This window comes from Magnolia sinica, chromosome 4, assembly GCF_029962835.1.
Source record: "Magnolia sinica isolate HGM2019 chromosome 4, MsV1, whole genome shotgun sequence".
NCBI classification, from domain to species: Eukaryota; Viridiplantae; Streptophyta; class Magnoliopsida; order Magnoliales; family Magnoliaceae; genus Magnolia; species Magnolia sinica.
Window position 1 is genome coordinate 113,895,144 of NC_080576.1, and position 144,179 is coordinate 114,039,322.

The 144,179-nt window shown below is 40.5% G+C and overlaps 6 protein-coding genes across 14 annotated transcripts; 5 read left to right on the forward strand and 1 right to left on the reverse strand.

Annotated features, from left to right (window-relative positions):
* The first annotated feature begins 9,360 nt into the window (after nucleotides 1-9,360).
* LOC131243938 (protein DEFECTIVE IN EXINE FORMATION 1) lies at nucleotides 9,361-36,706 on the forward strand. The gene is made up of 13 exons (XM_058243575.1): nucleotides 9,361-9,690; nucleotides 12,611-12,721; nucleotides 13,712-13,794; nucleotides 14,838-14,955; nucleotides 15,057-15,199; nucleotides 19,334-19,833; nucleotides 19,996-20,066; nucleotides 23,439-23,695; nucleotides 23,928-24,109; nucleotides 33,828-34,111; nucleotides 34,198-34,315; nucleotides 35,232-35,414; nucleotides 35,991-36,706. Exons 1-13 carry the CDS (start codon nucleotides 9,530-9,532, stop codon nucleotides 36,306-36,308), a joined length of 2,529 nt encoding a protein of 842 aa, XP_058099558.1. The 5' UTR covers nucleotides 9,361-9,529; the 3' UTR covers nucleotides 36,309-36,706.
* Nucleotides 36,707-38,259: 1,553 nt separating this feature from the next.
* LOC131243939 (ARF guanine-nucleotide exchange factor GNOM) lies at nucleotides 38,260-43,737 on the forward strand. The gene is made up of 3 exons (XM_058243576.1): nucleotides 38,260-38,699; nucleotides 38,931-39,795; nucleotides 39,875-43,737. Exons 2-3 carry the CDS (start codon nucleotides 39,061-39,063, stop codon nucleotides 43,505-43,507), a joined length of 4,368 nt encoding a protein of 1,455 aa, XP_058099559.1. The 5' UTR covers nucleotides 38,260-38,699; nucleotides 38,931-39,060; the 3' UTR covers nucleotides 43,508-43,737.
* A 6,485-nt stretch (nucleotides 43,738-50,222) lies between these two features.
* On the reverse strand, nucleotides 50,223-68,562 carry LOC131243940 (alpha-glucan phosphorylase, H isozyme). 2 transcript variants are annotated; one of them, XM_058243577.1, is made up of 16 exons: nucleotides 68,148-68,562; nucleotides 66,520-66,743; nucleotides 63,302-63,481; nucleotides 62,467-62,643; nucleotides 62,299-62,384; nucleotides 60,304-60,493; nucleotides 60,015-60,128; nucleotides 58,366-58,550; nucleotides 58,086-58,203; nucleotides 57,863-57,994; nucleotides 56,443-56,661; nucleotides 54,810-55,013; nucleotides 52,978-53,136; nucleotides 52,573-52,836; nucleotides 51,563-51,753; nucleotides 50,223-50,539 (listed from the first exon to the last, which is right to left on the reverse strand). In XM_058243577.1, the coding sequence occupies exons 2-16, from the start codon at nucleotides 66,730-66,732 to the stop codon at nucleotides 50,413-50,415; spliced, it is 2,559 nt and encodes an 852-aa protein (XP_058099560.1). In that variant the 5' UTR covers nucleotides 66,733-66,743; nucleotides 68,148-68,562; the 3' UTR covers nucleotides 50,223-50,412. The 2 variants fall into 2 exon arrangements, with proteins under 2 accessions (XP_058099560.1, XP_058099561.1); XM_058243578.1 differs by having other exon boundaries at nucleotides 60,036-60,128; nucleotides 68,148-68,560.
* Nucleotides 68,563-77,155: 8,593 nt separating this feature from the next.
* Nucleotides 77,156-94,502, forward strand: LOC131243942 (uncharacterized). Of its 3 annotated transcripts, none has more exons than XM_058243579.1 (21): nucleotides 77,156-77,228; nucleotides 77,335-77,559; nucleotides 80,453-80,561; nucleotides 80,721-81,095; nucleotides 81,208-81,263; nucleotides 81,346-81,592; nucleotides 81,676-81,731; nucleotides 81,972-82,245; nucleotides 82,675-82,838; nucleotides 83,026-83,168; nucleotides 83,240-83,341; nucleotides 83,470-83,608; nucleotides 83,693-83,779; nucleotides 83,851-84,012; nucleotides 85,297-85,647; nucleotides 85,928-86,118; nucleotides 86,213-86,331; nucleotides 87,927-88,073; nucleotides 88,164-88,312; nucleotides 88,598-88,816; nucleotides 93,506-94,502. In XM_058243579.1, the coding sequence occupies exons 1-21, from the start codon at nucleotides 77,184-77,186 to the stop codon at nucleotides 93,932-93,934; spliced, it is 3,789 nt and encodes a 1,262-aa protein (XP_058099562.1). In that variant the 5' UTR covers nucleotides 77,156-77,183; the 3' UTR covers nucleotides 93,935-94,502. The 3 variants fall into 3 exon arrangements, with proteins under 3 accessions (XP_058099562.1, XP_058099563.1, XP_058099564.1); XM_058243580.1 differs by having other exon boundaries at nucleotides 86,216-86,331; XM_058243581.1 differs by having other exon boundaries at nucleotides 85,973-86,118.
* A 4,604-nt stretch (nucleotides 94,503-99,106) lies between these two features.
* On the forward strand, nucleotides 99,107-111,409 carry LOC131243943 (tRNA(His) guanylyltransferase 1-like). 5 transcript variants are annotated; one of them, XM_058243582.1, is made up of 8 exons: nucleotides 99,112-99,438; nucleotides 101,623-101,870; nucleotides 102,331-102,462; nucleotides 103,267-103,311; nucleotides 103,509-103,678; nucleotides 105,154-105,239; nucleotides 108,901-109,008; nucleotides 110,618-111,344. In XM_058243582.1, exons 2-8 carry the CDS (start codon nucleotides 101,767-101,769, stop codon nucleotides 110,747-110,749), a joined length of 777 nt encoding a protein of 258 aa, XP_058099565.1. In that variant the 5' UTR covers nucleotides 99,112-99,438; nucleotides 101,623-101,766; the 3' UTR covers nucleotides 110,750-111,344. The 5 variants fall into 5 exon arrangements, with proteins under 5 accessions (XP_058099569.1, XP_058099565.1, XP_058099567.1 ...); XM_058243584.1 differs by having other exon boundaries at nucleotides 101,668-101,870; XM_058243585.1 differs by having other exon boundaries at nucleotides 101,683-101,870.
* Nucleotides 111,410-112,648: 1,239 nt separating this feature from the next.
* Nucleotides 112,649-119,598, forward strand: LOC131243944 (sedoheptulose-1,7-bisphosphatase, chloroplastic). 2 transcript variants are annotated; one of them, XM_058243588.1, is made up of 8 exons: nucleotides 112,649-112,918; nucleotides 114,098-114,220; nucleotides 116,028-116,213; nucleotides 116,539-116,620; nucleotides 116,711-116,932; nucleotides 117,412-117,512; nucleotides 117,847-117,918; nucleotides 119,074-119,598. In XM_058243588.1, exons 1-8 carry the CDS (start codon nucleotides 112,793-112,795, stop codon nucleotides 119,350-119,352), a joined length of 1,191 nt encoding a protein of 396 aa, XP_058099571.1. In that variant the 5' UTR covers nucleotides 112,649-112,792; the 3' UTR covers nucleotides 119,353-119,598. The 2 variants fall into 2 exon arrangements, with proteins under 2 accessions (XP_058099571.1, XP_058099572.1); XM_058243589.1 differs by having other exon boundaries at nucleotides 112,653-112,906.
* Nucleotides 119,599-144,179: the final 24,581 nt, after the last annotated feature.

Here is a 144,179-nt window from a genome sequence, read left to right on the forward strand (position 1 = left end):
GGAAGAATGGAAATAAATTCTATAAAATTTGATTGATTGATGAAATAAATGAGTCTACAACCCTTTAAATAGGGATACAATTTACTATTTTTAGTAAGTGTCGCTACTCTTAAATCCTAACTGAGGAAAAGTTATACTTAAACTAAAACTTGCTAAAAATAGTAAAAACGGAAATAAATATAAAAATTGACCGCAATTTGATGGAATCTTGCAAATTTGGCATGGGCAACCCGGCATAGCTGGGTTGGTTGGCTAAAGTAGCTCATCCCATCCAAAATCATATATGGTACGTCATATATGGTACGTTGAGTAACTCATTTCAGTTTATGAGATATGCCTATTTTAAGGTTCTGATGGTCTTAATGACATCCACCTCTGATCAAGCCTTCTCTTATTGATCTTGGTCATGAAAGTGTCCGCAACCTGCTCTACATTAGCTTTGACCCCAATATTGAAACCATCCTCATTGTTCCATGTGATGTGGCCCATGTGAGCTGGTGATGCAGTGGATACACAAAATTCTAATTTTTTCAGCCCGGGCTTAGCCCATTGATACCCCTCCTTTCATTCCAAAAAATGAGGGAGATCTAAATCTCAAGTGGACCATGCCCAAAAAAAAAAAGCGGTAGTGATTGAATGTCCACCATTAAAAACCTCTTAGGTCCCATTGCAATGTTTATTTATATCCAACCTATTGATTAAGTCATATAGACATGGATGAAGGAACGAACAAATCCTAGCTTGGTCCAAAACTTTTGTGGCCTTGAGAAGTTTTTAATGGTGCGCAGTTCAATCAACACAGCCGATGTTGTCAACCAGAGATTTACATCTACCTCATTTTTGGGTTCATATCATAAGATGATCCGGACGAAAATGGATGGAGGATGTGGATGAAATGCATACATTATGGTGGGCCAACAGCACTGACAATGGCTGCAGGGCGTGGTTTTTGTATCCACCGAGGTCAATGATCCATGACCGTAGGAGCCACTGTGATGAATTCAACTTATATGGACACTGTCCTGTCATTTTGACAGCTCATTTTAATGCATGATAACAAAAATGTAGTAGATCAAAATATCAAACAACACCATAGGAAACAGTTGTCATTGAATCCATACCATACAAAACTTCATGGGCCACCATAATGTTTATTTTCCATTCAACCTGTTTGTAAGGTCAAAAGGACATGGACTTTTAATGGTCGATTAGCACTGTGTTCCTGTACGATGGTCCACCCGGGTTTTGAATCTGCTTCATTTTTTGATGATGATCTGAGTTTTCAAAACATCTTGATTGCAGATGTGGATTTGTTTTGGCAGAAAGTTCCTGTGCTGGAACCTATGTATGGTCTACCATGATGTTTTTGATAAATCCACCACGTCTATCCATCTTGTGAGCTCATTTTAAGGCTTAGGTGGGCTGATAAGGGAAGAATTGAACATCCACAGTTCAAATATTTGTAGGGCTGATAAGGGAAGAATTGAACATCCACAGTTCAAATATTTGTAGGGCTATGGAAGTTTTGAATCTGGCTAGTATTTTTGTTTCCAATTCATCCCAATAAGAATGATGTTATAAATGGGATGGATGGCATGTAAGCATTACAGTCGGCCTTAGGAAGGTTTTAACTGCAGAAATTTCTTCTTTACTGCGGCATATTAAAGTCTTGGATACCTTTTCTTTACCGCGGCATACTACGGATCATTTTTGGCCTTTTGTCATGAAATGCGCAAAACATCGTGGTATTGTCCCACGTAGGTTCCCAGCGTAGGAACTTCCTTTAGCAGGAAATCTGCGTCCATTAATTGCATTATATAAGGCACATAAGCCAAGGAGGGTCCTATAGCCGGGAATCCCCATATCCACCGAAATACGTGCTGAGTTTCTTATTACATGATAAAATATGTTGGGTCCACCGCGAATGCATGTGCTTTGTGCCAGAGTTAAGACCAAAATGAGCATGTTTCTAGTATAGACCTGACGGTGCACTTATTTTTTTTCATTTGATCATAACAAAACTTATTAAACTAAACTAGACCTCTACCTATATGAACAAACCCATAACAACGTTTCTAACTATTCTACCTTAAATATTACGGGTATTTTTGTACGTAACCTTATTTCCCTACCTTAAAAAACTCCTTTAGTGAGTTTTCGGGCGTAGGAAAAACAAAAGCATCACACTTACAGTGCTAATTTTTCGACCAAAATTGAAGCATAAATAAATGAAGTATCGATTTCTACCTTTGATATATTTCTAAGGCTTAGAATAATGTTTATTTGTCATTCAACCTGCTCATAAGATAACACAGACATGGATAAAGTTAAAACACAAAGATAAGCTTTATCTAAAACTTCCATGGGCCTGAGAACTTCTCAACAATAGATGCTTAATTCACACTGTTTTTTTGGTGGTGTGGTCCAATTGAGCTTTATATGCTTCATTTTTGGGATAAAAGATTAAAATTATCTAATAAAATGGATGGACAGAGGGGATAAAATGCATGACTAACCGTAGCCCGTATAGTTTACTCAGTACGTTACAAAGTACGCTTCGATACGGAAGCCGCACCGCGCCGGACGGCTCATGGCAGCGTCACCAGCCAATCCGCGTCCGCCAGTAGCATGAACTTCTTGCCACATGAAACTAGTTGGGGCTCATCGTGAGGTGTGTGAGAAATCCACCCCGTCCATCTGTTTTTATGGATCACGATGGGAATGGTCCCAAAAATGGGGAAAATACAAAACTCAAGCGGGATGCACGACATGAAACAATGACGATTGAACGTTCAATATTTAAATATTCGAGGGCCCATAGAAGTATCGATAAGAATTATAATTTTTTTTTGCTTTCAGTTGATCCCAGTAGGAATGACCTTATGAATGGTATGGATGGCAAATAAACATCACGGTGGACCCAGGGAGGTTTCAACGGTAGGAAATACCCTACCCACTGTTTTCCTGTCGCGCAGCCCACTTGATATTCTAATCTGTCTAATATTTGGGTTCCTTTCTTAACATGATCTGGAAGAGCGGATGTACGGTGTGGATTTCTAAAAAACATCACGGTGCCCCGCCTCGCTTCATCTCGCGGGCAGTCCGCGTCCGGGAGAAATTTACAACTGTACGACCCATTTATGGTCCATTTACATTTGTGTGTACACTACTTTTTACCTTTCAAGAATAAGCCCCGTACGGACGGACGGCTTCCCAAAGGGCGAAAATGCCCCTACTTTTCCTTCCGCGAGAGGATCGGCCGCTGACGCTCCTCGAACTCCGAGTTGTACGAACGGTTCAAAAGTTATCAAAGTTACATAAATTTCTTTTTTATTTTTTTTTATTTTTTTTACGTACGCACACACACCCGCACACACCCACACTAGCGGAATTTCACAACCTATGGGTACTCGAACCCCTGACTGGGAGTTGAAACTCCTGAGAGTCTGCCACCCGGGCAAGGGTAAGGACACGATATCAAAGTTACATGGGCCCGACAATTATGTATTTATTATATCCACAACGTTCATCCATATTTCGTGATCATTTCGGAGCATTATTAAAAAAAAAAAAATCATACCCAAAGATCAACTGGACCACACCACAAAGAGCAGCAGGAAAATTGATTTTCACAATTAAAAATTTTGTAGGGCCCACCATAACATTTATTTTCCATCCAATCCATTTATAAGGTCGCAAAGTCCCAGGATGAAGAGGAAAAACAAATTTCATAATGATCCGAGACTACTGTGACACCTAAAAGGGTTTCAATGGTGGATGTTCAATCTTCCACTGCCTTTTATAGTGTGGGCCACTTGATAGCTAAATCTATCTTATTTTTCATCTCAAAACTTAATACGAGTTCGTCAAATAGATGGATGGTTTGGATTTAACACATACCTCATAAAAAGACCCACAAAGGCGGTGGGGATTACAACATAAGAAAAAAACTGAAACTCATGGCTACGAATTATAACTGCCCAAGCTTTTTCGATATGTCCTTTGCTATGTATCGAAGGTCTTTTGATATGTACTACGATATGTATCGAATCTCAGGTCTAGAACTGTCCAGCGAGTTTGTATAAAAAAATCTTGCAATTTTCAATACATTGAAGTGTATTTGATATGTATCGAAGCTATAGCTATGGATTATAACCGTAGCCCTAACTGTAGTTCATAAAAGTCCATGAAAATTTTATTATTATTATTATTATTTTTTTTTTTACATGGAGAACTTTATTCTACCTACAATTTTTTCTAATACATATTTATATAAATATATATATATATAATCATATAATTTTTTTCTCACTTTTTTTCATTTATTTCTTTATTTATTTAATAGGAATATCTTATAAACCAAAATTAATTACTTGACGTATCATATATGATTTTGGAGTAGGAGAAGCTACTTTAGCCAACTAAACTTGTTATTTTCCACGATCCCATCAAGTCGATGGTCGAAAATCCATTTCATTCACTTTGCAAACAATTTCAATCAGTTTGCGGTCAATTTCATTAACTTCGCAATCAATTCCATGCATTTCATGGTCAATCCTGGCTATTCTCCTTGACTTCACGGTCAATTCCATGCATTTCATGGTCATTTTCTGCGATTCTGTTTAGCTTCACGGTCATTTTTATGCACTTCACAGTCAGTTCCCTTCACTTCACGGTCATTTCCACACATTCATGGTTAATTCGCTTCACTACACGGTCATTTCCATGCATTTCACAGTCATTTCCGACAATTTCGTTTAGATTCACGATCATTTCCATGCACTTCACGGTTAATTCCCTTTACTTCACGGTCATTTCCATGCATTTCATGGTTAATTCGCTTCACTTCACGGTCATTTCCATGCATTTCACATTCATTTTCGGTAATTCTGTTTAGATTCATGGTCATTTCCAAGCACTTCATGGCCAATTCGCTTCACTTTACGGTTATTTCCACGCATTTCACGGTTAATTCGCTTTACTTCATGGTCATTTTCATGCATTTCACGGTCATTTCCGGTGATTCCATTTAGATTCACAGTAATTTCCATGCACTTCACGGTCAATTTCCTTCACGGTCAATTCGCTTCACTTCACGGTCATTTCCATTCATTTCACGGTCATTTCCGGCGATTCCATTTAACTTCACGGTCAATTCCCTTCACTTCACGGTCATTTCCACACATTTCACAGTCAATTCGTTTCACTTCACGACCATTTCCATGCATTTCATAGTCATTTCCGGTGATTCCGTTTAGATTTATGGTCATTTCCATGCACTTCACGGTCAATTCACTTCACTTCACGATCATTTCCACGCATTTCATGGTCAATTTGCTTCACTTCACGGTCATTTTCATGCATTTCACAGTCATTTCTGGCGATTCCGTTTAGATTCACGGTAATTTCCATGCACTTCATGGTCAATTCCCTTCACTTCACAGTCATTTCCATGCATTTCACGGTCATTTCGCATCACTTCATGATCATTTTCATGCATTTCATAGTCATTTTCGACGATTCCGTTTAGATTCACGGTCATTTCCATGCACTTCACAGTCAATTCCCTTCACTTCACAGTCATTTCCATACATTTCACGGTCAATTCGCTTCACTTCACAGTCATTTCCATGCATTTCACGATCATTTCTAACGATTCCGTTTAGATTCGCGGTCATTTCCATGTACTTCACGGTCAATTCCCTTCACTTCACGGTCATTTCCACACATTTCACGGTCATTTCACTTCGCTTCACGGTCATTTTCGGCAATTTCGTTTAGATTCATGGTCATTTCCAAGCACTTTATGGTCAATTTGCTTTACTTCACGGTCATTTCCATGCATTTCATAGTCAATTCGCTTCACTTCACGGTCATTTTAATGTACTTCAAGGTCAATTCCCTTCACTTCATGGTCATTTCCATGCATTTCATGGTCATTTTGCTTCACTTCGCGGTCATTTTCGTTGATTCCGTTTAGATTCACGGTCAATTCCATGCACTTCATGGTCATTTCCCTTCACTTCACGGTCATTTCCATGCATTTCATGGTCAATTCGTTTCACTTCACGGTCATTTCCATGCATTTCATGGTCATTTGCTTCACTTCACGGTCATTTCCATGCATTTCATGGTCATTTCCAGCGATTTCGTTTAGATTCACGGTCGTTTCTATGCACTTCACGGTCAATTCCCTTCACTTCACAGTTATTTCCATGCATTTCACGGTCATTTCACTTCACTTCATAGTCATTTCCATGCATTTCATGGTCATTTTCGGCGATTCCGTTTAGATTCACAGTCATTTCCATGCACTTCACAGTCAATTCCCTTCACTTCACAGTCATTTCCATGCATTTCACGGTCAATTCACTTCACTTCATGGTCATTTCCATACATTTCATAGTCATTTTCGGCAATTCCGTTTAAATTCACGATCATTCCCATGCACTTCACGGTCAATTCCCTTCGCTTCACGGTCATTTCCACACATTTCACAGTCATTTCGCTTCACTTCACAATCATTTCCATGAATTTCACGGTCATTTCTGGCTATTCCATTTAGATTCACAGTCATTTCCATGCATTTCACAGTCATTCCGGTGATTCCGTGAAATGCATGGAAATGATCGTGAAGTGAGTGGAATTGACCATGAAGTGCATGGAAATAACCGTGAATCTAAACGGAATCGTCAGAAATGACCGTGAAATGCATGGAAATGACCGTGAAGTGAAGCAAATTGACTGTGAAATGTGTGGAAATGATTGTGAAGTGAAGCGAATTGACCATGACATGTGTGGAAATGACCATGAAGTGAAGCAAATTGACCGCAAAGTACTTGGAAATGACCATGAATCTAAACAGAATCACTGGAAATGACCGTGAAATGCATGGAAATGACCATGGAGTGAAGCGAAATGACCGTAAAATGCATGGAAATGACCGTGAAGTACAGGGAATTGACCGTGAAGTGCATGGAAATGACCGTAAATCTAAATGGAATCGTCGAAAATGACTGTGAAATGCGTGGAAATGATCATGAAGTGAAGCAAATTGACCGTGAAATGCGTGGAAATGACCTTGAGGTGAAGCGAATTGACCGTGAAGTGCTTGGAAATGACCGTGAATCTAAACGGAATCGCGGGAAATGACCGTGAAATGCATGGAATTGACCGTGTAGTGAAGTGAAATGACCGTGAAATGCATGGAAATGACCATGAAGTGAAGGGAATTGACCAAGAAGTTAAACGGAATCGCTGGAAATGACCATAAAATGAATGAAAATGACCGTGAATTGAAGCGAATTGACCGTGAAATGCATGAAAATGATCGTGAAGTGAAGGGAATTGACCGTGAAGTGCATGGAAATGACCATGAATCTAAACGGAATCGCCGAAAATGACTGTGAAATACATGGAAATGACCATGAAATGCGTGGAAATGACCGTGAAGTGAAGCGAATTGACTGTGAAGTGCATGGAAATGACTGTGAATCTAAACGAAATTGCCGGAAATGACCGTGAAATGCAATGAAATGACCGTGAAGTGAAGCGAATTGATCGTGAAATGCGTGGAAATGATGGTGAAGTGAAGGGAATTGACCGTGAAGTGTATGAAAATGACCGTGAATCTAAACGGAATTGCCAGAGATGACCGTGAAATGCATGGAAATGACGGTGTAGTGAAGCGAATTGACCGTGAAATGCGTGGAAATGACTATGAAGTGAAGGGAATTGACCATGAAGTGCATGGAAATGACCATGAATCTAAACGGAATCGATGGAAATTATCGTGAAATGCATAGAAATGACACTGAAGTGAAGCCAATTGACCTTGAAATGCATGGAAATGACCGTGAATCTAAGGGAAATGACCGTGAATCTAAATGGAATCACCGGAAATGATCGTGAAATGCATGGAATTAAACATGAAGTCAAGGAGAATCGCCGGGATTGACCATGAAATGCATGTAATTGATTGCGAAGTAAATGAAATAAATGAAATTGACCGTAAATTGATCGAAATTGTCCGCGAAGTGGATGAAATGGATTTTCGACCATGACCTGATGGAATTTTGGAAAATAATAAGGTTAGTTGGCTAGAGTAGCTTCTCCTACCCCAAAATTATAAATGGTACGTCAAGTAATTAATTTTGGTTTAAAAGATATTCTTGTTAAATGAATAAAGAAAGAAATGAAAAAAATAAAGATTTTTTTTTTTATATATGCTTATATATACATATTTATATAAATATTTATTAGAGAAAATTATAGGTAGAATAAAGTTCTCCATGTAAAAAAAAATAAAATAAAATTTGCATATACATTTACAGACTACATCTATGGCTACGGCTATAATCCGTAGCTATAGCTTCGATACATATCAAATACACTTCGATATGTATAAAAAATTATAAGATTTTTTAGGTAAACTCCCTGGATAGATCTGAACCTTTGTCGATCAATCGAAAGACATTTAATACATATCGAAAGACCTTCGATACATAGCAAAGGACATGTTGGAAAGGCATGGGCTGCGGTTATGGCTACAGTTATAATCCGTAGCCCTAGCTTCCAGTCTTTTTTATTTTCCTATTGTAATCCCCACTGCCTTTGTGGGTCCTTTTATGAGGTATGTGTTATATCTAAACCGTCAATCTATTTGGTGAACTCGCATTAAGTCTTGAGACTTAAAGTAAGACAGATTTAGCTATCAAGTGGACCACGCTGTAAAAGGTAGTGGAGGATTGAAAGTCTACCATTGAAACCCTTTTAGGGGTCGCAGAAGTTTTGGATCATTATGAAATTTGTTTTTCCTTTTCATCCAGGTCTTTGTGGCCTTATGAATAGATTGGATGGAAAATAAATGTTATGGTGGGCCTTACAAAATATTTAACGGTGAAAATCAATTTTCCTGCCCCTCTTTGTGGTGTTGTCCAGTTGATCTTTGGGTATGATTTTTTTTTTTTTTTTGATAATGCTCCGAAATGATCTCAAAATATGGAAGAACGGTGTGGATATAATAAATACATAACTTTGGGGCCACGTAACTTTGATATCTTTTGAACCGTCCGTACAAATCGGAGTTCGAGGAGCGAGAGCGGCCGATCCTCATGCGGAAGGAAAAGCAGGGGCATTTTCAACTTTTGGGAAGCCGTCCGTACGTATGGGGCTTATTCTTGAAAGGTAAAAAGAAGTGGGCTTACAAATGTAAATGGGCCTTGAATGGTTCGTACAGTTGTAAATTTCTCCGGAATCTTTTGCACTGCGTAAAAGTATAGAAAGGATTATGGTAGAAACTGGAATAAGCCTGTCCGGGACATAACCTCTGCGTATTTTCGTAATTTGATTCCAGGACGTGGGGCATCTCGTACAACCTCCCGTAAACTTTCTTGCGAGAGTCCTCTCTCTCTCTCTCTTTCTTTCCATATTTCGGACATTTCAAGCTCTTCAAAAACCCTAGAGAGGGTTTTGATTTTAGTTTTTTCCTCACTAATCGATTTCTCTCATTCCATTCAAAGATACAGTGATGAAATTCCAGACGGCTTTTATCCTCATCTCCTTCCTTCTTTGTTCTTCCTCGAATCCAATCCACGGCGCGTCCTCCGACGGATCTCAATCGAGCGAAACAAAGAAGAACAAGTTTCGAGATCGCGAGGCAACCGATGATTCGCTCGAATACCCGAATCTGTAAGTTCCGATTCCTCTCCGAATCTCGACTCTGCTTTTTTTTTTTTTTTTTTTCCTTTTCGGGATCGCTACTGGATTGAATAGTCTTTTGGGTGTTTTTCTTGGAAGAATTTAATCTCGAAAAGTAGAATTTTAATCCCCAAGGCCTATATTTAGGAGCTTTAAGATGGCTTGCAATTTGTCAAAGAGTCAGGCGACAGTGTGAATCCGATGCATTATAACAAAACGCTGGAATCATATATTTAAGACTCAACAGTACATGGAAGCTGATCCGGACCGGGTCTCATTCATCATCGTCCAAACCTTATCCCAACTAATTGGGGTTGGCTATGTGAATCCTTTTCAGCCATTCCACTCTACCAATGGCCATAACTTCAGTTAAACCATAGGTCATCAAATCTTTTCTCACAACCTTCACCCACGTCCTTTTGGGCCTTTCCCTTCCCCTTGCCCTTTTGAGCCTTCAACCTGTACAAACTCACTGCTTCCAATCAGGGCAGTTCTTGGTCTCTGTTGCACATGACCAAACCATCTAAGTTTACTTTCCCTCATCTTATTGTCCATTGGTGGATTAAGGAATCTTCGTGATACAAAACATAGGGTTATGGAAAGCAGTGAGTTCAGTTGCCTTGGTATTCAAAGGTGTCTCCTTTTCGGTGAGGGATGGTTCTCACATTCACTTTTGGGAGGACCTATGGCTTGGGGATTTTTTTGCTCAAGGAAGCTTATATGAATTTAGCTCTTTTAACCCCTGCTAAGAATATTCCTATAGCAAGTTGCTTCTCAAGGACCAAGGGTGGGATTATTTGGATGCCTTTGTGTCGTAGAGGCCTCTCCGATGAGGAAGTGGATTCATTCACTAGCCTTTTGAAAAGGCTGAATTCAGTTTCGATTGCGGAATCAGAGAAATGTACGATGGTTTGAAAAGACTATTGGTCAGGTAAATTCTGTCTAGTCCTTCTATGTGAAGCTTTCATCATGTTGTTCCCCTCCTAGTTTCAATGATCATTTTTGGAAGTATGGAGCTCTTCTAAAGGTGACGGCGTTTGTTCGGTTGGTAGGTAGGAATAGGGTGCTAATGTGGGGGCATTTTCATACCGGACTCAAGTGGGGTGGCCTGTGGGATGCAGGGGCACATTCGGGGTGGGTGGCCCGCAGAACCCATGGATTCGGGGCCCTTGTGAGGCAGAGCCCATGGATTTGAGGCCCATGAGGGGGCATAACCCATAGATTTGGGGCCGACGAGGAGGGTTCAGCCGATGACCTAACCCATGGATTTGGGGCCTGGGCTATGAGATGAAGGGATTAATTTGCCATGCTCTATCAATTTGAGCTTTTAGAACAAGTGGTTAATTGTCCTGCATCAAATTAGTATAAGAGCAGGAGGTCTCGTGTTCGAGACTTCTCACCGGGGGGTGATTAATGCGGGGGCATTTTCACACCGAGCTCAAGTGGGGTGGCCTGTAGGATGCAGGGGCATACTCGGTGTGGGTGGCCTCAGAGCCCATGGATTTGGGGCCCACGAGGGGGTGGAACCCATGGATTTGGGGCCCACGAGGGGTGTTCAGCCAAGGACCTAATCTATGGATTTGAGGCCTGCGTTATGAGATCAAGGGATTAATTCACCAAGCTCTATCAGTTCAAGCTTTTAGAGCAAGTGGCTAATTGTCCTGCATCAGGTGCTCACCGTGGATAACCTTTGTAATAGAGGATTGGTGCTTCCAAATATTTGCATTATGTGTAAGAAGGATGCTGAGACGGTAGATCACTTATTTCTTCTCTACTCCTTTGTGAGGAAAATATGGGAAGCTTTTTTTTTTCTGTCTCGAAATCTTAGTTCGGTTATGCCGGATTCCATCTCTTTTTTGGCCTCTTGGCATGAAGGCGAAGTTAGTAAAGAAGGTAAAGTGGTATGGCGTTTGGCAGCCATGGCTACTCTTTGGGCTGTTTGGGTGAAAGAAATAAGCGCTGTTTTGAGAACAAGCCGGAAATGGATGGCCGGATTTTTAGTAAAGCTGTCTAGGTTTAAGGATTTGGACGCTTTTGTTCTTATAGCCCTCTTGGGTTTGTAATTATTTTCTTTTTATTTGTATTCTTTCCCGCCTTTAGTTGCAGTTTCTTAATAAATTTGTTTTCTCTCTCTCTCTCTCTCTCTCTCTCTAAAGAATCACCTAAGAAATCATTCCGCAATGGCAATTTAGGGTGGCACTTCCATTAATTCATCTTTAAGTAATTCTTTGAGAACTCTTGCACGTGAGCTTTGATGATATTTGGAAAAATGTAAAAAATCACTTCTCTAACTCATTCTGCTGAAACATTATGGGGAATTTCTTGATCCCGTGTAAAAACCTGAAAAGCTGCAACGTTTATTGAAATACTTCTATAGTTAAAGTTCTAGCTTTTCTTATGGTTCACTTTCTTTTTATCGGAATGTCCATGAAATGGGCATGCTCTCCATGAAATCATGTGGTGTTAACACCCATAGCAAAATTTTGATATGAGTGATTCTTATTTCATTAAAAAAGGCAACGATGCTACTTCCTAGAATAAAATGAAAGTAGAACCCTCTTGATCCCACTGCCACCTTAGAAGCAAGGCTAGTGGAACTCAGTTCTGATCACAGTAGTAGGACTTATTGTGTCTAGTGGGTGTTTCACATTGTCTTCCTTTACAACTGAGTGGACTGTGGATGGCTAATGGCTTCCATGACTTCCTCAGATACCTCTCTTTTTCCCCAGCTTTTGTGGAACATCAATTCTGCTTTGTAATTCACTCATTTCTGTTTTTCATTCAAGGGGAAGAGGGATAGATATTCTCCCTCTCCAAAATGTCATCTTTTGAAGGTGTCCTTTATATTTGCATTAAAATTCAATTACCTTGAAAATTATATGGCGTTTATGGCTTGCCTTTTCTTTTGTAGAGATGAGGATTCTTTATTGAATTCGCAATGTCCGCAACATGTGGAACTACGGTGGCAGACTGAAGTAAGCTCTAGTATATATGCAACCCCTTTGGTTGCTGATATCAACAGGTAAATGCTCCCCATGGCTGTATCTTGCCATGTCAACTTTTTAACCCATAGTATTATTTTAGTTGGATTTCAATTTGTTGTGATGCTTGGAAAGTGTCTATTCTTTCTTTTATTTTAGATTCCTAACTTGTCTAAAGCGGGTTTTGTTCCAAGCACGAACTTTCTGTCTATGATTTCTGTTTCATGAATCATGAGAGAACTATGGGTAATAGATTAGTAGCAAGACTCTTCTACTGTAGGCACTGTTGCTTTTCAACCTCCTCCCCCTCTCACCACTGGCTGCTTCTAATGCAACCATAGGACGCTTCTAATATCTTCCTTTTATTTTTAGAAACTCCAAATTTATTACTTTGTATTTAATTAGTTGATAAACAAGTTAGGTTTCCTATGCTTCACTCACTGTAAACACAATCAAAATTGTTAATTTAAATTTGTACAGACTCTAGCTGCCCTTTCTTAATTGTTTGAGAGCCATACTTCATCTCCTGCTTCTTGCAAGCTAAAATTTCTGATATCTATTTTTTAAAGTTAAAAGTTCTAACATAGATCATTTCTTGAATAACTGGTTGTTCAAGTTTCTAGAGTACCACATAAACACCTCCAATACTTTGCTTACTTGAAAAATACACCGAGTTTGTGGTTGATATGCATGAATGGAGCATGAGGAATGCCCACTTAACATGTTTTCATTATTGAAATGCATGCAATGGCGATGCCAATTATTTATGATGCGGGTTGGGTGTCCATTGTTGTCATTGGTTTTATGTTGGAATGATTTTATGCCTTTCATTCAGAGGGTGTCCTTTTCCCCTCTTTGTATTGTCCTTCAGATTCAGAGTGTGTCCTTTTCAGTTCTTTGTATTGCTAATACATCTTAGATTCCTTTTCTTTCAACAAAACGGTGCCACAATACTTTATCAGTGATGTAATTGGTATTTTGTGAGGAAAGTACTGAATACTGATACAGGGTGCATTTTCTTGGAATTCCAGCGATGGAAAGCTCGATATAGTGGTTCCATCTTTTGTTCACTACTTAGAAGTACTTGAAGGTTCTGATGGAGATAAAATGCCAGGTGTAGTGTGATCTTCCTCATGCCTCCAATTTGTTTAAAATCCTTTGGTAGGTTGTTTCTACTTGTTGTTCTTGGACCATCACATTTGGGTTAAGCTGGGAACACGTCATAATTGTCTTATGAACAATTATTTCAAAGGGGAATGATAACATCCTAACAACTAACAAACTTACTGCATGGCAAATTACCAAGGTATTCCAAAGCGGTAACGCTGCCCGTAACGGCCACCACCATTACGGTTACAATATGGGCCCCGTAATGGTCTTTATTTTTTTTTAAAAAATGTTTCAGCCCCGTTACAGACTGTCACGGGGCCGTTAATGGGCCATTTTTTCTGTAACGGCCGTTACGACTGTTTCGGCCCAATAACATGTAACGGTTACCACCATTAACAGCTGTTATGTAATAGTTTTGGCATATCATGTAAATTACATCATCTTTCAAAAAATAGCATGTAAATTACAGGATTAAATACACACGTGGGCCCATGGTTCAGTGATTGAAACCATTGATTTGATAGGCCCCACCGTTGAGGGCCCATGGTTCAGTGATTTAAACCATTGATCTGATAGGCCCCAGTGTGGATGGGAAATGCCCGGAAATCTTCCAGATTTAAATATTCTAACCCCTAGACTGGAGCCTGTGAAGTATGAATAGACCATTTTTTTGAAAGGCAAGTATGAATAGACCTCTGAAGTATGCGTAGATCCAAAGAACCAATATTTCCATGGTCTTAAGTATGGATAGACCGTTAACAATGCTGCAATGATCAGCATTTAATGAAAAGGCCCAAAGTTATATGTGTAGGAGTTTCCACTCATGATATTTTAACTTTGCCTCTGCTGATGCACAGGATCCTATTATTCCTCCATATCAAAATAACATCTCATCAATTCAGTGCGAGTGGCTTTTGTAAAAAGAAATGTCCGACACACACATCTTCACAATCCATGTTTGGCGTATTGGAAAAAAAAAGAAAGCAAATTCATTTTCTAATTTTGCTTTCTCCATGATTGTCTTAATATATGTATGTATATATTCAGGGTGGCCTGCCTTTCATAAATCAACTGTGCATTCCAGTCCTCTTCTGTTTGATATTGATAAGGATGGTGTGAGAGAGATTGCTTTACCTACATACAATGGTGAAGTGATTTTTTTCAGGTGAGATCACATAAACTGTTAAGTTATCCTTTTTGGTATTTACAGGTTATGCCCTAGTCCGATACTTTATAAGTTCATTCACCACTCCTGTTGTATTTTAGGGTCTCAGGCTACTTGATGGCAGAGAAACTGGAGGTCCCTCGGTTGAGAGTTCGGAAAGATTGGCATGTGGGCCTGAATCCAGACCCCGTGGATCGTTCTCATCCAGATGTCCATGATGAGGCACTTATTCAGGGGGCTGCTGGTATGAAATTGAGATCTCAAAATAATTTATTATTTCAAATTCTATATAATAGGGTGTAGAAAAATAATCAGAGCAGCTTTCAATATGTAGCCTGCCATGTCTCAATCGATGTCTTCAAAACTGTATGGTTCACTATAGTAAGGGGATTCAATCAAATCATATCCCAAGCAATTTAAATCAGTAATTTGGATCGTCGGTGCATCTTACGGTTTATTATTAGAAAACTTCCGGTGTTTTTTTTTTTTTTTTTTTTCGATGATTAAAAAAAGTTGTGGTTTGTGATTGTAGTTGTGACTTAAAAATTCAATTTTGATTAGCCTTTTCCTCATCTTAGTCAAAAGGTCTTATACTCCTATCTTCACTAAAAGAAGTTTCCATTTGCACCTTTAGAGATATGATGGAGAGTTTGAAGGTCTATCCTCTCTCTCTCTCTCTAAGATATACTTTTGTTTCTAACTCCAAGCTAGAGGATAAAGAAAACACCTTAGATTCAAGGTGGTTATTTGTATTTCGATTTTGTCGTGTTTCCATTTGTACATCGAGAAAGAGCATCTCTATGTATTTGGGAAGTGTTGGTGCTAGTGACAAAGTGCTTGAATGTCGAATTCTTTTTAAATTGCTGGAACACTAAAGCAGATTTCTATTGTATTTTCGACTGGACTATTTAGTGGATGATGATAGCAATAATAACACTTCTTTTTTCCCACTTGCACATCAATTTTTTTTTTTTTTTTCCATTTATGGACTATTCTTTTTGTTTCAAGCAATGCTCGAAGATGCATGGCTGGCTTCAATATTATTAGTTGTTGATTTAATGTGTTCACATGAGAACGTTCATAGGCGTTGTTAAGTAATGGAAGGGACGACGAATAGGTGGCTAATCGATATCTTGTACAAGTTTTTACTCTTTTCTAAGATTTCTACAGAATCACCAAAAAAGCTTGCAATTTATGATTTCGTTTGATTAGACTCCTGTTGTGGTTTACAATAAAATTTTTTGAAAAGATGAACTTATATTAATCAGCAAAGAAAGCAAAGAGAAACAAACAAAGCAGACAAGGAAAAGAGAATTGAAAGAAACAGGCGCCCTACAATAGAGTCCCACGACTACGAACCCCACCGAAAGAGCACTCAAAGCACCCATTCCCTAAGGCATAGATTCACTTTACATAAGATCCCACCTTGGTTAGTCGATTTATTCTCAAAACATCGAACTGTTCCTTTCGAGCCAAAGGGACCAACACATTGCTAAAAAAGCCAACTTCTATCTCTTTTTACCAAGCTTCCCACCGCCTCCCACTTCCCAAGACCGAAGATTGTCCTGAATGCAAGCCAGTAAGGCCCATGCAACTCCAGACTGCTGAAGAATATTGATCCAAATGTTCTTCGAGAACATGCAATGGACGAGAAGGTGGTCAATAGGTTTTGCATTAGCCAAACATAGCGGGCAGACATTCGGAAGGCAGACCTCTCTTTTGAAGATTATCAATGGTTTACAATATGGTTTTGATTTCCTGAAAATTGGATTCTCAATTATCATTTCATTACTTTCATTAAACCAAAACAAATTGCTGGTTTTTTAAAAGATAAATACACTTTACTAAAGGCCATGGGCCGCAAGCAGAACAACAAAACAAAAGAAAAAAAGAAGAAAAAGATACGACCCCATAGGGAACCAATTCCCTAAAACACAACATAACCATAAAAACCAACCCAAAAACCCAAACGAAGAAAAAGTAATGGCCCCTCAAGAAGCCCACTCTCTGATACGCAACAGGACCTGATTTGCAACCTCCAAAACTGAAGAACTTCTGTTACGAAAGCAACAAATTTTTTTTTCCCCCAAATCGACCAAAGGACAGCTTGCAAAGCCACACACTACCTGGATCTGCCCTGCTTTCGGAACCCACCAGCATGCTAGGGAATGAAAATATTAGTGATAGAGCCTGGCATAACCTAGCAAACACCAAAGAATGAGAAGACTGCAGACCACACCATCGAAGAGAAGGGATAATGAAGAACCAAACGATCCACCGATTCAGCATCCTCAAGGCAAAGAAGGTAGGCATTTGGCAACACCATGGCTCTCTTGCGAAGATCTCAATGTCCAGGATCCTACTCCTACCAGTAACCCAGGCAAAGGCAGCCACTTTAGGCGGATCACTATAAGACAAAATATTGCCGGTATGGAAGCAGGACGCCGGAGGTTCGAGCTGGAGCAACGCCACGTAGGACTTCTCCGATAATGCCCTGGATTTATCCGTAAGCCACACTATCGAATCAACTAAACCCGGAGAGAGCTGAATCCCTGCAGGTGAGGGAGGAGTTGAAGGAGATCATCGAATTTGGCATCAGAGAGGTTCCAGCGACATGGAGGGGTCCAAACGTCCCACTTGACGGGGAATCTGAAAATATCAATCCCCTAGAACTACAGGGGAGGACCACAGGCTGGCCAAAGAAGGAAAGATATCACGAAAAGGGGCATCCCTATGCCAGATATCCTACCAAAATCTCACTCTCGGGCCATCCACTATAGTGAAGTGAACCCCAGGAAAAACTAAAACAGCTGCCCGTGCTATAGCTTTCCACAAGAATGATGCCTGATAGAGAGGATGATTTAGTCCACCAGCCCAGAGGCTAAAGACCATATTTGGCAGTGACAATGGACCTCCACTAGCTATTCTCTTTAGATCTAAATCTCTAGACCAACTTACCCAGGAGGGCTGAGCTAACAAGATCCAGCGTGTGAATAACAGCACCCCCTTCAATATAGGTCACACCTCCTTCCAGCTGAGGAGGTGGAATTTAACTCTAGATTCTCCCCCTTGCCACAAAAAATCGCGGTGAAGCTGATCAAAGTGTCCACATTTTCCAATTTAGGTTGTTTTTCCCTCATCTCATTCTATGCTTTTGCCATGCTCGTGTCAGTTATGCTGTCTACACGGCTTCTTAGTTCACAACTGTAGCCTCTCTTTTTTTTCCGATGTCTGATAATAACAAAGGTGATACACCACAAAGCCTCTCCTAGTTATCAGCGGAAATTTACAGTTTCCGTGATAGGATTATGTGCATCTTAGTGAGAAACTCTCCTCCCCACTGTTGTGCTGAAGTAGGTCCTAAGTCAGATAGGTTGTCATATCATGTTTTTTGCGGATGCAGGGTGTGCCCATACTCTGAGTGAGAGGATAAATCTAATGCTACCTTCTGGGGATGCTTTGCCTCTTAAGCCAACGACTCCTATTCCTGGAGTTCCTGCTGCAACATAGCTATTCCCTAAGGGTTAAATCATAAAGGACAATCGAGTCTCTCTCGTGGAGCCTTCGGAGCTCTTAAAGGAAGTTCTATACATGTAGTTAGCTGGAACACAGAATCCAACCATGATTTACATTCTTATATTAAATACTGCATTTGCTACCAGATCCTCATTTTTTGGGACTTCCAGTAAGACATCTCATCTAGATTGCATTCTGGTTTCTCTTTGCCGTTAAAACATATGAATAACTTTGCCATCAAGGTGGTACTGAGCTCACCCTATCCATTCTAGTTATTTTGTGTCATCAGAAAATGGATGCATTCACATCTCTTCACATTTTCTGTGTAAGCAGAGAGTTTTTTTGGATTGTGATTGAAAGCATAATGCCCAAAGTAAGCATGAATATGGTTTTTAAGCTTAATAATGTAGTAGTAGAAACTGGCGATGACAGAGATCCATTACCTATTTTTATGTATCTGGGAATCATATGTTCCAAAGGAGTCCTTCCACCTTTTAATATATATATATATATATATATATATATTTATAATTTTCAAATCTGAAGACCTAGGAAGAGGGGAATTTTGATATCACCATTACCATTGATCTAGAATACCTGTGGATATTCTGGTTTCTGCTCCAGCTTCACGAGGTTGGAAATTTTGCATATCTTTAAATTATAAACCTTTCAAATTTCAAAGGATTGCTCTCAGTTTTTAGTCTCATTCTAAAGGTGTTTTTGTATAGTTCTATTAGACTTGGACTCAAAGTGATGTGCCAACTGTTTCAGATTTCCTGTTTAGTGCGTGTAATTTACAGTTAGACATGTCATAACTATGCCTGCTAATCTTTTAATTCAATAACCATATTCCTCTTTGCAGAAATGAATAGAAGTGCACCTGGATTAAACACTTCTGCTTCCTCATTAAAGGAAGGGAACCTTGGCCCCTTAATGAATGCAACCAAACCAGAGAATGGCACTACTCAAGCAGGACAAAACATTGACTTGCCAACTAGTATGGATAATGCAACTAGGGATGTGGGGTCAATAGGGACAGAGAACACCACAAACACGCAGAGACGACTCCTTGAAGATATTGATTCAAAAGGGGCACACGAAGGCAATTCTGACACTAATGTTAATGGTGATGAGGGTGTAGGGATGCACGGTGCAACTGTGGAAAATAATGAAGTTCTGGAAGAGGATGCTGATCAATCTTTTGATATATTCCGTGAAGGAGAAGAGCTAGCTGATGAGTATAATTATGATTATGATGATTATGTTGATGAATCCATGTGGGGGGATGAGGAGTGGACAGAAGACAAACACGAGAAAATGGAGGATTACATAAACATCGACTCGCATATCCTGTGCACTCCAGTAAGTGTAAAGCTGTTATCCAAATGAGCATGGCAATAATTCAACAACAAAAAAAAAAAACTTTTTTGGTGTTAAATGTGCATTTGCTCATATCTGTCAGTAGGGCGGAAAGGAAAGATTATTCTGGCAATTGGTAAATTGAATTTGCTTCTCCCTTTCCAGGTAATAGCAGACATTGACAATGATGGCGTATCAGAAATGGTTGTTGCTGTATCCTACTTCTTTGATCATGAGTAAGCTCACTTTTATGGCAGCTTCTTCTCTTTCTACCTTCAACTATTCTTTTGAATCATGTTACTTTTGTAGATACATGATTGTTTTAGAATGTTGTCAGTTGGCACTGTCATTTGATCATGAGAACTTCTTGTGCTTACAATTCTCACAATAGGCTTGTCTCCATTTTGTTATGTACATTGTTTAGAATTTTGTCTGTCTTTGACTCTTTACCATTGCAGTGCAACCCTTCATTTTATGTTTTTCATGATCAAAGAACTGGAAACTTCAAACTACCCAAACATATGATAGTCGATATTCCTTGTAACAGAATTGTGTGTGTGTGTGTGTTTTTTTTTTCCATCCGTTGCATTGAATAAGGATTTATGTTCCCTTTGAGAATACTGAATTCTATCTGTCTTGTCTTTCAATGGATTGGGGAATTTTCTTTACTCCTTGCCTGTGTATTTACAAGTTGAGACTTGATGTTTCATGCAATGTATTCAAAAAGAACTGGAAACTTCAAACTACCCAAATGTATGATAGTTGATGTTCCTTGTAACAGAATTTTGTGTGTGTGTGCGCGTGTGTGTGTTTTCATCCGTTGCATTGAATAAGGATTTATGTTCCCTTTGAGAATACTGAATTCTATCTGTCTTGTCTTTCAATGGATTGGGGAATTTTCTCTACTCTTTGCCTGTGTATTTACAAGTTGAGACTTGGTGTTTCATGCAAGGTATTCAAAAAGGGTCACGTAACGGCCAGTATGGTGGGAACCATCACACATTATAGGGCCATTACGGGCTGATGCACTCTTTTTTTTTTTTTTCTTTTTTATTTTATTGTATTTTATTTTGTGAAGTGGCCTTTTCAGAGATTGCTTCATAGTCTTCCCAAAATTTTTGATCCATATCAAGGATGTCATGGATTCTTGCATCAAGGATTCATACTATCTGTTGCAAATGCCTATTGCTGAAGTGGAAGGAACTATTGTTCATTCCAGGATCATCCTTTGATTTATCTTTGACAATAGTGGGGAACTATGTGATCCACAAGTGCACATGCTTGTTGGCACAGAATTTCTTGGAAGTTCAAACTACTCTCGCATATGACATTTATTGATATTGCTTATAATGGAATTGTTTTTCCATCCATTGTATTTAAATCAGCACGGGGTTTGGGCGAATGACTAGCATCATGGGTTTGCTCCCCACAGATATGAGTTTGATTCCCCTCCCCGGGATTACCCGATGCACATGGTTTGCGGGTGATTGTGTGCCTCCGCAGGGATTAGTCTCGCCTCAAAATGGGGCGGGGACACCCTGTGTTGTTGTTGTTTTTATTTTTAACACACGCACACACACCCCCCACACACTCACGCGGGAGTGGGATTTCACCACCTATAGAGGGATACTCGAACCCTTGACCAGATGTTGAAACTCCCAAGAGTCTACCACCCGTTCAAGAGCAAGGATCGAACCCTGTGTTGTAAAAAAATAAAAATAAAAAATTGAAGTCCACCTGTTTCATCTTTGTCAATGAACTGGAGAATTTTCTTTGCTCCATTGTTTGTATATCTACATAGTGAAACTGAGTGTTTCATCCTATGAAAGTCAATTTATTTGTGAACTGGAGCCCTCTTAATTCTGGACAGCATGTCGTAATTTGCTTTTCAGGGAGATTGTTTTGGAGCTCTCCCATAAAATTTTTGATCCCTGTCAAGGTTGTTGTGGATTCTTGTATCAAAGATCCTTACTATCTGTGGCAGCTGCCTATTGCTTGAGTTGGAGAAACTATTACTCATTTCAGTATCATCCTTTGATTGATCTTTGAAAACTAGTAGAGAACCGTGCAACCAGTGGGTGAACACGCCAAACAATACTCAACATGTGCCAATGTAGCATGTTTGTGCAGGATCCAAATCATTCAGCAGGTGACACCCACTGCATATGCGATGGGCCCAAGACTAGGATGATCCAATGTTCATCACACTTGTAGGAAAGAGGAATGCCAGATATCCATTTGTGAGCCCGAACCCAAAGCACACCTGATACCATTATATCACATGTGTACAGGATCCAAATTTTGCTGTTGCGTTATGAAGCCAAATTGGTAGGGCTGTCAATGGGCTGGGCTTGGGCCAGGCAAAATCAAAATTTTGAATACGCCTGGCCCGAACAGTTCAAAATCAGGGCTGCAGCTAACCCCAGGCCCAGCCCGTTGACAGCCCTTCAAATTGTTCAAAGGCATGGATGTGCCAATGTCATTAACACTCGTGGGAAAGAGGAATGCCAAATGTTCATTTGTGTGAGTGTGAAACTCACCTGTTACCATGATATCAAACGGACACAAAATCCAGACCATTCATAGGTGAAACCCACTTGTAAAATGTGCTGTACGAAAATCAAGCAATCCGACTCAATTGGTGGCACTTGTCTGCCACATTGACACTTGTGCATGTACGACTAGAATTCCTTTCCGAGATTAGTCCTCCAGATCACCAAAAAGAATACATATGTACACCAACCCCTGTTTAAATAAAAACAGGAGAAAAAATGGAATGAGGAAACATGAATGGAGAGAGCTGCAATGGGGAAAGAGGAAAGGAGAGATCACCCCTTTCTTCTTCTTCTTCTTTTCTTATTCTTCTTCTTCTTTTTGTTGTAGTTCACTGTAATAGGGCCTAATCCATAAAATCATGCATGATTTTTGTGTTTGATTGATTTGATTAACTTTAAGCAGGTCAGGCCAACAAACAACATTCTTATCCAAGAATAGTATACACAATTGAATACATGCCCCACACACACACTCACACACAATGATCTTGATGCTTTTCTTTTCTTTTTTCCTATTTTCTCATTATAAATTTTTTTCTGGGAAAACAAAACCAATACGGCTCCAATACACCCTTTATTGTATTGTATTATATTTGGGCCCGGTGGATTTCCCCTGATACCAATATTTAAAACCTTGAGTTTGGCACTTCTATTCTTTCTTGCTTGGTGATCTTGTTGGCAACTTGGCATCATGTGTTTCTGAGGAACTTCAACTTGTGTTCTCACTCATACTGTTTTATTAGTTATTTCATTATTTCTGCAAACTGCCTTCGTACTCTTTTTTGTTTGCTTGTTTGTTGCTGTTGTTATTGTTTTTTCTTATACCCATATACTTGAGAATAGGTAACGTATGTGTCATTTCCATGTCCTGTACTTCAAATAAAATTGTTTTGTTTAGAAGTCATGCTCATTCAATATCCATGATTTATCATGATTCACTTCCATATCTGCGTATCATAGGCATTTTGGTGATATTGTTAACAGTACAAATTTGGATTACTTTCTTTTTTGTAACTGATCTCAAATTAATTGGTTGTCTGGATAAGTTGACAGGTACTATGACAACCCAGAGCATTTAAAAGAATTGGGTGGTATCGATATTGGAAAATATGTAGCAGGTGCTATCGTAGTTTTCAATCTTGAAACAAAACAAATCAAGTGGACAACTCAACTGGATCTTAGTACGGACACCGCAAAGTATCGTGCCTATATTTATTCTTCTCCTACTGTGGTTGATTTAGACGGGGATGGAACTTTGGACATTCTCATTGGGACTTCCTTTGGCTTGTTTTATGTTTTGGATCATCGCGGTAATTTTCCAAGGCTGTAGAGCTTATTATTTGCCCTTTTAAAGTTTTTTATTTTTTTTGGGGGATTTAGGCTGTTTCTTTTTTGTGTGTCATAAGTCATTGCACAATTCATTTCATTAAAAAAATTGTAGAGTTGATATCCTAGCGTTTGTGTATTATCAATCATCGTACAGATGTATGGCTGTTTCCAGTTTTCAGTTGATTTCTTACGCAACATGTCATATTCATCTAGGCAGAGTAAGAGAGAAGTTTCCTCTTGAGATGGGTGAGATTCAGGGAGCAGTGGTGGCAGCGGATATCAACGATGATGGAAAAGTTGAACTAGTGACAGCTGATACTCATGGAAATGTGGCTGCATGGACTGCAAACGGAGATGTAATTTGGGAAATGCATCTAAAGAGTCTAGTTCCCCAGGCAAGCTCTTCTAGCATCTTACAATTTTATTTGCTTTGGAACAAAAGCATATATGAATGTGGAGTGCAATATTTAAGCTCTAATATTTTGTTACAACTTCAATCCATTCTTTTGCACGGCAGCTATGTTGTTGTAATTATTATCTATATTTTCTCATCTTTTTTATCAACGGCAATATGTTTTTCCTGTATGTTTCTATCACCTTTATTTCCAGTAAGCAAGGACAATTTTCTATTTTTCTGTCTTCTTCTTTTTCTTTTTTTTTTTGAAAAATTATTCCAGTGTCTTTTGCTAAATAAATAAAAAAATCATCTGGCACATGAAATTTTGTCGGATTGGAATATTTGCCAGTTACATAAGCTCTACTGCACCCTTCCAAAAAAAGAAAAAGAAAAAAAGAAGCTCTAATGCTCCATCCTCGATCTCTCGGTTGTGCCATGACTTGTTAGAGATTCTTGCTTTATTTTGTTTAAAAATCCAGTCTATAACTCGGAACATGAAACATTTTAGCCTATTTTCATGATTCAACTCAAAGGGGTACTTCCCTAATCTTTGGTCACTTCAGGAAACAACTTAGTCTCATGTATGTACTAGAGGTGAAATAGACAAGTTTTAGTTATATTAAGGTTTTATATGATGTCCTTAATTCCGCACATTAAGTTTTCTAACATTATCATCCTTTGAGTTATTTTGGTTCCACTAAGAGTGCATGATGGGTGCATGCTTGTGTATTTGGGATTTTATATTTATCATGTTCCTTTAGTTAATTATTTTTTAATCATTTTACATATGAGCAAGTTTGAAATTGTATTTTGGGGTTTGTTGACTCTGACACCCGTCTCTCTGAAGAAAATGTACTATGATTCAGCAATAGGGATTTATTAAATTCATCTTGGTGAAGTGTTAGTCCCATTCTGACGCAGGGATGAACGTGATGAGGATAACTACTCCGAATCCACGGAGCTTCTCTGGACTCCTCATAGAGAATTCTCGAATCCTCGAGGAAAGAAAGCAAAAAAATAGAAATAAATTCTAAGAAATTCGAAATTGATTAATTGATCACTAAAAACGAGTTCACAACCCTTTAAATAGGGGTACCAAGCAATGGGAAAGAAATCAGAATCAAACTACAACTAAAACTCCTAGAATCCGTGACTTAGACAGTCGTGATGTCTACTAGTCCGCAAGGTTTTCGGCCAAAAATTTTGGCTTCACCAAACCTTTCCCCTAATTATTCTAAGCTCTTTTCACGTTGGACGCAACTCCTAAAGCCCGACGGATGAAGAGTTATAATCAAACTAAAACTTACTATTTATAGTAAAAACGAAATTAAAGCAAGGAAACGACTGTCGATCCAGGGTTTTTTCGCAATTCTGGGCTGCGCAACCTGGCGTGGCTGGGTTGGTTGGCTAAAGTAGCTTGTTCTACCCCAAAATCATATATTTTACGTCAGGTAACTCATTTCGGATTGCGAGATACGCCCGATCTAAGGTCCGACGGTCCAGATCACTTTTGTCGTCGACCGGGCCTTTTCTGATACATCTTGGCCATGAAACTGTCTGCGACCCGCTCTACATCAGTCTCCTCCACTTCAAAAGAACTCGTCCTCGAGTTTTCATCCTGCGCTGGTTCATGATACTCGGTCAGGTCCGCAATGTTGAAAGTCCGTGAGATTGCCATGTCATTTGAAAGATCAACAACATAGGCATTTTCATTGATCTTTCGAATGATTGAGATGGGTCCAATCTTCTTATTTTTCATCTTGTTGTACGTCTCGGTCGGAAATCTCTTTTTGCACAGATGGACCATAACGCGGTCGCCCACCTCGAACACTTTTTGTCGCCGGTGCTTGTCTGCTTGTTCCTTATACTTCTTGTTCGAGGCATGTAACTTGGTCTGCACTTCCGCATGGATGCCCATGATCTTGTCTGTCATATGTTCTGCTGCAATGCTCGTGCCTGGGTGCTTGGGCAGAGGGACCAAGTCAAGCGTGTGGCGAGGCACTCGTCCATAGATAATCTGGAACGGTGATTTCCCTGTTGAGCGGTTCACCATGTTGTTGAATGCAAACTCTGCTTGAGACAAGGCCAAATCCCACTGCTTCGGTTTTTCTCCTGAAATACAGCGAAGGAGGTTTCCCAACGTGCGATTCACAACTTCGGTTTGCCCATCAGTCTGTGGGTGGTAAGCACTGCGGAATTGAAGTTGTGTATCGAATCGAGTCCACAAAGTCCGCCAAAAGTGGCTAATGAACTTCGTGTCACGATCAGAAGTAATGGTCTTGGAGACCCCGTGTAGCCGTACGACCTCCCTGAAGAATAGATTCGCCACGTGTGTTGCATCGAGGGTCTTCTTGCATGGGATAAAGTGCGCCATCTTGGAAAAACGATCTACCACCACGAACACCGAATCCATACCGCGTTGTGCTCGTGGGAGACCAAGCACGAAGTCCATTGATAAATCCTCCCAAGGACCGTTAGGCACAGGTAACGGGGTGTAAATGTCCGTGTTTTGAAATTGCCCCTTGGAGGTCTGACAAACATGACAACGTTGTACGGCTTTTCCCACATCACGTACTAATTGCGGCCAGTAATACCGCTCTTCCACAAGAGCTTGAGTCTTGTCTCGCCCAAGGTGTCCACCGAGGCCACTTCCATGTAGCTCCTGAATAATCTGCTCCCTCATAGAACTTTGGGGGATGCACAATCGATTTCCTTTGAAGAGAAAATCGTCCCGTATATGAAGGTCACTGAGGTGACCTTCTTGGCACTTCACCAAAGAATCTTTGAAGTCCTCATCCTCGGCATACAACTCCTTGAGACAGTCGAAGCCGACCACCTTATTGTTCATCATAACAAGTAGTGATGCACGACGGCTAAGTGCATCAACTATCTTGTTTTGCTGCCCTGACTTGTGCTTCAGAACGAACACGAATTTCTGTAAAAACGCAACTCATCTAGCATGCACACGATTCATGTTAGTCTGACTATTAATAAACTTTAATGCTTGATGGTCAGTGTATAGAATAAACTTTTTTTGAATTAAATAATGCCGCCAATGTCGCAGCGCCTGAATAACTGCGTACAACTCAAGCTCATAAGTCGACCACTTCTTTCGGGATTCACTGAGCTTCTCACTGTAGAAGGCTATTGGCCTACCTTCTTGTGATAATACTCCCCAAATTTCGATGTATGAAGCGTCACACTCAACCTCAAACAATTTGTCGAAATTAGGAAGCACCAAGACCGATGTTGTAGACAAACGATGCTTGATCTCATGAAAGCTCTTGTCAGCTTTATCGGTCCACTGGAACGGTCATTTTTTCATGCAATTTGTTATAAGCGCGACTATGGTGCTAAAATCTTGCACAAATCGATGTTAGAAGGTCGCTAACCCGTGAAAACTCCTCACCTCATGAATGTTTGTCGGGATCGGCCACTCCTTAATAGCTCGCACCTTTTTATCGTTTACACGAATGCCTGTGGACGTTACAACAAATCCTAGAAACAACAGGCTGTCAGTTAAAAAACTACACTTCTTCAAGTTGAGGTATAACTTGTTAATTTGTAGGACCTGCAACACCTGCCTGAGATGTTTCCTGTGCTCCGCCTCATCCTGGCTATATATCAATATGTCATTAAAATATACTACCACAAATCGGCCAGTGAACGGTTTTAAAACTTGATTCATTAGACACATAAAAGTACTTGGTGCGTTCGATAGACCGAAGGGCATGACCAGCCACTCATACAACCCTTCCTTGGTCTTGAATGCCGTTTTTCACTCATCACTGGGTCGGATACGAATCTGATGGTACCCGCTCCTTAGATCTAGTTTAGAGAACACCTTGGCTCCTTCTAGCATATCGAGCATGTCATCCAACTGTGGTATTGGGAATCGATACTTGATGGTAATTTTGTTGATTGCCTGACCGTCGACACACATGCGCCAGCTTTCATCTTTTTTTGGCGTTAATAATGCTGGTACGACACATGGGCTCATGTTCTCTCTCTCAAGAGACCCTTACGGATCGATTCCTCCACTTGCCCCTGAAGTATCTCACACTCCTTCGTACTCATCCGATAATGAGGGCGGTTGGGCAGGCTAGCCCCAGGGACGAGGTCTATGTGATATTGGATGTTCCTCATGGGGGGCAATCCATCAGGTAGATCCTCAGGCCAGACTTCTTTGAATTTGTTTAGCAATAGTTTTAAACTTGGAGGGATGTTTGAGGGTTCCTTTTCCTTGTTCTTCACCACTACGGCGTATACCTCGCCGGTTTCCTTGGATTCCTCCATGAAATCCCGAATGGTCAAGAGAGAACTCCCCTCTACTTTAGAAGCTTCAGGGTGGTTCTCTGGTGCCATAGGGGCAAGGATTATTTTTCGACTATCCTTAACGAATATGTAGACATTATCTCGTCCCCGATGGGTCGCATCACGGTCCGACTGCCAGGGTTGACCGAGTAGTATATGACAAGCTTCCATGTCGACCACGTCACAAAGTATTTGATCCTTATAATTTTTGCCAATTGAAAACGAGATAATGCATTGTTTAGTTACCTTGGTCTCATTCACCTTTTTTATCTAGCCAATTGAGTACGGGGAAGGATGCTTCGTCGTTGGTAGCTGCAACTTGTCCACCATCACTCTTGAGACGATGTTCTCGCTACTAGTACTGTCTATGATTACATCACAGACCTTTCCGTTGACAGTACACCGAGTACGAAATATATTGTGTCGCTGTGGATGTAATTCTTTTCGTGGGGCATACAGTAATCGCCTCACAACTAGAAATTCGCCATAATTCTCACCCGTCACTTCATCGCCACCTGCTATTTCTTTAGTAGTTTGTTCATGTTCATTAAAGCCATGGTCTTCTTCTGCAGCCTCATATTCAGTGCCCACTTCGTTTATAGTTAAGTGTGCTGCGGGACGTTGAAGACAAGTGTTTGATAAGTGGCCTGGTTGGCCACAGCAGTAACAATTGTTCGACCTTGGCCGAGCATAAGGATTTGGAATCCTACTCGGACCCATTGTTGGGGGTGCTGCACGTTGAGGTCTGAATGAGCCGCTCCCCGTATCACGGTTTGCGGTTGTAGGAGGTTGAGGACGTTCTCCTACTGGATCTTTTCCTCGTGCCAGCACTGGATCTTGCATGGGTCCCGTCATGAGGGGTCGAGTTGAAGGATATGGACGAGCAGGAGCTCTTGCAAGTTGTGTTTCTGCCCTACCTGCCAATTGAACTGCTTCATCCACGGTCCTGACTGGGTACATCTGAACTCGGTCCTGAATTGTCGGTCGCAACCCACCTATAAATCGTGCCACCTTCTGTGACTCAGATTCTGACAGATCGTTTCGTGTAGCCAACCGTTGGAATTCTTCAGTGTAATCTATGACGGTTCGATTTCCTTGTCGGCAATTTTGATATTGCTGGAATAATATCTGCTCATAATCACTGGGGAGAAATCGTGATCGAAGAAGACGTCTCATCCGTGGCCATGATGATATAGGCGCTTTGTTCTGGCGGGTTCGTGAGAGTTGTAATTGTTTCCACCATACAGAAGCATCGAATTTTAATTTAAACGCTACCAATTTTACCCTTTTATGATCTGGCACGTCCATATAATCAAAATATCTCTCTACTTCGGCTAGCCAATCGAGAAAATCTTCTATACGTAATAAACCGTTAAAACTAGGAAGTTCAGCCTTACCTTGATAGTCTCTTTCAGCACGATCTAGATAATCACCTCCATGGATTGATTGTTAGGCAAAACCCTCATTAAGGTCTTCGTTGCTAGAACTTGAATCGTCTGGTGTAGCCCTACGGTTTGCCACTGGTAGTGCTCTACGAAAATTGGAGTTGCGTCGTACAGCAACCATGGGTGGTAGAGCAACCAAAGGTGGTGGAGCACCGCCTAGGGCCCGGGGCGGAAGTAACGCATCTGCAAGATGTTCGGGGGTTGCCTGCAGCCCTTGCATGATCAACTGACTCTCCCAGTGGAAAGCTTCCATCCATTCCGAAAGATAACGAATCCCTGGATCACCGTTCACAGGATTTTGATTCATACCTTCATTGTTTGTCATCGGCCCGAGGGGAATCCTCGCTTTGATACCAATTGACGCAGGGATGAACGTGATGAGGATAACTACTCCGAATCCACGGAGCTTCTCTGGACTCCTCACAGAGACTTCTCGAATCCACGAGGAAAGAAAGCAGAAAAATAGAAATAAATTCTAAGAAATTCGAAATTGATTAATTGATCACTAAAAACGAGTTCACAACCCTTTAAATAGGGGTACCAAGCAATGGCAAAGAAATCAGAATCAAACTACAACTAAAACTCCGAGAGTCCGCGACTTACTATAAATAGTAAACTTACTATTTATAGACGGTCGTGATGTCTACTAGTGCGCAAGGTTTTCGGCCAAAAATTTTGGCTTCACCAAACCTTTCCCCTAATTATTCTAAGCTCTTTTCACGTTGGACACAACTCCTAAAGCTCGACGGATGAAGAGTTATAATCAAACTAAAACTAACTATTTATAGTAAAAACGAAATTAAAGCAGGGAAACGACCGTCGATCCAGGGGTTTTTCGCAATTCTGGGCTGCGCAACCCGGCGTGGCTGGGTTGGTTGGCTAAAGTAGCTCGTTCTACCCCAAAATCATATATTTTACGTCAGGTAACTCATTCCGGATTGCGAGATACGCCCGATCTAAGGTCCAACGGTCCGGATCACTTTTGTCGTCGACCGGGCCTTTTCTGATCCATCTTGGCCATGAAACTGTCTGCGACCCGCTCTACATCACATTCATTCATAACAAAATCCTTATTGTTGACAACCTTAAAAAGAGAAATATGGTGTTGGTCAATATGTGCATCATGTGTAGCAGAAGTGAGGAATCAGTGGATCACTCCTCTTCCTGCATTCCCAAGCCACCAGAGGTTGCTGGGACCATTTCTTTAAGCTGTTTATAGTCAGTTGGGTGTTGCAGAGGTCTCTCTTTGATGCCATTGCAGGATGGCCCTCTGGCCCGTTTTCAGAGCTTGTTATGTGCATATGGGCAATGTTCTCTTATGCAAATCTCGAGGATTCGGAAGGAGAGAAATGTAAGAATTTTTTAAAGGTAAGTGCCAATCCATGGCTTTCCTCTCCTCCTCTACTGTCTCTATGGTGTTGGGGTGGGCCCTTGTCCTCCCTGAATTCTTAGGGACCTTCTTTGCTTTCTCAAGAAGTGATTGGGGAGCGGTAGTTCTTGGGCGATTGCCCCGTCATTGGGTCCAAATGCTCGTTTTGTTTCATTGTATTTTGCTTTCTAGTTTTTGTTCGCAGTGGAGCGACAATAGGACACCTTCCTATGCTTCCTTTTATACTGTTTCTTTGGCTTTTGCTTTAATGAAACTAAGTTGGAGACTTGGAGTACAGCCCTAATCAGGTAAAGAGTGGGTAAGGTCTTTGGACAGTTGGATGGGATGGGATTGGATTGAATCAGAGTCTCATTGTGGTGCTTAGGAGAGTAAATGCGATTCATTGCTCCTTCAGGGAGAATGGTGGTACTTGGATCATGACAGCTATGAGCAAACTTTTGGATCATATGAACTGCCATGATTTGTTTAACTTCCTTTAGGGTCTATTTGGATAGAGAAAACCAAAATGTTGACATGGGAAACCCGTGCGAACATGACAAACACGTAATTATGTGGAAAAGAATCCAGAATGCTTTGTTTGTTTAGGATGTGTGATTTCCATGGAAATACATTTTCTTTTCCAAATCCAACTGTTTGGTTTGCATGAGATAATGCAAGGCTATGAAGCAAAAATTGATCAAATTGTCACCACCTGATTTAAGTCACCCTACACTTGCAACCTAACTGTAACAATCAATATCGGGAATTTTTCGTACTTGCATAAGTTATACAGTATACATCCTTTGCAACCTGTACAGTGCAAGTTGGCTGGCCTATTAACACATCATTTCCATTCATCAGTATGTACCATTCGTCACATCTTCTCCCTTCAATGACTCAAGATCATGCACGATAGTTCTGAATTGCGACATGCCCAGAGGTTTCAAGGAATACCCATCACTGCCTGCTATGGAGCAAAGTTTAGTTTATCTGTTAGTAGCCCTTTCCAAAATGGTATGAACATAATCTTCTTCTTAAATCCCTTTACTACAACAGCCAAAACCCAGAATAGGAGACCCTGAAATAAAGGGAATTTCCAGAAGAGCACCCATAGGGTAGAGAGGATGGCTGCAGTGCATGGTCACTGATTACCCTCAATACAGGTGTCAGGCTTACGAAACCATATCAATCCCTTCATCTGGACCAAAATCCTTTCACACAGTGGTAGATCTAACATATATCTAGTAAACCATGGCTTTCACCAAACAACGCACATGAATCCACCATTTCAACACTTGGAGAATGCCCAGCCACTTTGAGAAGTACAAGGGCTCAATTCATTGAAGCATGGCCCCTAGAAACCCATGAGAGAGAGTTGGGTCAGAAATGTACCTTGACCTTCTAGTTCTGGTGGCTCTCTAGTGGCTTCTCTCAATGACAGAGCAACGGAAGTAGTTGTAGGGTAGGTTTAAGATGAGAGGTCCTTTTGTACTCATGCACTGTATAATGGTAATAAATGAGGCATGATGGTCGCTCAGTGTCTCTCTTTATTGTGGACCAAGATTTAACAAGTTTCAAGAAGAAAATCAATTTCTATGATTTTTGAGGAGATGTTCAGAAATGGAAATTGATTTCCACGGCTTATTTATCAAATGCAGGTAACTTTATTTCCATAGAAATTGATTTCTTTTCCAAGGTTTTCCACCAATCCAAACAGCCACTTAAGCAATTTCTTTTTTTAGATGGTAGAATAAACAATAAAACGTGGCCTTCATGGCTAGATTTTGATTAATTGGGAGTTGTTTTCTTCATAATTTTTAACATTTTTTCCTTTAATAAAATTTCTTATGATTTACGATCCGATTCAATTTTAGCCCACTGGGAACTCTAAGGTCCTTTTCTGGCTTTCGAATTTGATGATACAATGTAAGTTTAGTTTACAGTGTGCTGTTACCTATGCTTGTTATGGATAAACACTATTGAAGTGTCTGCTTTCACTGTCCTTTACTGCCTAAAATTAAAGATGACATGAACTTAGACATTCTGGCAGTTTGATGGATAACACAGGCACCTAAAAATTACTTGGAAATTGCACGTGTCATACAAGTAATTTAAAATTAAACGGTCCAAATTATGAGTCTAATTTGATTATCTGACTATCAGATTGGTGGATATTTATTGGACAGTTAAAAGTGATAACCAGTGGTCTTATTTCAACAAACAAGTCTCCACAAATCAGAGGTTAGGATTGCTCAACTAATCTAATTTTGGGACTGGTGACTTAGTGACAGTGGGATCTGCAATTTAGTTCGATTGATTTGAGTTAATGTATGCCATGTATACAATTTTTCACTGCACGCATATCAAGCATTGTACCCTACCAGAGTATCAAATAATTCCCCATTAAAGATGTCTCTGGCTGGTAGCAAATAAACTGGCTGGTAGCGAATAGACTGACTGGTTGGTTATATCAGAAACTCAGAATGGTCTTTTGCAACTTTTCTTTGTAACACCAGTTCAGTGCAGATTGCATTGCATATAAAGGATTTTGATCTGGTAAAGATTAACATACGGTCATCACTCATCAGGGTCCAACAATTGGCGACGTTGATGGAGATGGTCACACAGATGTTGTAGTCCCTACAATATCAGGGAAGATATACGTCCTTAGTGGGAAGGATGGGTCGTATGTACGCCCCTTTCCATATCGGACGCATGGGAGAGTGATGAATCAAGTTCTTCTGCTTGATCTGAATAAACGTGGGGAAAAGAAGAAGGGACTGACTCTTGTGACAACATCTTTCGATGGCTATCTGTACCTTATTGATGGACCGACATCATGTGCTGATGTCATCGATATTGGCGAGACTTCGTAAGATATTCTCATAATCATTTTGCTTTAGAACTATGTAATCTTATGGAGGTGCATGGGCTAATACTATCCCTTTGCTGTAACAGATACAGCATGATCTTGGCAGATAATGTTGATGGTGGAGATGATCTTGATCTTATTGTCACGACCATGAATGGTAATGTTTTCTGCTTTTCGACTCCTGCTCCGCATCACCCTCTGAAGGTAGGATACATCTCTATTTCCTTTTGTTGCATTTCTTTTTCTATTGCATTCATTAACATTGTGTCAGTGAAACACAATGAAAATAACTAACAATTGTCACATTGAGGTGTCACATTGCATTTAACATGCTTTTGCTTTTCATAAGCATGTAAGAGACCTGCAAGCGGTAGTGTTGAGCCTTCTATGGCTAGCCGTCTGAATTCTTGCCTCCACACGGATATATGGTCTGTGCGTGAGATCCACGCTGTTTATCAGGTGGGCCCCACCACATGCTTTGTGGCCCAATAATCAGGATGGTCCAGTCATCAGGTGAGCCACGTGCGCATCAGATGTGTGCTGTTGACCAATTTTTTCTACACATTTGGCCCACCTAATCACCGGAACAAATTTTTTATTTTCCCACAATGGTTCAAACTGTGGGGCTCACCAGATGAATGAATGGGTCTGGAACGTGCTGCAGAGTAGGTTTCACATCTCTGGAAAGTTATGGAGGTTTGCCTAGTCCAGATGCATATAGCCCTGTCCATGTACATGCCAGTACATCCGTGGCATGCATGTGCAAGTTCCACGTGGGCTAAATGTGTAGAAAATATCAGGCTGGTCAACTAATCAGGTGGCTGAACAGTGAAGGAAACACCGGTTAAGGTTTTTCCTAGCTGCCTTTTTGTTTCGCGCATGCCATTCATTCTATAAATGGCCTGATTTTTGGCCAGAACTACATAGTGTGGCCACCTGAACTGTTTGAATCTTGCATATGTGTGCAATATTGGCACATGGCAGACCTCAATTTTGTTATATAGGGCCAACACATTTCGGGGAATTTTGGCATTTGCTACTTGCAGAAACCATGAACTGCAGAGAGCACAAATCTTCATAGCAGGATTTCTTCTTGGTTTTAACTCTTTTAACTTTTCAGGCATGGCGATCGCCAAATCAGGGAAGAAACAATGTAGCTCATCGGTATAATCGTGAGGGAATTTATGTTTCACATTCGTCCAGAGCTTTCCGTGATGAGGAAGGGAAAAATTTCTGGGTGGAGATACAGATCGTTGACAGATACAGGCATCCAACGGGCACTCAAGGACCTTATAATGTCACAGTAAGCCCCCTGGCCAACACACGCATGCACACACACACTTTTCTGTTAATCATGGTTTTTCGACTTGGCGGCTTGGATCGGCTCATTAGGACTTGGTTTGAGTCGTGACTCGCCTGAGTTGGGGTTGACTGGGGGGTGAGTCATGGTCTTGAACCAGATCGGGCAGTACCAAATCTGAGTCAACTCGGACGAGTCGTACTGGACTCTTCTTGGTCTTAAAACCATGCCGTTAACTGTATATAAAGTAAAAACCTAGTGTTGTAACGTATATCAAAGTCATTGAGCAGTCTATCTCCGAACATGTGGTACACATGCAAGATATCCAGACCATTCATACTTTCAGTGGCCTGCACCCCAGAAAATCACACCAATCAGATGATTCTAGCTGCTGATTGACAAACTCTTGAGGCTTTTACCAAAAAAAAAAAAAACAGCTAGGATCATGCATCTGAGTCTTTTACATGCGTCCCATGTGTACCAAAATGTAACTGCTGCCTAACCATTTAGATGTATGCATTTCACGTCTTCTAGCCCATGACTAAATGGTTTTCTTTCTGTTTTGGACGATTGCACAAGATGACGTTACTGGTTCCTGGGAACTACCAAGGAGATAGGCGGATAGTGCACAACCAGGTATTCGATCATCCTGGAAAGTACAGGATAAAGATGCCGACAGTGCCTGTTCGGACCACAGGGAGCGTGCTGGTGGAGATGGTTGACAAGAACGGCATCCATTTCTCCGACGAGTTCTCTCTCACCTTCCATATGCATTACTACAAGCTGCTGAAATGGCTTCTGGTCCTCCCAATGCTCTGGATGTTTGGCATTCTTGTCATTATCCGCCCACAGGAAGGCACCCCATTACCTTCATTCTCACGGAATACGGACCTTTGAGTTCATTTTCTGCGCCACACATACCGGCTGAGAGTGAATCAGGTTTATAGGTTCCTTGCTCCCGGGACGACAGTGGTATTGTTGCTTAAGCATGGGAAGAATTCCATTTTCATGCTTCTGCGGCGCATTGCACCATGCAATCTGGTCTTGTTTCACGGGAGTTTTCAAAGTGTAGAAATGCCCCAATCTCAGGTGGGGCCCAACAGTTTTTTAGATATCATTAGCCATTTCTTTCTTTTGGTGTTGTTTAATATATATACATCTCCAAAGCACAGAGGGTTCCGGAAGTAGATCCTTATTTTGCACTTACTCTTTCATGCTCATCCCTTTACGCTTGTATTTTCACTAATCAGGAACTGCAATGAACACATCGGATGCACTTTGGTTGCCTTTTTCTAGTCCTCATGTAGTTGTTAGAGGAATTATGTGATTGGGGTTTTCAGTTTGCTGAACCAGGCTGTTGATCTGATGGGCCCTGTGTGATTGTTCGTGATCCAGAAACGTCAGGTTGCATCAGTGGTTCACAAACAGCCGCGCAACAGTCATCGTTCGATTACACAGATTTCATCTTGACTTGTCGGCCTGTGCATTGGCAATCTGGAATAAATGGTTAAGATGCCGTGCCCTCAATAGATCTCCACGGATAGTGGTAACGATCTATTACTGGGCACTATCTGCCCCATCTTGCTAGTGGATCAAAGCTTTGAGGCATCGCCTTGATCCACCTGATGAATAGCTTAGATTCTGTGGGTTTCTACAGAGTGTTTTATTCTATGTGTTGGAAGTTAATATCCATCCCTCAGTAGATGGTTAAATACACAAATTGATCAACGGTTGAAATTCCACATCCTAGGGCATGCTCACGGTGGGCCCTACCTGGTGAAAGGCCTGATCAAATGATACTGCAATTCGGGCCCATTTCATGTTAGATCCATCCAATCCATGGGCCCGCTCCTCACTTGGGCCACACTCTTGGAGATGAAATGGAGGGTTAGCAAGAAAATACCAACCATCTATATCCCATGTACACTCGTGGTGGGCCACTAGATGAATGGACCGGGGGCCGGCATATATGATAGGTGTTGCCAGCATCTTTGTAGATACGCTCGGTTCCAGTTGTGACAAGTAGGACCCATGGTTCCACAGTGAATGGACCATGCCATTTGGCTTACTTTGATACGAGATTCCCAACCTTACGGATGAATGGTTAAGAAGTGAAATGCAGGAGGGAGCTTTTGGGCCATCCACGGTGGGACCCAACAGATGAATTTCCTGCAATGAGCTATTCCATGCAACAAAAAGATCCGTGGGACCCACCGTGATGTCTGTGTGGCATCCACTTCGTCCATCAGTTGTGCCAGCTCATGTTTTGTATCAGGCTTATGTTAGTGTTTTTCCATCATCCCAGTGTAACTCGCCTTATGAACTGTTTTTCCTTCATCCGAGTGTAACTCGCCTTATGAACGGGGTTGGATGGCATATAAACATTATGGGTGGCTAAGGAAGGTTTCAATGGAGGTTGTCCCCATCCCATTATTTCCTGTGGTGTAGCTCGTGGATTTGCCTGATTTTTTGGGCTCTGGTCCCGATGTGAGCTGATAAAACTGATGGACGGAGTGGATGTCACATGGACATCACTGTGGGCCCCAATTGTCGGAAATGAAATCTGGCACAAATTGTAGAATTTAGAGCCATCAAAGGGTTGGCTTCAGCCCATTAGGACGGGACTATTCAAAGCATTAATTTTGCCTGGACCGAGCTCGGCCCATTGTCAGCCCTTGATTGTAGATACGGCCACCTATCACATCATATCGGCACGCTCCAGAGTCCGGACGGCATTTATTCATGTCGGGCCCCCATCATCGACCGAATCTTGCGTAAGTCCGCCTTAGTTGGCACGTGTGCTTCGATACGCCCACTTCAAAATTTCTCCTCGCGCGAATAGCCAAGGCCTCGTCTTTTGTCCTCTTTCTCCTTTTTCTTCCCTACCCTTCCAGCACCAAGTCAGAATAACAGAGAGAAGAGGCCCTTTTTCTTTCTCTTTCTCTTTCGTTCCCCACTTCAAATCCTAACCCTAAGGCTCCTCTCTCTTTCTCTCTGAAAATCTAGGGTTTCCATCAGTACCCTCTCTCTCTCTCTATGGAAATCTAGGGTTTTGCGCCTTCTGTTGCAGCATTTTTTTTAAGGGGGGATTGAATCTTCTAGAAATGGGGGATTCGGATCGAGGAGGGACATGTACGTAGATCGAACCAGATGCCGACTGAAGCCGGAGATTGATTCTCTTGACGGGAAGCAGATCGAGAATCTCTCGGCGAAATCGTCACCTTCGATCTCTGAGGAATCAAACAATCACGGTCTCCGCATCGTGGTTGAAGGTCAAATGATCTGACGGTCAGTTTCAATTTCTTCTTCTTCTTCTTCTTCTTCTTCTTTTTTTCCCCTTTTAAGTTCTCTGATTGAGCGGATCAGGCCCCTTTCCGTATTCAGATCTGGTAAATCCAGTCTGTATCGGATCCACGCCAGGTCTTGCTTGAATTGGGTGGACAGACTATCGGATCCTCATATGCAGGTAGAGCAGCAAATAACTCCCCTTTAGATTTTGACTCCAGTGTTTTATTCCAGGTAGAATTCTCTCCCCTTTCATCGAAGTTTGGGGACCCAACATCCCAAATTTGAGTGACTGCTTCATTTGATATCATTATCATATTCGACGAGCCTAGATTGATTTTAGCAATCAGTTGTTGCTATAAATATGGGACGTTTAAAACTGCAGCCTGGAATTAATGCGATTGAGGAGGAACCTGGAGACTGTGACTGTATGTCTAATAAAGGTGCTTTAGCCTGTATGGTGAATTCAGAAGTGGGTGCGGTTTTGGCTGTCATGAGGAGAAATGTACGATGGGGAGGTCGTTATATGGCTGGTGATGATCAGTTAGAGCATTCTCTCATCCAGTCATTGAAGGCATTACGGAAGCAGATCTTTTCATGGGAACATCAATGGCAATCAATCAGCCCGACCATTTACCTCCAGCCATTCTTGGATGTTATTCGTTCAGATGAAACTGGTGCACCCATTACCGGAGTCGCACTAACATCTGTTTACAAGATATTGACCCTTGACATGCTTGATCTGAATACCGTGAATGTGGAAGATGCGATGCATTCTGTAGTCGATGCTGTGACCAGTTGCAGGTTTGAGGTGACTGATCCTGCATCTGAAGAAGTGGTATTGATGAAGATACTTCAGGTTCTTCTGGCTTGCATGAAAAGTAAGGCATCCGTTGTGTTGAATAACCAGCATGTGTGCACCATAGTCAACACATGTTTCCGTGTAGTTCATCAAGCAGGGACTAAAGGTGAGTTGCTGCAGCGTATAGCTCGACACACAATGCACGAGCTCGTTAGGTGTATCTTTTTGCACTTGCCGGATGTTCACCACACGGAACAACCATCAGTTAATGGGAGTGGGCCTTCTATCAGATCGGAGGTATCAGTGCGTGACTTGCTTTCTTTTTGTTACCTTCTCTTTCTCTTTGATTTTCACCAAGCCAATGTTTCTTGTGCAGATGGGTGGTTTCGACAAGGATCATGCATTTGGGGTTAGACAATCAGACAATGGCAATGGAAGTCTTGAGTATGATGCTCCATCAGCTTCTGTTGGTCTTGCATCAAATGCCTCGATGTCTACAGGTTCCGCGGCGAACCTGGCAGATGAAAATGCATTAGGAGATGCTAGCAGCAAAGACACAACAAGTGACATGCATCTTACAACAGAGCCATATGGGATTCCTTGTATGGTCGAGATATTTCACTTCCTGTGTTCCCTACTGAATATCGTTGAGCACTCTGGGATGGGTCCTAGGTCAAACCCTATTGAATTTGATGAAGATGTGCCACTTTTTGCTTTGGGTTTGATCAATTCAGCCATTGAATTAGGAGGATCGTCAATACGTCAGCACCCAAAGTTGTTGGCTCTGATACAGGATGAACTATTCAGCAACTTGATGCAGTTTGGCCTGTCGATGAGCCCACTGATTCTATCGATGGTATGCAGCATCGTTCTCAATCTGTATCACCATTTGCGCGTGGAGTTGAAACTGCAGCTCGAGGCTTTCTTCTCATGTGTTATATTGAGGCTTGCACAAAGCAGGCACGGGGCTTCATACCAGCAGCAGGAAGTTGCAATGGAAGCTCTTGTCGACTTCTGCAGGCAGAAGACTTTCATGGCTGAAATGTATGCCAACTTGGATTGTGATATAACTTGCCGGAATGTGTTTGAAGATCTTGCAAACCTGTTGTCGAAAAGTGCATTTCCAGTTAACTGCCCACTATCTGCTATGCATATTCTTGCTTTGGATGGTTTGATTGCTGTCATTCAAGGAATGGCCGAGAGGATTGGCAATGCATCACCTGTTACAGAACAGGCATCGGTGACTCTTGAAGAGTATACTCCATTCTGGACAGTGAAGTGTGAGAACTATGCTGATCCCAACCATTGGGTTGGATTTGTTCGTCGTAGGAAGTACATTAAAAGAATTTTAATGATTGGGGCCGATCACTTTAACCGGGACCCCAAGAAAGGGCTGGAATATCTGCAAGGAACACATCTGTTGCCTGATAAGCTTGACCCGCAGAGTGTAGCATGCTTTTTCAGGTACACGGCAGGATTGGATAAGAATCTTGTTGGTGATTTCTTGGGGAATCATGATGACTTTTGCGTTCGGGTACTTGAAGAATTCGCCAAAACTTTCGATTTCCAAGATATGAATTTGGACACTGCTCTGCGACTGTTCTTGGAAACCTTCCGTCTTCCTGGTGAATCACAGAAGATACAGAGGGTACTTGAGGCATTTTCGGGGAGATACTACGAGCAATCGCCACAGATTCTAGCTAACAAAGATGCCGCTCTCCTGTTGTCTTATTCACTCATTATGCTCAACACAGATCAGCACAACGTGCAGGTTAAGAAGAAGATGACTGAGGAGGATTTCATCCGGAACAACCGTCGCATCAATGGTGGTAATGACCTCCCCCGAGATTTCCTGACGGAGCTCTACCACTCGATCTGCAAGAACGAGATCCGGACGATTCCAGATCAAGGTGCTGGCTTCCCTGAGATGACACCTAGCCGTTGGATTGATCTGATGCGTAAGTCCAGGAAGACTGCCCCATTCATTACTTGTGACTCCAGAGCCTTCCTCGATCGCGATATGTTTGCCATTATGTCAGGTCCCACAATTGCTGCTATATCAGTGGTATTTGATCATGCAGAACATGAAAATGTTTTCCACACCTGTGTTGATGGTTTCTTAGCAGTTGCAAAGATATCAGCATGCCATCATCTTGAAGATGTATTGGATGATCTGGTCGTGTCTCTGTGTAAGTTCACAACCCTCTTAAACCCTTCTTTGGTTGAGGAACCTGTTCTAGCCTTTGGCGATGACACGAAAGCTAGGATGGCAACCATAACTGTTTTCACCATAGCGAATAGATTTGGTGACTATATTCGCACTGGTTGGAGGAATATTCTGGACTGCATCTTGAGGTTACACAAGCTCGGTCTCCTTCCCGCTCGAGTTGCAAGTGATGCAGCTGATGATTCGGAGCCATCTACAGATCCTGGTCACGGGAAACCTGTTGCAGGTACCCTCTCTGCATCTCATATTCCTGCGATGGCTACTCCTCGAAGATCCTCTGGACTTATGGGCCGCTTCAGTCAGCTGTTATCCCTCGACACTGAAGAGCCAAGGTCTCAGCCAACCGAGCAGCAACTTGCTGCTCATCAACGTACCCTTCAGACCATTCAGAAATGCCACATCGATAGTATATTTACAGAGAGCAAGTTCCTGCAGGCGGATTCGCTGTTGCAGCTCGCAAGGGCTCTTGTCTGGGCAGCGGGCCGTCCTCAGAAAGGAAGCAGTTCACCAGAGGATGAAGACACTGCTGTTTTCTGCTTAGAGTTGCTGATTGCAATTGCACTGAACAATCGTGACAGGATTGGTCTTCTCTGGCAGGGTGTGTATGAGCATATAGCCAATATTGTTCAGTCGACTGTGATGCCTGGTGCCCTTGTGGAGAAGGCAGTTTTTGGCCTCCTACGTATCTGCCAGAGGCTGCTTCCCTACAAAGAGAACCTGGCTGATGAGCTCCTAAGGTCACTGCAGCTGGTCCTGAAGCTCGATGCTCGGGTAGCCGATGCATACTGTGAGCACATCACGCAAGAAGTCATGCGCCTCGTGAAAGCAAATGCCACCCATATCAGATCCCCGATGGGATGGCGGACGATCACCTCCCTGCTTTCCATCACAGCGCGCCACCCAGAAGCTTCTGAAGCGGGTTTCGAGGCATTGATGTTCATTATGTCTGATGGGGTGCACCTTTCGCCTGCCAATTACATCCTTTCAGTGGACGCGGCAAGGCAGTTTGCAGAGTCTAGGGTCGGTCCCACAGAGAGATCCGTGCGTGCTTTGGACCTGATGGCTGAGTCCATCATGTGCCTCCCACGGTGGAAGGAAGTGGGTGAGGATGCTCCGAGAGCATCTTCGCAGGAAATAGAGGACATGTGGCTGAGGCTGGTGCAAGGGTTAAGAAAGGTGTGCTTGGATCAGAGAGAGGAGGTACGTAACCATGCACTTGCGTCGCTGCAGCGGTGCACGACAACAAATGCAGAAGCCATCCGTCTTTCGCCTGCATCGTGGCTACAGTGCTTTGACCTGGTCATCTTCACGATGCTCGATGACCTACTGGAGATTGCCCATGGGGGGCACTCGGGAAAGGACTACCGCAACATGGAAGGTACGCTCGTGCACGCAATGAAGCTGATGTCCAAGGTGTTCCTTCAGCTGCTGCCTGAGCTCTCACCGCTGACCAGCTTCTGCAAGCTGTGGCTGGGCGTTCTCGGGCGCATGGAGAAGTATACAAAGGCCAAAGTCCGAGGGAAGAAGTGTGAGAAGCTTCAGGAACTAGTTCCTGAACTGCTGAAGAACACATTGTACGTTATGAAAAATAGGGGGGTTCTTGCAAGGACAAACGCGATTGGCGGCGATGGATTGTGGGAGCTGACGTGGCTGCACGTAAACAACATCGATCCTTCTCTGCAGTCAGAGGTGTTTCCAGACCAAGAACTGGAGCAGCAGGCAAGGAAGGAAAATGAAATGGGAAGTCCACTATTACAGACTGCGGTAGAAGGTGGGACGTAGCACGCTAATTTCAGGTACTGCTATGTATTCATCTTTCCATATTAGTCAATTGATTTTGTTGATCTATGATTTTTCCTTTCTTTCTCTTTTTTCTTTTGGGGTCTTTGGGATGAAAGCTTGTTATTGGAATTTTTTGTTTTTTCTCGCTTTTATGTTGCCTGTAAATGTCTTGAGAAAATTCAAAAGGATTTCACACCCTTGCTATGAGCACTTTCTTACCTTAGCCTGTATACGTATGTCTTGGCTGAATAAAGTGACGACAGGATACGCGTGTTTTTGGTTGCTAGATACCTGTTTGGGAGCTCTTAAAAAAGTTTGTTGATGTTTTAGGGACCAAGCAAATGAGTATTTTCGATATATTGGAGTAACAAATATGGAGTTGTAAACTGCTGAGTCAAGGGGATGCAGGTTTGAGAAGTTCAGAGATAATGAATTTGGCTTTATTGGAAAAGTGGGTGTGGGGGTTTGGGGGAGAGGTAATTATTGGAGAGAGGTGTTGGGTAGAAAATATGGGTTTGAGGATGGAGGTAGATGGACAAAGTCTTCGTCTTTGTATAGGACTTCTTCATTATGGAAATCAGTGAGTTTGTTAAAAACAAAGGTTTGGGAGGGGGTGGGATTTTCTATTGGGGATGGAAAAGATGTTCATTTTTGGGAGGATCAGTGGGTTGGGATGTGTTTCCTCGATTAGCAGAAATATCTTTAGAGCCTAATATAGTGGTTGCCCGGTGCTTTTCTATCTTTGGAGTGAGAATTGTTTGGGCGCCTCCATGTAGGAGGCATTTGAAAGACGAGGTGGATGACTTGGTCAGATTGTTAGAGATGCTTTCAAATTGTCATCCATCCATTATGGATCCAGATTCAATGGTGTGGTTAAAAGAAAGGTCTGGATTAGATTCAGTAATCATAACAAATGTGTGTTTGCTTTGTCTTGAAGACAAGGAATCGGTTAACTATCTTTTTATTCATTGCCTGTTTGCTTCTAAGGTTTAGGCTGGTTTCTTTCTTTTGTTTGGATTAGAGTGGGTTGTTCCAATCTTGATTGATCAGTTTTTCTTAGCTTGACATGGAGGAAAGAGTAGAGTTCTTAAGTGAATTCGGCATTTGTGTTCATTAGCAAGATTATGGAATATTTGGTTGGAAAGAAATAATCACTGTTTCAAAAATTGGAGTCACATCTTGGAAGCCTTCAATAGGGCGAAATTGGATGTTATGGAATGGGCTCAAGCTGCTAATGTATTAGTGTCTGACCAGTTTCCTGTTTATTGGTCAGAGTTGTAGTGGATCTTGTATTGCACTCCTCTTTTCCTTTCTGTACTTTTTTGGCTTCGGCCTCTTCTAATAAATGATCATCGTTTAAAAAAAATGGAGTCGTAGGATGAGACCCACTGTTTTTTCACAGTAGATGAGGGTTTGCTGCATGGTCCACAAATATGGTTGGGTACTAAGGCCTATTGCTATGATTACCGAGACACAAATTCTGATACCAAATACACAAGGAAATGGGGATACACCTCTTCATTTCTTGAGAATGCAGAAAATGCAGGATGCCAATATGTATATCACCTTTGGAACATGTTGTTCATACTCAGTTCTATGATTTCTACTAGAATGATTAGGCATAATCCATTACTTAGTTATGGCGGAGTTTATTCACGAGCTTTGGAAGGCTTCGTCGAGAAGACCCACTTTCTCTCTTGCTCTTATCGGTGGTGGTAGAAGGTTGGAGTGTGCTTATGTCGAGCTTCAGCTATTGGTTTGATTAAAGGCTTCCAGGGTGGAAATCCAGAGATGTAGATACCGCATCTCAAATTTGCAGATGACGCCCTTGTATTATGTAAGGCATCATGGACCGGGTTGGCAACTTGAAAAGCATTTTAAGATGTTTCTAGCAGTTTTAGACTCTGAGTTAAGCGTAGAGGAAGATGTTTTCAAGCAGTTTTGGTCTCCAGGGTTGGGAAGAGGAAGAAAAGGTCAAACTCTGGCAAGGAAATTAGGTTGCAAATTCGTAAGCTTTTGTGCCCCATTACAGTGAAACCGAATATCAACCTCGTTTTGGGATCCTGTCATTAAAGAATTGAAAAGAAACTAGCTAGATGCAGAGGGTTGTATCTTTCTTTGGGGGGGAGAAATTACCCTAATAGAGGCTGCCTTTCAAATCTACCACCATACTTTGTTCCTCAAAATTCCTGCTGTGGTGGCTTCCAAGATTGAGCGCCTTCAAGGAAATTTTCTGTGGGAACATAGGAAGGAAAATAGTTCCACCTCGAAAATTGAAATGATGCACAATAGCCAGTGAGGGAAGGAGGCCGTTGAATTGGCAATGTAAGAGTGAGAAATTGGGTGTTGTTTAGCAAGTGGTGGTGGAGATTTGGAGAACTTCACAGGGTGCGGGTAATGAATCGAGGGATAAAAAATTTGGAAGGATGTCAGTAAAGTCAAGAATCAAGATGTGGTTCAAGGGAGAGAGATCTCAGGCGTGGTTGGGAGGGAATTTAGGAAGGGTATATTCAGCTTTTGAAAGGGAGATAAAGAGTTCGGTCTTGAAAGGATACATGGTTAGATGGTGTCCCTCTAGAGTGATCTCGCTAATGTCTTTTTGAACAAGCTATAGATAAGGAGGCAAAGTTGCAAGATTGCTACCAAATAGGGAGTACTGGTGTGGACCGTCAGAATTAGAAGAAACTTATCTGATGAGGAACGCAGAACCTTCACCAATTTATTGAGTAGGTTGAATGAGGTGAAAAATAACCCAGCAGAGGATAATAGAAAAGTTTGTAGATTGTCAGTCACTAACGACACACCATGCAACATGCCCCTTGCACAAGTTTGGAACACTCCCTCCCCTCCCATCTCACCAAGAGTCAAAGCCTTTCCATGGGTCGCTATGGCCAACAAGACAGCTTAAGGAAGTGGAAGATGTCATTCCCGAAAACGTGTCATTTGTTAATGAAAATGAGGAAATGGTCGATCACAGGTTCTTCCATTGTCTGGAGGCTAGGGAAGTTTGGTCCGTTTTTCCTCTCTCGGTTTGAGTTGCTTGGTCCTTTAATGCTTCCATTGGAAATGTGATGGATTACGGATGGGATTCTTTGGGCTGTGTCGAAGGAGTGAAATGCTAGTGTCTTTGAGAATATAGTCACAGTAGTGGAGGCTTGAAAGAAAAGAATCCTATATATGATTATTAATTGGGCACTAGTGGGACGATTTCTATGGGTGGGGTGTGTGGAAGGAGCGAAATGCTATATATGATTATTAATTGGGCACTCGTGGGATGATTTCCATGGGTATTCCAAGGTGGAGATGTTGGGAAATTGGGATAATTTGTAGCTTTGATTATATGGGTTATGGTCAGTATTTTGTTATGTTTCTTGTTTAGGGCCTGTTTGGACGTACCCTCCAAGTGGGCATTTGAGGGCTAAACATTGATTTGATCCAAATGGCAGTTGATGACATGTATTTTGATGAACTTTGCAAACAGGGCTGCAACCTGAGTTCCCATCGGGTTGTCGACGTCTTTGGGTTGAAAAAATGCCAACCTGGTATGGATTTGGGTCAGGGTCGGGTTGAGCAAATACAGGTCGGATTGGGAAGAATCACATGTTGTTAGGTTGTGTTGGGTCAAAGTGTAGAGAACTTGGGTTTGGTTCCGTTGGGTGCCTTAGGTTGGAATTTGGGTGAGGTTGGGTTGCAGCTTGGATCCTCTCAAGTTCAAGTTGGGCTCAGGTTGACCATCAAACCCCCCAACTTGCACCCGTCTTTGCAAACCTCTTTCTCATCTGACATGTGGCAAAATAGGCCTTCAAATGCTGACTCGGCAAAAACCAATCCCAACTCAGACTGAAAAAGTGGGGGACTTAAAACCCCTGTTTTTTGGGAAATTCCTCTTTGAGGTGTGTCCAAACAACGTCCTTAGGCTGGTCCATCCCTGAGTGACCAGAGGATGACTTCCAAGGGAGGCTAATAGCTTCTTTTTCTTTTCTTTTTTCTTTTAGGAAAGATTATAAAGCTTATGTAATTTCTTTTATCAATAAAATCTTCAATTGTCAAAATAAAATAAAATAACCGTTACTTGGTATTACTAATTGATAATACATTATATGCTTACAGAAATTGTTTTGTCTACAGCTTGTATTGTATGTGGTAATACCGTAAAAGAATGCTGACTTTACCAAACAGGATAGTGAAATAACCAAATTGTCCTCGCCTATGTTTCCAAAAATTTTGGAGTTGGGCATTCTGGGGCCCACATGTTTGCATGTATGACACCTAACCTATCCAGCAGCTGCACTCCATCATGATGATTGGACATCGGGCCGATCCAATCATCATGTGGCCCACACGTGAGTTTGGAGTTTTATATTTGCTAGGGGATGACCATGCGTTACGCGGCCCGCGTGAGTGCTGGCATGAGTTTTTTTATATATATATACACACGCACACACCCCCACACACTCACGCCATAATGGGATTTCACCACCTATGGATACTCGAACCCTTGACCACATGTTGAAACTCCTGAGAGTCTACCACCGGAGCAAGAGTAAGGATCCAGTGCTAGCATGAGCTTGAACTATAGGCTCGCTTTCTGCCGTATAGCAATGGTGTAGCCTTACCTAAAGCAGGCAATAATTTACTTTGGATGGACAGTTTAATATACATTGCCCACTAGCAATGGGTATCGTCTTGCAGGCTCATCAAATGGACTTAAAATTTATGATCCATGTGTTATCTCTGTCCTACCAACATGGCCCCCGATGTGGGATATCTAGACCATTCAACTGGTAGACCCCGCCATTAAGATTCCCTGGCACAAAAAGTAAAGCCGGCCATTGGGGATCTGGGTTTCAGTCCGATTAGGGCTACGGTCAGGGTTCAGGGCAGTAGGACCGAGCTAAGGCAAGTGCCGGATTGCCACCCCTAAATTGGTTGCACGTACAGGAGAATGAAGCAACATCTATGACCATTTGGGCTTCAAGCCAAATGGTGTTGCCCAAGTCCCTGGGAATTTTGCCATCAGACATCGTAACCGTCCAATCAATGGACTTTTCTCATTTTTTATTTTTTCGTTAGCCGATGCCAATGTATCTGTGTCCATCGCTGATTTAGCGGAAAGGATCAGTTACGTCTCTTTGTGGCCCATTCACTATGTGGCACAATGACCTAAATCTCATCAACAGTCCTGCCAATATGATGACGAATCTCAGCTAGTTTGAATTTTGGAACTTTTTGGACGCCAATTGTCTGCAGCCCTGAGCCCAAACATGAGGCAGATCCCAAGCTCAAGTGGACCACACCACAGGAAACATTGGGGATTGAGCGTCCACCATTGAAACCTTCTTGGGGGCCCGTAGAAGTTTTGGATCAAGCTAATAGCCCTAGGAAGGTTTCAACCATGGGTGTCTTTTATCTCCAACCTTTCTTATGGGGCTGATCAGCTTAAAATTTGGATCTGCCTTGTGTTTGAGCTCATGTCCTAAAATGAGTAAGCAAAAGGAATGAACAGAGGTGAGCCCCACATAGCTTAGGACTGCTGGCAATCCGGATGGTCCCTTTTTATCTGGTAACAGGATGCTCTATCGATCAGGGCAGTCCCATCTCCTAAAAAATTGCACATATTGCACGGTCCTATCGTTCACTTCATTTTCACTTTGCACAACCTAAATTTTAGCCGTCAGCGCCTCTTCAAAGGACATTGATCAGATACCTACGATCATCTAATCAAAGTCTACTTTGAACCAACTACCAGATGGACCGTCTTGAATTGATTGACCCATCTTCCAACTATCTGTACTGTGGGGAGATTGATCTAACCATATTTGGGTTCTTCTATGGCTGTCAAAAGATTTGAGCGCGTCTTAGGTACTAGTACCTATGCTGATGGGACCCACCCGATGAATGAATTTTATTGCACACGTGTGTTATATTTTGACTTATTCACGGTGTGTACATGCCGTTGGTTTAGCAAAGCAAACCTGATTAATAGAATAGAAGGTCAAGTTCTGATTATACACTTGGGCCTGCAACTAGTTGTGTCTCAGCATTTCTTCTATAATAATAATAATAGTAATAATAATGGATTTGTAAACGGGTTCAAAAAACTGGGCCCGGGCTCATCTAAATCGGGTACCTGAGGGTCCAGGAATCCTGTTGACAGCCCTATCCGGAGTCCACTGAGCCAATTTCTCAACATGAAGAGATGCGACTGCCTTGTAAGCCGGCAAGTTCTGTGGGGGCCCACTGTGATGTTTGTGTTTAAACCACTCCATCCATTCATTTTCCAGCTCATTGCATGACACGTGACAAACATGATGGAGATCCAGAAAGCAGGCGGGCCATACAACGAGAAACAATGGAAACGCCCACCATTGAAACCTTCTTGGAACAGGCATGTAAGTAATTCAAATTATACCGTCCAAATCATTGGTCCCAGGTTAGATGCATCGTAAGCCAGACATTAAGCTTATTTGGTTGTTTGGAGACGGCCAAAAATGAAAAAAGTCCCATGGTCCTAGCTGTGGGCAGGTTAGATAGGATTATTCAACCAACCTGATTTTGGGACCGACTGAGGGAACAATGGTGGTTCCACAATTTAGTTGGTTTCATCTAACCTAGTGTATGCCACATGTACAATTTCTTACAGCATGCATATCAACTGTCATACTCTGCCACCGTATCAAATAATTCCCAAAAGGAAAACATTAGGAACATTCAATAAATTAAAAGACAATGTATATTACCCGTAAGATATAAATAATCTGGAAACGATTAAAATACAATCATGGAGAGATGCGAGTGCATCTGAGTACTTTATTATTCTTCTTATTAGAATATAAAAAAACATATACGCATATAGCTCCGCTGGAATCCAATTCCAGCAATACCTGTGTTCTTCGGCCAAGAAATTATGGCACAATGCATTCCTCTATCTTCCAGATTTCCTTGGCATACTGGGCGATCGTGCGGTCACTGCTGAATTTGCCACTGCCGGCAGTGCTCAAGATGGACATCTTTAGCCATCTTCTTTGATCTCTGCAAAGGAACAAGGACAGAAGGTTCAAGTTCTCAGATTGGAGTTTGCCCACCAAAACAGATACCACTCAACTAACAAAGTGTCAAAGTCATACTTAGTACATTAACAAGAAATATAATCTTTTGGATATTTTCTACGTGTTTCCAATGCATCGTGAAAATGCTCAAGTGGCCGTTTGGTTTCTGGCAGCAGAATGTACCAACTTTTTTTTCCCTTCCCGTTCATGGCATGCAGTGGGACCCACACACAACACATCAGCTGTTGGCTGTCGCTTGGCAATTTGCCCAGTGAAAACCTTGATGAAATAAGGTTTTCTTTTATTTCCTCTCAGTTTTCAGCTGTAGTTGTGCAAAACAACAGATATTGTGATGAGCTCTCGCCATGGGAGCCACATAACAGTGGAAGGAAAATATGCGCCACAACTATTTTAACAAGAATGTATCACCAATCCGATTTTTGACAAGCCCATGTAAGGCTGCACATCTACACACCACATCTGCCCGCATGGGATATGAGCATGATACCCGAGCCATCCATCAGGTGTCCTGCCACATAGATGCACTAGAGCAAAAAACAGACCAGTCCTCTCACCAAATGGACCAGAATTTAAGAAACAGATGGACGGATGAAAAAGCTTGGCCAAGTTTCTCTAAGCTGTATGCCTGTTTCTGACATTGGGGCCCACCAGATGAGTGGACCAGCCTGGCTTGTGGGTCAGGGCATCGACAAGGTAAAACTTGATAGATGACCACATACGGCACTTTGTACAAGGGCTTACTTAAACAAACATGTGATGTTAGCAAATCTCCACCAAATTTCCTTTTGGAAGCTTTCTTCTGCTAGGGAATTGAAGAAAGCTATATGCGCGTGTTTTGCATGTAATTACAAGAGCATGCTTCCATGCCCCAAAACAGGTATACTCACATGAAAAAAGAAAGGATTAAAGAAAGAGAAACTGCTATAACAGCACATCCCGACCAAAAGAAAAGTCGGAAGACAATCAAGGGTGCCTGTTTTCTTACTTGTAAGCTTCATCTACCCTGTCCTGAGCATCCATATAGCTCGGGAAGTCGTACCCAACCAGAAAATAATCACCACGGCCATAACCAGAATTTCCTTCCAAGGACTCGAGGAGCGGGTTGTAGTCATAGCTCCCAAATGCACCACTTCTTATAAATTGTTTGGCTTCTTCAAAACGAGGATCTGGCTTGAACTGTACAATCAATGGCACAAACTCGAGTCAGATATGGAGAGCCTTAGTTGGACTCAATTCACAAGAAGAACTCAGTTAAATTATATTGTTGGCCATAAAAGAGCAGAAGAGGCCACGTTACCAGGGTCTTTTCATCAGAAAAGAACACAAAAAATGACAGTGGTGATTCTGTTTATGAAATTTGGAACAAAAAATGACAGTGGTGATTCTGTTTATGAAATTTGGAACTCTTCAGAATCTTCATTCAGTTGGAAAGAGCATTGTTAGAGAAATTAGAAGGACAACCATGCGAAAAGCAATCCCGATTTTTCGTTTCCTTATTCACAGCTAACTCATCGGTTGAGATTTTGAACAACCAAGGATTTTTTCTTCCCCCCAATTAGCAAGGCTTAAAATTTTAGAACTCCCAAGTGCAGACTTCACATTTTTCGATAACAGGGACAACTCCAGGCTTGGTGAACTTTTTCAAGTTTAAAATGCATATGATGCAACTCTCTTCAATATTTTTAGTACAATAGAATTTAAGTACTTAAAATGGGTTTAAATAGCTCAAGTTTTCTAGTGTGCTCAATCAAGTTTCTCATCCTTTTTAAGTCACAAACTAGTTGAGTTAACTCAGTGAGTTTTTCAAAATCTCAACCAGGCTTCTAAACATTAGCAGAGCAATCTCTCCTTTGGAAAAGAAAGGTCGTTTGCTGTCAGTAGGAAAGAAGCTGAAAAGGAAAAGGATATTCCGATCCTTTCAGGACATGCTGATTCATTCAGTCATTTCATGACTACAAGGTTATTCCAATGTAAAGAAGAAGTGCTGCATATTACCAGTCCATCCTCTCTCTCCTTGCGCAACCTGGGGACTTCATCTGCTGTGGCACCAAAAAGGAAGAAATTCTCCTCCCCAACTTCTTCCCTGATTTCCACATTGGCACCATCCAACGTTCCGATTATGATGCAACCATTCAGTGAAAATTTCATGTTGCTTGTACCACTTGCCTCCATCCCTGCTGTGCTAATATGCTGAGATAGCTCACTTCCAGGAATGAGAACTTCCGCAACAGATACATTGTAATTCGGAACGAAGACAACCTAAAAATGACATTGACAAGCAGATCAATTTAACATCAGTAAGTGCACTACCAAATTTAACTGCAAAGACAAACCAACATGCAGTTAGTAAACAAAGGTAAACATGTCATAACTGCCTGTAGATAAATTAAAAAATTCTACCTTCAAATAGTTACTGATCTCGGGATCGTTGTTGACTACAGCACCAACATCATTCACCAGCTTAACTATTCTTTTGGCATTTGTATACGTTGCAAATGCTTTTCCTCCAAACATAATAGTGCGAGGAGTTGCTTTCTTCCGTTCTTCAGGACTCATCTCCTGCAAGGATTGGTTACAACAATAAAATTTGAAAATAAATAAAATATATATGTATATATAGAAGGATGTCAAACAAAAGGTATCATAAAGTATGGTACAGTTTTCTGTTTCTGTAACAAATAAAGATCTAATGTTTCTGGTAATTTTATTGTGAGTCAGAATTCCTCAGACCATTAGCAAAAATGCTATTGCTGGTTTTGATAATCGACGAAGAACCAGAATAAGCAAATAGTCCAGAACTAAGAAGCCAAATACCAATCTTTTACAAGCTGGCGCATAATATTCCTCGACAGTTTTGCAGAGAAATATGTACTTGGGTTATGATGACATGACAATCAGAATTATTCCACTGACCCCTGCAAGATGAAGAATGTTCAGTCAACTTGCATGCAGTTGGCGATCTAAACCGGATTCTTAGCCGTTCACAGTGGACAGGACGGTCGCAGGACAAGATGAGGAATGGGATCATGGGCTGGGAAACAGAGCATTCCACAGATTACGCGAGGGACCAAAGGGTTGGTGTCCCCAAACCATGGCAGAGGCCTACATGGCCCAGCCCACAATGACAGCAGCATGCTTATTGTCAACGCCTACCTTAGTCGTTTACAGCTTCGTCTTTGTCTGTGTTCATTGTTCCGTCCTCTTCAATGCTGACGAGAAGATTTTTAATGATCGATTGTGGATAGGCAATGGCCATATGGGTCAGCATTAGTGACTGGTGGAGCACCACTTACAGTGGGTTGGACACTTGAACTTCAGGAGGCATCTAGTGCTTATGTTAGCTAGTGAATGTGATGCAGGACAGCTAACCACTTGCTCTAAAAGCTCGAACTGATAAAGCATGGCGAATCAATCCATTTATCTCATAGCCCAGGCCCCACATCCCATGGGTTAGGTCCTCGGCCGAACCCCTCTCGTGGGCCTCACACCACATGGGTTCTGCCTCACACAAGCCACTCGCCTCACATGGGCCGCCCACCCCGAGTGTGCCTCTGCATCCCACAGGCCACCCCACTCGAGCCCAGTGTGAAAATGCCTCTGCATTAGAATGGCTAGTCCAAGCAATGTTGTGAAAGACAACCCTGACCTACTGAGCGTGGTGCATGCAATGAGTAATGAGCACTCTTGATGTGGGCCCACAAAGCACATCCCTTGCACCAGTCCCAGATCCTTCTCAAAATTGCAGTGCTTGCTGCCATGCAGTTTGGAAGCCGTTCCTTCCAAGTTACTAGTGATGACACTGTCCTTCCTACAGGTTTCCTCCAATGGGAAGTTGTCCCCAGCAATCTAGTTCAGGGTCCTCACACAAGCATATAGCATCTCAGCACCTCTTACTTCTACATGGTAAGCAATATAGATCTTTATTTATGAAACCATGAAATCAAAATAGTGAATTAAACATGAAAAAAATTTAACTAAAAAAATCAAGAAAGATATATATGAGGGTAGTTGCATAAGTTTATAAATACAAAGAGTATTTACGGTGACAGTTTTCATTATTATTTAATTAATAAATACAACGTGCATTTTATGGTCACATTTAACTGAGAGATTTATTGATAATTCTGGCTATCAATCAATGGATTCAAATCTAAGACCAATATAAAATTCAAACAAGGAAAATGAGAAGGCCAATAAGATTAAAGAAATGCGTTTGAGAGAGGAGTCAGCACCTTTAGTTTCTTATATCTATAAACTGCACCCAGAATGTTCATCAGTTGTCTCTTATATTCATGTATGCGCTTCACTTGTATGTCAAAGAGGCTGTTGGGGTCAATGCTTACACCTGTCACTTGCAATACATATTGCGCTAGGCGGCGTTTGTTAGCCATCTTGGCTGATGCCCACTCAGCATGCAAGTCTTCATTGTCGGCAAACTGTTAGGCAAATGATCACCAATTCTATTCTGAGTTCAATTATGCACCCACAAGGCTAATATAGCAAGATGTCTGTAAAATGACAACAGATAAGGGGCATACTTCTACAACTAAGAGAACAGTTTGAACGTTTAAAAAATAAAAAAGAAAAAGAAAAATAAAAAAATTATGTTTCAGGGTGTTGATCCGCTGCCTCTGGAGGCACAGTATTTCCATGCCTACAGAGAGTGTACCATGCACATAGCATGTCTATGAAGATCCTAACCAGACATCCTGTTGGCTGTGCCATTGATTGCCCAATGATCAGAAATTGCTATCCTAACTGACTAATAAATGGATATTTTGCTCACTGAATGTGAGCCATTGCCAACGCTGTCATTTAGCGTCAATTTATATGCCACATTTAAGCATTATGAATGTCCAACAGTGTGACTTTTGGACTATGTTCCATCCACTATGTGACCAACCTATCAAATGAACAGTTTCGATCTAGTTCATGTGCGCCACGTGTAACAATGAATGGATGCGTGACACTTTCCATGTCTCCAAAGGCACTGGATCATCTCTATATTTAAAAGTTCTTAAAGCATTTTACGTTTAACTTCAAGAGAAGAAGAAAAAATGAATAGCTTGTTTCTCAAGTATTCAATCCCTTCATAGATGACACTTTCAGACCACAAACAACATCTCTCTAGGAATCTCCATCCATCATAATTTCATTAAAACAGCTCATCAAGAAATTCCTGGTAACAGAACACAAAAGGAACGCTTGCTAAAGTTCTCACAAAGAAGAAATTATTTGGTAGAATTCTCTAAAAAATAGCAAGAAACTACATCATGGAAAAAGACCTTATAAGGACACTAAAAAAGAAAGGAAAAAAAAACTTTCCAGGAATTTACCAATATTATAATATCCAAAGAAATTAAGAATGACTTACCAATGATCTCTCTGAAAATTTCTCATAAAACAAAACGTAGCTTGCGGAGAAGTTTTTGTCTAGAAATTTACCCAGATAAAATAACTTTTTTGAAGAGAAGTTCATGTAAAAAAGAAAACAAGAACTTTCCTTCCCAAGAAATCAAAATATCTAGTAACTTCAAGCAAAGAACATCCAACACTTGAAACCCACAAGGCGAAGAACTCCGTTTCCTTCTTTTTATCTTTTTTAACAATAAAAAATTCCTAATCTTCAGTAACAAAAAAGAAAAAGAAAAAAAAAGATGACTTGAGAAAATTTCTTGACCAACAAATTCACAAAAAGAACAGCACCATCTTGCTTGAAATTTTGACAACTAAAAATAACCCACATAATTTGAAAGAAAGAACAAATAGGCCACCAAGAAGTTTATTAGCAGAGATTCCATATGTAAGTTTTATATATATATATATATATATATATATATATATATATAAAAGATAAGTACTTACTTCGCGAAGCCCAGTAAGGAGGTCAAGCTTGGTGACCCATCCATCTGTTTTCAACCACTTGGTGATAATGTTACTCAATTCTGGGCTGCAAAAACGAAGCCACCGACGAGGAGTGATGCCGTTGGTTTTATTCTGAAATTTGGCAGGCCATATAGAGACGTAGTCTGCAAATAGCTCTGATTTTAAGATGTCACTGTGCAACTGAGCCACACCATTCACCTACACCAACATAGTCCAACAAACTTTCTTTCATGACCTCACACAATATTACTATCTGATCAACAGTGCAGAAAAGAGAATAGGCAAGCAGAAGATTACCACTAAGAAAATGAACATGAATGTTTGGAGTAACAGAAATCACTCCGTACATCCCTTTCTTGATTTGTTCCATAGAGATTTCACTGACCACACCAAGGCCTTGCTGGGTTTGTCACTCCAGCTAGGCATTTTATTTGTAGCATTAAAGAATTAATATATGAATTTAACCTTCTTCTTTTTTCTTTTTCCTTTTTGAAAGGTAACACTACCATGGATTGAACCCTGGATCACTCTCACACACTACATTGTCTCTACAAGCTCATCTAATGAGCAGGAGGCGATATGAATTTAACATGAAGTTAAACAACAACCAGAATATTCCCTCGAATTCCTGATCATTGGCTTTCTTCAGAAAACCAGGGCACATATTTGGAGAAATAGAAAATTTATTGTATAATCAAGGTGTTCCGTATCTGTTACGATACGGCCACAAAGGCTGATACGTATAGGTAACGGCCGTGACTGTTACACTATATGGGGGTGAAATGGAGCAGTTGGTTTTTTGGGACCGTATCAGCCGTTACGGGGCATAATGACCGTTACCCCAGAAACGGTCGAAAAACAACTACTTTTTTTTTCTATTTGAATAAGTTTTTCTCCTCTCTTTTTTTTTATTTAAAACACTTTCCTAAATTATTCTAGGGCAGATTTCAACCTCTTACTATAGTTTTTAGGATAAAAACTGTAGGTTGAAATGATTTGGGCGAATAGAAGCTCCGAGGGCCTTTTTAAAAAAATCAATAAAAGTGATATTTATCCTCTCTTTTTTCCGATTTCTAGTTCTAATGCTTTATTGTGGTGTGTAAATATTAGAGACACATAACCATGTTCATAAATTCATCGGACAACCAGATACAACACTCATCAAACAGTGGATCATTACGCTACCATAAACATGTTAAAAAAAATGAATACATATTTGGAATATTTACATTATTTTGGATTTTCAAATTTTTTGGGCCAAAGATCATGCTGTTTTTCTAAACAATAGCCCTCATTTTCATTTGCATCTTGTGTTATAAATGTGATCTAGTAGCATCAACAAATCAGAGCACGGAACACGAGCTCAACTTGATGGATTTTTTAGGAGGACATTTCTTACCGTGTGTGAAGACACCACACACAAATTTGCCATGCGTACCACTGGCTTTTGGGGGTTGGAGCTATCTAAAATGCGCATGCTGGAGAGCCTACTCTCCATGTCAGTTCGGGAGGAATGTATCATTGCCATGAACTGCACAAATAATTACAACATGACTTTTTAGTCAAAGAGTATATGAGATAATTTCATACACAGATAAAACAGGAAAGATTAAGAAACATACCCGTTTATCAATTTCTTCAATGATTTCCATATGACGAGGGAGAAGTTTCCTCATTACTATTTGTGACCATTTCTCAAGTGCTTCAGGGAGAACTGTGTGGTTGGTATAAGCAATTGTCCTGGCTCAAAAGAAATATATATATATAATGCACAAGTAATTACCATCCGAATGTACCAAAGTACCTAATGTTCATTTCAAGGGGAGGTAGGTGATGCAAAACTTATCCAGAAAAATCTAGGTTACAAATGAAGAAAGGATCATGCAAAAACAATTAGCAAACCTTGTCGTCACATCCCAAGCTTCATCCCACCCAAGCCCTTCATCATCCAGTAGCAGTCGCATCAATTCTGGAATTGCAAGAGTAGGATGAGTATCATTGAGTTGAACTGCAACCTTGCTAGGAAATTCAGACCACTTCCATGGTCCCTTCCCTTCTCTCCGCTCCTTAAATCTGGCAATAATGTCCTGTAAATGATTTAATAAAGATCAAAACCAATTGCAACATGATGTTATTATTATTGGAAGGGCAGCACCAGATTCAGAGACTAGCACAATGAAACTTTTTTTTTTTTTTTTTTTTTTGAGAATTGGCTACGGTAGAATGAAACTTGACATAATAACTCGAGCTTTGAAAGATATCTGAGCTCTAACTACCAAGAAAAGATATATAAAGTCATCAATGCATGGCAGTCATTAGTCTTACGAATTACAGAAAGAAGCTAGCAGACATCAACTCGGTCCATGATGAATCTCAACTCAATCAGTATTTTTGTGACCAAGAAATGTCCAGACAAAAGGAAAACAGTAATTGTCAAACTTAAAGGGCAGCCTCATGCAGAACCTAATATAATTTGATTTTGGACATTGCAAGATTCTTAAGCATATCTGCAGTTTCCTCGTCAAAGTATCATATATATGTGCATTTGTTAATTCTTTTTTGAAGATTAAGCTGGATTTATTAATCACTAAAGAAAATTATACAATAAGGAGAGAGATTGGAGGCTAAAGCCCTACTAGCAAGATCCTCCACCACAACATTCACCTCCCTATGCACATACAAGAAGGATACCGCTAGGGTCCACTAGATCCCTCTGATTTCCTCCACCCAACAAGAAAAAATGCCAAGGGTCAACCTCAGAGAACTTGCCCATCTGATCATATTAGACTTGTCTCTTTTGATGATCCATGGAGGAGATTGAAGACATCTCAGCTCCATCATGCCCTGACAAAGGGCTACTCAGAGTCATTTTTCCTAACAGGACCAGTATAAACTCTTCAAGAGTCACAATGGTCATCTCTAATAATGCCGTCTTTCCTGGACTGGCCTGGATTACCTCTTGAGCTTCCATCAAACTGTAGGGCCCATTTGGACACCACCAAATAAGTAACTTTTTCTACTTACACCACTAGATAAGTATGGTTTATGATTAGTTATAAGTAACTTTTTTACTTAGTTTCCATATCCCGGGTGGGGGCAGTGTTCAAGTCTTACGAGTCTCAATCTGGTGTCTAGTGTCTACCATCCTGAGTCACTCAAACCAACCCTTTCATGACAAATCAGGACTGACACCTGAATGACTTCAATCCTTGTTCTATTTTTAGGCAGTTAAATTTGTATTGTATAGATGCATACTCTGGAACTACTATGTAAACCATACCAAATTTCATGGTTTGTAATCAGGACACCTCTCTGTGAAGGCCAGAATTCCAGTATGCAATATCAAACTTGAACTGAAGACAAATGTTCCGGCTAAGCCTATACTAGTCAGCATCACATGGAAAATTGTGGGGATGTCACATGTAAAAATGCAAAGTAAAATACTGAAATTCAACCAACTGTAACAGAAAAATAGGAAGCCACCAAATCAAATATAAATCCAAGAAAGCTAAAGGAAAAGTAAAGCGCAAAACAAAAAAGATATTTTGTACCATGTAGGTTTGGCAACATACCTGCAGTGAGGCACTGCAAAGAAAAAACTGTTGCTTTAGGCGCAGAATCTTTCCATCTTCTGTGGCATCTCCAGGATATAGAACTGCACAAATCTGCAAAGTTGCAATTTGATAAGGTTCTCTGTCAAGCAATAAATAATGAAACAACTGGACGAACAAGGGTTTAGCCTGTCCAGTGTGAATTATCTATATAAGAACAAGAATTAATGAATGCTTTTTGTTGTTGAATTTCATGCCAGACATGCTACTATCATAATGGATGGTAAACCTGCTGAGCTTTAGAGTGAAGCTCTGCTGCAGATTCATACTTTCCATCATTAAACTGAAACAAATTGAAATCATCTGCACTGGCTTTTGCTTCCCACAGACGAAGACTATTGGTGTTTTTGGTTTTGTATCCAGGAATGGGCACGTTGTAGGCCAATGCTTGGAGAACCTCCCCTCCTACCCATTTTCGACTGCCAAACATTCAGAGAGAAAATGGATGTGACATTAGAAAGTCATCACAAACTGAGCTGCAACATCAATATGGAAAAGAAGGAAATAAAAATATATGATATTTGTCTCTAACTGTGCTCTCCAGCAGGTTCAGACCAAAAGTTCTGTTTTGTGAAATATAAAGTGAATAAGAAAGACTTATCCAACAAAAAAAATATGCACAAGCAACTGCCTACCAAAGCAACCACAACATTGAAAAGCTTTCATCTAATCATTACTCATGAATAGAAACATAACCATCAACCTCCCAGCTGCAACTACCATTAGTTTACACTTCTACGGAACTTAACAATGCGGAGTCAACCCCTCAAGAAATCTTTTTTTTTCAAAAATCAGTGAAAGCACTATTTTAGAGAAAGGCCCAAAGGAAAAACAACACACAAGAGCAAACAACTAAAGCATCACAAGAAAACTCCTTCAATTACCCTCAAAGTTCTCTCCTGAATTCTGAGAATTCCTTTAGGGTGTTTTATGATATGCAGAATCCACTCGGGAATGGAAATTCTTTTCCACTAAAATATAGTTGGGTTGTTTGGATATGTGGATTCCACAAAGTAATCGTTACAGTTATCCATGGGTAAAGTTCCCTGGCAAAAGAAGGTGACTTTTGTCTAGTGAATATGAAGATTCCACTTACTATCCAAACAGGACCCCTAAATATGGAATCCCTTTCTCAACAGTCTTCATGGAAGTTATCATTAGATAATCATTGTTTTTTTGTTTTTTCCATATATTTTCCATGTATTCCTAGTATCAAAAGATGCCCTTAAGGACAACACCAAAGAGCTGACAAGGATAACTCTTATGTATACACTGGGGGGTCAGTTCTCTTTTATTGTTGAAAGTTATATTATCCTTTCTTTCCAAATGGCCCACGAAAATCAAACGTTTGTCAATACCATAAAAAAGAGCTATGATATTGAACTCAAAATTGAGGAATGCAATGTTTTGCAGACCAACAAAACATTGATAGAGAATCAGAGAGCAAGCTCTAATAATCCGCTCTAGTGTAAATGCCTAGAAAAGAGAATGGAGTGTCCTGATCAATCAAGCCTTTTCTGCACAAGATCAAAAGAAATAAGTTCTTTCAGTGAAGTGAGTGGTATACAAATATTGCACATCCCATGATATATTATGGTGCCATTTGACTTTTGTGTCTCTCATGGAACTTAGCCTAAGTGTCCTGCATGGAGCAATGCCATTTTCAATTTTAGCCTTGTCAAAGTGACACATGATGAAGCCTTTATTGTACATGATCCCTTCTATCTCTAGGCTTCCCACACCATTTCGCACTCTTTTGCAGTGCTCTTACATCTTATCCTTGATTGATTATATTATTAATTTGGTTTGCATTTGCATCCAGTTGTTGAGTCATTGTGGACTTTAATATAGAGCTAACAATAGTTCGTCATTGTGGATTTTAATATACAGATAACAATGGATCTTTAACAAATAATACATAAAAAGATGCTCAAGAAGACATGACACTGCAGTTGCATGCTTACACAACTCCCAGAAAAAAGCCATCTAAAAGAAAGGGGGGGGCGAGTTAGCACTATACTTGTGATTTTTCTTTTCTTTTCTTTCTTTCTTTCTTTTTTTTTTTTAATGAGAGAAGATTTTATTAGGAAGAAATAAAAAAGCAGCACCAGAAGATATATATAGCAGCTTTTTCTTTTTGGAAAGAAGATTTGTACAGCAGCTTCAGTCCCATACAACACAAATTAGCCAAAAAAAAAAAAGATTAAATTTATAAGATACTTACGATCCAGTATTAGAAACCAGAACATGACCAAAGAATCTGACAGGAAAAACGACGTCATGCCTGACAACTTCCCATGGACTGAACTTCTGCACGAAACACAACCAAGTATTAAAGAAGGTCTTGGTGAAATAAGTTTAAATTCAAAAGGACATGCGGTGCAAATCAAACCTCGAGCCAATCTTCCGCAACTTCTCCTTGGCCCTCCTTGGTAATCCGCTGTTTAAACAGTCCATATTTGTATCGTAAACCATAGCCCCATGCAGGCAAGTTTAATGTTGCCATGGAATCCAGAAAACACGATGCAAGTCTACCCAAACCACCATTTCCAAGTGCTGCATCTTTCTCCTACAGGGAGTCACCACCCAGTATCCGTCAATATGTGAAACCTTGGACTCAAACCACACACGTTCTAAAATTAATCCCCAAGATCGATTGCAAACCAAGCAAAACAAAGTCCTAAATATAGCAGTCAACAAGATTGCAGGGCTCTCTTGAAAGCAGTCTTCAAGGAAATTACTTTGTCCAAATTGGTACTGATAGCTTGAATTCTAAAATAAAATTCCCCATCTTGCATTACTTGCACCTACCGTCTAAAGTAAATTATTATTATTTAAAAAAAAAGGGGGGGGGGGGTGGTCTGAAAGCAGGAATAAAAAGTTGGTCATAATTTATAAAAATGTATCAAAATCTAAACTGGTTGGTGCAGCTAAACCCATGAAAAGAGTAACCATTTAGCACCCCAGCTGAGGTGAGTGAAAAAAAAAAGAGAGAGAGAGAGAGAGAGGAGAAAATTCCATCTGCTAACTATCAGAAAGATTTAAATTCAATCTTGCATGAAACAGTTGCATGATATCAGTTCAAACAAAATTGGGCAGCAGATGGAAGCTAATGTATCTCAAGTAGTACATGGTTAACTAAAAGACAACATTACAGAAAATATATAAGGACCATATAGGTTTGTGATAATCTTTATGGCAGGAAGGATTGCAAAAGATTTGTATACCTGTTCAGCAATTTCCTCAAGTTCATGTCCCAATTTATTTAAAGCATCAGCATATGCATCTAGAATATCAAGGTTTCCAATCGCATTGGTCAAAGCACGACCTTGAAGATACTCCATAGACAGGTAGTATGTTTGCTTTGGATCAACTTTGTGAAAATGAAGGTATGTCTCATTCCAGTGCTGCAAAAGCAAACAATGACGAAATGCAATCATATTAAGATGTTTCTAATAGGAACTTCAATAACACGGACTAGAAAAAAGGAAACATCAACCACAACCAAAAGTTGTAGAGGCCTGCATCTGTGCACGATTAATAAACATGCAAACGCTTAATCCTCCTCTAGACAAACAGTAACTGTTTTCTATTTTCGTCTGTTCTAAGCTTTATCATTGAGCTTACCATCATACAAATGTTGCTGTTTTGTTTTGAAAGAAACATACATGAGAAAGTGTGTGCTAAAGACGATTAAATAACTGAATTCTAGTCCAAAAATGAACTAGTAATGTCTATGGCATGGTATACCCACCAAAGAGTTGCTAGGGTACCATGTTTGCTGTTTACTCGTTGTCATCCATTCACACGGTAGCCTTATCCAAAACCAGGATGGTACAGTTTCAGAAATGGCACTCAAATGATTGCTTCCACTGCCCTTTCGGGTATATCCCAGAACCATTGGTATGAGTTGTCATGGCTCTTGGGTACAAATCCCCTCGGTACTTCCACATTTTGGTAATTCGAAGATTAAAAAGACTGTTGTGATGATGGTTTTTAAAACTAACTAAAAAGAAAAGTTCAAAAATTGTAGCTATAAAGCATGAGGTTTGCTAATTCCAGATCCGTGCATACCCCAGCTCCCATATACAGTGCAAACAGCCCAAAATGGTACAGTTGTGTGTGAAATCCAAGTCATTCATCAGTTGGACCGCCCCACTGTGTCAATACCACAGTCCAAAAATGAGGCTGGTCCAGTCACCATGCAGACCACGTTTAAAGAAAAACCTGGTCAACTCACTGTGTAAGCCACACTGTAATAAACACTGGCTCACACGATGGCTGCCTGATTCTTTGACCAGGGAATTTGCAGTAGGGCCCACCTGAGAACAATTTGTATATCATGCATGTTTCCCATCTTGGCACGTGTTGCAGCATGTATGCACACGGGGCTACACGTGTATGGAATTAGCAAACCTTGTAAAGCATAAAGGAAGTTAGATAAAACTACCAAATTAGACATAAAATGTAGAGATGTAAAGTATCAACTATAAAGAACTTAGATATTGAGTAAAACTTATGGCCTAAATCCCAAATAGAAAGCCCTATTTCATGCAAACTAGGTGTGGATGTCATCCCCGCCAATTTAGATCCTATAGGTGATAGAAACAATGGAGAATTGCTATTTCATTATCTTGAAGAAACCTGAATGTATGTATAGTGTGATAATTAGTATTTTGGCACTTAGAACATGGAAGTTTTTTTTCCACACGCACTCACACACCCCACACACGCCCGTGCACTCACACCACAATGGGTGCTCGAACCCATGACCTCATGTTGAAACTCTTGTGAGTCTACCACTGAGCCATAGGGTCGCAAGCATGGAAGTTGAAACTTGGAATGTTGGAAGAATTATGTACTTTGAAATGAATGGAAACGATTTACATTTTGAAGAATCACCTTTTTTTTCTTATACTCACAATGCCTAACGTGTATGTACTTCTTTTGTTTTTTCCTCATTCTCATGCCTCAGTGGTAGACTTGCAAGAGTTTCAACACGAGGTCGTGGGTTCTAGTACCCATTTTGGTGAAAAATCATTGCAGTGTGAGTGCGTGGATGTGTGTGGGATGTGAGTGAGTGTGTTAAAAAAATTAAAAAATAAAAGAAGAAGAAGAAGAAGAAGATGTATGCACCAGTAAAAAGGCATGCATGTCCATAGTGATAATTCTCTTTCTAGGCAATTTCTCTGCCTAGAGCTTTTCAAATTTTGAGTTTTTAATCATATTATTGGAAATATCTCGCTAAAAATAAAATATTAAAATATTTACAATAAATATATAATTTTAAATATATATATAGGTATAAAAGTAATTATTATTAACTTCTAAATAATTTTTGCATAAATGCTGCAATAAGTCCATAATAAAATCATGAAAAAAATAAAAATAAAAATAAATAATAAATAAATAAACAAGATTTTGAAAATCTCATGATATTTGTCGCAATGTCCACAACACAACATGCAATGCCCCAATTAGGGCTGTCAACGGGCCCAGCCTGGGTAGGTCTCGGCCCGGATTTTGAACTGTTTCGGGCCAGGCCATCAGGCCAGTCCTATTCAAAATTTTGATATTTCAGGCCTGAGCCCGGACATTGACACCCCTAGCCCCAATGCATGCTCTAATGAGTATGCACTCTTACACACGGCAGGTAGTCCATCATGTGAATAAATGTGGCAGGCATCTAAGCCATCAATAAAATGGACTTCATTTGTGGATGATATGGTGCAAAAGTCAGGTGGTTCCAATCATCAGGCAGCCCACCCTATATGATAACAATGAATGGTCTGAAAAACTTACCAACAGTCTACATTCACTCGTTTCTGTGTGACTTCACTGATGATTGGACTGATCTGATTTTTGCACCAAAGAATTATTGATAGATCTGATGTCCATTCAACATTTGCACATATTCCATACGTAAAGGTGCATGTATATTTGTGCTTGTAGGCTAGCGAACCTCAAGTAAGAATGTGCTTTCTTCATCGAATAAGAGTGATAGCCTCACAGCTTCCATGAAAATGACATAAATGTCCTTGTCAATGTCCAAATTGCCTTTTAAAATCATCTCATTTGAATGGTACAGAGGGTTGATAATATTCAATTGTGTGGAACTTTTTTGCTGGACTTCTGGCTCCATAAGCACCCCATCCCCATCTACTCACATCTTTCCACACTGGGATTTCTAGAGCAATGACTTCCACACAACTTGAAAAGAAAGAAGCAAAAAGGTAGAACAAGATCAACCTTCCATCATTTTATGGACAGAGACTCAAATCACTGGATCCATTCACATGGAAAATTAAGGATCTACTTGAAAGTAGAGTAAGAATTGTAGAACATATTAAAAACAAAAGGACACCTAAATGCACAGAAACATTTCTGCTATAAAATAAAGAACGAAGCGAACGGAAAATAGTAGACATAGGAAATTTAAATATACCTGAATCAGGCAGTCGCGAATGCTCTCTGCCGTGGCATAAAATGCTTGCTCTGGCTCGAACTTGAGAGGAGAAAAATGAGGACTATACTTTGCATGGTAGTTGATGTTTGACGCAATGTCCGATGATTTTTCTGCTGTGGGATTTGCAATGGCTGGGAATTTCGTAGCAGGACTATTGTGAGCAGCACTATTGGATTCAGTGGCAGTCGTCATGGCAAATATATCTTCAGATTCCACAAAACATGTTAGATTGTTAAGAAAAGTAACATTATTACAGAAAACCAAAAACATTTATTTAGAAAACAATATAATTACTTTTTTAAAAAAGCCCTCAACATAAAAACTTGTAATTTTTTTCACTCGAATTCACCTTCCGACAATAGAGCACATCAGTTTTCACAAAAAAGGAAAATTAGCATACAAAACTGGCATTGCTCATTGCAAAATTACATCCAGATGCCAAAAAAATGTAATATTGCACAAAATGAATCCATACATTTTGGCACTAAAAAATGAGCCCTAACAAAATAGAAGTAGGAATGAAATAGTTCGTCTTGGACAGAAAATGCTTTGTTCTGTGCCTTGTAGTGGATCCGACCCCGAAAATGAAACAAGAAATTATCAATATATAACAGATTGAATTAAATTACTCTCAAAATCGCCTCTCTATTAAAATTTAAATTAATAATAACATCATTTCCGCTCCAAATCAACTCTAGACGAACTAGACCATTTAAAAATAGGTTTTTAGCCCCCCCCAAAAAAAAAACAATTAAATCACTGAAATTATTCTAAAAATCACTTCTTGGATTAAAACAAAGTACAATTTTCCATCAAATTCTACAAAAAAAAAAAAAACAAAACAAAAAATAAAGAAAGCCTAATATTGCACAATACGATCCCAGTTTTATGAAAGCATTCAATAAAATTACTCTTGAAATTGCCTCTCTATTTGAAAACTCACTAAATTCCATTCTGAAGCACCTCTAAACGAACTAAACATCTAAATTCCCTTTATATATATGTGTGTGTGTGTGTGTGCAAAAAAAAAAAAAAAAAATTAAATCACTGAAATTCTATTAAAAATTACGTCTGGGTGAAAAGAAAAGGATATTCATAAATGTCCACAAAAACTGTAAACAAAAAATGAAAAATCCAATCAATCAATCAAACTGAAAAATAAACATCAATCTAAAAGAATCTGATAAGTTACTCAAAATCATCTCAACATTAATCAAATCATCTAAAATTCACTTTTTATCCAAAAATATCCATAAATTCCTACAAATTCCCGCCAAAAACAAGAAAAAATAATGCATCCAATCAAATAGAATAAAAATACAGAGAAAAAAATACAACTAAATCACTGAAATTATTCTAAAAATACTTATTGAATGAAAGATAACACGATTTTCCGTAAAAGAAAAAAAACCATAGATACAAAAAATACAAGTAAATCACTGAAAGTCTACTAAAAATACTTTGATGAAAAAAATATATACGATTTTCCGAACAAAAAAAATAAAATCCACCAATAACTGCGGAAAAAAGCAAGAAATTCAACCAATCAAACTAAACAACAATCGATCGAAAAGAATCTAAGAAACCACTCATGAATTCTCACCCACCTCTACGTAAAAATCAGCAAATCCCGCGCAATCTCCGAAGAAAATCGCAGATCTGATCTCCACCGTTTTCCTTCAAACTCCCCCCATCTCCCAAACCCAATCTACTTTATATTTTAAAAAAAATCTCGTGCCCTAGAAACTCACGAGACTGAGATATCGGCCACGTGACCACCTCGAAAAGAAAAAACAATATTACGGAAAAAGACAGAGAAATGCTGCTTAGTTGAAGTGATTATGGTGGGTTGAAGTGAGAATTAAGATCGAGTTCAGGGGGCAATAATTAGAGCAGATATTTACAGAGAATTTTTTGTGGGGAAATGAGTAAGAGACGAAGTCGAAGGAGAAGGAATTTCGTTTTTGTAAAAGACGACAAACGAGGGATGGCGTTTGTGAAAAATATCAGAAGTTGGAGGTCGGGAGTCGGAGATGATGGTACGGTAGATCCGGGAGTACCAGAATATGCTTAGAAGACCTCTTTTCTGTACTCGAATTACGTAGTGTAGCACGCAGCACCAAGGAAAAGATATGTGGGCCCCAAAATGATGTATATGTTTTATCCACACCGTCCATCTATTTTTTAAGCTCCTTTTAGAATGATATCCCAAAAATTAGTAAAAAAAATCTCAAATGGACCACACCACGGGAAACATCGGTCATTGAACGCCCACCGTTAAAACTTCATGGGCCCACCGTAGTTTTTATTTATCATCTAATCTGTTGATTGAGTAAAACAGACCTGGATGAAGGGAAAATACACATATCAGCTAGATCCAAAACTTTCGTAACTTCCAAGAAGATTTTAATGGTGAGCGTTAATCACCACTGTTTCTTGTGGTGTGGTCCACCTGAGATTTGGATCTAATCTCATGCCCTAAAATCTTAGGTGATGGACGGCTCGGATAAAACAAATATATGATGGTGGAGCCCACAGGTCTTTTCCAGTAGCACAGAGGACGCGGGTGCTGTGTGCTACGATACGCAATCCGAGTCCTCTCTTTTCGGAACACGTGGCGGGGTGATGCTTCAATCGTAAACGTCCATATCATGGGACTATTGTCTGATTGATGGCCTTCACGGAGACGGTATGCGTGGGAGAATTGATATGATTAAGGCGATGTTGTGGTGATCAAGGCGATGTACCTCAACGTGGGTACCGTGCCATCTTTTCTGATGGCATGTAACTCGTGTCAGAAATCTGAACCATGAAAACAGACCCCACCAATGAAGATCATTGGGAAAAATCAGATCGGTCTGTTCATCATCCGGACCACGCCGTTGGTATCAATTTACAACCGACGGTCTAATTCAACATATAGGTGTAGCTCGCATAGAGTATGGATCGTCATGATTTTTAACAAAGATAATCTTCCTAATGGGCCCTACAGTTTTCATGGTACTGATCTCCTCCAAAAGTGGCACGTTGGTTGGATAGATGGTACGCTTCCACGAGTTTGGGAACCGTTAAACAGTAAGTGATGGTCGACCTTCAGAGGGACCCGACTACATCACCTTACTACTGAAATATGGTACATCCATCTTTCCGTAGCATACGTGGCTGGATGATTCGTAATTCCGAACTGTCCATCTAGCTGGCCCTTCTGTTGATGGCGAGTGATTCTCAATACACGTATATGCAACGATCCTGGGCATTTGAGCAGTATCTTTCAAAGCGACGGTGGAAAAGAAAAATAGTTAACGGCCTGCATTCAGCGATGGAAAGTTGGGAGAAGATGGTAGTTTTGTGGGCTTCTCCTTTTTAAACAAAGGCCATGGACGATGGGACCCACTGGTTAGGCTGTCCTGATTGATGCATTAAACTGCCACGTGTAACTTATAGAGATGGGTTCGCTATACTTTCGGTTCTACCGGCTTATACGGATCCTGGAAGGGAGAGCTGCTGCTTTTTTAAACTGGTTTTATTAGCAAACAGACGAAATGATGCCACGTGGATTGGGAAACACGTGGACGCGCGCTAAAACGAAAAGAAGTTTTATTGCGGTACATCAAGACGAAATGTTATAGGATACATCGTCACTGTAGCTGTTGGGTCTGGGGTTACGTTTCAATGATCGGAACCTTTTATGTCATGGGCCTCAATGTGGATTGTGGAAAAACACAAAAAAAAAATGTTATATTTTAACAATTTATTATGTAATCCTTTTATCCTGCCCGTTGTTTTGTGGAGCAAGTTTAGGTTATTCTAGCCTCGAAACTTTCAAGGCAGCCCCAGAAATTTTGCATCTTGTCTGATCAACGGCTTGGGTAATTGAAACCAGATCCAACAGCTAAAATCCCACGTAGTCACCAACAGCTACAACCCTCTAAAGTCAAGCCGTTACACGTGGGCGCGTGTTACATTTGTTAAAGATCAAGCTTTCAATTTGGACGGATGAACTGATGGAAAGTGATCAAAATTACTTTAAAATCAAGTTATTTATTTATTATATTAAAAAAGTGTGCTTGGAAAAGTTTTAACCGTCCATTCTTTTGAGGGTTGCTGATGCCTTTGATCAACCCATCTGATGAACCGGGTGGATCTCCCCACGAGTGTACTCAGCTTACTGCAATTACTTGGTGCTTGGTCCGACCGGAATTTTGTCTTGAACAAAAATAAAATGTATAGTTTTTTAAGCATTGCGTATTAAAGGCTTGGGATATGGTGTTCATTCCAGGCCAGATATGAACGGTGCGACCCTTGCCACGAGCCCCTGATGCATGTACTGTGCTTTCTCGCCGTAGATCCGTTTAGGGAATGAGCCCAAAAATAAAGCAGATCTAAATCTCAGGTGGACCGTGCCTTAGAATACACCGGTGATTGGACATTAAAAGCTTTTTTGGGCCACACGAGTTTTGGATTTTCCCTTCCATCCAGGTTTTTGTGACCTTAACAAAATTTCAAATAAATATTATTAAAACATTACAGTGGGCCTAATAAATTTTTAATGGTAGGATGCTCAATCACTGCTGTTTCTTCTAGTATGCTCCACTTGAAATTTGGATCCGCATCATTTTTTAGCTCATGTTTGAGACTGAACTGGAAATTTTGATGGACGGTGTGGATATACAATACATGCATCAAGGTGGGCCCTACAGCAAAGGCCTCACCATCCCGGGGATGCCCGGCCACACCTAATCCGCTCCCACCCATTAGCAAGTGCAGGTATTAGTGAAATAATAGCTTGTGGATGTGGGTATTTTCTTGTACCCAACGGGAACCCAGCAAGGCTCAAAACACTAACCACACCAACCCAAGCTCGGTAAGCATATATGTGCCTTTTCAATGCTTCTAGTATCATGATGCGATAGCGCTAACCTTGCTAGGAGGTCGAGCTAGACTCAGAGCCAATATCCTCACAGCGCGAATTGCTCAACAGCCTTGAACCATATTAGTGCCAGCTATCTATATAACTGCACTAGTATCCACCCCAATTTTATACTTACATCTTCTTAGCACTCAAGCTGCCTACAGTGTTCAATATATCCTGAACTCTAAAACCCTTGGATTTGAAATACTCCTACTGTGTTTTGGCACCCTGGATTGGGAATCAGCTCTAATGCAAGAATAGCTATGCATGGTATATTTATAGGGTCTTGAATTTAATTAGTAAATAAACTTTAATATCTCTGACTAGTGAAGCGCATCTAATATTTAACATAATAGTTGAAATAAACCCATTGAAATATATGTTTTACCTGAAAATGATGAAATTCTCAATCTCAGATGAGCTGCAAGCACAAAATCATGTCCGAGTGACTAAGCAAAGATTTTTAACCATTGATTTACACGAACAATGACTAGACAATGTTGATCATCATATTAAAGTAATTATAGTCATGTAATTGATAATCTAATTGTTTTAGCACATTAGGAGTAGGCCATGTACCCCCCGTAAAATAGCATTTTGAGCCTAAGTCCAGCTCAAGATTTTGTCCACCAGAGAGAAAATGCTCACACAAGGAGTTAGGGGTGAGCGAGGGGAAGCAGATTGGCTGGTGTACCTCACACAAGGAGTTGGGGGGGAGTGATGGGAAACGGATTGGCTGGTGTACCTCACACCAGCTATTTAGCTATTGTAGGTACGTGTCATGCCAAGACAAGCATTGGTGCTCCTCGAGCTCTGAGTTGTACGAATGGTTAAGGAGATCAAAGTTTTATGAGCCCCGCAATAATGTATTTATTATATATATACCATTCATCTATTTTTAGAGATCATTTTAAAGCATTATCCAAAAAGAAATCATATCCAAAGATCATCTAGACCACACTAAAAATAGCAGTGGAGATAATGATTTTCACCGTTAAAAAATTTATAGGGCCCACCATAACATTTATTTTCTATCCAATCTGTTCATAAGGTCACGAATACCTGAATGAAGAGGAAAAACAAAATTCATGATAATCCAAAACTTTTGTGACCCCAAAAAGGGTTTCAATGGTAGACGTTCACTCCTCCATTGCTTTTTGCAGTGTGGTCCACTTTATAATTAGATCTATCTTATTTTTCGTCTCAAGCCTTAAGATAAGCTCGCCAAATGGATGGACAGTTTCGATATAACAGATACCTCGTGATAAGACCCACAGAACTTGCTGACGTAAATACACCAGCTATATGGTGTGAGGTACACGGGCCAATCCGCTTCCTGGTGGAGGCCTCCACCCCCATCTGCATTAAATAGGAGAGATGAAGCCTCTGCTATTTATTTTCTCTTCATTTAATGTCTCTCATCGATTAATGCTCTCTTTTTCTCCCCAGTCGCTGTATACGCGGAAAAAAGTTCTCCTAAGACGGAGCAGGAATGATGCGAACCTCCTGCCTCATACATGCACTCAAATCTTGTGCTTGGACAGGTGTGGCTCATGGATGGGCGATCTAACCTATTGGTTTGAGTGAGGCTCCCCGTGCATAGATGGTCCCCAAATAATCTCACCCATTTGGGAGATCAAAACTATCCAATACTTAGTTTATTTTTTCTTCAAATCCAAATCATTCTTATACTTTCTTTCTAATCTTTTATTTGGAGGTTATACATAGAATAATGGATAGAGTGTAGGCTCCTTGACAGGCCTATAATTAGGTAATGTACATCACGAATGGTATTGGTCCGCGGATCAAGCTGATCATACTTATATATGAAATTAGACCTTTATAGAAAGGTCCAAATTCAACAAACATGTGTGGGCCACTTTAATGAGTGCACTATCTAATATTTGATACTTTTCATGCTCACATCATCCACTGCTTAAGAGAAGAGTGAAAGGTCTGCTATCATTGGTCATCCTAGCTCACATCATCCACCACTTAATGAATATGCAAGCTATTAAGTGTGCCTTTGGATATATTAAAGTGTGCTTTCTAATATTTGGTACTTTTCATGCTCACGTCATCCATGGCTCAATGAATAAGTAAGCTATTAAGCGTGCCTTTGGACGGTGAAAACAGGGCCAACATGGTAGTATTCTATATAAATCCTCGAGGCTCATTTTGGAGCTTGTATTTGAAATGCTTTGAAATTTGAATCACAATTACATTGTAATCAAGGTAATTCTTGTTTAAGTAGGATACGGAAGCGTTTTGACAATGCAAATGCAGGTACATGGCAAGCGCGAGATCTTCATGTTATCTTGATGATACGAAAGCCAATACAAATTGAATGAATTTGCCAGTACCCCTATGTGGAGACAGACAGTTTGAAGATTGGATCGAAACCTAGAGTTCTCTCGATTATCGACTTATTGATTTACCGCGTGCCCTTAAGTAATTTAAGTAAGTGAATGAGTTAGCCCTCGTGAATAAATTCTTTTTGCCATATACTGGTGATTATAGATTTAGTCGGTTTAAAGGCTTTTTTTATTTCATTGGTGCTTTAACGTAGTATTCCCCGTCTTCTACATAGCAAAATAAAGACTATTATAACACAATCGATTTTTATTGATGCATTGGCTCCGTTATAATAGTCGTGCTTTACAATCCTGATTGAAGCAAGAAATAAGATAAGTATTTGATGCACCTCTCGGAACAGACGATCGAGGCAGATGGTTGATGAGATATGATTAAGGCATGGACAACTAAATTGAATTTAGGTGGACATACGGATTTGGCAACTTAAGGTTACAAATATTTAATTTACTCGTAGATAAATGTACTGTAGTGGGAGTCACTAGGCAACAGTAATTTAGGCTAAGTTATGAAAAGTAAAATAGACATGAATGTAAAGTTAACATATACATATATGTGTTTGGTGTAGAGTCTTGAGCTCTTTCTCAAGTGTTCCTTATCTAGCTTTATTGGGGCGGTGAAAACCTCTCGCCAGCTTATGGATCCTTTAGGGTATTTCGTGCGAGCTTTTTGGGAACACAATCTCTTCCCTTAGAAATTTGGAGGCTCTTAACTAGGAAGATTTCCAAAACATTTGTAGCGATGACTGGATATAAGATTTTCACCCGTACACATAGATGATTCCCTATAAGACTCTTGATTATGTTAAGGGAGTATCTTTTGCTTAATCACAATCGTTTATTGTAGTGATCTGGTGTAAAACACTCAGTTCCCAACGAGAGTGAGATTTAACACCTGGTACTAATTTATTATTGAACCTGATTGAATCTAGTTATTCCATTCTTTTGATCTTGATGGGGTCATGGTTGCAAACCTAACCCAGATGATGCTTTTGTTCATTTCAATTGTGGCTCAATCCTAAAATGGGTTTGTATAGAGATTGGCCCAATATGCAAATCTTTGAAATCTTTTGAATCCCTGGTAGTTCTTTGAATGCCTTTGGGGAAATCTTTCATTTTGGAATGACCGTATGATGCAGCTTCAAGGATAAGATCATACTCAGTGGTGAGATGCGATATGCTCATCCAATGTATCTTTTACAGTCGTGCCAAATACAACCCTCACTTAATATGCACATTAATCGTGGTCATGAAGCATGTGAAAGTTTTTTCCCTTAAAGGGTTTGAAAAAGTCCATAGTGTCACAATAATAATAAAACACCGAGGAAAGATCAAACACAAATTTTCCTTGGGTGCTACTGCTAGAGGTGTACATGAGCTGATCAGCTCGGCCACTTGCTGACCTCAGCTTGGACTCAGCTCGGCTCGATCCTCGAGCCTGACTAGCCAACTCAACTCGGTTCAATCAGCAGCTCAGGCTAGTTCAAGCTAAGATCAAGCCGAGTTCGCTTGTGCAACATTTTTACAAACATATGAACTGCACTTTCACAATCTTTCTAAATGTAAAATAACAGCAGTGAATTTACAAGCATTTCATCAAACACCTTGTAAACAACATGAAAATCAAGAAGAAGAAAAAAGAGAGTAATTGTTTCATATACGTACCTTCCTTGCCACCAGCCATATTTAGTCGAGTCACTTCATCAAACACTCGGTGAGCAACAACAATATTAAAGTAACCGAGTCATTGAGTTGAATCAATCCAAGTTCGATTCGAGTTGGGTTTGATCTGAGTCGAGTCGAGCTTGGGCAAAGCTCGAACTCAGTTTAAAATTTTTTGGAGCTCGAAAAATCAACTTGACTCAGCTTGAACTCAGTTTTGAATGGAGCTAAATTCCGCGTTTTCAAGTGGAGTCGAGCGAGTAACCGAGCTAACTCTGCTCGTGTACAGCCCTAGCTACTGTAATTTAAGTGTGCCCAATATGTAATATTTTCATGTGACTTCCTTCAATTAGTCCATATTCGGGCATCGAAAATGGGTGTAAGCAGGCACACATAACTTTGCTATGTCAGCATATCATCGAGGCCATGCATTGCAATATGCTTCTCATTAGGTTTGCTTGTCGGGCTTTTGGACAGCTTGGGCTGGAGCGCAGGCTTGGGCATAAAATTCAAGCTATTTCTCAATCTAATCGGGTATGGATTGCATGTGACAGCCCGTTTGCCCAATGTGGCCCATTAACGTTTGAAGGGTAATTCTATAATATAGAAAATATATAAAAATCCATGTTACTTTTCATGTTACAAATTCAACCCATACCCGAATCTCTCTCTCCACGCTGCAACCGGATCAACCCTCGGGCTCATGGTAGACCATCTTTGCTTGTCACGGGGCCAGGCTCGGGCCATGTTGAAAAATGCTGGCTAGGTTTGGACCCGTTTTTTAAACATCCAGCTATTTTTACCAAACACGGGTTCTCCGTGTAAAGCTAAACTATGGCGGTGTGAGTCTTTTTAACCACTTATTAACTGCTGTTAATTCATCCGTCTTTGCGCACTGCACAAGCACAACATCAACTCACGGCCCAAAATGTGGACTCCATCACGGACAATGATGAAACTCACCGTGACGGGATCGATCACATCCATAAGAAAGTTTTCCACTGAATCTGAACCATTGGCTATTTTCTCTTCAATTGTCGGCCGTCATTAGAGCATTAAGATTGGTCCGATCACTTTGATTTTCAGGCATTTCTCCATTCACATCTGGCTCCAAAATTCGGACCGTCCCGATTATCGTGCATGCGTCTCATGTGAGCCGTTGACGAGTTGGCGCATGTAGTAAATTCTGGCAAACGCTCACCGTAGTCACCTCGCACGAACGTTACGAGGAGTTGTACGATCCTGGACCGAGGATATTTTGCATACTCACATTCCCAGTTTGTAGAAGCAAGGCCAGTGATCCAGACGGACGGTATTCATGATCTCAAATTAGATGGATTATATCCTGAGATTTATTGATAAAAACATTACTATTCATTCAATTCATGGCCCTAAAATAGACGGCTAAAAAAATGCTGTAATGGTTTAACGCAAATGAAAAAAGGATAAGTATTGTTCCATAGGATCTCCAACACTGGATACTTATGTAAATAGCCCACAGAGGAGTTTCAAATCAGACCAACCGTCTGGATCACTGAAAAATGGGCCCCACTTGCACAAAATGAAAACCCGAGCATACTCTTCATATCCTCGGGTCGAGGATCATGTAATTAAGCCGAGCGTTATTTAAGCCATCATTTGCATATTTTCCCGCCCGGAAGCCTCTGTCTCTCTCTAGGGTAATCTTCATTCATGAAATGAAGCTAAAACCCAAACAGAAGAAATCAGATCCAGCTCCAAAGGTACGGACGGCCTTCAAACTCTCTCATTTTCCCAAGAAAACCTAGAAAAATCCATCTCTTTTTGATCCTTCTACCTGCATTTGCGTGATTGTCTTCTAATCTACAGCTCATTTTGGAGGAAATCATTGGCCTGACGACGAAAAATGCGAGCGGTTTGGTTGCCAACGTCTCCTCGGGCGATTGCGTGTACTTGGCAGGATGCGTCGTGGTGGTCTACAACATTGAATCTGGCGCTCAGAAGCACCTCTTGGTGTCTTCGCGGATGCCAAAGCCCTTGAGCTGCGTGTCTGTCTTGCGTCGAGATAGTGGCAGCTGCATCGCTGCTGGAGAGGTAACTGTATCTTGCTTTTGTTGTGGTTGTTACTGTTGCTGTCTTCTCATTTCGGTTTGTAATTTTTCGAGGATTGAATGTGGGAATTTAGGAGATAAAATGGAGTGAGAGTTAGGCTGCGTTTGGATTCACAGTTGAATTGAATTGGAATAGTTTTTGTTCTATAAAGTTGAAAGGACCAAATTGTAGTTATGTACATCCAAATGCACCCTTCAAGATCGGAGGAATTATATGGTCCTCGAGTCGAGGATATCCAGAGTATCCTTGAGCCCTGAGTGGGGACAAGTTGGCCCCATTCTACTTATCTAGATCATTGATACAATGGACTTCATTGTGGGTACTATCTCATTGAATGTGGACCACAGCTATCTCATTGAATGTGGACCACAGCTATACTCTCTCCTCGACTGTCTACATGCAGAACACCAATAGAAGGTTCAATACGGGGGATTTCTAGGGAAACCCACATCAACTGTTGGGTCCATCAGGTCAACAGTTTAGGTTACTGAATCAGCTTGTACAAACTCAAGGCTCAAGGATACTCGACACTTTGCATGTACTCACATTGAGGATCATATAACTGCTCGTGAGATAGAATCTGATGTTGTCACCTTTTCTTTTTAGATATCCATAACTCAATTGATGATTTGGTGGCCCCTACCATGGATGGATGTACCCTATAAAGCACACTAGTTGGATAATCCTTACCTTTGATCGAAGGACTTATGCCTAGTGAATGTGACTTGAGAGGATATATTGACATGGTTAAGGATATGTATGAGGGAGTGGTAACAAATGTGAGGACCACTATTGGAGAGACAAGTGAGTTCCCAATTAATGTAGGCTTACACCAAGGGTTGGCATTGAGCCTCTACTTTTTCACATTGGTTTTGAGTTATGAGGCATTTGTAGGAAGAGATCCCATGGTGTATATTGCTTATAGATGACATAGTTTTGATTGACAAGATGAGGGAGGGTGTAAACACAAAACTATATTTATAAAGGGTATATGGATAATATGGAGGCTATCCATGTTGGCAAGAGTTTAGGCTATCCAATGAGCCTAATTTCAGCTCAATCCAATATATGGGCACAAAGTTATGATGGAATACCGGACCCTGCGCAAGATCGGTTGACAGTTGTAGAACCAGAAAATTTCCTAATTTATGGGCCCCACGTCTCCCTAATCCTCAAAAATTTTCTCCCAAACTAGAACCATTAGTTAGCCCATCAAGTCCCCTTTTCAACAAGCCATAGATCACTCAAATCCAGTGCCCGAACTCCAAATTATGATAAAAAAATGAAAGGTGTGTGTTGGATTGTGTGTAGGAAAACAATGTTTGAACTTACCATCTCATCCTTGAACAAAAATCCAAAACCCAATTTTCATTTTCCTTTGACCCTTTGATCCACCCTCTTACCAAAACACCCCTAAAAGCCTTGATTTGACTCCAACCTATCATCTTTTTACAAAACTACCCCCATAGCTAACTTTGACAGTAAAATCCCAAAACTACCCCTCCATAAGCTATGTGATGCTTCTAAGCGTTGCAATCCTAACCACTCCTTTACACGCCTCTATAAAAGCCTCCTAGAGCCTTCTCTAAACCCAATTGCCCTTCAATTTGCACCCAAATCATCCGATTAACCTTTAAGATCTTGCCTCTTGTCAATGATCCATAAGTAGCTTAACCTTAGAGCACCCTCATCCTTCCTTCAGATTGCAACAATGCCACCCCTCTTCTCTATATACAAAGGTCTCTTGTTTCAAGAGAGGGGTCTTGGCCTCAGAATTTCTAAGTCTCCATTGCCTATGTCTAGGAGCCTAGCCCCAACACTTACACAAATTTGCAAATTCCTTGGAGAAACAAGAGAACATGAGCAACGGGCTAAGAGCTTGGGAATTCCATCTTCCCTCAGGCCATGGAGTAGAACTCTACTATTAGGAGTGGTGAGCCAAGGATTTGGCAACCTTGAGGGGTAGATGAATTCACTTGTTCTTCTCCCTCTCACTTCTCTTAAAAGGAATCACAAAGCGAAACCCTCCAACAAATAGTGCAATTTCAACCCAAGGAATTCAAGCCTCCCTCAAGCACAGGAATTTTGAAGACCAAAGCTTCATCCAAGCCACGAGAAGACAAGCAAGTCACATTCCCATGCTTCCCCTCTTCTTTCCTCTTCTGCTCTATTCAAATTTTTTCTTTCTTTTTTTTTCATTCATTCGCTTTTTTATTTTTTATTCTTTTACCCTTGGGATGCAAGTCGACTGTTTGTCGAAAGTCGACGTTGGAATTTCCTTCTCCTTGAGCAGAGATTATATCTTTGTGGGTAGTAGGGTGCCTTACCCTTTCCTACTCCTTAACCGTGTTCCTTACCCAAAAGAGTGGTATAAAGACCAAGTTGGAATCAATTCCTCGGAATCAAGTGGATTACTCACTCTTGGATTTTGAGAAACCAACAAGGATTCTAGCCATCCTTGAACCATACATGAAAAGGGGGCTAGCGGCAACTCCAAAATTGACCCCATAGGCTCTCCCACACTTGGTAGTCCTTTGTTGATACGTTGACAGTGTCAAACTAAAAACACACAAGTAAATACAATTGAAATTGCTCCATGCATCTGAAAATGGCTCTCGTGAAGTTCTTGGCCAATAGGCTCTACTTCTCATTGCTGTTTTACATCCACAGCATCTCCCGACTCTGATTTGACTATGATAAGATTTTTTCATAGCATTATGTATTTCAGGTTCTCATCTTCACAATGAGATTATTATTTTTACCCATATTTGATTGTTTGAAGGTTCTATCAGTCAAATGTGGAAATTGGGAAAATGTTTGTAAAACAGCTTTGGACTTAATTTCTGTGCAATGCATCTCTAATATGGTTTTGCAGTCAGGGCCTCAACCAGCAGTTTTAATTTGGGACTATTCAACTCAAACTTTTCTCGCTGAATTGAAGGGTCATCGATATGGGGTGGCCTGTATTGACTTTTCACCTGATGGTTAGTTAAATCTGGCTAACTAAAGCTTCTCTCTGTCTCGATTTGTTAATTCGTCTTTGTTGTGCAGTTGACGCTTCCAGTTGAAACTCTGATTGATATTGGTGTAGTTCTAGAATTTTGAATAGATTTACCGATTTTCTATTTTGGATGCTTTTCTAGGAAAGCATTTGGTGTCTATTGGATTTCCTAACGATGGGTACCTCTGTCTCTGGGACTGGCGAAGTGGAAGGCTGGTAACCAAGCTTAAAGCAAGTACATCTTGCAGTGCAATTTCATCTGTTTGCTTCTCATCAGATGGAAGCTCTTTTGTAACTGCTGGGAAAAAGCACTTGAAGCTCTGGACATTGGGGTTATCTACAAAGCCTCGCTCACACGCAGGAGCTGGGTTGGTGACAATTAATGGAAAGCCTGCTAATATTGGTAATCAGAAGGGCAGTTCTTTTACATCTGTTACGTCTGCTGCCTGGATGCCTGGCAGTGTTGGTAGCAATCGGGCTGTAGACCTTTATCCTATATATGCATTGACAGATTCAGGTGAGGATTTGTTTAATTTCAAGCCCGACTACTTGAAAACCTGTCCTTTCATGGTTGTTGGTGATAAGAATTCAATTACCCTGTACTTATTTGTACTCATTCAAAGCTGTAGGTGTTTTATGTCTTCTTCATTCTGGGTTTTCTATAAGAAAATGGGTAGATCTGAAGGTAAATTCTTGATATTCTAAATTACTTGCTTGTTCAATTTAGCTTGTCATTGTTTTCATGATGTTGAGAAATTAATTTTCAGGTTGAGAGAGGTTTTGCACTCTCTGTATCCAACAAGCTTATTGCTTGTGCATGCAACAATGGGATTGTGCAACTCTTCGTGGTTGAAACTCTCAAGCATATAGGAAACTTACTATATTCTGAACCGATGGAGAACAATCCAACAACAATTCTCTCCTGTCAAACAAAATCATCAGTGAATGGTATTCAACATGTTTCCACTCTCCCAGATGCAATAGCTTGTCAATTTTCAACCTTCGAAAAGCTTGGTAAGCAATATGGTATTGGAGAAGTCTCATTTATGCAGTTGCTTATTTCATTGGACCCTAAACTATTTGTATCTCTTTTATAGTGGTTGTTTATGGAGATCACAGTCTCTACGTATGGGATGTGCTTGATGTAACTAAGGTGATTTCTAAGATAGTATTTTCTGTGTTTGTTTCTCTTTTGTTGCTTGCTTGGATTTGTTCATGTACTGTCATATCTGATGTTTGTTTTTTCTTCTAATGTTCATTCTTTTTAAATACGACGTAGTTTTTTTTTCACATGACTTTTTCATTGTTGAAATTAAATGTTTTGAGTAGTTCAGTCTAGGAGCTTATTTATGTTTATTACAATCTAATGTAGCTTATATTGTTTTATTTTCAGGTTAGCAGGTGTTGTGTACTTGTTTCACATAGCTCATGCATATGGGATGTTAAGAATATTCCCTTCAAAAATCTGCATGATTCTGCTCTTGGATGTGTTGCTAGAGGTTGTCGTGCAGTTTCTTTTGCAACATGCTCTGCAGATGGCACTATCAGGCTATGGGATCTAGCTTTACAGTCTGATTCAGAGACGAAGAATGCTGGACCTGAAATCACCATGAATCAACAACCTAGTTGTTCTCTGAACACTGACCAAGTGGGCACCATAGGTATAGGTCAGTTTTATATCTTCAAGGCTTTAGAGTTTAGACGCTCGGTGGATCCTGTTTATATGTATTTACTAGATGGGTGCTTTCAAGATAAAGCATTTAGATAGAAGTATATTCAGGAATCAGTACATATCCATCAGTAGCTTTTGAAAAAAAGAAAAAAAGAAAAAGAAAGTATATTCATCGGCTGCATGCCTGCACCTTAATATTTCTAGAAGTATATAGTTCCTCGTTAGTTTAGACTGTTTGTTCTAATCTGTTCTTTGGCCCCTACAGTTTAGAGACCACTTATTTCTTGGATATTTGATACAAATACTCTTTATATTGTGGATCCCCGTAGTTAAAAAAAAACTCTCATACTGTCTTTATGTTCTTTATTTAACTATCCAATACTCTCTCTCTCTCTCTCTCTTATTTAAACATTCTTCTCCACAGTGAGCGCTGGTGTCTTTGCTCAAGATACTGCAGAGTCAGGGGTAGGTGCTCCAGGTTTTCGTTCGATGGCAGTTAGTTCTGATGGAAAATACCTGGCTGCAGGTGATTGCCATGGAAACCTCCATGTTTATAATCTGTATACTTCTGACTACACATGCTTTCAGGTAATTTCCCATTGACCCATATCGTACCCACATGAATCTAGTGTGTTTCATTCACATATTTGTACAAAAAAGGTTTCTTTTCTTATGGGTTTTCTCTTTCTCAAGCATGGTCTCAACAATAATGATTTGCAAGTGTTTTTATATATTTTAGTATTTGAAGAGATTTCATACTACTGACTACTGGCAGGAAGCTCATGATGCTGAGATACTCTCATTGAGTTTTAGCTCCCCTAGCAAGACAGATATTTCTACTGTCCAGGAATCAGAATCTCATTACTTGCTTGCTTCTGGAGGTAGAGATCAAATTATCCATGTGTATGATATTAAAAGGTATGATTTCAGAGATTTCTGCTTCATCATAGTTTAAAGGTATTCATTCACTGATATGTTCTTTATCTCAGGAGTTTTGATCTCATTGGGAGTCTTGATGATCATTCAGCTGCAGTTACTTCTGTAAAACTTACTTGCAATGGTCGTAACATTCTCAGTTGCAGTGCTGATAGGTAACCTCTTCGAGAGAATCATGAGCTTTTCCCATGAGATTTCGAGCCTTGCAAACAGAAATGAAATCTCTTGACAATTTAAGCAATAATTCATTTGAATTTTTTACTTCTTTGATCTTGTTCAACAGGTCTATTCTGTTCCGTGATGTAGCCATAACAGATGGTGGGTACAATATTTCGCGTCGCCATCATCAAGTTGCATCTCATGGAACAGTCTACGACATGGCTATAGATCCTGCAATGGAGGTTGCTGTCACTGTTGGGCAGGTCTATTTCTTTTCACAGGGTAAAGCTCTTTTTCTTTGGCATTCTGGTCAGTATTCTTACTACATGATTATGTTATTTTTTTAGGATAAGAAGATTAATATGTTCAACCTTGCTTCCGGGAAGCTTGTTAGAACATTTAAGCAAGATCCAGACTTCGGAGAGCCAATAAAGGTGCGCCACTATTATGGATACCATAGCACCATCACCACCCTCGTGGCCTTATCCCTATATACATTTTACAGGTAACGATAGATCCAAGTGGCAGCTACTTGGTTTGCTCCTACTCTAACAGGTCTTTCAGCATCCATGATTCTACCAATGGAGAGCTCATCACTCGAGCAATGGGGCATGCTGAAGTGATTACCGGTGTCATTTTCTTGCCTGACTGCAAGCACATAATTACTGTAAGTTCTTGTTTGTGCTTAATTTTGGGGTTGCGAATAATGGATTTGCTTCCTAGTGATGTATAGAGTGTAATTCATGTTACTTATGATCTTCTTCACAGAGCAAATGACGGAGATTTTGTACAGTTATAAAAATCATGCCAAGCCTTGACTTGGTCTGCTGGTAGCATTAAACTCAATTTTTGGAAAAACCAGAATAAAGAAGTCTCAAAAGCTATTAGAAATTTGGTGCACAGAAAAGTATATTGTGAAACAAGAGTTGACACTGATTGATTTGGAAGCCACCAAATGAGGTATCCCAATGATCCAATAACCATCCTGGCATATTTGCAACAGACCAACCATGAACTGTGAATTCTGGTAGTTCTCTGAATATTTTTTTTTTTTTTTTTTTTTTTTAATGCTTCTTTCACTTTCTTAGTGAAGAAAACCTAAGAGCATGCATCCAAAAATAGAACATTCTGGTAAAGGTAGCCTAAAAGAAGATACAAAGTCCATAAGCTCAACTTTGGGACTATCGCAGCATATAACAGCCCCAAAGTGGATGAGTAATGCAATGGATAAGCTTTATGTGTCTGTTACTGTTGTCATGGTTTTCATGGATGTCTTTGATGAATGTTTGAGAAAGCATTGGAAAGTCAAACTTTCAGTTTTCCACCTACATGTCCAAAACTCAGAAGTTTGAAAGAAAAAATTTGTCAATTTAGATCGTTCTAATAGCCAAAATAAAGACTGAAAAGATCAGCAATGTTGCCATTAGGGGGATTTTGGCACATTGCAACAATATTGGCAGTTTTTTTTTTTTAATTTTATTTTATAGTAAGATATCAGTGTGATTTTGAAATATCCAGTGGAACTTTGAAATATTCTAGACTAAAACTACTCTCGGACATGCTCCGCTTGTTCACAGAAACATATAACTGAAGTTTATGATACATGCAACATAGAAAAGTTATGGAAATGTGGGTCTGTGCCAGCTGGAAATCTGGAAATCCTAATGGATGCACCCAAAAAAAAACTGATAATTAATTGAGAGTTACAATTCCCTCATTCCATCTAGATTTTGAGGAGCTCTTCCCAATGATCTACACAAACATGAAGACTGGATCTACATCTTGTAATTTGGTCTGTGCGGTTAGGAAGAAACTAATGCAGAAGTGGCGTCGGGGTGATGATTCATCATTAACTTCTAACATCTTGCACAGGAATTGACTTGTGTTGATATCGCCCTTATATTTCGTCCTTTTCCATATTAGTTTTGATCCACTGAATACGCTATTCCAGGTTGGTGGTGACAGCTGCATTTTTGTGTGGAAGATGCCGGCTTTACTATCAACAACAATTTTGCAGAAGATTATGGAAAATGCATCTTATCTGTTTCCAGTAAGCTCAACTCAGTCAGCAGCTCCAAGTGAGGGCATAGTACATGAAGAGGTCAACCACCCAAACACTGATTTCAAGGATATCTCTGCACTGCAAAATTGCAACCTAGATGTTGAAGGAGTGGTTACTGGAGGGGCGTGCGAAGGAACATCAGCATTTAAATTTAGTATCTCAAGGCTTCCGAAGTGGGCACAAATCAAAGTAACAAGCAATGAGACTTCTGATGGAGACCCTGAATTCAATTTGTCGCAGGTAATTTGTAGGAAAATTGGAGATCCTGAAATTCATCAATTTAGTGTCTGGCTAGCTTATTCAGAAGCTATTGGTTGTAGATTTCCATGTGAGCATTTTGGTTGGTTTAAGATGACGTTGGTCATTATACTCAATATTTTGGCATGCTATTGGAATATCTATGCTATTGTTGTAATCTGAATGGTGATTTTTTTTCCCTTCGGGATGGGGGTGCTTTTATTGCAATCTTTCTTGATGCCATATGTGGCTGCTCGTTAGATATTTAATTTCTTATTGTCAGCAAGTAAAACTGGAAACTCCTTTTTCAATCGCTGGACACGGTCAGGCCTCTGCTACCATGGTTCCTATCGCAGTCCGGATTCCATGTCAACTCAACTTGGGAAACAGTCAAGTATGTCACACTAACACATCTGAAAGCCCATTTAATATGGATGCTACCCAGAGTTCTCCAATGGATCAAGGGATTCCAAGGTGGATACTACGATCAATTTACAAGTTATGCTGCTTGTTTATGTGATTGTTCAGAACTCTTTACTTCTGACTTCTTTTGTTTGTGCATATTTAGCAGCTTTAACGTGGACGGGCATTGGCGCACCATCCATACTGTTTATCTTGATCTACTGGATTCCCCTGAAGTGCGAGATGTCAAGGACGTCAAGTTGCCAATTTCCATCCCAAATTTGAGTAAGTCCAAACATCATGCACTATTTGCACTCTTCGGTCTTCCTCATGCAGAAGACAGAATGTTCTGATGTATTCAGCTAGGATATGAAGAGATAGATCATTTACTTGGTACATTTTGTCTAAACTTGTGAAAGGCAATAATATGAGTCCCTTGAAAAATTCCATATACTCAGATAGGATATGAGGATATAGATCATTTACTTGGTATCTAAACTTGTGGAAAGGCAAAAATATGACTATGGGTCCCTTGAAAAATTCCTTTGTGCCCATATATTCTAGAATGGAATAGATCCACTGCCGTTGGAGGCACAGTCATTGTGCTTTCATAACAAGTCTTGTACATGTGGCGCATGTGTTTGATAGTCTCGGCCCTTGATCAGACTATCCTAGTTTCTGTCTAAGAAAACAACATTTTCCTATTGGATGTGAGCCACTGCCAACAGTCTTTTAGTTTCCATTATATGCAACTGATCGCATGGCTAGGGTCATGCAAACAATGTGTTTTTTGGTCCAACCGCGTAAACTGTTGAATAAAGGGCCTGTAGGTTATCCATCTATGCCATGGGTGACACATAGTATGTCCCATCCCTGAAGGCATTGGATCAGCTTCCTTCTAAAATAAATGTGCACAACATGTGATCCTTCATAAATGCTTAGCTGTTTGTCACATCACTTTGATGAGTTTTGCCTGACGAGTCCTCTGCTTGCACCTCCTACCCCACCATGTGATGTCCATACTGTTTATCTAGAAGTATCCAATGTAGATGGTCCATGTGGAGAAAATCTTACTAATCGGAGATGTCATCATTTGTACAAAGTGTCTAAGAAACAATGACACAGAAAAGTAGTAATAACTCCATATAAGTGCTGATGTTCCTCTATCAATGAGATTAGTTCCATGGTGAACATATACTACATGAGCTTTTGAATCATCATGTGGTGTGGCAGAAAGGTTTTGTGAAATGAAGATCAAGATCCACACTATTCTCAACATATCAAGACCCATTATGTCTACTTTGGGTTTAATACAAAACCATCATTAATTTATCAGAAACAATTACTTAATCAGTGATTTGGTTTGCTTTTGTTTCTCCAACACTTGGTAGGAAACTCTACTACCCTATTGGCTGTCCTAAACTGCAATATGACTAGCACTTTCTGTTGATTCATTGACATAGGGTTGGCTCCCTATCCCTTAACTTTCCAAAATTTCCTTGAGCCCTAAGATACGAAAGATTTCACAAATTTCTGGGAGTGAAAACCTGAATTGTCAAGTACTATTGAGATTCCATTATCCAAAATGGCATGACACTCAGAAAAAGAAAAAGAAAAAAAGAAGTGAGCCTGAAGGGCGGTGCGAGTTCACCAAGATAACCCCAAATTGAAGGAAAGAACTCTTGTAAGTCTAATTAATTGTCCTTTTATCAAGCCTTCAAATTATCAACATTTCTTCCTTCTAATGAGTTCATGGAATTCTACCTATTCTCATGTTACACTTGCATTCTACATGGATATATATGCCAGTAGATAGTTATGATAGAAATTCCTTGATTTTTCTTGGTCCCATGGCTTACAAGTTCACTGCTGTAATGCAGTAGAAGACCCACTCCTGGATAGACCAGGCTGTGGTGAGGGGAGAGAAATCGCGTTAGGTGATCTTCCTGCCACAGACCATATCTTGCTGCAACCACATTGTGGGCTTGGTGGTGAGGCAATAAATGAAGAGAAGGGATGTACATCAAGTGAGCAGCTCATGCCGAGTATCATTAGCAATTCAATTAAGAATAAATAATATTCTTGTGTTAGTAATGCCTTGACATGTTGCAAAGCAGCTGCAGGTCAAGGTTCAGGTGAACAGTTATGCTCAGAGGCAAGTGAAATCCCAGCGCAGACAACTAAGGATGATGAAAGCAGTGGCCGACAACATGAAGATGATGATCTCTTCAGCCAACACTTCAGCAATTTATCAACACTATTGAAGGTAGGAACTTTATCATTTGTGTTTCTTGTGGATATAGATGGGAAGGCTAATATATTGACGGACCACTGTAATTTTTGATAGCATCTCATAACTCAAAGCACGATACCATTTTAAGAAAAGTGAAGGTGGAAAATTTGAGACTTGGACTCAACTCGACCATGTGTGCTTGCATTCATTTACGCACATGCATGCCAACATTTATGCATGCATGCATCTGATAAGTGAGAACCAGTAGGAGATTTGTTTGTGTATCATACATTTTTAACACATGTTCTCTTTTCCTAGGTTGAAGGCAGGAGATCATCAGCGAGAAGAAGCTTTTCGTCACGCTTTGTTGTGCGCCGTGACCAGCTTACAGGCTGCAAGAGTCTTTTTGAGATGACTGCTGAAAATTTAGGTGCTGAAGACTTGAATTGTTGTGATGAAGCTGCGCATCAAAGTTCACAAGGGGATCCATCAAACGATCTGTTAAAAGACCCACAAATCTCAGATATTTGTGATCTGGTACGTCTGCTAACGATTAATTCTTTCAGATATGCTAGAATTATTGTTGCATTTTGATTCCTAAAATTCCCAGATATCATTAATTTCTCCTGTTTTTCTGGGTGAAAAAAAGTCTGAAGTACCTCAATGTAGTATTTCAACGAGAATAATCAGAACCAAGCATTTGTACATTACTGTGCAAACCAAAATCTTGTTGAAGGGAAAATTGCTAGAATATAACATACCTGGTTCTATAAAAATAAGAAAGTTAATATGTGGAATGAGCTCATACAACAATTGGCATGCTAAGCTTCCCATGTTGCACCATTTTTCCTGCCAATGTGTCGCAAATGTAGGACGTCCCAGCTGTGCAAATGATGGGGACACATACACTCATCATGAAGATCATCTGGCACCAAAATCAGGCTGATCCACTCATTAGGTGGGCCACTCCATTGAATTGAACGGATGACCATCAATCTAACACAAAGCGCAGGTTTGAGCCACGTGAGTCGACTTGGTCAAGGCATAAGTCGGGTTAAATGTGGTTGCTCCCATTTTCTAATGCAGAAACTCCATTTGGGGACTCAAAAATCTTGAAAGAACTCAAGAAATGTAAAAAATCAGATTGCAATATAAGCATTCTAAATAAAGGAACGGGTTCGAGTACTCATTTTGAGTTGGCTATGATTAGACCCTCACTGGGTCCTGGTTTAGGTCCTAGTGTAACTAATGCGGGGCATTTTCACACCGGGCTCGAGTGGGTGGCCCGTGGGATGCAGGGGTACACTCGGGGTGGGTGGCCCGTAAAACCCATGGATTTGGGGCCCGTGTGAAGTGGGTGGCTCGTGTGAGGCTGAACCCATGGATTTGGGGCCCACGAGAAGGGTTCGGCCGAAGACCTAACCCATGGATTTGGGGTCTGGGCAGATAAAGGGATTAATTCGCCATGCTCTATCAGTTCGAGCTTTTAGAGCAAGTGATTAATTGTCCTGCATCAAATTGGTATCAGAGCGGGAGATCTCGTGTTCGAGACTCCTCCTGGGGGTGATTAATGCGGGGGTATTTTCACACCGGGCTCGAGTGGGGTGGCCTGTGGGATGCAGGGGCACACTCGGGGTCGGCAGCTCGCGGAACCCATGGATTTATGACCGATGTGAGGCGGGTGGCTTGTGTGAGGCGGAACCCATGGATTTGGGGCCCATGAGGAGGGTTCGGCCGATGACCTAACCCATGGATTTGGGGCTTGGGCTATGAGATAAATGAATTAATTCGCCATGCTCTATCAGTTCGAGCTATTACAGCAAGTGGTTAATTGTCCTGTATTAAAGTGGTATCAGAGTGGGAGGTCTTGTGTTCGAGATTGCTGACCGGGGGTGATTAATGTAGGGACATTTTCACATTGGGTTCAAGTGGGGTAGCTTGTGGGATGCAGGGACACACTCGGGGTGGGCGGCCTGTTTGAAGCGGTACCCATGTGATGTGGGGCCCATGAGGGGGTTCGGCAGAGGTCAAGGTGTCCCGTATCGGTATCGGTTGGTGTAATGGTGACTTCCAAAACTGATACGGATACGGGGGCGTAACGGCGATACGGGAGTGTAACGGCTCGTAACGGTGCAAAAAATTTTTTTTGCCAAAAAAAATATGGATTAAATCCGAAATATTCTAAGCATTCCAAATATGCATTCATTTATAAATTGGAACATGTTTATGGTGGTGTAACGGTCCACTCTTTGGTGAGAAGTTGTATCGGACTGTCTAATGAATTTATGAACCAGATAACCTGAATTTGACTACAAAATTCATATATTTAATTTTCTAACTATCTACTATCAATGATAGATATATTAGAATGAATGTAATACTAGATAATTAGATATAGATTAGAGTATGAGTGTATGACCTATGTCAATAAAGATGATTTTATGTTTTAACTAAACCCTAAGAAGCTCCAAAACCTGTCCAATATAAGCAAATAAAAACATAAAGTCACTAATTCGAAAATAGAAAAAAAATATAAAATGGCACCCCAAACCTGTAAAATGCACATTAACATGTTCTACTATGATTAACACATCATATGGCATGATTAAAACAACAAAACAATCATTAAAAATTGATTTTTCGAATTTTTTAAAAAAGGGCCAAAATTAATGCGTAAATAGAAAAAAATATAAAATAGCACCCCAAATCTGTAAAATGCACATTAACATGTTCTACTATGATTAACACATCATATGACATGATTAAAACAACAAAACAATCATTAAAAATTGATTTTTCGAATTAAAAAAAAAAGATCCAAAATTAATGCCAAAATAGAAAAAAATATAAAAAAATATAAAATGGCACCCTAAATTTATAAAATGTACATTAACATATTCTACTATGATTAACACATCATATGGCATGATTAAAACAGCAAAACAATCATTAAAAATTGATTTTTCGAATTTTAAAAGAAAGGGCCAAAATTAATGCGTGAATAGAAAAAAATATAAAATGGCACCCCAAATCTGTAAAATGCACATTAACATGTTCTACTATGATTAACACATCATATGACATGATTAACAGCAAAACAATCATTAAAAATTGATTTTTCGAATTTTAAAAAAAAGGGCCAAAATTAATGTGTAAATAGAAAAAATATAAAAAAAAATATAAAATGGCACCCCAAATCTGTAAAATGCACATTAACATGTTCTACTATAATTAACACATTATATGGCATGATTAAAATAGCAAAAAAATCATTAAAAATTGATTTTTTGAATTTTAAAAAAAAGGGCCAAGCTTAATGCGTAAATAGAAAAAAATATAAAAAAATATAAAATGGCACCCCAAATCTGTAAAATGCACATTAACATGTTCTACTATAATTAACACATCATATGGCATGATTAAAACAACAAAACAATCATTAAAAATTGATTTTTCGAATTTTTAAAAAAAGGGCCAAAATTAATGCGTAAATAGAAAAAAATAGAAAAAAAATATAAAATGGAACCCCAAATCTGTAAAATGCACATTAACATGTTCTACTATGATTAACACATCATATGGCATGATTAAAACAACAAAACATATTAAAAAAAGTATAAATACCTATTTTTGACGAATTTCTGAAAAATGGCCCATCGAGCTTCGATTCAAGAAAATCCGTAATATAATGTGTTTTTATCACAAATACCAAGCCAAGATTGGTCGAAATTAGTAGTAGAAGGATTGAGTGAGAGTTTGGAAGCAAATTGTTTCAAAAAAAATGAAAAAACGGAGCTTAAAAAGGCAAAAAAAAAGTTACTGTTATATGACCGTTACGGGTATAAAAATGGACATCGGCCGATACGGCCCCGAAACGCGTAACGGTTCCCACCGTTACGGATACGTATCGGCCGTTATGGCCGATACGTATCCGATTTGGGATACCTTGGCCGAGGTCCTAACCCAGTTCGAGCTTTTAGAGCAAGTGTTTAATTGTCCCACATCAGTAACCCATTTACAGTTCGAGCTGGCTCGAATCCTACAGACTGAAAAATGGAACGGCAGTTCATTCTGGTTTCTAAAACCTTGATTTGGAGGGAATCTTGGTTGTTTCACTTAAAACATGAAACTTCAGTTTCTTTTAGAATTTTCATTTACTAAAAGATTTCAGTAACATAAGCCAAGCTTGTGTACATTATATGATCGAGGGCATAAAGTTTTTCCCACCAGCAAATGTTTTAGTTTCAGTAGTCTTTGTTAGGAATCCTACTTGCAGTTGCACATCAGTAGTCACCGTACCTGGTTGCCATCCACGTCCATGCCATACTCGTATTAGATTTGGCCCATACGTCAGGTGCTCTTCAGTTAGGGTGCGTTTGGATCTTAAGTTGCTTAAGATAAGCTTCTTATTCCACAAGTAGCTTATCTTAGTTTCTACTTATTAAGAAGATAAGTATGTTTGGCAAACAACATACTTATCAGCTGCACCTCTCTTTCGTCTCTCTTGATGCCTCTCTTCAGCAACTTCTGAAAAGTAGAAAAGCTAAAAAAAAATTAACTGAAGTGATTATGTATTTTTAAGTAAAAAAGTTATAACTAATCATAAACCAAACTTACTAATCTAAAATAAGTCACTTATCTACTGTTGTAAGTAGAAAAAGTAACTTATTTGGTGGTATCCAAACGGGCCCTTAATGTGCCCTAGTCAAAATCAGACCAGTTTAATCAATTAGGCGAGCCACATGTGTGTGCAAATAAATGGATGCTTAAACAGGCTACTTCATGTGCATGCTTTCCTCCCTGATGAGCAAATTGGCCAATGGTTTTATATAGCGGTTCCCAAGTGCGACTAGCCTGGAGAAAGAAACTGGTATGACTTGCCTAAACTCGTTTAGTTTCAGTCAGTCTTGCTCCAGTGACGCTTTTGCATGCCCACCAAAATTGTGACAACTCAACCAGGTTTTGGACAATATTTAGAAGCATGGAATGGTTCAATCTACGATCCAGGACTAATTAACAGCAGGCCACATGGTGAATGGCTGGGATCTCATACAACCAAGCCACTTTGGCAGGCTGCCTGGAGATGCATGGCTGCAAGTAGCATTCCTCGTTTTGGGTTTGTGCTGTATACCAGTTTGCTGAGGCCTTGTTAAACATAACCCACAGCTAACATTTTTGATAACTTGATCATACTAAGATTCGGCTACTATTCCATACCTATTGCAGGGTGCAGATAAAAGTGGAAGCTCTTCAGGCTCCACTGACAATCATGAAGAAAGTGACTCGACTAATGGGACAGCGAGATGTTACATGAAAAACACAACTTACTCGGAAAGAATCACGGAATGCAGAGCAGCATTACTTAGTTTAGATACTGCTGCGGAAAAGGCACTTCAGTTATTCACAGACCTGAGGTTTCCGGTGGCGAGAGAAGATGTGTTGAGTGGGCCCGCGACTGAACTATCAGATTTAGCATCAGAGCTTGTCCCATCAATAACTAGGAAAGTTCAGGAGCTTGCTGATTTGGTGCACTCTAGCAAGATGAATTCCTCTTTGGATGCTCGAGTTGAAGCAGTTGAGTTTGAGCCACTGATCGGGAAATTTGCGGAGAGTCTTTCACGTCAGGTTCTTGAATTGGTGAAGAATAATATCTAACATGATTTTTCTTTCTCGCCTATTTGTTTCTATCCTATTGATAATAATGTCTGATGTATCTATGTCGAATCCAACGAGCTTTGTACAGTGAACTGCAACTGTTCTGAATAATAGGAATGATAAAAGAGGTATTATACATTGCTTGGGAAGAAGGTTTGTACAGCATGATGGGCCTTTTAGTTTGTACAAGTGGGGCCCATACTTGAGTGATCCAAACAGTTGGTTCAATGGGTCTAACTGTCGGTCGTCCACACCAAAAACCCTGCAAGATTGATAGATCCTGGCCACAGAATGTATGGATTGCTCTTGGTCGAATGCCAACTTTGCCCTTGTTTTGCTTTCTTAACCATCCATTTCTTGGCCACATGCCCAATGGTTCCCCAATTGGGAGGATTATTGATGTGTGGGTTGTGCATGATGAGGCCCATCATCTGAAAGGTTTGAATGACTGAGCTATTGTCCTCACTTGTAAAAATTGAGAGCCTGAATGGTACTGCACAGACATTCATTGTGTGCATTGTATAATACCTTATAATACCCCGCTGTAAAATTCGGTTGCATTCCTGAAGCATATATGGTGGGACCCACTGACATAGCTACCCATTTTATTTTAGTACAGTGGCATGTAACATGCTATGTATGGATCTTCTTGAAATGGAATGCTCAGTCTCCAACTGTGAGGATTCACCAAAGGTCTGTATTCTCTCTCATTTGTAGTTCAGAGCTAAAAAGATTACTCAATACCTTCACCAATTACTCTTTGAACCAGGGTACTCAGAGTGGCATGGTTTTAAGACCCAAAGACTAGAATTGACTGGTTTGGCCCTGAATCGAGTCTCGAGTTGCCTGTGCTGGTGGTTGAATCGGTCCGACTTGCCAAGTGGGGGTGACTCATATTGGAAATGATAGGTTACTGCCAAATTTGAGTTGACCTAGATGAGTCGCATAAGACTCGACTGAGTCTTAAAACCATGGGAAGGGTGGTTATCAGTAATTCTGATTCTGATCATTTCCTGTTTGAGAGCATTATGTTAGACAGGCTCACATACCTTGTATAGCTAGTATACCTTGTATAGTTCGTTTCCACAGGTAGAAGATTCTGATTTTATTATTTTCTTTGTATAGATGACTGTAATCTGTATATATTCAACCCCTTTGGGTTGTCTCAAATACAGAAAAGCTTTCAGCTCCTTTCTGTTTTCATGGTATCAAAGCTTCACTGATCCAAAACCGGCATCACCTGTCAGATGCGACCGCCCCTGCATCGTTCGGCCCCTTTGCTCGTCCGGCCCCTTTGCTCCCCTGCGTCTTTCGACCCCTTTGCTCGTCCGATCCAGCGCACCTGACCCTTCTGCTCGTCCGTCTCAGCGCATAGTAAATCTCCATACTTTGTTCTCAATGGCTTACCTCCTGCATATTCCACATTTCGTGTTTTTGGTTGTGTCTATTATGTTTACCTGACTTCATGTGAGCGTAACAAACTATCTCCAAAATCGATCAAATGTATGTAGTTGGGATTTGGAGAAACTTAGAAGGGTTTTCGATGTTATGATTTGGTTTCTCGTTGTGTTTGAGTTTCACGACATATTGTTTTTCTTGAACACATTGCCTTTCATTCATCTCTTCTTCCCCTGCATGCCCCAAAATCTCTTGGTTTAACTACCTTTTTTGATATTCCTTTTGCTTCGAGTACTCTCCCTCGTCCGTTGCAGGTTTACTCGCGTCGACCACGTACAGCTCCACCACCTATTATTCAACCCGAACCTACTGTACCTGTTGCAGATCCTGAACCTACCTCGATACGTCGTTCCGATCGTGTACATTGAGTGCCTGATCGCTTGATATGCTCTATGTCTGCCATGAATGCTACTCTGGATACTGTTTCTATTCCTACTTCATACTCTCAGGCAGTCACTCATGATTGTTGGAAGAAGGCTATAATAGAAGAACTTGCGGCATTGGATGATAATCATACGTGAGACATTGTCACTCAACTTACTAACCAACGGCTAATTGGTAGCAAATGGATTTATTCTGTCAAGCTCAAGTCTGATGGATCATTTGATCGATACAAGGCTCGATTTGTCGCTCAGGGATACAAACAGGAATACATAATTGATTATGATGAGACATTCGCTCCCGTGGCCAAGATGAAAACTGTTCGTACTCTTCTGACAATATCTTCCATTCGCTCTTGGCCACTTGCTCAGATTTATGTGAAAAATGCTTTTCTTTATGGAGACATCGAAGAAACAATATATTTGAAACTTCCTCCTGACTCTTTAATCCCTGACAATAAGGTATGTAGCCCAAAGAAAGCCCTGTATGACCTCAAACAGGCACATCGGGTATGGTTCAAACGCTTTCACGATGTTGTTACAGGTACTGGCTTTACTCAAAGTAGTCATCACCCATCCTTATTTTTGCGCACCACTGCTCACGGAATTGTCATTGTTCTCGTCTATGTTGATAACCTACTTCTAACTGGTAGCGATGGTACTGACATCTCGACTTTAAAGGAAGTTCTGCAATCCTCCTTCAAGATGAAAGACCTCGGCCATCTCACATACTTTCTTGGGATTGAAATTTCACGTTCTAAACGTGGGATCCTGATTAGCCAGCGTAAATATACCAAGGATCTTCTCGCCTTGGCATCATTGACGGATCAGAAGACAGTTCAGACTCCTTTAGAACTTAACGTTCAATATGGCTGTGACGATGGTGATCTACTTGTACAGCCCGACTTATACCGCCGTTTGATTAGGAGTCTTGTTTACTTAACTATGACTCACCTTGATATTGTCTACGCTGTCCAAGTCGTTAGTTTGTTTGTTTCTGCTTCTCGGACTCTTCATATGACTGCGGTGTTGCTCATTTTACGGTACCTACGTGGAACTCTATATCGATTACTGTTCTTCTCATCCACGACGACTTTGTAACTTCGTGCTTATTTGGATGCTGATTGGGCCTGTTGTACTCTCACATGAAGATCTATCACTGGGTACTATGTTTTTCTCGGCACTTCTTTAATCTCTTGGAAGTGTAAGAAGTAGGACACTGTTTCCAAATTAAGCACAGAAGCCGAGTATCGGGCGATGTCCGCTACGTGTAGTGAGTTTGTCTGGTTACGTGGACTTCTTTCCGACTTGGGCGTTCTTCTGGAGAATCTTACTCCATTCCATGTTGATAATCTAAGTGCCATTCAGATTGCCTCTAACCTGGTTTTTCATGAACGAACGAAGCATATTGAAGTTGACTGTCACTTTATCCGCGAGAAATTTTAGTCTGGGCTCATTTCTCTTCTACATATTGCATCCCATGATCAGATTGTCGACATTCTCACCAAGTCCCCCACTTCTGCACGTCACTCATTTCTAGTTGGTAAACTATTACTTGTCGATGACCAACATTAGTTTGAGGGGGATGTTAAACAGACTCACGTACCTTGTATAGCTAATATATCTTATATAGTTCGTTTTCACAAGTAGAAGATTCTGATTTTATTATTTTTCTTTTATAGATGATTGTAATCTCTATATATTCAACCCCTTCAGGTTGTCTCAAATACAGAAAAGCTTTCAGTTCCTTTCTGTTTTCACATTATACCCCCGTTGGCTGAAAAAGTGGTCTTCATCGGATCATAATCTTAAGTGGTCTTTGCAGGTGATTGACTGCTGGCTAGCTTGTAGGAATTATAGGGTCTTGCTCATCCACAAATTTAAAGTTTTCTGATAATGCAGGATCATGTATGTGTGGTTCGCAGATTTCTGATCCTAATTGATCTGATGGACCTCATGTGGATGGGGGATGACCTGAAAAGGTCCTGAGAAATGCAACAGTATTGCACATTCAACAAAATAGTCCACCGACCGAAGTGTTGCGAACTTGGAATCCTTCAATACAGAAATATTCTGCGGCATCTGCTGTCTGCAGACGGGTCCATCAGATCAATGGTTTGGATCGCTGGCACCATGGGGCATCCTGTGTGGGCAAGCTATACCTTTGCTGATGTTTGGGACCGTGTAGGCCCGATGATTCAATCTGCATTTGGTTTTGGAGATGGGATTTGCTAGTTACTAGCAGAGACTTGAAAATTTGGAAACTTTGTTTGGATGCAATATCGATTTGAATTGCAATGTGGAAATGGCCTGCAAATCAAATAGCTACAGCCGAAGTTATTTGTTGTGCTGGACGCAGTCATGTGTATGTTGATTTTGAGCTGTTCATCTGTTGGGCCCAAATATGGATGGTGCATGTTGAAAAATATACTGAAATGCACATTTGAAACAAACATGGACGTTTGTAGGAAAAATGGGCCATGATACATGGGAAATCTCTTCAATGCGACCTTTGGGCCACAGCACACCTCTTGTGGGTCCGATTATACTCTTCAAATCAGTGACTGATATGGCCGAGAGTTTGAAAATCTCGTATTTTCACAAGAAGTGATATGGTAATGCCACAGGATTTTCAAAATATTGGCAGTTATTAAATTTCTGTGATTTTATCATGAAATTATCATGATATTAACCTGTAGACTGTTTAATATTTTAACTAAACAAATATATAATTATTATATATTAAAAAAAATTTAAAACTATTTATTGATTTATAATATTAATTAAAAAATATATTTTTACTTAAATTTTTTTTTATCGGCATTTAAAAAAATTATTAGTATTTTTTGGTGAATTTTTTTGGGCATGGTCCATCCATCATGAGGCCCATCAGTGCAATGATCTGGATCACTCGAATCTGATCCCCATCTCTGTGAAGTATGAACTGAAAGCGTGAGGACATTGTACATCAGCCCTGATGACCACGCAACTTATTTTTTAAGTGGATATTCGCATACACTTGCGGAGTATGTTTTTCCATATGCATGTGCTCATGATATGTATACGTGTGGCATATGCGTAACCCAAATTAAAGTGACAAGATCGTGGCCTCAGTATAGATGGGTCATAGCCCAAACTCGAATTGGACTAATGATTCTGACGGGACGGTTGGTAGACATCTAGTGGACGGTTGAGATGGAAAGAAGTTGAGGTTGAGATTTTAATAAACAAATATCCATTATCCAAAGATCAGGATCGTCTAATCATTCTGTTTTTGCACCTAGATTCATCTAGAGTGGGTCCCACTGTTTGGGAGGTTTTGATCTGAGGGATCGTTTGGAATATGATGGATTGGAGGGTATTTGAGGGATAGAGGTGTGTTTGGCCGTTGGCGCCTGGCGGGTTGAATCGTAGGTATTTGATTCGGGTGGAATCCGAATCCCCTTTTCGGGTATTTCAAAACCGCAGCGCGAACTAAAAGGATCCGATTGCAAGTCTCTCTCTCTCTCTCTCTCTCTCTCTCTCCCGGCGGCCCGGCTTCATTGATTCCGCCACCGTCTGCTGTTGACGCCGGCAAGTGAGCAGCATCACCTGGTGTCGGAGAGACCATTTCTCCATTTCCCCAATTTCAGAGAAGCAGCAACTGACGAAGTCCCCCTCCCTAAGGTATTCCACTCCTCCTCATTCCCTTCCATTTGCAGATGATTCGCACGAGGTAGGATACACATGTGAGAAATCTGTGGGCTATTCATCAGGTGGGCCCCACTACGTACGTGACCGATCACAGAAATGGAGTTGGCCCACTGATCAGAGTCTGACCCATCTGAACGATGAACATGGGTGGCTGGGCCAAAAAACTGACCAGCTTTCTGACATTCTGTACGCATGGACAAGCGTGGTTTTTGGGTATGTGCATGATCATGGTGGGCCCGACTGATTAGTGATCCATGTCTTGCACATGTGTGCCACCAACCACCTATTGAGTCTTTGCTTGTGTGAATTGCCTTTGTTCTTCGTTGTGAAACACACCTGATGAAGCGATCAGACGGAATATACGACCGTGGTAGCCCCCATATGCGACATAAAAGGTATTTTATGGGTGGAGATGCAAATAGGCGTGCAGGCAAGGATACTGATGGGTATGAGGGAAAATGTGGGATTTGGGTTTGTGAAACAAATGAATTGGGAGTGGTGTCCTTATGTTTGCAATGGCATATGATTTAGCAATAGAAAATATTTTAAAAAGTATATGACCATTTGGTGATTTTCAAGAGTGGGCAATACTTTCTATTGCAACGGCTGTAAAGTCATACCAGGTGAAACCCCCTAGACCATGCAACATAGACTAGTGGTCTTAGGGGTCGTTTGGATGCTTGTAAGTTCTATAAGTGGGAAGTGACTTACAGTTAAGTCACTTATAGGTGATGTTTGGGGAACGAAATTTACTGTTAGTCCACTTACTTGTAAGAAGTCACTTCCTTGTAAATTGACTTACAATTGAAAAGTCACTTTCAGGTGAAAGTAACAACTTAAAAACTTATAGGCATCCAAATGACCCCTTAGATGTGTCTTAAGAGTTAGAAAATAGGAGGGGTGAGTAAAAATTTCTGAAAGTTAGATGGTGAACGTAAAAGGTAAAAGGTCCATGTTATTTAGGGGTCGTTGGCAGCTTGTATTTGGATTTTTACTCAAGAATCCAAATCCAACATTTCGAATCCCTGAGATTTCCATTCTGTTGGTTGTGTTTGGCCACTTGGATTTTCAATTCGTCTAATGTAGAAACTTTGTTTGGCAAACTAGATTTGGAGGTGTCTTGAATGCATGTACTCCTCTCCTTAAATAGCCATTTTGAAAAATATAACTGTTATAGAGGATTTTCCAAATCCCATGGATTTTGCAAGCTACCTTTTATAGAAGAATTGAAAAGGGGGCTTATTTAGGATTCTCCCTTGTGTTCTTGGGTGTCAAACACAATATTTTGTCTCAGGTTTGGATTCCAATACCAAATGCCCTAAAATCCAAGCTGCCGAACAACCCCTTAGAACATGGAGCAGAAAGCAAGTGGACTATGGAAAAAAAATTGGTCTAGTTGTAAAGACAGGCAAATTAAAGAAGAATGAAAAAAAAAACCCTCGAAACATATAAAAGAAGTTTGCTAAGTGCGAGCAATACACATCCACACACTGGTGCATGTGTCACACTGGCAAGACCTGTACCTAGCTAGCCTGGGTACTTGGTACTATGGGATGCGACCCCTTGACAGCCCTAGTGTCATGGCAGAATTTGTAGATATTTTCCTTTTTTTGATGCCCTAACATCCTTGTTGTCAGGGCGTATGTTTCTTGTCATATGTGAGTGATCATTGTCATCATAGCCTTGTCCAAGTTATCTGGCGTCAGCTCATTTTCATGATTATCGGCAGTTGCATGCTTAGCTGTCCTCTTGACATCAAACCTCCTCCTCTAGCTATGGTTGGGATTGGTTAGCACATTTTATCCGGGTGGTCATCAATTTGAACATACACATACATATGCATATCTACACTATTTGGATTGATGGAAATAAAAAAAAGTAATGGGGGATATGACATCGATTTCCTCATATGTGATGGTTTCCCTCGGAGGATTGAGGAAATTGATTTACTTTTCCTCAGATTTCCTCTATAAAGGGCCATTTCCTTTTTCCATTCTCAAACCTAAAGAAAAGGAAACCTTTCCTTTTCCACAGTTTTCCACAGGTTTGACATTTTTCTTTCCTCATCTACCTTTTGGATTCCACCAATCCAAGTTGGGATACTTCGTGCAGCTTTCATATGTAACTATTGTTTTTTTCTCGCTTGAATACAAACAGGCTACAATTGCATACTGTTGGTAACAAGGATGATTTTCTTATCAGCTCTTGATCTCAAAGGAGAATTTATAGGTTTGAGGAAATAGAAAGAAAAGATCAGGAGTTGGAAAGGTCTTATTCTCAAGCAGCTTGGTTCTGTTGGAAATGGCAAACAGCAAATTCGAGTATGTGAAGTCCTTTGAAGTCGAAGACAGGCTCATGCCTTCCACTTGGATCGTCATTAGAATTGATGGCTGCCATTTCCATAGGTAATTATATTGGTTTAACAAAGTCATGTATGATTGCATCAATTAGAGATGGTAGTATGGTACTTGTTTCATATTGTCATACAAGTATATAACTTTGCATATAATGGCAACATGTTTTATGTCCCCCCCCCCCCCCCAATCGTTTTTCCATTGAAACAATGGCCATCATGATGGTAATCTGAACACTCCCTGGCTGTTATATGATCATAATGCCATGAGAGTATCTGATACCTTAGAAATATCTTGCATCAGTTATTTACTCTATTTATGTCACATAGAGACTCTTTATATGAAGCTTCTTTGGTGTTCCATTTCATTCTTTTCCTCTCTCTGCCTGGATCATGATCTGAGCTGCTAAATCCATGGACATGAATTTCGTGTCTTGGCGAGCATGGTACTATGCTGCATTCCTCCCATTTTCTGCACCCAAAGCTGGTTACTTTTATGGTTTATGGTATAGGTTTTCTGAAGTCCACGAGTTTGACAAGCCCAATGACGAGCAAGCATTGAATCTAATGAATTCATGTGCAGTTTCTGTGGTAGAGGAGTTCCCAGACATAGTTTTCTCATATGGCGTCAGCGATGAGTACAGGTACTATTGCTGCTTCACAGATGAGCTATCATGAACTCGAACATTTGCATGGCATTGCATGTGATATCCTTGCTGCTACTATCTCTTAGCGCTGTTGAGAAATGGTATGTACTTAAGGATATATTTGGATTTATCCACGTACCTAGGTGTGGGCATTTGATTCCTGTCCAAAATCGTGGAGATAAGAACTAGACGTTTTATGCTGTAACCGTTGATTGGGGAAAATAAAGGAGCTGTTGCGTTGGGAGGCATGCAAGCTAAGCTAATGCTTTCATGTCGCCCCAAATATGTATAAAATGGACACTCACCCATTTCATGTGGAGAACCAATTCACTCGATATTTGGGGTCACATCCAATTAATTGCATTTGGACATGTGCACTGTCCAGTCATTCATCTGGATCAGCCATTTAGTCCAGCTCACTCTTTGGAGGCTGCCTTGCAAAAAACATGTTAAACAGATGATCCGAACCATCTGGAAACATTGGCCTTTTTATGCATTAACCATCATTAAGACCATCGGTAAATCCACCAAATGGGTGGTTCTAATTGATGAGGGGACCTATTTTGTTAGAAATGATCTTGATCCTTTGTTCAAGCTAATGATCAGATAGGAACATTTGGTCAATTGGATTCGTTCATGGTAGCCTATGAAGAGCAGGCTGGAACAGTTAGACAGTCCAGATCGACGATTGGACTGTCCAAGTGTCAAGTAGTTGCATCTAATCTTTCTCCTATTCTACAATTTGAATTGATTGGTCCTTCACCTTGTAATGCCTCTATCTGTCCGTTTTCAAATTTTCAGTTTTGTCATGAAGAAGACAACTAAATTCTACCAAAGGCGTGCCAGGTTTTTCTTGCATCCTTGATCTTTTAGCCTGGATAATTTTTACAGAAAAGGATCCAGTCAAAAAATTATATGTTGTCCAAGATTATGGAGTTCATATAAAATGGTCATCAAAAGCCATACTTATTGCAGTTGGTCTTCCCAAGTATCTACCCACTCGACTTGATGCTGACTTGCTCCTAATTTTAATCAAATTGCAGCAAAATACTGTCCCTCACGGTGTCATTGTTCTCTTCAGCATATGTCATGAAGTGGAAAGAGTTCTTCCCGCAAAAAGAATTGAAGTATCCACCTTATTTTGATGGTCGAGTAGTATGCTATCCATCCACTGAAATTCTCCGAGATTATCTAGCATGGAGGCAAGTAGATTGTGAGTATAACAACCATTTAGCTAATAAAACCAGGTGTTCATAGCCTGTCTGGAGAGGGGGTTATGGACTTTACATATTTGTTTCAATCCCAACCACTTCTATCGAGTGGAGAAAAGATGAATTGGCAGAACCTGAGCTTCAGTACTTGTTTGTTTTGCCAAAAGGTGGTAATTCCACACTTGCGTGCCCATGGTTAAGTGATCCAGAGTGTTGAGCTGATGGCCCCCACTCTGATGGCTATTTTTCTAATGTCGTTTAGCTAATCAAACCCTTAGTCTTTTGTCCTTTTTCAAATGCGGGCAGTTTCTGTATTTTGTTCTTAACCATCTCTATGTAGGCCATAAATTGGGTTAGGAAGCCAGGATCTTCCAGTGTAGGAGATTTTTGGTGCATCCCCCACCCACGGCAGATCCTGTAAGCAGGGTTGAGCCAGGTTCGGGTCGGGTGCAAGGGTAACCATACCCATTCCTGCCAATGGGTACTACACTATACCCATACCCACACTGATGTTTGGCTTGAAATGGGCACCTATGCCCATATCCATTGGGTTACAGGTACCCCTTTATCATTTCAAATTTCAAAAAAAAAAAAAAAAGAAGAAGAAGAAGAAAAAGGAAAAAAAAACAAGAAAAGAAACCCCCACCATTGACTTAAGAAAGATTACATTTTATAACAGAAATTAAGATGTGACTTTTTCTTGTGTGTTAACGGTGTTTTCAATCCATGGTATAGACAATGCACGGTGTTTGTGTGTGTGTTTTCAATCCATGGTATAGACAATGCACGGTGTTTGTGTGTGTGTGTGTGTGTGTGTGTGTGTGTGTGTGTGTGTGTGTGTGTGTGTGTGTTTGTTAACGGTGTTTTCAATCCATAGTATAGACAATGCATGGTGTTTTCAATCCATGGTATAGACAATGCACATGCTAAGGTGGGTTCACTTTTCATGGTGGGTCGACCTTGTAGGAGGGGTTGGATGGAATCAACAGTTGATGCGTACATCAACAGTTGATGCATACATCAACAGTTGATGCATACAACAAGGTGAGAACCGGCCCCTTACATAGATTTGTAAATAAAAAAGTACTAAGTATTATTAATTACTAATCAGTGATTATAAATTAATTTTAATATTAAGTATATAATAAATATATAATTGTGTTTGGGCTTGGTTCAGCTATGGGCAGCATTGTATCCACACCCACACCAATTTTCCTATACCCATACCCAGCCTGTATTGGGCCAGACTTGGGTACTTGTCAGGAATACCCGGCCTGTTGCCACCCTTACCCATGAGATCAATGTTTTGGATTACTGAATCATGAGACCCACATGTATGGAATTCGTCCTTTTGTTGTTGAGGCCCAGAACCTAATAATGCACTGATAAAAAACGTGAGATGAAAATATAATCATCATCGAAGGGATGGATTTATAAACTACAGACTAATATGCCATTTATTTTCTTCATTTTGTAGGTCACATCAACAATCAGTACAACACTTGTTTCTGGATGCTGGTGAAATCTGGTAAAAGCAAAAATGAAGCACAAGATATTTTAAAGGTGTCAATATTATCTGCTGTTGATCTATAGTTAGTTGGTTCCGATATGCACAGTGTTAATTTTATCTATATTGAAGCAGTGATTCCATTCGGTTCCATTATTTGCATCCATTGTCTTTTTCGTTTCCACTTTCTTTGATTTTGTTCTCTCTCTCTCTCTCTCTCTCTCTCTCTCTCTCTCTTCCTTGTCATTTGAGCATCATAATGTCCTTATGGGATTTTATTGAGCATCATCATAAGGCCATGGGTAGTGTTCCAAATATTGGGGATATTATTGATAATATCGTCAATATTATTGGTATCGCCAGGTTAGCATTACTGAAACTACTGGAAATGTAAAAATTTCCAAATATCGCCGATATTTTCTAAATATTAACGATACTTGGAGATGTTATTGATACTGGCGATATTTTGAGAAGAATCTCTTACAAAAGTTCCTCGATATTGGCGATATTATCGACAATATCCCTGGTACCAGCGATAATATCCTTGATACCAGGGAAACATTCATAGATAAGCAAAAAATGATATAAAAATGAGAAATTTTCTAAGAACCCAAAAAATCTCCATTTTTGGTTTTTTTGTTTTTTTGAAATTTTGTTCTTTAGGCGATTTTTATCACTCATGGTTTTTATTGAATTGAAGTTTGGACTTGGGGAGAATCTTGACCCAAAACGAAGATGTGCGGGTTGGAACTTAAAGGTGACAGAAGTTCATATAAATTTCGATATTATTATAATTATTTTTTCAAATGTTAGCATGGATTGCAATGGAAATCCATTTTCTCATGCATTGACATAGATTTATGGTGAAAAAAAATTAAAATTTAAATGAAAATGGTGGAAAATGGAGGAAATCCTGATTTTTCATTTTTATATTGGAAAAGGTGTTTTTTTTTTTTTTTTTGAGAAATAGAAAAAAAGTGTTTGCCACTTTTAATTAATGTGGAAGTTTCATATATTAATGAGTGTTGGCCGATTTATTAATTAGCTGCAAATTTTTATATTTACTATTAATTAATGTGGAATTTTATATTTTAATGAGTGTTGGCCAATCTATTGATTGTCTATAAAATTTTTATATTTATTATATACTGATTTTTTCAACAACACATGGTTAGGCTCTATGAAATGGAAACTTACTATGTATGGTTTGTTTTTTGCAATATTTTGATTTCTACATATATAAACATGTCTTTTAACATCTCTTTATTGAAAAATTCCACCTTTTTTTCCCAATGTTTCCCTAATGTGTCCCTAATGTATCAATTGGTTTGGATTAGGGGGCTGGCAGGGAAATTCTCTTGTTTGTATTGTAGTCTGGTTTTCATGTCTGCATGTCAGTTTGTAGCAACCCTCACTGCACTTTCCTTTTTTCAGTCTAGTATCCTTTGTTCTTGGAGCTAGTCTGCCTGTTGCTCTATCCTTTCTCTCTGCTTTTAAATAAAATTTCGTTATCCTTCAAATATAAAAAAAAGACTGACATCATGTTCTCTGTCATATGCTTCCTATTTTAGAAGTGTGCCACATTGGCAGGGTCCAAGCCACTCATCAGATGGTCCAATCATCAAGTTAGCTACCCACGTAAATTGAATAATGGACTGTTGGGCTCTTTTTAATTGCATATTAAATTATTGTAGTTAGACTTCATGCTTAGCAGTCTTGTCTGGCACCACTTGTTCCTAGACCTTAACTGTTCATAAATTCCCCCTTGTGGGTTCCAAATGTTACGATAGCTTTCATACATCGTGGCGCATGGCTCTCTTTGCATATGAGTGGTGTTTGGTAAACATGTGACATTCAGTTCCTTGCTATTTTGTGCAGCCAATCACTCAAGCATGCCCTTACCAATTTCTTTCTGTCCGATGGTAGTACATGTCGTTACACCTAGCAGGATTGTCTAATAGTGCATGCTCTACACCTTAATTTTTTGCAGATTCCTCTGTCTGAGTTGTCTGTGCATGATAGTGGAAATAACATGCAGTATGGGGCAGGACTGTGTTGACATGTAAGTGGTGTTTGGTAAAAATGGATCAGTCTGTGCAGCCAACCATTTGAGCACGACTCTCCATGTTCGTGGACCAATGCTCAATGGTATGTCCAGCAATTGCCCCTCCATGGCCCTACTTTGCTTGCTTGCCTTTTGGTGTGTGTAATAGTTAGGCTTGGTGTTAGCATTAGGTGGGACCGTGTTGTCATGCAAGTGCTGTCAATTCGAACCTTTGTCATGGGCCTAATGGCCTGTTTATAACAGTGTTGGGAGAAAGATCCCCTCACGACCACATACAAAGTGATATCGGAATCAAAAGAAAGCAGAAAAAAGGCAAACCACAATATAGAGATTTACATTGTTCCCTCTCGGTATGTCCATGGTTTCACGCCAATCCACATGCTCAAAGGCAAAAACGAAGAAGCAACTCTCAACACAATGATCTCTCTCTCTCTCTCTCTCTCTCTCTCTCTCTCTCTCTCATGGCAGAATATTTATTACCCCAAATGAACTAGGGTTTACAAATGAAATTGCCCTTTGAGCCAGGGCCTATGCCCCCGGACCCCCAAGCAACAGGGCGCTGCCCCCCTGCAACCCCCAGTGAGCTCAACCCGCAAAAGTGATGGCTGGATGAGTAGTATACCTCTGATGATCAGGTTCTACACATCCCCCGTAAAAAGAGGAAGGTTGATATCGATGGGCAGCCAGTCATAAACTTTGATTATCTACCTTTCAAAAGGTAACCTGAATTGCTGGGAGAAGGCTAAAATGATGATGACACATGATGCCTGCAGCCCACTTGATGAGTGGACCATCCTATTTTTTTCGGTCAGGGGATCTACAAGGCAGGGCCACCTAATGACCACCTTGGATCTTGCACATGTTGGACGAATTTTGCATGTCTACTTAGATATGTAATTATGTATGGAGCTGCATGCAGAATTAGCAAACTTATCTCCATATATCTTCATTTTAAGGCAAATTATACAATTAGAACCTTTGAGGATTATGGCTATCAACTTCAAGTGTCTAACTTTACAAGTTTGTGGTTAATTTAGTTGCCCCAGTGCCATTTGTTTTACAGGAGCGCTGTTATACAGTCACTGCCTAAAAGTTCTATGCAGCTCCCTCCTCAAGTGGCAAACATTTCTGATGATCAGAACTGTTAATCTGGTTGGCCACTGTGTGGATGTGGATGGGCTATAGGTGAAAATCTTCAGTGATTGGACAGTTCTGATCATCCAGTTCCGGTTTTACTGGTTGAATGTGGACCACTGCTGTAACCGTTCAACTTATTGGATGGCTATGACAATCCAGTCCCCTTAAATTTTGGTATATGCCCTATCCATGTGGTGGTCCACCAGAACAATATTCCCGACCATCAGACATTTTTTCCATGTTTGCTGTAGGGAGCTGCATAGATTCTATGTTGAGACTTGCATAACCTGGTATATAGGCCCCAGAGTTTGAACGTAGCATTTCTCTTCATTTTAAACCCTCCTGCCAGTGATGATGCCTGGACTGCACAGAAGTTGTGTTGAACTTTTCTTCTTCATAGCCACTTCATTTCTTTATCACTTGGCATATCCTCAGTTTCTTTATACAACCATTCTCATGTCAGGTGTTTATATTGTCAAGGCAAGGGACTGACTGATATTTCTATATTTCTACAGGGTACTCTAACGCAAGAGAAAAATGAACTGCTGTTCCAACAGTTCAATATCAATTACAATATGCTACCAGCCATTTTCCGGAAAGGGTCTTGTGTTTTCAGGGCTAAGGTTAGCTGCTATCCCATCAAGTGAAAAGTAAACTCACACGATTGGTGTAATATCCCTCCCTCCCACCCCCCGCAGAGCCCAGGGTTCAGTTATCCAAACAGTTCGTATTATAGGCCCCACTGTGGAACAGTCCAAGTTCGATGAGATGCCAAAGATTTGATGACTTGGATTTTCCAATTTGGAGATATTCAGCACACTGAGCATCTGTGGTGGGACCCACAATATCTTATGGTTTGGAATTTGGATAATTGAACCACGTGCCTCAAACAAAGTGATAATCCAAGTGTACTTCAGATTTTCTTGTCAATCACTACAAAATACCTCAGAATTCTTTAAGCTGGTTTCATGCCTTCTGGATTCTGATTGACACAACTTACCAACGCTTATGTGAAAATTTAACAGCTGAGATTTCAGAGAGCATTTACGGATGATGCTTGATTGTTTTGAGTTGTTCTTGCTTACTTTGACATGTTACCTGTCATGTAATTAGCCTGGGCCCCTGATCTGACACTGCATGCGTACTTTTTAGCTCTAGTCCAGACACCGTCCAGCTATGTCCGCTCCCACTTTTATTAGAGCAAAGAGTGGTTTGGCAGCTGGCAGGTTCTGACTATTCATGCACGTGTCATATATGTACCTCATCCGAGTCAACCAGATTGTGGGGCCCATTTCCGATCACTTAGAACTCAAATATTACATCAACCAAATGATTCTAGCTGCCCAAATGGAGGCCATCAAATGAGCAGTTGAAATGAAAAATTAGTTAGGGGTTCCAAAGTCACAAATAAAATGGCTGTGTATAGGAGGTTAAGAGTATCAATTCAATCTGGTTTTGGGTCCTTGCCCTATGTGGAGTAAGGCCATGATTTGCATGGAATGGATTTATGTACATGGGTCTCATGTATATGTGCGAGTATGTGAATGGTTAACTCTGCCAAGGTATCAACACTTTCCTATCGGTGAAAATTCTCTTTGCTTTAGTACTATGAATTCAAGAAAACTCATTTTCTTGACTTAATTAGAAGTTGACTAAGTTAGCCAGCTGACACAGTTAGCTTCTTAGGTAAGGGGAAAAAAAATTAAATCAATGGAGTACTTTTGACTTGATTCAGTATGAAAGAAGCTTGAAAAACTCAGTCAGAGAAGGATCATCCACCTCTAAGAATGTATTGCAATGTTGAGAAGACGACACCAAGTGGGGGATGGAGTTTTGAATAGATCAGATTATTTATACAATTGAAATACTCAATCAAGCACTTGAAAATGCTAGCGAGTTCTTGAAAATCTTGAAAAATCAGATTATACAACTGGTTTACATTTTACAAAATGAGTTGAGCCCTTCCAGTATAATCGAGCTTATATTCCCTTGTGTATGCTGTCATGTCCAAGATTTCATGCTTGCCCAGCCAAAAGGGAATTCCGTGCCGGGCTATCCATGGATACCAGATCCGACCTTAATGTGGAAGCTTGCCTGGACACCTTTAAACAGCCAGTTAAAGGGGGCCCCACTGAAAGGTGGAGGTAGACACTTGATGGGGCCCCTTTGCCTGTTTAACCTTTTGCCATGAAGTTTGTGTTTGTCACACAATCTCATATATTTATTTTTCAGGTAGAAGAAATCACAAAGTTGACTGACGATGGTGATCCTGTCAAAAGATATCGGAAGAAGGTGATCGTGGACCATTGTGATATAATCGGGCCAAGCTTTTGGAATGAGCACCCAGACATCCTTGGCAAATAGCTCATAACACCAAGCTGACAAAATACCCAGAAATGTAACAGTGAGCTTTGCTGAGCCTGTGCACGTGTAGAAGACATGTCATGTATTTGCAAATGTCACATTAATACAAGATCCAATCCATTCACAAGAGGGTTGCAACATGTAGATGCTCTTGCCCAAGAATCAGGTCGGTCCAATTCTGGTAGCCCACAGTTTTATGAAACAAATGTACTGCTGAAAAAAAAAAAAAAAAACTTGATGATTGAGGTTTTTTAACCTGTCCAACTGCTTCTAAAATTATTGCCTACCTGACAAATGGATTGGATTTATTTTTGTGTAAGAACGACTACAAGGTTGGACCCACATGATGAACTGTTTGAATATTGCACCTATAGGCCATGCTGGCACATGGGTGGCTTTTACATGAGCTGCCCTGCCCTGTAGCAAAGCTCTGTAACAGTTCATTTTAAGTTAAAAACTTAGTTTGCACCTGATGGATCTCTTCTATTTATACAATTCTATGTTTTTAAGAAATAGAAAAGTGAGAAATTCACAACTTGAATGGATTTGGATATGTGAAAAACATAGAAATTAAGCTTTGAGAGGTTTGTTTGAATTAGATGACCAGACTGTGGTTGATGCCTCATCTGCTCTTCAGATAGGGAAGCTGAGGTTGGAGAATATGGATTTTTTCTGATGTGAAACTGAAATATTTCAAATATGAAGAGGAGATTTAGAGATTGATAACCAAAGCTCTATTTAGCTGATGTGAATGTATGTAGTCAGGTCGAAATCATTCTGCTCTAGCCACGACGTCCCTGGCTTTGGAGCCGGGTTTCCTTTTGGTACTTCATCAGTTCTTTCTAAATGTCACTTTGATCTGATGGTCCTTACCATCCTGTTGATGAATGGTGAATATTTATTCAGCTGGAAATTTAGATCAGTTGTCTGACCATCCATAACTCTGGGCCAACCTTCGATTGCTGATCCTTCTGAAAAATACTAGATTGGAGTATCCTAACCATACATGAATGTGTTAGCTAATGGACAGTCAATATTTGTTACATCAGTAAGCGATTCATATGCCACGTGCACAGATACTCACTGACTGCGCATGGATGGCCGTACTCTGCCAGAGTATCGAAGTTCTTGCCAAAGTTGAAATGACCAAAATGATTAGCTATATCATGTATGCCCATGTACAATTTCTACGTGCATGCGTATCAAACGTCACTCTGCCAGAGTATCCAAAAATTCACAATAGAAAATAGAAAAGAAATCCAAAAATCAGGCAGATCCAAAACTCATGTGGGCCACAGCACACGAAATAATGGGAACGGAAACGTCCACCGTTGAAACCTTCATGGAACTGGCCATGATGTTTCTATGCTTATCCAAACCGTTCATAGGATTGTTACCACTCAGATAAACTGTAGGCACAAATATCATCCTGATACAAAACTTCTGTGGCCCTAACAAAGTTTCCAATAGTGGCCGTTCAATCCCTGCTTTTTCGTGTGGTCTAGCCCACATGAGTTTTGGGTCCGCCTGAAATTTAGCCTCCGGTCCTATTGTGGTCTTTCGGAACTGATGGACGGAGTGGATTTGTGAAGGGCATCTCTGTGGGCCCCACACAGCTTCCGACTACAGGAACTTCCTGTGTCGGGGGCACAGGCAATTTGCGTCCTGGCGCACAACCTCAATCCAGGCCTACCGGTCATCGCGCACCCGGCGCACGGTAGACCCGAAGCGCGCGTTAACCATACACGCACGCAAAACTGCTCCCCAGAACAGAATCCAAACGAACTGTGGGCCCCACTCCTATCAACAGCCTCATAAAGAGCAGCAGCCACACATTCCAATGGTGGGAGTTAGCCTCACCCCCAGAGCGCTATCTATTGCCCCCATGCCACGTGTCACAGCCACAACGCCCGCTTATCTTGCTATCATACGCTCCTCTGCTGCAACAATACACTCCCCAACTGCTGCTACCGAAGCTCTCCCAAGGAAGAAGGCCTCTGCAACTTTCTTTTCCTTCTCTCATTCTGCAATTTCTGAAAAAGCATGGAGACCGGCATCACGTCCTACTCACGTGGGACTTTCGTCCCAAACATGGCTTCTCATCGCTCCACTGCAGTGGCTCCTTCATCTTCCATTTCTCCTTTCCTCAGCACTCGGGTATTGAAATATGTACATTTACGTTTATACGTATACATGCGTGCATACATACATATGCCGCTATACGTGCATGTACGTCTTCTCTGTTTGATATACATACATCACGCATATGTGTATGTGCGCTCTCTTGTGTACGTGTGTGTGTGTATATATATATATAAAAGGAAAATGTCCCTATAAGGTCTACCTTAGTTATGATAAGGTCGAGCTCTATGGGCCCCACCACGATGTATGTTGGACATCCATCCGTTCATCAGATGCGTCCCCCAATTTTAGTACCAGAATCCAAAATTCAGCCCAATCCATTACTTTGTTGGGCCACACAACAGGAAACAGTTGAGAGTGGACACCAGCCCATTAAAACCTTCCTGCTTGTTTATGGGGCTACTTATGTATTGATAGATGCATACATACACACGTAGGGCTGTCAACAGGCCGAAGTAGCCCTGCCCATCTAAATTTCAGGCCTCAAATTTTTATGAGTTATTTGATACTATGTCTGGGTTTGACCTTGATACACATGCTTGTGCATATTGTATATATTAATCGAATTAAGCTGATTAAATTGTGGAAATTCACTATTGCCGACGTATAGTCTAAAAATCAGATTGGTTGAACAATCCCAATCTCTGATTTGTGGACACTTATTTGTTCGAATAATGTCATTGGATTTTTTATTTTTATTTTTTTCATCTTTAACCATCCTATTAATGTCCACCAAATCATAGTCAGATAATTACACAAGACGCAATTTTTGGTTCATGATACATCTAAACTGGTTCCCATAATTTGGATAGTTTAACTTGAATTAATTTATGCCATTCATGCAATTTGTAAGTAATTTCTATGAGCCAGCATATCATCCATAACACTCTGTCAGAGTATCAAAGTTCTTCGCGGCTGTGGCATGTAAAAACAGACCTAAATTCGGTCTTGGGAGAGGCCTTGAATAGAAAATATTGCTAGATTCAAGCCCGGGCTCAGCTCCTTTATTTTTCTGGCCCAAAAATTGGGCCCGAGCCCTGCCTCTGTCAGGCTTGGCTGGGAGCCCAACGGGCAGCTTGGCCCATTGATAGCCCTATATGTACGTATACATGCACACATGAATAAGTACATTTATGCATTTGTATATATGTACCTATATTCATTTGTTCTTATTCTTGCTTAATTTTTGTATTATTGGCTTTGTAGAGTTTGAAATCGAGCTCCCTCTTTGGAGAATCATTGCGGGTGATGTCAAAATCATTGCCAAAGAGCTTGAAGACGAAGGGTTCTTCGGTGCCAGTCACCAGATGTGAGATCGGTGACAGCTTGGTAAGGTTAAATATCAGATTAAGGGCACGTTTGGTTGCACCAAGTAACATGATATTTCATCATTAATCAGTCTATTCTGGTGCACGATCTCATGATATTTCATGAAATCTAGTGCAACCAAACACATCATAATGCATAAGATTAGTTTGTAATAAGGAAATTAGTGTACGAGTTTGACAAGATTTGTCAGTAACTTTTCGTGGATTGATCATTGTATTAGAATTTTGGTGTCGTTGTGAACTTAAGATCCTACTGTTGGATTAGAATCCTGTGAAGAATGATTCTTGATTCAGTGCATACCCGATCAGACGGTTAGAATTTAGTGTGTGAGTGTCCCATTTTCGCTCATGGTTTAGATGTTGTGAACTTAAGATCCTACTGTTGGATTAGAATCCTGCGAAGAATGATTCTCGATTTGTGCATGCCTGATCAGACGGTTAGAACTTAGTGTGTGAGTGTCCCGCTTTCACTCATGGTTTAGATGAAAAATCAGGAGAATTAAACATTTGAGAACTACCCCCCATAGTTGAACATCTTCATTTTCTGTGTTTGTCTTCCACACAACTCCTTGGGGAAGTGATATATATATATATATATATATATATATATATATATATATATATATATATATATATATATATATATTGTTGTTGTTGGTTGCTTAAAGCTGTGTTTGGATGCTCAATTGAATTGTATTGCCATTGATTCAGTAGACTGGAAAAGTCTTAGGCCAGCCCAGATAATTCACAATGTTTGGCTAGCCCCAAATTGATATTATGATAAATTGCTGGTTGAACTCAGAGCGCATGGAATTGCAATTGGTACTTGGTTGTCATACTTTGGTCAGTTCTGCATTGAATTCGATTATTGCAGTTCATTTCAATTGAGCATCCAAATGCGCCTTAAAAGTAGTTTTTATCATGTTTTCCCCCCTCCTAAGAAGGTTAGGTATGGATTTATTGAATTACCTTATACATGGCCCTCATCTTTGCACGGTGTATATGGATTTTCAATTCTGACAGGTGGGGCCCCTGGGTCAGTAATCAAGAGGATTGTTCTGTAGTATCCCACCGTTGATGGGCTATATCTGAATGATCTCCTTGATGGGATGATATAAACTTTTCAATTTATAGGCTACATTTAGATGGTCAAGAACAAAAACACATTAGTGGTCCACGTTCAGTTGGAAAGAATTAGCTAAGCATTCCCTATCCATGGTGGGAACCAACAGGCTAATTGGTCTTGATTACCAAACCATGGGCCCTACTTGTCAGAATTGAAAACCCAACAGATCATATAATTCATCTGTTGTTACAGAGAAATTCCACTGGAATGTTTACAGAAATTGATGTGGTATGCTTGGATATGGTTGATTTCATTCTATTTTTTGAAATATTCTTAGGACCTGTTTGGGTGACACTTAAAAAATGAGTTCATCTCATTTTAGTTAATTGGAATTACACATTAGATTATAAGGGAGTGTTTGGTTGACCAAATATCAAGAAATTTTGCAATATTTTCATGATTAATCAGTCCAATATGGTGCAAATTTTCATGATATTTCGTGAAATTTGGTGCAACCAAACACACCCAAATACATAATTAGGATTAACTAAATGAGATGAACTCGTTTTTAAGAAGTACACAGAAAGGCCCTTAGTGTTATTATTGATTGAAATGTACAAAGATTTTAAAAATGTTATGATTTACAATTTACATTTCAAATTCAATCAAAATCTCTTACAATTACAATGGGTTTGTTTTCGTAAACTTGGATTGGAAGTCTTAAGGAGCTTGCGAATTGTAGGAAGAGTTCCTGACAAAGGCGACGCCAGACAAGAATCTGATTAGGATTCTGGTATGCATGGGAGAAGCACTGAGGACCATCTCCTTCAAAGTGAAGACTGCCTCGTGTGGAGGAACTGCGTGCGTGAATTCATTCGGAGATGAACAGCTCGCAGTCGACATGGTTGCGGACAAGCTCCTTTTCGAGGTCAGGGAAAAAAAATCTAATTTGTAACTACCATACTGTTTGTTCATTAACTTGTTTATGGCCTGTTTGGCGGAGCAAGGCCAACGCAATTGAAATGTGCAATGATTCGTTTCAAGTTTCACTTGAAATTTCATAGTTTGTGAAGTTGGGTGGATTTCAAAATACTTCATTGCAATAGAGTTACATCATGTGTGCTGCTTGTTGCGTTTGATTGCAATATCTGGCGCATCCAAACAGTCCTTTGTTTCCATTTTTTTACGGGTAGATTTTGATGGTCTAGTTCAATATTACTTAAAGATCAAGCTCTTTGATTTTTTATGGCTAGGCCTTGAGGTATTCGCATGTGTGCAAGTATGCTTGCTCGGAGGAAGTGCCCGAGCTTCAAGACATGGGTGGCCCAGTGGAAGGTCCTTAATCTGCCATCATCTTAACTGTATATTCTCATTGACAAAAGAGTTGGAGATGGATATAATCCATGTTTTGTTGTTGAAATGCAGGTGGATTTAGTGTTGCCTTTGATCCTCTTGACGGCTCTAGCATTGTGGACACGAATTTCACCGTTGGTACCATCTTCGGTGTTTGGCCTGGGAATAAGCTGACGGGCATAACAGGAAGAGATCAAGTGGCCGCTGCGATGGGGATCTACGGTCCTCGTACCACCTACATTATTGCTCTGAAAGACGCCCCGGGGACCCATGAATTCCTTCTTCTGGACGAAGGTTTTTGATGCTTTGATTCAAACATGATCATCACTTCTATGTTCGAATTCGAATTCGATTAGAGAAGTGGTAATGCAATGAGGCAGAGTTTCTAGACACATGCATCATGCGTGTGAGATCCAGGACATTCATCAGGCGGGGCGCTCCATGAATGCACCCTGGCTCACCAAATTAGGCCTGTCCCCTCATCAGGTTGGCCATACAATGTATGAAGAAAATATACAGATAGAAACAAAAAGGACTGATGGTCTTATATTCAGTGAACATGTGTGGCCCACTTGATGACCAGACCACCTTGGGCATGTTTGTTGTGAGCCCCACTGGATGGATGGTCCTGGATCACACTGCAAATCAATCTCCTCCTGAAGCTGTTTCCCTGCATATTGCCAATTAGTATTTCTCTCTTAATTATCATAACTTTTTTTTTCTTCTTTCATCATTCTAATACATACAATCTCCTCCGTCGGTGTGTGGGCCAGGAAAATGGCAGCATGTCAAAGATACCTATGAAATTGGTGAAGGGAAGCTATTTTCACCAGGAAATCTAAGGGCTACATTTGATAACCCTGAGTATGATAAGGTATCCATAAAATTTTTCTTCTCTCTACATCTCTCTTTGATCTAACAATAATATAGGTGGACCAACCTAAGCCATTGATCTGGTGGGACAGATCATGGGATGATCATGCTCTAGTTTCTCCCCTATCAGATCATCGAATGTCTCATGGAAATTGGGCACTGCAACTATTGGTCTGAATTCAACAGAGGCCAAAATTGGATGGTTAGAACATCTGATGGGGCTGTTTCTTCCTTCATGTGGCCCACCATATGATGACTTGGATCACCTAGGGCTCCAAATCTACAATTTATCAAGCCAGAACAGCTTTATAACTAGTGAATTTGTTCCTTTACAGCTGATCAAGTACTATGTTAGAGAGAAATACACATTGCGGTACACCGGAGGAATGGTCCCGGACGTCAACCAGGTATTGTGACTTGCTCCTGCATCTGTTTTCCAATTGCTTCAAAACCCAGTGACTCAGTTTGCAACTCGCCAACAACATCAGGTTTCTATGTTTATTGCAACACTACATGTAGACCTGTCTCGGTTACGGCATCTCAGCCATCCTTGATAAGGTTGCATGCGTTTGGATGCACTTTTGGTTTGGATTGCGATTTTTTTATTTTTTATTTCCAAATAAATTGGAAATGAACAAATTGTAATTATCACTTGCATAGAGGGACTGGGCTCGCAATTATGTTACTTTCCAGGTTTCAGCCGAACGTCAACTCGAAAGCAGAGTTCAGGAACTCAGCTCAACTCAATGTCCGGCCAGGTCTGGTTGACTCAATGATTCAACTAGGTCTTTACTCGACCTGACTCAGTATTTAATAACTAAAAATATTTAAAATGGCAAGAAATATTTAGAATACTTATATCTAGTTATAATAAATCATGGTTCTAAAAGTCGTTGAGTCGACCAGAAACTCATCTGAGTCAACTTGACTCGGTGAGATTCACCTCTCACCCAGTATCAAACAAACATAACCAGTGAACCAAGCAATTACTGAGTCAGGTCGAGCCTTTGATTCAACCCACTTAACTCGGCTGACCATCGAGTCGAGTCGAGTTTTCAGGTTTCCGAACTATGGTATTAGTAAAATTGAGAAGTTTTGCTTTGTGTGTTGTCGTGAGTTTGAATCTCATCAGCTTTTCTATTAAAAGACTAGCTGATTGAGTGACTTGATTTAAGTAACTACAAGTCACATTGTGTTGACTGAGTTAATGAGTCGACTCAACCAGTTTACACTCACGACAGAGTTTCCTAGTGGCCCAACTTTAGATCTCATCGAGTGAAGCTGACTCAACCGAGTTTGAGTTGAGTCACTGAAATTTTAGAACTACGCTTGGAAGTGATGCAAGTGCGCTTCTTATAAAACACCAAACTCATTACAATGGTTATCAATCGCAATTCAATTGAATGGTGTATCCAAACACGGCGTAAGCCAATGAACTATGGTTTAATTGAAGATATGGTCCTTGATAGAAAAGGAATGGAGGAAGATGATTCATGTAGCCAACCCCAATTAATTATAATCACATGATAAATATGTTAGGGATAATGGCTGTTGATTTGCAGATCATAGTGAAAGAGAAGGGTATCTTCACAAATGTCACGTCCCCATCAGCAAAGGCTAAGCTGAGGCTGTTGTTTGAGGTGGCCCCCTTGGGGTTCTTGATCGAGAAAGCCGGAGGCTACAGCAGCGACGGGACCAAATCGGTGCTCGACAAGGTGATTGTCAATCTCGATGATCGGACCCAAGTCGCCTACGGATCAAAGAATGAGATCATCCGATTCGAAGAGACCTTGTATGGCTCCTCTAGGCTCAAAGGTGCACCAGTCGGGGTTGCTGCCTAAGCTACATTGCTTTGTTTCCAATGCATTTTGTGGCCCACTTCAAGCTATTTTTTTAAAGATTGTATGGTTGTCCACTTCTAAGTGTCCCCACATATGATAGATTTCATCTATATAGTGTTGGTCAAGGAAGGTATGGAAGGGTTATATGTTTTTTATTTTTATCCCCGGAAGTTTGTATTAATACATGATGTTTCTAACTCATCTATAGATCCATCATGATCTTTTAAAGAACTGCTTTTCATTGAATGTAGACCGCTGGAAACTTTGTTCCCATCTGATGAGTTGACTATCCTGATTATACGGTGAGGTCTTATACACTGTGGCCCACTTGATGGACGGATTGGATCACTAATAGTCTATTGGACATTTGTGGCCCACCTGATGAGCGGTCTGTGCTCATTTTTTTCCTGAAAAAATTTGCATCGTGGGGCCCACTAAGAGTGCAGATGGGTGGTTCAGGTCAGATCAAGGAGAGTCCCGGGCCTCATCCATTTAATAATTGGGTCTGTATTTTGTCCATAGATCCACTAATTAAAGTCCAGGTAGATTGTGGATCATGTCTTAGTCAACATATGCTGGCTCTTTTTCTTTAATGGGCCAAGAGATTCCAGACTGACGTAGATAACTAATCATCACATTCATGGTATTCCATAACGGTAACAGTGGCTGGCCACCACTATCATCATTACCATTCCGGCTATAACAGCTGTTAGGTTGTTCTTTTTAAAAAAATTCAAAAAAAAAAAACAAATCGCCGGTATTGGACCATTATGAACCTAATACATAACGGTTGTCACAATAGGAGGCTGTCACGGCCATTATGATCCTAATGCGTAACAGTTGCTACATTAGAAGGCTGTTACGGCCATTACGACCCTAATGCATAACAGTTGCCACCTTACCATTATGTTATAGTTGTTATGGTCCCGTAACGGCCGTTGTTGCATACCTTTATCTCATCTAACAGTTGTAGATGAAATTTTAGATTCTTACTGTACATGAGCTGAACCGAACCGAGTAGAGCTTAGCACAGCTTGGCTTGGTTCGGCCAGCAGCTCGAGTTTGGCTTGGCTTGGTCCTTTAGCTTGCATCAGCTCGAGCTTTCGAGATGAGCCAAGTTCGAGCTGGAGCTTTTGAGCCGAGTTCAAGTTCAAGCTTTTGAATTGAGCATTTTCTTTATAGTTTTTATACGGGCAGCTCTTTTTTTTATATTATATATAATGTTAATTAAGTTATATATATAAATATAATATTATATAACTAAGTTATAACTCAAGCCGAACCTTGCTAAGCTGAGCCGAGTTCAGGCCGAAGTGGAGTCGAACTCAGGCTCGAAATCCTTCTGAGCTCAAAAAATCAACCCTGCTGTTGAATCAAGTCCATCTACTAGTTAACTAATTATAATTTTTTGTTTTCAACGGTGTGGATTACACGAAAAATAAATTGAGGCCCACTCATCAGGCGGCAACGTGTGTGCAAACTTAATGGATGGTTTAAAATTTTAAAAAAGTTGATCAAAGGTAGACATTCCATGAGCTCTGTGGCCCACTTAATGATAGGTTTGGGTGTGGCATACGTGTGCCACATGGGCACATGAGTTTCTTTCAGTCACGTTCCTCATTCTCTTCTGATGCCAAAGGTGGCAACCGGCCGGGTCAGAGTCAACCCGACCCAGGCCCGATTATTATCAGGCCCAAGCCTGACCCGGCGATCCCATTGGTGGGGCCCACCTGAAACCATTAGGTGGATAGGACCTAGGGCCTAGCTCCATTCAGGCCCATATCTGACCCATGGGCCTCTAATAGAGGGATTGCATCGGGCCGGGTTTCGTCGGGCCGTGCTAGGCCTGGGATAGGCCTAGCACTAAAGGTCCAAGGCCGGGGTCCAGTCCGTACATGGTATGGGAGATTGTGGTTCGTTTGAGCTTTGGATCTGCTTCATTTTGGGGTTCATGCCTTAAAATTAGCCGGAAAAAACGGATGTACGGACTGGATATAACACATACATCAAGGTGGGCCCCACAGCGCCCAACATAACCTAGTTGGGTGATGTTGGGGTCATCACCCATCCGCTTCAGAATTGTAAGGCATGATCACGTGTTACCGTATGCCAACTTTCTTAATACTATACGCCAACGTGTCACACGTGTATGAAATCTGATCCGTCCAAAAGGTGGTCCTCACGATGTGATCTTAAGGACGAATGGAATGAGCTAAATCAATGTAATCTTGGTACAATGGTCCAACCATAAAAAGTCATCCATTTTGGACGGTGTGGATTTACGCAAATGTGTGACACTATATCTTACCAAGTGGTAAATTATGGTAAGAGCAGAATCCATCCTCTCTTCCTTCTAAAATTGTGGAGGGCCCATGTCTTGGAAATCCAGACCGTTGATCTGATGGGCCGTAGTGGAGATGGATCATTTTAAAAAATAAAAATAAAATCTGACACGACAAGAGTCTATGAAGGAAGAAACAAAAAAAACAAAAACAAAGATCGTGTCTATCTTTCCACAGAGTTTTGGATCATCCCATCTGGTGGGCCATTTATAACAAGTCCTTGTGCATTGGGGTATGTAGTGTGAAACCATGCCTTTTTAATCTCCTATTAAAGAACAATCCATTTCAGTTCCCCAGGTGGGCCAAAATTTATTTTTTTTAAAAAATGCAGATGGTTGAAAACAAGCTTTTTCTGGTCGACCATTTGTTTCGTACCTTGTGGGGCCCACCTGAGGTAGAAAATGGCCTGCATTTTGGGATTCAAAATCTGAACTATGCAGTCCAATGGATGGAAACGTCAGATTAATTTCATCCCTTTATTCCATATTTGTACGTGTGTCAGCACCTAGGACCCCACACGCGTTTAGAATTTTCTAAATCAAGTATACAAACAAGGGTTGTTTTCTATTAAAAAAAAAAAAATAATCCCAAATTACATTTTTTTTTTCTTACTATACATTATATTTTTTAAATAAAATTTATGGTTTTTTAATTTTTTATTTTTATTCTAAGATTTAATGCCTTTAGTTAGTGGTATGATTTTTTAAATGTAAATTAAACACCAGCACTAATGCGCTATATATGATAATGTAGATACTTTATCTAAATTGAGAAAACCTACTCCTTGAATCATTAACTATACTTCCATCAAATTATCTCCAAATAATATCGAAGGTAGGCCCCACATGATAAATAAATAACATTTGATGATGGCCCCACATGATAGATGACCCATATAAAAGTGGTACTCACATAAGGACGGTTTACATAGAAGATTGGCCCTTAATGATGAATGACCCAAATCCAAGGCAGGCCTACGTAATGGATGACCCCATTTCAAAGCTAGGCCCTACATGATGGACAATCCACACTAAAGGCGGGCCCACATGATGGATAACCGACATCCAAGGTGGGCCCATGATGGATAGCCCACATTGAAGGTGAGCCTCGCAAGTTAGATGGTCCACATTGAAGGTAGGCCCTACATGATGAACAATTCACATTAAAGACAGAGCCATGTTCACATTAAAGACAGAGCCAACATGGGCCTAATATAATGAATGGTCCACATCAAAGATTAAGCCCACACATTGGAAGGTGGAGCCAACAAACTTACGGGATGAGTTTAGGTGATGTTGGAAACCAAACATACCTTCCTACATATTTGCTTATAAGTACATGAGTTACCAAGTATACGTGTTTGTTGAATAAGTAAAAACTAAGATAAATGTATAATGATGTAGAGTAGGCTGTAAACTTATTTTTGAGACAACTGGATCAAAAGAAACTCAAATGTATATCAAATCTAGACTCGATCCTACATAGGGCTAAACATAACCGAGCTCCACATGTGTTCGGTTTCTAGTATATTCAGTTTTCTTAAGAATGACTTGTAAGAATTATTCGTTATAATTAATTTAGAAATTTTTATTTTTAGCAAAATTTATTGTAGTCAACGGTGGTTACTTGGAGATTGTGCTATGAGCATTACTTCAATCGTGTGTTACTGCTTTCGCCAAGTAGAGAGGCTTGGCTCGAAGGAACACTAGATGGGTAGGTGATGCTCTCTTGCATTCCAAGTCGACATAATTGGGTCAGATATGCTGTTGTATCTCTGAGACCCAGCACGTAGGATGTGCGACTCATTTCGAGTCACGAATCGGTTTCATAACTTTGCAAAAGCCCTCGGGTCGGATACTCATCTCGAGTTGGAGGCTTATCAGTTCGAGGCCTTGCTTATTGGTGCTAATACTCATTGGTGTCAAAGTTGACCTTGATGCTGCTCGGTTCGAATTTTCCCATAACATTTATTATTTCAGATTAATTTTATTTTGTCCCAATTAAAACTCTTAATTATTTTTTTGAAGCTTTGTAATCGAAAACTCAAAGGATAATTGACTTTGTGGTGTGGAATTGAGTAAACTGAAACGAACTACACCTACCATAGACCAGTCAGCAATCCATCTTTATTAGGTGAAATTTAATAGGAGCTCAACCCCACAAACCATTTAACATGACTTGAACCCACTCGAGCCAGTCTGAGTAAACTAGGAAAAGTCACATCTGACTTAGAAGAGTTAGCAATCCATCTTAAACTAGCCAAATTTTTTAGACCAGAGCCCGACCCATTACATATGGTCCACTCAACCCATAGCCAGAGTCACTGATTTGTAAATCTATGGTCATACTCTCTCCCACAAACCTTTCATGTGTACTTCCATGACTAATTAGGGCACTTGCACTTATATATATATATATAAAGAAGAAAGAAAGAGAAGCAAAAGCAAGAGAGAGTGTACTCTTGCTTTCCCACTCAAATGCTTTTTGAAGACACACATGCATTAGTGCAAAATGGAGTGATGATTCCCATGCAATCTGTTTCTAGCTTTATGCTACAAATTCATTAGACTATAGCCCCCCACACTTTGAAAATTCCAACGCACGCCTTGAATCATGTGGAGACACCTGCTAAAGGCTACTCGCAGGTGTACCATCTCAACTCCTACTCTAAATTCGCACATATGCATGATCCGTACCGTTCGTCGTGAAAGCCCCGTGGTGAATATGCTGTGCCCCTAAATTCATCCTGGTCCGATCATCATGAGCATCACACGCAAAAGATGAATGTAGACCATCGATCACGTTTACGAGCTATTAAACACTTGTTTCTGGAAACCTTGCCGACTGGATATCCAATTTCTGACATCAATTGGACCCCACCGACCCGATAATGAGGTTGATTTGGTCATCTACAGGTCAGATCGAATACAGACCATTGACCATTTCTTCTAGCCGTTCACACGCTCGGCCCAGCCCAACGACCGGACAACTTACCTTTAAGCCTGTGCCACATGCTCGGAGAGACCCACCTGACCAACGACCCAGATCTCGCACAAATAACAACACATGTGGCAAGAGAAGTACCAAAAACCCTACACTCACAAGTATCCTTGTTTTTTCACATGATATAGTTGTCCAACAAATAAAAAACCAAACACCAAAGATCTGATGGGAATATAAATATTGTAAATCCCAAGGAAGGTGTGCCTAGGAATTATCCCCTTTGTATGCTACTTTGGCTTTGTCTTCCTTTGGTAAGAATGACAAATCCCATATTCGTTTGGATTCCTTAGGTGTCCTATGTATAATAAAATACATTGCAATGTATGGTTGTAGTAGCAATGCATGAAATAGTATATAGTTTGGAAATGGATTGTGTGAAAGTGGGCTATCATTTGATTTTTGGGTTTTTAAGGGTGATTTGATTTTTGTGGTGTTGGGGGGTTGAAGGGCTTTGATTGAGGCTGTTGGAAAAAGGGGAGGTCCATCATAAAAAAACAAGGGCCACAAACATCACATGGTATGGATGGTGACTTTTGCTTGGATTGATCTTTACAATCATGAGATATTTCTTTTGCTTTCATGTTACATGTATCATAAGTGGTGCTATGATAAACCCACACACGCGTGGAGCCTTGCAGGTGTACACACGACCACACGTGTGGGGGATCTGAGCTTTCCATCAGGTGGGTCACAGTGTAGAAGAGAAACAGATGGCTTGAAAAATAGAAATTGTTTTAACCATCGGTTTGTTTTGTGCATTGTGGGCCATCTGAGAAGTGTAACGTTGTGATTTTTTTATTTTATTTTTGCACATGATGGAGATGTACAACATGTGCCATATTGGTACGTGTGATTACATGTGGATGGGAAGGGACACACGTGTGGGCTCGGCCAGATTATTCATAGACCTCGTGTCACACACGTCGAGTTTCAAAGGGGAATTAATAAGCACGTATCAGGTCCGGCTCACTCATTCACTGGACCCACCGTGGTCCAAACCATTCATTCACTGGGCCCACCAACATGTGGACGTGTCCCAAAAATCAGCATACTGGAAAGAGCGTAAATTGATCAATTTAAGTAAAAACTACCTTTCCCATTTTCTTTTCGGCTTTGTTCCACGAGCGGCTAGGATCTTCCGACCTGTCTAGATGATGGTGGTAGCATCCAAGCCGTTTAAAAGGGTTATAAATTTGAGTTTTCAAATTATTGTCAATTTTTTTCTATGATGTGATTTGTTTATTATTTTTATATGATTAAAAAATAATTTTATAATCAAACATGTTATAAAAAATAATAGACAACCACCTAATATAATGGTAGGATTATTCCGAACTTTGAAGAGTCTCTCACTTCTAAGGTAGGAGAGCTCTTTTGGATGGGACCATGGTGGGCCCCACTCACAATTGTGATAGAAGAAGCTTATTTTACAGTAGTTGTAGAGGATCGAGCTTCATGTAATTAGATAAATTAAATCCATGCATAAATGAAAATGATTTTAAAGGAGTGTTTGGTTGCATGAAATCCATGTGACAATGAAAATTATTTTAAGGGAGTGTTTGGATATGTGAAATTTGTGCGAAAATGAAAATTATTTTTATTGATAAGGTGATAAGAATGTTTGGATAAGTGGATTCCACAAAGTAATTAGTACTCTAACCCCTAATTAGCATTTTCTGAAACAAGAAACATGATGACTCTTAGCTAATGAGTTTTTAAGATGGCACTTTGTGATCCAAACAAGCACCATATTTTTGAAATCTTATTTTCTATGGCCATGGGCATTATCATTGGGCTATTATTGCGTTATTCCTGGAATCCCCATCCAAACATGCCCTAAGCATGCACATGCAATGTAGATTTTGGTGGGATTTTAGACCATGGATTGCCAACTCGTCTGAATGGAAGTTCAATCCAATCCAGTTTGGCACCATGAGTCATCTCTGAAAATGTGACTAGTTCAGTGAATTCAGATGAGTAAACCCCAACTCGGCTCAGTCCTGACTCGACTCGGGATGGAGCGAGTCGGTTCGAGTCATTACATCTTCAATCCTTGTTTTAGACTCACATTGACCATCTCCAGGCATGCGATCCGGGAAGAAAGAAGTGGCACGGCTCGGTTGGGGGAATCGTGGGTGCACCACTTGGGTCGGTTTGGAACATGGTCTCTCAAAGTAGCAGACTACCAGAATGGATGCCAATGGTCGAGAGATGCACCACATTGGCTGGAGAAGAAGGCACTCCTGGCTACATCCGCCTAGTCTCGGGCTTCATGTTCCCTCAAGACAATGGTGACAGATCATGGATCAAAGAACGGTTGATTTACATGGACCCAAATTCGTTTAGTTACATTTACAGGATGGAAGCTAGCAATGTTGGGCTTGATGGGTCCATAAATTCACTAAAACTCGTAGACTGCGGTGAGGATTCAACGTTAGTTGATTGGTCCTTTGAAATCGAGCCGTTGGATGGGGCATCTGAGGGCGACATCATTGATTATTTGGGCTTTGTTTATAAGTCTTGCATAAATAGAATTGAAGGAGCCATAGAAAGTGCCACAAAAAAAGACGCAGAGGCTTAGGTTGTGTGCATGCACAAACTCACATTCCGAGTCAGGGCTGAATCAGACTGACTCACCGAGTGGACTCAGATGAGTTGCATCAGACTCGTCCTGAGTCTTGGTACCATGTTTTGTAGTCTCTCTTCTCTCTCGTGTGTGGGGGTTGCACGTGCAAGTGTAACTTTATATTTACATTTATTTTATTTTATTTTTTGTGTAAGCATGCATGTATCTATACGTGTGATTTTGTGGGTGTTTGGGAGACCAAAGAGTATAGTTGTCCAACTCTTTTAGCATAATGGGGCATTTTCTGTATTAGTTTTGCACAATATAAAAAAACAAAAAATGGTAGTGAATCAGACCTCCTCACATGTGGCATTAATGTACACTTATCCAAGCCATCCAAATTGTGGGTCCAATTATTAAAGGGGTATATTTCAAAATCACATTAATCGAGCCATCCTAACCAGCCAATTAGTTGTTATCAAATGAACAGTTAAAGAGTATAATCATGAGTTTGAGGGTATTTTTGTAATTTACTAATTAATAATATTTTTAACTAAAATGTTATATAATAATAATGGTAGAATGGAGAGATAGAATCAACTAACCTGAAAGGTGTTTGGCAAGCCATACATCTATAGTGAGGCCCATCATACCAACCGTCTAGATGACCACAACATGGGTCTAGGAATCCTAGGTGGCACTTCTTTAAAATGGGTGTATTACGACGTGGTGCATCGGGACCCTACGAGTAGAGTTGAGTAGAATCCGACTTGATCCGAATCAAACCGAAGGCCTGAATCAGTACGAATAGAGTAGGACCACTTAGATCCAATCGTACATCTGATCGAGTTCGGATCGTGGTCAATCCGGACCGATCCGATCCGAACCGATCTGACTTGATCCAGTCGGGTCCTATATATATATATATATATACTTTTTACTACCCATTTCTCTATCCGTCCCGAACTGAACAAACCCTAACTCCTCTTTCTCTACCTGAAGGAGGCGCCGCACCCACCCATCTCTCCTCCTTTCTCTTCTTCTCTCTCCTAATTTCCCTGCTCTCATTTCTCTCCTCCTTTCTCTCCCGATTTCCCTCCTCTCCTTCTTTCTCTCCTCTTTTCTCTCCCGGTTTCCCACATCTCCTTCTTTCTTTCCTCATTTCTCTCCCCATCTCTCCCTAGATTCGGCTCGATTCAGTTTCCTAGACTGAGTCAGACTCAGTTTGAATCAGGCTAGCAAAGATTCGGATCGGACCAAGTCAACCACCCTGCTGGACTCGGTGCCGAATCGAATCGAGTTCGAGTTGAGTTGGACCCAATCCGGTCCGACTCGACTGGATGCCCACCTCTACTTATGAGTCCTCCGGAGGAGAAAAGCATGCATGGAAAACCCTAATGTGAATTCAGACCATCTAATTTCTTTGCTTCATTTTGGATGGAAAATCAATCCTAGCCATACAACTAGTGGCCACCAAAAGGTAAACTAGCATCTAATCGGTCCATCATGTGTGACCCTCGTATCCTCCTTAGCATCCAAAAATCAGCCTGATTGAAAATTTATCTGGGCCACATCATGTAAATCATGCCTAAATTATCTAAAATCATGTGGTATGGGCTATCTTAGTTTTGTAATGGCCTGATTTCCATTTATCCTGGTTCAATGTTCGATGGATCATATCTAAATGAAGTAGATTATATATACATAATACAATGGACTCCACACACAATTTTAAAATGTTTTTAATGGTGGGCGTCTCATCCCAACTTTTCCTATAATGTGGCCCACCCAACTTTTGGGTCAGACTGATTTTTAGGCATAGAGTAGAACATGAGGGGCTCACATGATGGGTGGATTGGATGTCATGCAGACATCACAATGGGCCCCACATAGCTTAACCAACAAAAATTTGGAGTGGATCGGACTCAATGAAAAAGAAAAAGGTTGATAAATTCACATTTCAAGTTTTCAACGAGCACAAGCTCATCAGCTGAGCAGTTAGGTTGTCTAATTAGTTAATTCTCGTCCAATGGTCCTTCCAAATGTGGGCCCACCATAATGACTGGTTCTGATAAGGGAGGGCCCACATAAGACTATATTGATTTTCCTTATTCCTATGGTCTAAACCGGTCCAAGAGAAAAAGCCCATTCTCATGGGAAAAAGCTTCACAGACAAACTGATGGTTTGACCACCGAATCTCCACCACAGAAATTAAAAAATTCCCTGAAAATGGCCACAGCTCTAAAGTTCTTGAAATCCCGCGTTTGGGTCCATGCCCAATCACCAACCTCCCCTTTATATCCTTTTGTGACAGATACTCGTACAGACAAATTACACACCTGATTTTAAAATCAGGCCAATCCACTGATCATGTGGGCCACCCTATGGAAAATCATGGACAGCCGCCGATCTGGTCTAATAAAGTACATGTGTGGCCCACCTGATGAGTGGACTGGTTTGTCTTCAGTGGGTACCAACCTTTTGGAGGGATTGGATCTCATACACGCATAACCCAAAATCCAATGCTATAGCTTCATTTCCCACAACGATGTTTGGAAGTATTGCTGTAAGTCTCCCAAAATCCACTTTTTTCATCTTCTTTTTCTGAGCACTTTCACGCTGCATTGCACATGCCTTGAAGAGAATCGGAATCAATGATGAGTGAGTCTGATCAAGGGGCATGGAGGCAAAGATCAGGCCCGTTTTGAGGAGATGAACGGTTGTAAATGAATAAAATAATATGAGGAGAGACGCGAGAACTTGGATGGTCTATTAGTGTTGAGATGTGGCTATTATACTAGGTGAAATTATAAAAGACTACACTGTTAAAATTATAATTAATCTTTTTCATTGATAATAATAATAATATATAAAAGAAATAAGAGGTCTATAAATTTTAATAAAAATTCATTTATGAATCCATCCAAACTATTGGACGCTGTAGTTATTGAACCTGAGGTTATGCGATGACCTAAATAATTTTTATGGTGAACCCACCATGAATGCATGATACCTAAAAAAGACTTCAAGATTGAAAAATCCTATCAATGGCTTATAAGGCAATGGTTAATCGCGTCCATGCTCGAGGAAAATTGTTAAATGATCAAACTGTTGAAATATTCAATTTGATAGTTGGGTGCTCCATTAATAATCACGCCCATCTTATAAACGGTCTGGATCGCTGCAATATGACTCCTATCAAAGGATATAGTCATGACATAGAAATGGCAAGGCATTGGGATATATATCCTAGCAAACCTCTTGAATAAAAGCAAAAGAAAGGTTAAAACTTAGATTTTTAGAAAGAGTAAGAATGTCTCATCTTCTTTTTTCTCCCTCTTTCTTTCTCTTTTTTACTTTCTCTTATTATTTCTCAACCTTTATTTTCTCTCTTTGAATCTTTTCTCGTTCTTTGTAAACCATCTTTAATTCTTTTTAAACCTTTTTTTTTTCCACTCACAATCAAAATGGTATTTTTCTCATTTTAAAGGTCTGATAGCCCCACATACACCTTTACACGTGGCACGTGTACCAATTCAGCATGCGTGTGGGACATCAGTATCATACACACCTGATGAGTGGACATGCATAAGTAATTTTGAGCAAGTTCATTTGAATAGTTCGACCATTGTATATGTGCCACCTTGGGTATATGTTGTGTAAATCCAGAGCACTCGAAAGTGCATCTTGGGACCTCCAAGTGGGCTCATTTACGATCATGGTGGGCCATTAAATGGGAGGGGTCCATGGTGGATAATACATGACCCCAACATCCCCTGATCTTAGTCAGACCTTTAATCACAGCCATTCAAACAAAGGCCGTATAGATAAATTGGATGGTAAGACCATTTTTACTCTTACCATCCATTTTGCATCATGTAATTGTAAAGCTGTGATTGTTAGGGCTGTCAATGGGCCAGTAGGGACCCATCACAATAATCATTTTGGATGGAACCAGTCCCACCAGCCCAACTGTCTCATTGACAGCCTTAGTGATCATACGACCATGTTTGTTTGTTTCTTTTTATTTTGTGGGGGGGTTGGCCAAAGATACAAATTCTACACAGCTCTTGTTTTTCTAGGTCCAAAAGGACAGAGAGTACCATTTTCAAACTGTGTGATGGGCTTCTTTTTTTTCTTTTCTTTTTTTTAATTAACAAAAACCATGCTTACAAATGGAAGTGTTATTGGGCATAAATGTAGCCCACCTGACTTTAACAGGTCTGAGTGACGTCATTTAGATGTTGGGTGGGGTTGGGACCCATCATTTTCAACCCCACTTAAAAGTCAGGTCTAATCGAGTTCTGGTGAGATGGGGTCCGGTTAATGCTAGTAAAATGGACATATGATGCATGGGGTAAGCATATGAAATCACGGACACCTTATTTTTATTTCTATGTGAGGTGTCGTTGATTAGCTAGCTAGTAGATTCTCAAGGCTGCAGGAACGCCTTGTTGCTGGTTGTTGCAGGCAATCTGTGTCATTCCAATCGGCTTTTCTGGGATCGTAGCTTTTTTCATAAGTTGTGTGAGGTCCACTATAGCGCATCCATGTCATCCAATTTTTCCTTCTTAATTTAGTTTGTAGGGGTTAAAAAATAACCTAATTGTACTTTATGGCTCATTTGAATTGAGATTTTTAACTATGTTTGACAGCCTTAAATTAGAATTTATTGGAATTCCAAAATTATATTTAATAGGTTATAGTTAAAATGTATTGGAATTTTGTACTATATTCATAGAACTGGACTTTTATTCTGGAAATTAACTTTAATACCCTAAATTAATGTATATTCCTGACATTTGACAATTTTGTTGTAACAAGGCCAGTAAACACCCACAAAAAACGAAGAAACTCTGAGCCTCCAATGGGCTACAAACATAAGGAATCCAAACAACGTGATTCACCAACTTTTTTAACTGTCCATTTGATAGCCATTGTTCAAGTAGATTAGATCATTATGTCAGTGTGATTTTAGTAATGAGGCCCATAATTGAATTGTTTTAGGGTATCATCATCATGCCCGTGTATATTGGATTAGTTGCATTTCAATACCTCTTGCCTTGAAAATGGAAGCTCTTAAAGATATTTTTCACCCGAATGAGTAAAGAAATTTCAAAACATTAAAAGATTAACTTTTTATTTATGGTAAGATTCCATTTACCATAGGTGGCGGACTCCCAGGTGTTTCAACGCCCGGTTAAGGGTTCGAGTGCCAATAGGGGTGTGTGTGTTAATAAAAAAAAAGAAAAAAAGAGAGATTCCATTTACCATCTATTACACAGTACCAAACGCACTAAAGAGTACAATTACCATAAATTACCACCAAATACACTATGGCAAACAACCCCTTAATTGGCTACAAAACAGGGAACAATGGAAAATAATGGACAGGTGGACACAATGTTCCCCGCTAAGATGTAGAGACACACCTAACCCTTAGTCCAAGCCATAATTCAGGTGAGCCACACTATATAATTTTAGAGGTTTTAATCTTGGTTAACTAGCTCGACTTGACTGGTCTCAAATTAGGTTTGAGCCTAGTCGAGTTGAATTTTTTTGCTCAAGGAAATTTCTAGCTGAGTCTGAGCTAGACCAAACTCAACTTGACTCAGCTCAGAACTTTATTCGGTTTGAATTGATTCGACTTGAATTGGGTTCACTTAGTATAAATATTGTGTGTGTGTGTGTAAGCTTGACTCGGTTCAACTCGTGTACATCTCTACTTTTGGGTTGTATGGTGAAAATGACAATGCACTCCTAATATATGGTTTGGATTCTAAAACACATATCACGGTGGGCCATAAAGAAGCTCTAATATGGGTAAACTCTACATTGGAATGTACATGATCATTCAACTAACTACCAAAAAGAAACATAAACATAACTAATAGTGTTTCTTGCATTAACCCTTTCCAATTAGGGGTAATTGTGTATTTCTTGCTTAAAATGTCCCTCGTAGGTTGACCAATTACCACTTTGAACAGCACTTCTGGACTTTTATTTTCTAAGACACAAGGGCAGTTATGTAATTTTATCGGAGCTACTAACAGGGAAAGGACTTGGGTTCTAGAAGTCGCATAGATTGGATATATTAAATAGAGAAGATCTCGAGCCCAATGGACACAAGTTCCAGTCCACCTGTTGGATAACTTCCAACCTGATTAAAGCATGAACTAGTAGAAAAATTAGCCCTATCTACTCATCATGTGGGCCACACCATAGAAAACAATGTCTGGTTATTAAGAAAATCAAAATACAAGTGTGGTCCACAGAATTAGTCAATATGGTTGATTTCTTCGCAAGATGATGCTCATGGTCAGAACAAACCATTGGACGGGTTGGATCTCTTACACACATAAAGGGTTTGAAGTAATCCATTTGGTAGACCGTAACTATAGTTTAACTGGTTGGACCCGGGACCTTCTTACATAGACACTAGGCATGCATGTGTAATAGATGCAACGCATGTGTGACCTATCATTGGGTGGGCCACACCATAAAAAACAATTTACACCATCCAAAAGACAAATGCAAATTCACTTATAACCCATCCCATGATTTAATAAGCCCAATTTTTTGTTTGGTTGCATGTGTTAGACGGTCCAATTTCATACATAGACCACATGGGCCCTGTGATTCTAGACTTTATTGTTTTTTTAAAGAAGAGACAATCTAAGAGCATTTCATTAATTCTCTCGCTCAAAAAGCACCTGCAAGGCAATTATAGTCCTCAAGACATTATTTCACAAAATTAGAATTTTTAAAGAATTTTCTCTTAAAATATCCCTGAAACCAGTCATTTTCGAAAGCGATTGAAAGGCCGGGCTAAGTCAATCTCACATGGCTAATGTTAGCAAAACCACCCTACTCTCAAAATGACCTGGCTAAGTGCCACTTCTGCCAACGTGGCATGCCTGCGTGTGAAGTGGGTGTCACTTGCTGTGTGCTCCAACCCAAAGTTCAGGCGTATCAGTTCATCTGGTGGGTAGGGACACGTGGACAGCAAATGGAGACAGTTGGCCATTTTTTTCAACCATCCATTTTCGTGGTCCACCCAATGGGACCTGATTTAATGATTTAAGTGGAGAGCCTATGCTGAATGGTCCAGATCTCATACACATGCTGTCACCTCAACGGGCACGAGGCTCTCTTGTTCACTGTTCATGGTGGAGATGTCAGGTAATTCCCACATCACTTGTTAATCAAGCTTTTAATCAGTTTTATTTTATGTCATGATTGATAATATTATTATTTATTTTGAAATCATTTTCAAACCATTAAAAATGATTTAAGATAAGGATGATCATTTTTTAAATGAGATTGCGTTTAGAGAATTGATGATCTGATTGTTGGGGCGGTGGATTGAATTCTTCAAACTTCATTGCAAGATACAAGAGAGAAAGCCAGAAAATTACTGGCGTTTAAGAACACTCTCCCATGCAAGTGATTCTTAGTCTTATGAAAATTTCCTCACTTGGGTAATGATCAACAGTCCAGATGGGTAACGATCAACGGTCCAGATCTCCCTGTTTATTTCTCATGTCATGTTGGTAGTCTGGCCGGCCAGATGTGACATGTGTGTAGAGTTGGGCATCGAAATGAGCCGGATCAAGTTTGGATTGACCGGACTCAACTTGATTTTGAAATATACATGACCTGGGCTCGACCGGCTCGATACCGAGTATAGCATGACTAACTCGATTTGAGTCCAGGTCTAGTATGGATTAACATGGACTATGTCCGATCCTGTCACATGTATCAAGTCTGGTGGAGTTAGTACCGAGTCGGCCCGGGTGTAGCAAGGCTTAAGTCACGGCTGAGAATCTAGGTGCACTTTTCAGAATTGCAACCTCTCCATCAACTACATGACATCTTAAATCTGAAAAATCAAATTTAAAATTTTATTTTAAATTACAATTTGAGTTTCAGATTAATTCGAAGCGGTACCAAGTTGGTTTCAACAGGTGATCCGAACTCAACTTAGTTTAAATTTGAATTGGATGTAGTCTACTCAGTTCGGATCGACTCACTAACTCAGTTCGAGCCGAATCAAGTCTGAACTGACTTAGACGAGTCGAATCGTCCCACGCCTAGCTCTATATGTGCGAGCTCCCTCAGCTGGGTTCTAACACAAAAAAAGCCGGAAGAGAGAGAGAGAGAGAGAGAGAGAGAGAGAGAGAGAATATTGAATGATCACATACATTCCCAGCATGCTAAGCTTATCATGGTGCACGTCAACGTGTCATGTGTAGGACATCAAACCATACAAAAGGTGGGCCCCATGTAACGATTGCTTGTCGCTGCACCATCGTAGTCAATGGATGCCAATGGTCCGCCGGTCTTATAGGTGTGGGTCACCTGATGAGTGAATCAGCCAGATTTTCACTCTTTTTCATATTGGCAATGTCTCCCACCTTTTGGACAGCGCAGATTTCGCACATGTGACACGTTTGTTTGAAAAACGTGCACAGGGTGTATACTCACGGGTTTCCTTTTAGGCAATCTTGACCATTGGCCCATTGAAATCTCTGTGAAAGATTCCAGCAACCAGTACCAGGACTTTTCAGATGAGTGTGGGCTAATACTGTCTTTCTCTTTCTAACCGTCAATCATTAAGCATTAAATCCAATGGTTAACATTTCATATGGAAGAAATTTTTTAGGCACAGGCCATCCATCGTAGGATACAACCAACCAATGGTCTGGATTACGAAACCATTGGCCTAATTTCCCAGAATTCAAACACGTGTATGCTTTGCAAAATGGGCCCACGTGTCATATATTTCCTCGATCGAAAGACTGTCTAAAGTCACGCATGTCTCACCATGGCCCATGTTAGCAGAACTCCGCAATATAAAAAAATGTGGAGGTCCTAGGTACAAGTAGCTGGATGGTAGTGTTACCGTTCAACTATTTTATAATTGCCCACACGTCATTTATATCACATCATCCAATCGGTTCAATAGGTTGGACCCATGATTATAATCATCTGAGATACAAATTAGTTCCATTCATTCATCAATTGTCCACACGTACTACTTTTATAATATCAACGGTTGTACTTTCTTTCTTTGATGTGACTTTTAGGATGAGTGGATCAATACCTTTTTTGCATCAAATATTTTTCTTGGTGGGATAATATCTTGGACGGGTCAGATTTCGTACAAAATTATTAAATTCACATAATTGAGAGAGTTGGACGATTATACTTACTCCGGCTAGTTGTGTCATACTTGCATAATGAGGTCTAAGACTTCTGTGTGAGTTGCGCACCATTTAAAAGATGGTGGTGACTCTTTAACTGTACACATGGATTAGTTGTAAAGAAATCCAGACCGTCTACATCATTGTCCAAACCGTGGATGGAGCATAAATGATAAATTCATTGAGAAAACAAAATAAACAAGCTGTTTTTTCCTCGTCTAATTTGGACTACTCACTAATTTACCTTTAACCACCTATTTCATAGTCATTAATTGGACGGATAGAATTTCTTGACAGCTATTGACTTTTGAGATGTGACCCATCCAAAATGGACCCACGATGGCCTGGATAGCTGTACAGCAGTGCCAAATGCGACGATGAGAATGAACTACGACCATCTTTTAAACGGTGCAAAACAATTACATGAGGTGCGCCCTATGATGACAAATGATCCAATGTAGGACAATTGGTGGGGCCCACTTCATGTGTGCAATGACATCCAATCTCATCGATGCAGACACTTGTAGATAATTTTAAGTGGAGGAGGTTGTGGGTGGGCCAATGGGAGAGAATCTATGTCTCTCTATCTTTTGCTCCCTTTCACATATATGTGTTTCTTTTGTCTCCCGTCCCTCCCGTGGGCCCCACAAAAAAACAAGCCCTAGAAAGACAAACCCTAGAAACTTGTATAATATAAAATGTATTAAAAATTAAAATTAAAATTTTTTAAAAAAAAGTAGCTGAGGACAGAACTTCGCTTTACGACTTCTATCCCATTCAATGTTGAAAAATAAAAGCCTTTATCCCACTAACATGGATTATACGTACCATACGGGCCCACCTGAGGTTTTAGACACTATACGATGGTTTCTTTAGCTCTGGCCAGTGGGGCCCTGCTTTGTTAATCCAGACCATTCATCTGTTCTGTACCACCGTGGATTGAATGTACTGGACGTGAATTTCCCACTTCAGTTGCTGTAGCAATCCCTGTCAACAGAAAGCTCTATGGGGCCCACCGTAATATTCGCGTGTTACATCCTTTCTGTCCATCATTTGCATTATCTAATGCTTGGGATTGAGACCAAAAATCATGCTGATATAAAATATAAGTGGGCCACAACAAAGAAAAATCATGTGGACGGGTCCAATTGGAACCCTCTTGGGACCCACTGAATTTTTTATTCGGACGGATATTTGCTATATCTATGCATCCTGGTACATGGTCTCACCTTATGAGCGGCTTGGATATCATGTAAAACACATAGGTGGGCCTTGGAAAGGTTTTAATTGCGTGTGTTCCATCCACAATGTTCCTATGTTGTGTCCCACGTGAGTTTCGGATTCGGCCTGATTTTTGGGATCAACACCAGAAAGGAGATAGCGAAAAATATGGACGGATTGGATGTCATACACACCACGGTGGGCCCCACAGAGCCTTTTCGTTGGGAATTGGCGTCCGTCTCATGCCTAAAAATGTTATCAACCGTCTGTTTGCAGGTCATAAATTGGAAGGCTACGAAGGTACTTTTGATGAGATTTTAGTAGGATTCCATCCATCCTCATAGGGTGAGACAGATCAATGGTCTGGATTTTAGAAGCATGGGACCCATGTACCAGGGTGGGTGCAGGGCCGCATAATGCCTCTACCCACAAAAAGGGGCAAGGTCACGTGATCTCCATCCGACCACAGCACGTGACCAACCGAAACGAACTCAACTCGCCCCAGCCCATCTCGTGATCGAGCGGCAGAGGCCGCAGCCCTGAATTAAATAGACCGAGTTCGACGGTCTAAGAAGCTTCTGACTCGGTTCCAGCTAGTTTAAGCTGTATATCTCGACTCGGGCGATTTTAACTGAGTCAGATGAGTCACAAATCACAATGCTACAGTGCAAACAGTTCAAAGTAGGAGGAATGATACAATGAGTCAGGTTTATGATTGGTGGTTGGTAATTCTCAGTAGATTGAATTGTAAATCCACCGTCCATCCAGTGGGCCCTTGTTACTTATGGCCAGTGATTTCAACAATCTGACAATCTAACCGTTCGATGACTATCTGACTACTGAACGATTGGAAAAATGAGCAAATCTGAATTACTGTTAGACGAGCGAATCAGATCCATACATTGCGTTGCCTCGTGTGCACAGGAAAGATGGATCTACCATATTATTATGTGTACTCCCCCCTCATCCATGCCAATGTGGCAAACATGTGAGAGATCCTAATAACTCATCAGGTGGGCCACACGGTTTTGATTCGTTGGTCCGGAATGAGACCAGCCACGTATACAAAAGAAATGGACGGTTAAAGGAAATTGACTAACAATCCACATTCGACTTAAATATGTGGGCGGGCTATCTGAGGACCTGGCCAGCCTGACTTTCGCGTAATGGCCATTACCTAGTGGGTCCCGGCTGATGAACGGCTCACGTGGTTCCTTGCGTCACCTCATCCTCGTATTTTAATAAGTAGCACTTCAGAAGCCGCCTGACACATTAATAATACCGGGATTTAAAACCTGGGGACGCTATATAATACTCGAGAAGCGTATGACGCTTGATGCGCGGGCACCGAAAATTGTACACGTGGCATTTGAACTCAATCTAAAACCGTCTAAATTTTTTAACTCGATGCTGATAAATCACAAAATAATATTTTCTAAACAATCTTAATCTCTGATTCTTGTACACTTGTTTGTTGAAATAGAACCATTGGATGTTGTCATTTCTAACCGTCCAATAAACATCGATCAATCGGATATTGAGATAATTAAATAAGAATTATTTTTAAAATTAATGATACATATAAACGGAGTAAAATACTTTAGAAAGTTTTAAACTTAATTTTATGTTAGCTATGTAATATTTATGCGCCAACGTATTAACCATCACACTCTGCCAGAGTATTTTCTCTCAGTAGAGAGAGTAGAAGCCGGTAGAAATGCTAATACACAGCATGCGTATGGTACTTCTCTGCACCTCCCTTTTTATGGTATATATGTGAAATGTATGGTATGATCGGGACTGTTGATCTTGTGGGTCATCTAGTGGATGGTCTCTAGAACAAAAATTATAAACATAAGACATCTCTATACATCTGTATGTTTGGAGTTTCCCTGGTTGAACGTGGATTTTTGCCACGTGTACAGGGAGATGCACGGGACTTCAATGATTCGAGCCGCACATTAGCGGTTCTAGAAGAGAACGTGTGTCTTTAGATATGGTAGGTAGCGGCTGGACCTACCAGTAGTTGGACCCACCGGACAGGACGCGGATTATGTACTGACAGCGTCAGTAGCGAGGTGGCTACTGACGGTGCCCTGTGGGCCCCGCATGATATATATGTGTTTTATCCAATCCGTCAATCTATCTTTACAGATAATTGTAGAGAAAGAAGCCAAAAAAGAGGGAGATCTAAATCTCAAATGGATCACACCACAAGAAAACAGTGGTGATTGATTTCCCACCATTAAAAACTTTCTAAGGCTCACTGTAATGTTTATTTGTCATCTAATCTGTTGATTATGTCACGCACACCTGGATGAAGAGAAAATAAGAATATCAGCTCAATCCAAAACTTTCGTAGCCCCTAACAAGTTTTTAATGATGAGTGTTCAATCACCACTCTATCTTATGGGGTGTTCCATATGAGATATGGATCTGCCTCATTTTTGGGTTAATGCCATAAAATGGTATGGAAAAATGGATGAATGGTGTGGATATGACACAAATCACATGGTGTGGGACACTGTCGGTAGCTACCTCGCTACTGACACTGTCAGCAGGCAATCCGCGTCCCACCGGACATGTTTTGACAGAATGCGGGCCCCCGCAAGACAGCTACGATGGGGCGCTTGGTTTCTACCGTGGGATGGCACGTGTCAGTAATCAGGGCCATTCATCAGGTAGAGTACACTGTGAAAATGCCCTGCACCAAAAAGCAGTTTGGTTCACTGATCTGGCAGATCACAATTGCATGAGAAAATGGGCGGCTAAAAAAAGTCCACCGGTCCAAATTGAACGTTCCAATGTAGCCTACCTGATGATTGTACTACCTGACTTTTGGTACATGGGCCATGGCATTGAATGGACGCGTTTTGCCTGCGACCCTCGACCGTAGTCTAAGTGGGACCCAGCATGATTTTTATGAGAAATCCACCCCGTCCATCCGTTTTACCAGCTCTTTAAAGTACATGAGCCCGTAAACATGGTAGATGAAAAAGTCAAATGGGCCACACGAGAGGAGAGAGTGGGAGGGAAATGTCTACCGTTGAAACCTTTCCAGAGTCCACCTTGATATTTATATGCCATCTAAACCGTTCATAAGGTCATTACCACTGGGATGAACCGAAAACAAAGAAATATTAGACTAATCCAAAAATTGTGTGGCCCCACAGATGTTTCAACAGTGGGCGTTCAGTCCTCACTGTTTCCAGTATTGTAGCCCACTTGAGTTTTGTATCTGCCTCATTTTTGGGCCTGTGTTCTAATATGAGCTGAAAAAAACAGATGGACGGGGTGGATTTCTCACAAACATCACAGCGGGCCCCACCTGCTGGGGGTGGCAGGCAATCCGCGTCCAACTTCGATCCCAAACAGAATGACATATTTGCACGTGTACTCGCTTGTGGACAGGCAATAGAGGCCACTTATGATCAACAGAGGCCATTGAATAGGTGGAGCCCACAACAGATTGCCAGTGAATTAAAAAGAAATTGATTATTTAATCAACGGCATACAGTTATGGTCATGCAAGAGAAATAATGGTCGTACCGGGCATTTGCAGGCCCTTATTTTAATGGCTGAGATCATCTGATGAAGGTGATGCACTGGCCATGTGCTATCCTAAGCGATTCTTAATTGGGCCCACCCACATATTAAATTTGCACCGTTCGGATGTTCATAGTGGATCATGGCCCTTCGGTTTGGATATCTCCGAAGAAAATTTCCGCTGACTGCCATGAAACAGATCTCCCACCGTTCATTCGACAGATGGGGACGAAGGTGGTACCACACAAACTTGTGATGGTACCAGGCTGTTGTGGGATTCACGTTAATTTTGCATCAGATCCACCACGACCATTAGATGGGCCTTTGGATTTTCCGTGACGGGACCAAAAATAAGATCGAAGGAAAACTCAGATGCGACACACCATAAGTAAAACTTCGGAGGGGATGCCAACCAAGAAAACATTTCCCACTGTTTCTGGGGCATAGTGTATTGTTTTCATGCCATTGCATCCATTCATCCGTCGCGCACCACAGGGATGGAGGTACATACCGAAAATCAGCCAAAAAAAATCCCAGGTGGACCACACCGCGTGAATTTAGAGATCTTACTAATGATTTTGCATCATTCCCTCGGTTTATACCGATATAGGTTTTCAATGGTCATGATTTTTATTTCTTACGGTGAACTTGATGGGTAGAAAACAATGGACGGGGTGGATAACTCAAGTGGGCCCCACGGAATCACAAACACAAGTTGTGGTGCCATCGGTATCATAGGAGCGCACCTAATCAATTAACCCATGAATTGAATCCATGCCGACACACGTGCTGACCTGAAGAGCGTGTGAGACATTTAATAGATGCATAAAGTGGCCCCATAATCAAGATGACCGTACGGGAGAATCAGGCCGGCCTCAAGTGTACGACTAAATGTGGGCCGCTGATATTGTTTTTTGGACCGTCCATTCTTTTCGTCCAGGGGTGGCTCACCTGATGAGTAGACCAGCCCTATCATTTGGCAATCATCTTCGTTCTGGAGCCATCTTATTAACCGTTCAAATTTCACACGGACTTGTCAGGTTGGTATGGGTTCTGCGTTTAAAAGTGAGTGTGGGGTCCAAGGGGTAAGACCTACCGTAGTTCACGGACAGTTTAGAATCGGTGTACGTGGCATAGTTATAGACCAATCCAGACCATCCAAATCGCAGACTGGTTACTTGTATGGAGCATATTCACCTGCTACTTGCCCTTTGAACCTGCACCACGCAATTTATTTTTAACGATACACTTGATAGCCATCGATTGCAGGAGCCCGACCAACAAAAAGCTTGTGGGGCCCACTGTGATGCAAGTGTAGCATCCACTCCATCCACGTCACTTGGGTCAGCTAATGTTAGAACACGAGCAAAAAGTCAAGCCGCGTGAGAGATAGGTGAGCCACACGAGGGTCCTTATTCGTACCTCAGTGGTAGACTCATGAGAGCTCCAAGAGGTCACGGGTTCGATCATCTATTCCGGTGAAAGTTCGCTCTTCCGTGGGTGGAGCCGAGCATGAGACGACTCAACGCTCTGCCGTGGGTGGATCCGAGCATGAGTCGACTCAACTAATAAGTGAAAAAATGACCTAAATTGAATAGGTGAGTTAGTCTAAACTGAGTAAGCTTTGCTTAATCTAAACCTAGATTGAGCTGAGTCTAAGTTACCTAATAACACATCCTAAAATTTGATCTTCACTCAATCTAACATCTGACTCGACTCAAATTTGTGCTTGTACATAAAACTATTGTTTTTAAGTATCTATAATCCTTTCTAAGTATCTATAATCCTAACCAAAGCACCTGATTTCGATCCGAACTCAAACTCTCTCTCTCTCCCTCTCCTTCTCCCTCACTCATTCTCTTTCTCTTCCAAGTCTGGCCACCAACCAGCACCAACACCTTCCTCGTCCTCCTCTCCACTAACTCCCTCGTCTTTGAATCTGACTCGATGTCAACTCAACTCAACTTAGTACTTTTGATTGACTCAATATGAAATTAGGTTGAATTAAGGTCATAGATAATTCAAAAACCAAATCAAATCGGATTAGCTCTAACTTAGTCCAGCTCGACCCGCTGCCCAGCTCTAGCCATGGGTACGTGGGTGTGCGTGTGTGTAAAATAAAAACGAGCCCCGCCACCTAGGAAACTCGGTATGGGAACGCCCACCAATAAAACATTCCAAGGCCCACCTGCTGATTACATAACATCCAGCCCGTTAATAAGGTGTCCCCCAATTGGATAATACAAATTTGTCTATCAATGTTATTTCCTGATCATCTACCATCCACCATTTGGCCCACAATTTGAATGGTCTGGATAGCTTTAGATGCATCCCGCACCTGAACGACGGTGATGTGCCCCTGGAGTCTGGTCCTTTCAATATGTGCTGAAGGCGCAAAAGCAGGGGGTGAAATGTCATTTCCCAACACAAATATGTTTTATTAGAGAGTGGCATAGGGATAAGGTTGACGTGTATATATACGTACATGCATGCAACGTAATCCGTAGCTTGACACGAGCGCACTCATTCCGTAATTATATACGGAAATGCCACGCTGGAAATTCCAGTATTTATTTTAAAATTCCTCGAAATGTTATTTTCAACAGAAAAAGGAGCCAGTCCATAACGGCTCCCCAGGCGACATTTCGATGGGACGTTTTTTTTATTGTTTTTATTTTATTTATTTTATTATTTTTAACTTCTTAAGTCCAACGGGTTGGACCACAAGATACTGTCCACCAAGTGATATCTTCTAAATTTTCATGTGCTTATGGCTTCTAGAAAATCCAATAGATTATGCCCACTATGAAAACTAGCCATATCCACTCAGTCAGTGGGAAAAAGAAGTTATATTTTTCTATTTATCAGTGGATGAAATTTTCTTCTGTATTGTGTCCCACCTAATTATTCTATGGGGATAATTATATCACTACATGATATAA

What these genes read in the sequence shown, in the direction of transcription:
- LOC131243938 (XM_058243575.1), top strand. Translation starts at nt 9,530, where the DNA reads ATGAAATTCCAGACGGCTTTTATCCTCATCTCCTTCCTTCTTTGTTCT. An exon ending in GGTGAAGTGATTTTTTTCAG is followed by an intron (nt 14,956 to 15,056) that starts GTGAGATCACAT and finishes GTTGTATTTTAG; the next exon opens with GGTCTCAGGCTACTTGATGG. An exon ending in AAGGACCTTATAATGTCACA is followed by an intron (nt 35,415 to 35,990) that starts GTAAGCCCCCTG and finishes CGATTGCACAAG; the next exon opens with ATGACGTTACTGGTTCCTGG.
- LOC131243939 (XM_058243576.1), top strand. Translation starts at nt 39,061, where the DNA reads ATGGGACGTTTAAAACTGCAGCCTGGAATTAATGCGATTGAGGAGGAA. An exon ending in GGCCTTCTATCAGATCGGAG is followed by an intron (nt 39,796 to 39,874) that starts GTATCAGTGCGT and finishes TTTCTTGTGCAG; the next exon opens with ATGGGTGGTTTCGACAAGGA.
- LOC131243940 (XM_058243577.1), bottom strand. Translation starts at nt 66,732, where the DNA reads ATGACGACTGCCACTGAATCCAATAGTGCTGCTCACAATAGTCCTGCT. An exon ending in TTGAGGAAATTGCTGAACAG is followed by an intron (nt 62,644 to 63,301) that starts GTATACAAATCT and finishes GACTCCCTGTAG; the next exon opens with GAGAAAGATGCAGCACTTGG. An exon ending in AGGAGAGAGAGGATGGACTG is followed by an intron (nt 51,754 to 52,572) that starts GTAATATGCAGC and finishes TTGATTGTACAG; the next exon opens with TTCAAGCCAGATCCTCGTTT.
- LOC131243942 (XM_058243579.1), top strand. Translation starts at nt 77,184, where the DNA reads ATGAAGCTAAAACCCAAACAGAAGAAATCAGATCCAGCTCCAAAG. An exon ending in GAAAATGGGTAGATCTGAAG is followed by an intron (nt 81,264 to 81,345) that starts GTAAATTCTTGA and finishes ATTAATTTTCAG; the next exon opens with GTTGAGAGAGGTTTTGCACT. An exon ending in AATTTCCATCCCAAATTTGA is followed by an intron (nt 86,332 to 87,926) that starts GTAAGTCCAAAC and finishes GCTGTAATGCAG; the next exon opens with TAGAAGACCCACTCCTGGAT.
- LOC131243943 (XM_058243582.1), top strand. Translation starts at nt 101,767, where the DNA reads ATGGCAAACAGCAAATTCGAGTATGTGAAGTCCTTTGAAGTCGAAGAC. An exon ending in GATGGCTGCCATTTCCATAG is followed by an intron (nt 101,871 to 102,330) that starts GTAATTATATTG and finishes TTTATGGTATAG; the next exon opens with GTTTTCTGAAGTCCACGAGT. An exon ending in CTTGTGTTTTCAGGGCTAAG is followed by an intron (nt 109,009 to 110,617) that starts GTTAGCTGCTAT and finishes TTTATTTTTCAG; the next exon opens with GTAGAAGAAATCACAAAGTT.
- LOC131243944 (XM_058243588.1), top strand. Translation starts at nt 112,793, where the DNA reads ATGGAGACCGGCATCACGTCCTACTCACGTGGGACTTTCGTCCCAAAC. An exon ending in ATTCCTTCTTCTGGACGAAG is followed by an intron (nt 116,933 to 117,411) that starts GTTTTTGATGCT and finishes TGTGTGGGCCAG; the next exon opens with GAAAATGGCAGCATGTCAAA. An exon ending in ATAACCCTGAGTATGATAAG is followed by an intron (nt 117,513 to 117,846) that starts GTATCCATAAAA and finishes GTTCCTTTACAG; the next exon opens with CTGATCAAGTACTATGTTAG.